The following is a 144,179-nucleotide window of genomic DNA, read 5'->3' as shown; positions in this document are numbered from 1 at the left end:
TCGAAGGCCGTCACTACGTCTCGACCACAGATGATCCAGATGGAGTTCATCAGCTGCATAAACTTCACCCTCTCCTCCTCAGACCTACACACACACGGACACAGAGACACACACACGTGCAAGCACCCACGCAAACACACACACACGTGTATGTGCATGCACACACATTTTTAAGACACACATGCTGAAGGCAGAGTTTCAATCAGCTGTCTCCCCCTATTTCCAGAGTCAATCCTACCCAAAAACAAACAAACACACACACACACACACACACACACACACACACACACACAGGCACGTTCACACACACATACCTCTCCCCACATACAGTACCATACAGCTGTGCCCAGCAGACAAACTGTTCTCTGAATGATTTCACAGCTGTGATTCCTTCTCCTGCTCCCTCCACTTCCTCCTCTCCCTCCTTTATGTCCTCCCTCCTTCTCCGCCTATCACACAGCCAACGACTGACAGACACCAGGCAGAGAGAGAGCATGAGAGAGAGAGAGAGAGAGTAAGGAAGATAAAGTGTTTTGTTTTGAAATAAATCCTTTAACTTGTGATCCTAGACTAGAAAACCACTGAACCATAAAAAGTGAATTATTATCATTAGATCGACTGTGAAGCTCAAGGCCATTCCACAGCTTCTCACTTTCCTAATCTTTTCTCACTTCACTGACACTTTTTCTCCAGGCAGGAAAGCGGAGAGGGAGGGAGAGAAAGGGAGAGAGTGTGGAGGAGAAGGAGAAGATGGAGAGAGAGGGAAGGGGTAGAGATGAAGAGCTGTGTGTGTGTGCGTCTCACCTGTACATGGCTTCAAACAAATCATCAGACTTGACACCGAATGCCTTCTCATACTGGTTACTGCCTTCTGGGGAGAAACAATCACACACACTGAGTTATAATCTGAATAAACAATCACATCTCTGCTTTTAATCGTACAGGACAAGTTCAGGTTCCTCTTTCAATACATACCTAAACATGTTCTCCTTGGTGAACACAACCCAGGTGTAGTGGATGGACTGGGTCGGGGAGACTGGACTGTTCTGTGTTACTGGGGGGGGGGGTAGCTCCACTCCGGTGCAGGTTGCCAGTAGCCACTAGGTACCGCCCAGGCTGGCCCTGATTCCCTGCGCTACCTCCTCTAGAGACAGGGGGTGCTGTGACGAGGCCAGCAGGTCAAACACACCCATCTCACACAGGGTCTGGGGGAGAGAGGGGACAGGGTCCAACACACACACATCAAACAGTAGCCAATAATGGGACTTGAATCCTATGTGGGTGTATGTGTGTGTGTGTTGTTACCTTGGAGACCAGGAAGCCTTCCATATAGTCCAGAATCATCTGGGTGTAGGCAACAGCTGCAGCAGCATTGGTAGTACTAGCCGCCGGCGCCATTGAAAAACTCTTCCCCGCACCCTCAGCCGTAGCCTCTCACTAGACACCACTGGTTGACTAACATATGTTTGTGTCTGTCGCTGTATGAGACTGAGTGTTAATGCGTGGCCTCCTGTTGTCAAAAGAGATCCTGTATGAGTCATCTAGGAGTGTGTCCTGTATGAGTTGATCCCAAGTCAATCCTGGTACTGCTACTACTGCTAGTGAAACAGCTGAGAGCTCTCGTGAGCGTGTGGTAGTACAGCCGACTGAGGGAGTAATGTTAATGACCACTGCTGTCTCAGTGAGAGCAGCAGGGTTTCATCGGATAGCCCATAGGTCTTGTGTTTGTGTGTGTATGTGTTAGAGTGCAGACCCAGTCAAAGCAGAGTGGTATAATCAGATTACAGTTTACAGCCATGGGCTCATACCTTTACATTTACATTTTAGTCATTTAGCAGACGCTCTTATCCAGAGCGACTTACAGTTAGTGAGTGCATACATTATTATTATTTTTTTTCATACTGGCCCCCGTGAGAATCGAACCCACAACCCTGGCGTTGCAAACACCATGCTCTACCAACTGAGCTACATCCCTCAATACACCGGGGACTTGTTTACCACAACACATACACACAGACTCTAATAACTACACACGTCACTAACACACACTCACCTCATTCTGTTTCAGACTAGCAATATACTGAGGCCAACTTGAACACTAACAATACACTCACCACACTACTATAAATACACGCAAAACCTCATCTGTCTGTAATGAAACCCCAGATTACTTAGAATAATTCAATGTACAGTACCAGTCAAAAGTTTGGACACACCTACTCATTCAAGGGTTTTTCTTTATTTTTACTATTTTCTACATTGTAGAATAAAAGTGAAGACATCAAAACTATGAAATAACACATATGGAATAATAATAATATGCCATTTAGCAGACGCTTTTATCCAAAGCGACTTACAGTCATGTGTGCATACATTTTTACGTATGGGTGGTCCCGGGGATCAAACCCACTATCCTGGCGTTACAAGCGCCATGCTCTATCAATTGAGCTACAGAGGTTACCATGTAGTAACCAAAAAAAGTGTTAAACAAATCAAAATTTAGTTTTCAATGTAGCCACCCCTTTTTGCCCTCAGAACAGGCTCAATACATTGGGGCATGGATTCTACAAGGTGTCGTAAGCATTCCACAAGGATGCTGGCCCATGTTGACTCCAATGTTTCTCACAGTTGTGTCAAGTTGGCTGGATGTCTTTTGGGTGGTGGACCATTCTTGATACACACGGGAAACTGTTGAGTGTAGAAAACCCAGCAGAGTTGCAGTTCTTGACACACTCAAACCAGTGCACCTGGCACCTACTACCATACCCCGTTCAAAGGCACTTAAATATTTTGTCTTGCCTATTCACCCTCTGAATGGCACACATACACAATCTATGTCTCAAGGCTTAAAAATAATTATTTAACCTGTCTACACTGATTGAAGGTGACACTCACCTATAACTAAAGGGATCATAGCTTTCACCTGGTCAGTCTGTCATGGAACGAGCAGGTGTTTTACATTTTAGCAGACGCTCTTATCCAGAGCGACTAACAGGAGCAATTAGGGTTAAGTGCCTTGCTCAAGGGCACATCGACAGATTTGTCACCTAGTCGGCTCAGGGATTAGAACCAGCGACCTTTCGGTTACTGGCACAACGCTCTTAACCACTAAGCTACCTGCCGCCCATGATTATATATCATGGAACATGGAACATAATCTTCAGAAAGGTATTAACCTCAGTAGTGGCGCTTTCTTAAAGAAGCCTATGGCTGTGCAATGGCATACATAGCCTTGCTTTGTTTATTTAGCAGACAAGACACTCTTATTTCCCAAACCATTACGGTCAAGACACCTATTTTATAGTAAACAAACGATGTAATATAACACAATAAAATATAACAGAATAGTGATGCGCATCTCCAGTCTGGAACAGTTAATCTCAAAGAGTGATCATTTGAAACGGGGCTCAATTTGGCGGGTTGACAATTTTTTTCAGGGTTACAAAACAAAATCTGTCTTCTCGAAATACAGACGTTCTATTTAGTTTATTCTGCCTGTTTTGGGGGAATTATCCAAATGTATGAACAATTCCACATCGAACACTGCATGGTGATGAATTACAGCCAGGACATACATCTGTTTGGTGAGTAGGCCTATGCTTAATGATTCTGATAATTACGCTCTGTCTTTATCAAACTAATGTTTTTGCGTATTTTCAGTGTGGAACCTGTCTATGTTTAGGGGGGTTATAGCCTAGGTATTCAACTCTTACCCTACAAGGTCCGGAACCTTCTGTTTTTCTGTTCTACCTGACAACTAATTACTCCCACCTGGTGTCCCGGGTCTAAATCAGTGCCTGATTAGAGGGGAACAATTAAAAAAAGCAGTGGCACTGGCTTCAAGGTCCAGAGTTGAGTTTGAGGAGCCTAGGCCAGGAATGGGCAACTCCAGTCCTCGGGGGCCAGACTGGTGTCACACTTTTTCCCCATCCCTAGCAAACACAGCTGATAAAAGTAATTGCATTCTAAACTGAAGATCATGATTAGTTGATTATTGGAGTCAGGCGTGTTAGCTGGGGCAAAATTGTGACACCAAACACAGTGTGTAGGGAGCAGTCGGAACGCAATTGAGTGAATGAGACATAGGGGAAAGGGAATTTAGGAAGAACTGTGTGATGCTTGGCTTGATTTCTTTTTTGTTGTGCCCCGCAAATGCACATGTACAAATACAACACTAGAGTCAAAACAAATGAACATTGTCTCCAAGACAAAATGTCACTTGCCTGTTCGGGCAGCCACAAAGCACATTCCACCAAATAGTTTAACAATGTTAAAAAAAAAAAAAATCTCAGGTCAAAGATCGAGCTTTGATGTCCGTTCGAGTACTCGATTACTCATGCCCATCCCTAGTAGGTATTAGGTTAGTAGGCTATCCATTCATTCAGTCAAAATATACATCTGAAATAAATCACTTTTTTGTAGTTTCTTTATTACAACAAATAAATTGACAAGTGTGTTGAGGACATGCTGCTGCCCATCAGAGCAGAGAAACATGAGAATATAGAGTACAGACTGATGAGCCTCCTGACACGCTGACCTTTATACAACCTATATACAATGTTACCCACTCACACCACTCTGCTCTGTTCACTCATCAATAAGGCAACTTAAAATGTTCTTATCCACAGAACTTTAGCAGGGACACCATTAAAATAATTAACATGGTGAAACTAGGCTTCCATCTGGGGTGGGTGCTGTTAAACACTGAGTCAACTATATCTCTCTCTCACCAGAACACTGCTGACACTGATCTTTAAATCATACAGAACCCCTTTATGTTATAGTGACATTATCATTTAACCAAGTTAGAACTAAAACTACGGTCTCATCTGGTGGTCAGACGTGGAACTCAGAAACATGACATCAGGTCAATTTCATGGTCATCTTTGGCTTCGATTTCTCTCGTGAATGATTACATTTCTCTCTAGAAAAACTAAATGGAATTCAAGTAATTGAACGAATGCCGGTCAGTTAGTTGTTCAATAACCCCCCCACTCCCCCACTTTATCCTGGGGTAAAAAACTTGACTTAAACTACAGCTGTCTACCTACTGCACTAGGCTGTGTGGCATTTACCCATAGGACTACAGATCCCTGCATCCTGCTGAAGCACTCTAATACTGAACTACAATTCCCAGAAACCAACTAACACTGTTCTTCTGAAACACAAACCAGGCCATTCACTGTGACCCTTAAAAGACCAAGTATTTTTTCTGTGTCCTTCCTCTGTACGTCTTTCTACACAGGAGACGCATACTAACAGCGTGATCAATCTACAGTACATATGGAATCTACACTACATGTGTCAAACAGAACATAATAGCAGTATAGCATTCTTTAACCTTAAAGTCAGTAAATAAACAGACTAGAGATGAACAAAGAGCATTGGGGGAGGGAGAGAGAGAAAGAGGTGTGTGTGTATAAGAAGCTGATATGGCCCAGAGACAGTAGACAGCAGCATACTAGAACCCCTGACCATGCATCACTTAAACTAGGACCAGGCATAGGGTCCTCTTCTGTCTCCTCTGGCTGTGTTCACAGTTTAGTGTCGTCTGGAATGAGAACGACTCCTACTACACTTCCTGGAGTCCCTGTCTCTATCCCTACTCCTGTCTCTACTCCTGTCTTTCTCTGTACTCCTGTCCTTCTCCCTGCTCCTCCCTCTACTCCTAGATCTGCTCCTGCTGTCTTTATCTCCACTATGTCTATGGCTCCTCCTCCCTCTGCTGTGGCTCCTCCCACTAGAGCTTCTGCTCCAATCATGGCTGGAGCTCCTGCTGCTGCGGCCCCGTCCATGGTGACTGTCTCTCCTGTGGCTACGACTACCACTCCTCCTCCTGCTATCGCTTCTCCTCCTCTTAGAACTACAACTTCTTCTCCGTCTGCTATCGCTTCTCCTCTTAGAACTACGACTTCTCCCCTGTCTGCTATCGCTTCTCCTCCTCCTTTGACTATCACTCCTCTTTCTGGTAGAGCTTCTTCGTCTCCGGCTGTGGCTGTACCTCCTCCTACCCTGGCTATGGGACCGACTCCTCTCCCTAGGTTTCTCCCTCGCCTCCCTTCTTCTCCATTCATAACCTCTCCTCTCCTCCCATCCTCCTCGCCTCTCCTCCCTCTCTCCTATCTGTTTCTCAGTGACGTGTGAGCGTACCGTAGCTCTGGGTCTCTCCTCTCCCCTCGGTCTCACCCCGTTCACCCCCAGGGCCCTGCCTGTCTTACCCAGGTCGGAGCTGTCTCCCCTGGGCATGGTCAGGGCTGACGGCTGGATGGTGGAGGTCTGGTTTTCTCCCTCTCCTCCAGCCTTCTTCAGCAGGTTACCAACCAGTCTCTCCCTCAGCTCTTTCTCCCTGCGCTGCAGATCCAAGGCACGCCCTTTCTCTAACTCCACACGTCTCAGCTCCACCTCCTGCTCCCGCCTGGAGGCCTCCAGCTGCTCCAGCCGGGCTAACTCCTCCTTCTGCCTGGCTAACTCCTCTTTCTCTAGCTCCTCTCTCTCCACTCTCTCTTTCTCCTGCTGTTGCTGTTTCAGAGCCTAGGGAGGGGAGAGGGAGAAGACAGATTGTAATGTAGGTCCTATCGGCGTGTCTGTATTAAATGTGCATTGGTATAGGTGTAAGTATTGGTGAATTAAATGACACCATGCATCAAGTATGTGTGTGTGTGTGTGTGTGTGTGTGTGTGTGTGTGTGTGTGTGTGACCTTGGCCCTGCCCAGTAGTTCAGCGATAAGGCGTATAGACTCCAGGTTCCTCTGAGCCAACAACAGCCTTCTCTCCTCCGTCGCGATCTTCATCTGCAACTTCTTCTGCTCCTCCTCCTGCCTCCTCTTCACCTTCTTTAGGTTCCTCCTCTCCTCCCTCTCTCTCAGCTTCTGCTCTCGTTTCCGTATCCTCTCCTCCCTCCTCCGCTCCTTTTCCTCCTCCTCCGCCTCCTTCTGTTTCCTACAACCACAGCAGAAGCATGGTTCATTCACTAGTCTAATACATAGCTCTGCTACTGTCTACCAATACAGGCCCTAGTAGCTCATCTCCTACCCCCTTCGGTTTGCAGATCTGAAGGACTGGATGGGTGATAGCAATACGGTGGAAGCTTACACTCATTAGAAGACGAGGTGGAGCAATCACCATGTTCCTTACACCTATCCAGTCCCCTCAGATCTACAGACCAGACACTAAAGAGGCAAAGACAGCGGACAATGTTTTCAGACCAGGCATATGACCTCTCCTCCTCCTTGCATCTCTCCTCTTCCTCCTTCTCCTTGCGTTTCAGCTCCTCCCTCTGTCTCTCCAACTCCAGTATTCTCAGTCGTTCCTGCTGCCGTCTCTTTAGAGTCACGTCACTCAGGTGCTTACTGGTGTCAAAGGTCACCTGACAGACAGGCAGACAGTTAGCTGAGTGGGTCACCTGATAGAGTTGGAGTAGGACTGCAGGATGCACTAGTGACACTCGGGTGTTTATTCGTGTCAAAGGTTACCTGACAGACTGGACGTGCTACTCTCCTGACACTCTCCTCCTTCCACCCCCCCTCCATCTCCTCCTTCCACACGCTCCCCCCCTCCATCTCCTCCTTCCACCCTCTCCTTCTACCCCCCTCCATCTCCTCCTTCCACCCTCTCCTTCTACCCCACCCCCCTCCATCTCCTACTTCTACCCCCTCTCCTTCTACCCCACCCCCCTCCATCTCCTCCTTCCACCCCCCCCATCTCCTCCATCCACCCTCTCCTTCTACCCCTCTCCATCTCCTCCTTCCACCCTCTCTTTCTACCCGCCTCCATCTTCTCCTTCTACCCCCTCCCTCCATCTCCTCCTTCCACCCTCTCCTCCTCCTTCCCTCCATCCCTCCTCTCCTTCTACCCCCCCCTCCATCTCAGAATAGCAGTGTATTATGTTAAAAGTCTTTGCTTAGTAGCCTGAGCAATGCTGCCGTGCGAGTGGTCATGTGCTGAACACATGGACTGCGCAGATATTCTTGGAAAAAATGATATTTGGAAATAGAGCTGCACCACTTGAATTTTGAGAGTTATTTGACAAAGGTAAGTGTCATAGAAACTAATACTATATAGAAACCTAAAATGCCCATCTCTTCATGTACAATTTGACAACTTATAATATTGTCACTCATCAAACTATTGTCAATTTAGTCTTGTCTTCAGGCTAACTCTTATTATGTGTGAAATTAGTTTGGGTATAGTTTCGATGGGCCGGCTGCGCAGGCTGACTGCCATCGTTTGTTTCCCCTCGTTCATCAACTTGGATTGAGTCAAGGATATGTTTAGCATTATTCTAAAGGCCTACTGCAACACATAGCATGTTTTCATTTCCCTTACAATACATTTGATTATAATAGAGTTACAGTAAATAAAACAGTCCTGTAACAGGTCCTTTTTACAAAGTAAAGTGTAAAAGAGAATGGTATCAACCTGCAAGGCCATGTGGTCAAATTATTTTCTATAATAATGAGCGTCAACGCTGATAAATAGGCATAACACTCATCATTACACTATTATTGTTTTATATTAAATCAGCAACCTTCTTCACCCTCCTTATAATTCAGTTAGGCCTAATTTAAATGAAATTGGGACATAATGTGCACAATTATCGGCCATTCATCCATTTGTCATTCAGTGAGGAGCGAGAGACACATTAGCGCCTGGCTGGGTACCAACATCCTACAGCGCATTGTCTTGGACGGATAAATTGGGAATAGGTGTGAAGAAAGAGGGTAAAAAGGCTCTAAACACTTTTCTGTTTGATTTCAAAATTCTGACAAATGAGCAATGTAAAATACAAACTTTCAAAAAGTCAGGGAAGGTCGTTCTGGTGTTAACACAGCAGGACAATCCCCTCAACCCTCACCCAAATCTAACAGTGTGGATACCTTCCTTTCCCTTCTATACGTGTTTCATCCCTCTTAGTGTGTGTATATGTTTGTGTGTGTGGTGTCTGTAGTGTGGATAGTGTGTGTAGTTCACTACCTTGATGTTGCAGGCCACAGCCTTGCCATCCTCTCCTTTGTACATGAGCTTCATGCCTCTCAGTGTGTCCATGGCTTTGGCGAAGCCATCGTACTCTTGGTATTGGACGTACGCCTCAAAGTTAAGATGGCCGCCGAAGGTGAAGGTGTTGAAGTTCTTATCAAGAGTCTCCTCTCTGTACGGGTCCAGCATGGGGATGTCTACATGACGCACCTGACCAAAGCCCTGGGAGGAGGGATACGGTTAGGGGTAGGGCTGGGACGATAACAGTATCGCGATACTCGTTAGTATCGTGGCAAGGAAACAAAACAGGAAGCGGATTTAACTTTAGGAAAACAGCCCTAATGCTGGAAACAAACATCATTATGTTGTCATCCAGTCACATGTATTTATTTTCCAAGCAATAGAACACTATTTTACATACAGCATGTTTTTAAAGGACCATAAGTTAGGTCTGCTTCGTGTTTTCATTTTTGCCATGGAAAGAATATTGCGATACTGGTATCGTCCCAGCCCTATTTAGGGTGTGTGTGTTAGGGTTAGTGTGTGTGTGTGTGTTAGGGTGATTGATTGATCGATTGAGTGATTGTTAGGTATATGATGCGTCCTTTCCTACCTGGAAGACGGTCTGCAGGGCAGTCTCGGAGGGCCGGTCAGGGGGACCGTCAGGCAGGGTAAACCAGCGGCAGGGCAGGCCCTCCAAGTGGATGGTGTCTGGCCTCTCCCCTGGAACCGTATCGTTCATGTCCTTGGCATCACGGAAGAACGAGTCCCAGTCATAACGTGTCGGGAAGTCCATCTTATTCTCCACCGCACGCACCTGGACACCCCACAGACCAGGGAGAAATTGTTATCAGTTATAGCTACATGATGTATTATTCCCCTTTAATTTACCAGTTCAGTTGATTTGGAGAAACAGAGTTCTGTTTTGCAAGAACTTGCAGATGGTACTCTGTCACCAAAATTACAGATTTTTTGTTAACACTTTACCTGACACATTTTCACTGTACATTTTGAGGCCTACGTAACAGCTCTGCTACCTTGAGTATGTCAGTGAAGCCGCTGAGTTTGATGCTCTTGCCATCCAGTTTGGCCAGCAGGATCTTCACCACCCCTCTGTTCTCCACCTCGCCCTCGAAGCGGATAAAGTCCATGGTGCTCTTAGAGATCCTGGGGAGAGACAGCGGTGAGACATATTGCTCGACGATTACAGCTTCATACAATACATATATCCATACCAGAAAATATTGATACCAGGCAACCCATTGGCCATATTATCAGTATTGTCATGGTTTTACTGTTATTGTAGAGTTATTAGCTTGCTTGTAGCTTAGCTATAACAACACACGTGACCTATGGCTATGACTATAACAGTATGAATATGTTCCAATGGCCAGGGCCCATGCCAACCTGAGGGCAGAGAACTGTTCAGGAGCCACCATGGCCTTCACCCTCTCCATCACCTCCCAGTTAGAGATGCTCTTCCCAGGCAGCTTCAGCTGGGGCAGTGCCACACTCAACTGGAAGACAAATCATAGAATACATTTTACTGTAATACATGCTTACCTGGAAGTCAAATACATTGTGTTGGAGATGCTCATTACTTGAGGTACAGGTGTATTTGCCTGGAAACCCAAAGTTGATTTACATTGAATTGTACATCAGGGCAGAAATGAGCGTCTGAATCAGGAAAGTTTCCTCTCAACCTCTACAAGCCAGAATGTTGAATAAAATTATATTTTAACGTACTTTACCGGTTGTCTGTGCGGTTGTGAGACAATATATCCACAGGAAAGTATAATTACATCAACTTTTCAAAGCGCTGGTTGTGGGTTCAGATTTCCATCACCCGAAGCATGCGCAGAAACATGTAAACACGTGCATGAGCTCGGCAAGTATGCATGCATTTTTATCTTGTCCGCATGCGAACAGTAACTGAATGCCTCGATGTCTGCCTGCTTTATATAACAAGCCACAGCCATGTGACTAACTGTCTGTATGAGCGATCCATTTTCGTGAACGGGGTGGTGTACCTAATGAACTGGCCAGTGTGTGTGTAATATACAGTACCAGTCAAAAGTTTTAGAACACCTACTCATTCCAGGGTTTTTCTTTATTTTTACTATTTTCTACATTGTAGAATAATAGTGAAGACGTGGTCCTCTGTAGCTCAATTGGTAGAGCATGGCGCTTGTAACGCCAGGGTAGTGGGTTTGATCCCCGGGACCACCCATACATAAAAATGTATGCACACATGACTAAGTCGCTTTGGATAAAATCGTCTGCTAAATGGCATATTATTATTATTATTATTATTATTATTATTATGCTTCAGGTGATAGAAATCTGAATGCACTACATTTTATTCAACATCCTGGCTTGTAGAGGTCGTGAGAGGAAACGTTCCTGATTCAAACGCTCATTTCTGTTTCCAGGCAAATGGTGTATGTGACACTGTATGTGTGTCACTCACCGTCATCTTGGCGATGGGCTTCAGGAAAAGGTTGTACTCCAGACACAGACACACCGCCTCAGTGGTGTCATGGACGAGGGTGGTCATCATGACACCTGACTACGGGGGGGGAAGAGAGTCAATGGGATCAGTGTGGAAAAATGTGTAATGTACTGTCTTTCATACAGTACTATCACTGGATATCTGGTTGGCCGGCCAGCTAGCTATAATTAATGCAGCATAAATTGCCAATGAATGGATTGATCTTGTTAGCTACAAGCTAGCTAATATTTTTTCTAATGAAGCAGTACACGTTAGCCATCTTGCTTCTTTTATTGAGTCGCTAGAAAGGACATCACTGTGAATTTTTGCTAGCAAACTAACGTCATCTAAATATCCGATATCTAGCTAAGCAATGAAACTAAATGCATAATATATATAGCTAACCGACTAGCTGCTACGTCTGAATGTTTTCATATAGGTAACGTTAGCTGGCTAACATAGCAGCTAACTGTTAGCTGGCTAACGGTAACCAATGCGGCCGCAGCACTTTTATACTGGAAAAAAAACACTGAAATCATTGACAGTTAGTGATGTAAATACACCAACCTGCTTCACCAGCTGCTAAATATATGTACTTTATGTTGTTTGCATGTGTTAAAACTAGAATATGTTCATAAAGCGTCAGTTAACTGTAGTTTTCTGCACAACAAATGTAGCTCCTGGCGGAAACTTCCGAGTTGAGAGAACTTTGAACTTACCGTAGACATCCAAATGGTTTTTACTGTGGAAAAAAAACTTTTGCGCCACCTTGCGATGGATCCTGAAGCGCATTTGGACAGACAATGTTTTACTAACAAATTTAAGAACATTGTAACATAATTACATCTTTGTCTTTCAAGTCGTGCACTGATAAATTGCAAATAGTCTCAATTGTCTTGTATCAGAGAGCAGCAAACTTCAACATTTCCCACCATCATCATTAGATTTGGAAAAAATATAATATCAAATACACTTTTCCTGTTGCCTTTCTAAGATTTCTGCAAATGGATACCTACAACTGGTGTAGGGATGAGAGGTGCGTGTGGGCAGCCCAGGGGAAAAGTGTATTTGGCAATATTATATAGTTAGCTAGCTGCTTATCCCAGGTAGATAACTGGTTAATTTGACAAAAACAATCTACAGTGAGGGAAAAAAGTATTTGATCCCCTGCTGATTTTGTACGTTTGCCCACTGACAAAGAAATGATCAGTCTATAATTTTAATGGTAGGTTTATTTGAACAGTGAGAGACAGAATAACAACAACAAAATCCAGAAAAATGCATGTCAAAAATGTTATAAATTGATTTGCATTTTAATGAGGGAAATAAGTATTTGACCCCCTCTCAATCAGAAAGATTTCTGGCTCCCAGGTGTGTTCTATACAGGTAACGAGCTGAGATTAGGAGCACACTCTTAAAGAGAGTGCTCCTAATCTCAGCTTGTTACCTGTATAAAAGACACCTGTCCACAGAAGCAATGAATCAATCAGATTCCAAACTCTCCACCATGGCCAAGCCCAAAGAGCTCTCCAAGGATGTCAGGGACAACATTGTAGACCTACACAAGGCTGGAATGGGCTACAAGACCATCGCCAAGCAGCTTGGTGAGAAGGTGACAACAGTTGGTGTGATTATTCGCAAATGGAAGAAACACAAAAGAACTGTCAATCTCCCTCGGCCTGGGGCTCCATGCAAGATCTCACCTCGTGGAGTTGCAATGATCATGAGAATGGTGAGGAATCAGACCAGAATTACACGGGAGGATCTTGTCAATAATCTCAAGGCAGCTGGGACCATAGTCACCAAGAAAACAATTGGTAACACACTACGCCGTGAAGGACTGAAATCCTGCAGCGCCTGCAAGGTCCCCCTGCTCAAGAAAGCACATATACAGGCCCATCTGAAGTTTGCCAATGAACATCTGAATGATTCAGAGGAGAACTGGGTGAAAGTGTTGTGGTCAGATGAGACCAAAATCGAGCTCTTTGGCATCAACTCAACTCGCCGTGTTTGGAGGAGGAGGAATGCTGCCTATGACCCCAAGAACACCATCCCCACCGTCAAACATGGAGGTGGAAACATTATGCTTTGGGGGTGTTTTTCTGCTAAGGGGACAGCACAACTTTACCGCATCAAAGGGACGATGGACGGGGCCATGTACCGTCAAATCTTGGGTGAGAACCTCCTTCCCTCAGCCAGGGCATTGAAAATGGGTCGTGGATGGGTATTCCAGCATGACAATACCCAAAACACACGGCCAAGGCAACAAAGGAGTGTCTCAAGAAGAAGCACATTAAGGTCCTGGAGTGGCCTAGCCAGTCTCCAGACCTTAATCCCATAGAAAATCTGTAGAGGGATCTGAAGGTTCGAGTTGCCAAACGTCAGCCTCGATACCTTAATGACTTGGAGAAGATCTGCAAAGAGGATTGGGACAAAATCCCTCCTGAGATGTGTGCAAACCTGGTGGCCAACAACAAGAAACGTCTGACCTCTGTGATTGCCAACAAGGGTTTTGCCACCAAGGACTAAGTCATGTTTTGCAGAGGGGTCAAATACTTATTTCCCTCATTAAAAAGCAAATCAATTTATAACATTTTTGACATGCATTTTTCTGGATTTTGTTGTTGTTATTCTGTCCTTCACTGTTCAAATAAACCTATCATTAAAATTATAGACTGATCATGTCTTTGTCAGTGGGCAAACATACAAAATCAGCAGGGGATCAAATACTTTTTTCCCTCACTGTATTTCTCAATGCTTCTCAAAATTAGGGTAGCTGGCTAATTAATTTGATCATGCTTTGTTATACACACGTTTTATGCCGTTAGTCCACACAACATGTCGCCCTGTCACCTACAGTAGAACCTGATGAACAACATGGGGGAAACGATACAGTTGGACATTGGCTTTTTTGTCCTACCAGATTCACGTTGAGAAGGTTCTAGCTAGTGTCTCCCTCTGTCCTACAACTCTTGTTGGATCTAGTAGTATGAAAAATGTATGCTCTGGATAAGAGCGTCTGCTAAATGACTAAAATGTAAAAAAAAATGTAGTTGTCCGGTCCCAGGCTCCCATGACTGTTATGATTATTTATTTACAAGTTAATTACAATTTGCATTTTACTTTGACGCCATCTGTACCTCAGAGCAGATCTAGTAATAACATGCTGACCAAACCGGCTACATTGCGTGCGCGAGAGCGTTGGAAAATAAATGTACACATAGCTGTTATTCAATCATTTCATCCAAACTGCTCGCGCTTCAACAGCAGTCTGTGTGGCCAGGCACTCTTGACATGCTGCAAGTCCCCTCTGCTCCCATCTATTCATTGGTTTTAATTAGCATATACCCATGTGGGTGATTGAATGATGAACGAGGTCCACACTCCAGTCCAGTAGTGATGGGAAGTTCCACTCTTTTTAAAGTTGCTGCATGGTCAATCCAACGTCTGCATTGGCGTGCAGCATTTATGGTGATATGGCCTCTGCAAAAGTCAGGACATTCATACATCTGGTGCTTCGCCAAGCAGAGCGGTTGTGAAGGAAGTTGTCAAGGAAGTGAGTTTGTGTTTATACAGGACCTCCCTTCCTCACCGACCATCAACCAATCATGTCAATGTGGAGCTATACAGAGACCTCCACATTGGTACATTTGAGAGGTGCACACACTGCACAGTGATGTGGTTTGGAGCACAATATGGCCTCTGCGTGCCTCTGGAGGCCCCACACATGCATCACACCATCCATATGGCGCCTCCGACCACATTTTCGGATTAAGCATAAATTGGCTCTTACTGAAGCTGATCTTTTTGAGTCTTTAAGTCAAAATAACTAATAATTTTGTTAATTTGAGTCAGTAGGCTTAAAAGCCAATTTATGCTTGACCTAAAAATATGGTCGTAGGTGCAGTATGGAGGAGGGTGACGAAATTGCGGAGCCTCTGGAGGCATGCAGTGGCCAAATTGTGCTCTTTACCGCATCACTGTGTGCCTCCCAAATTTTGTAAGAATGTGGAGGGCTCCGTATAGCTCTACATTGACATGATTGGTGGATGGTAGGTGGGGGCGGGAGGTCCCGTGTAAAAACAAACTCACTTCCTTAACAACTTCCTTCACAACAGCTCTGCTCAACAGCTCTGCGCTGCTCCACGAAGCGCCCTATCACCGTTAATGCTGCACGGCCAATGCAGACTTCGGATTGACCATGTAGCGCCTTTATTACCCAGAGCACGCAGGACCCCCTACCGGCGAACGATGAACTGAAAACTCGAAAGAGTCATAATTCTACAAGCTTCTCGTTCACATGTCCTTCACCATATGAGGCTTATTGGAGCTGTCAGTGACAGACTTGTAAAAATGTGTTTTAAAACAATGTACATTTGTTGCTTGCTAGCCATACAAATACGATTATTTCTTAATACAGTTTAAACAAGGTCTATTTGTGATGGCTGCAACCTGACTAGATTGGCATAATGCATAATGATATGCACAGTAGCCTATCGTTTGCTTACTGCAGCCCCCCAAATGATTTGTTCTCGAGTTCGAGTTCATTGAGCAGAGGCTGTGTATGCTTAGATTCTACAAAGCTGTCTCCATCATAACATTCAATAATCAATTAATTGCATTCATTCTTGCTATGCGATCAATTATCAGTTCTAAACATGTATTTCTCTTCTATATGCTGCCTGCAGCATGATCTAGTTTCCCTCTCGCACATGCTATGGCCTCTGCAGAAGTCACGGCATTCATACTTCTTGCGCTTCGCAGAGCAGTGCAGAGCTGTTGAGCAGAGCTGTTGTGATGGAAGTTGTCAAGGAAGTGAGCTTGTGTTTATACAGGACCTCCTGCCCCCACCTACTGTCAACCAATCATGTCAATGCGGAGCTATATGGAGCCCTCCACATTGTTACAACATTTTGGGAGGCGCACAGCGATGCGGTAACATTTACATGTACATTTACGTCATTTAGCAGACGCTCTTATCCAGAGCGACTTACAAATTGGTGCATTCACCTTATAGTGGGATAACCACTTTACAATTATTATTATTATTATTATTTTTATTTTTTGGGGGGGGGGTAGAAGGATTACTTTATCCTATCCCAGGTGTTCCTTAAAGAGGTGGGGTTTCAAATGTCTCCGGAAGGTGGTGAGTGACTCCACTGTCCTGGCGTCGTGAGGGAGCTTGTTCCACCATTGGGGTGCCAGAGCAGCGAACAGTTTTGACTGGGCTGAGCGGGAACTGTGCTTCAGCAGAGGTAGGGGAGCCAGCAGGCCAGAGGTGGATGAACGCAATGCCCTCGTTTGGGTGTAGGGACTGATCAGAGCCTGAAGGTACGGAGGTGCCGTTCCCCTCACAGCTCCGTAGGCAAGCACCATGGTCTTGTAGCAGATGCGAGCTTCAACTGGAAGCCAGTGTAGTGTGCGGAGGAGCAGGGTGACGTGAGAGAACTTGGGAAGGTTGAGCACCAGACGGGCTGCGGCATTCTGGATGAGTTGTAGGGGTTTAATGGCACAGGCAGGGAGCCCAGCCAACAGCGAGTTGCAGTAATCCAGACGGGAGATGACAAGTGCCTGGATTAGGACCTGTGCCGCTTCCTGTGTAAGGCAGGGTCGTACTCTCCGAATGTTGTAGAGCATGAACTTACAGGATCGGGTCACTGCCTTGATGTTAGCGGAGAACGACAGGGTGTTGTCCAGGGTCACGCCAAGGCTCTTCGCGCTCTGGGAGGAGGACACAACGGAGTTGTCAACCGTGATGGCGAGGTCATGGAACGGGCAGTCCTTCCCCGGGAGGAAGAGCAGCTCCGTCTTGCCATGGTTCAGCTTGAGGTGGTGATCCGTCATCCATACTGATATGTCTGCCAGGCATGCAGAGATGCGATTCGCCACCTGGTTATCAGAAGGGGGAAAGGAGAAGATTAGTTATGTGTCGTCTGCGTAGCAATGATAGGAGAGGCCATGTGAGGATATGACAGAGCCAAGTGACTTGGTGTATAGCGAGAATAGGAGAGGGCCCAGAACTGAGCCCTGGGGGACACCAGTGGTGAGAGCACGTGGTGTGGAGACAGCTTCTCGCCACGCCACTTGGTAGGAGCGACCGGTCAGGTAGGACGCAATCCAAGAGTGAGCCGCACCGGAGATGCCCAGCTCGGAGAGGGTGGAGAGGAGGATCTGATGGTTCACAGTATCAAAGGCAGCAGACAGGTCTAGAAGGACAAGAGCAGAGGAGAGAGAGTTAGCTTTAGCAGTGTGGAGAGCCTCCGTGACACAGAGAAGAGCAGTCTCAGTTGAATGACCAGACTTGAAACCTGACTGGTTTGGATCAAGAAGGTCATTCTGAGAGAGATAGCAAGAGATTTAGCTAAAGACGGCACGCTCAATAGTTTTGGAGAGAAAAGACAGAAGGGATACTGGTCTGTAGTTGTTGACATCAGAGGGATCGAGTGTTGGTTTTTTGAGAAGGGGTGCAACTCTCGTTCTCTTGAAGACGGAAGGGACATAGCCAGCGGTCAAGGATGAGTTGATCAGCGAGGTGAGGTAAGGGAGAAGGTCACCGGAGATGGTCTGGAGAAGAGAGGAGGGGATAGGGTCAAGCGGGCAGGTTGTTGGGCGGCCGGCCGTCACAAGTCGCAAGATTTTATCTGGAGAGAGAGGGGAGAAAGAAGTCAAAGCATAGGGTAGGGCAGTGTGAGCAGGACCAGCAGTGTCATTTGACTTAACAACGAGGATCGGATGTCGTCAACCTTCTTTTCAAAATGGTTGACGAAGTCATCCACAGAGAGGGAGGAGGGGGGAGGGGGAGGAGGATTCAGCAGGGAGGAGAAGGTGGCAAAGAGCTTCCTAGGGTTAGAGGCAGATGCTTGGAATTTAGAGTGGTAGAAAGTGGCCTTAGCAGCAGAAACAGATGAAGAAAATGTAGAGAGGAGGGAGTGAAAAGATGCCAGGTCCGCAGGGAGTCTAGTTTTCCTCCATTTCCGCTCGGCTGCCCGGAGCCCTGTTCTGTGAGCTCACAATGAGTCATCAAGCCACGGAGCTGGAGGGGAGGACCGAGCCGGCCGGGAGGATAGGGGACATAGAGAGTCAAAGGATGCAGAAAGGGAGGAGAGGAGGGTTGAGGAGGCAGAATCTGGAGATTGGAGGGAGAAGGATTGAGCAGAGGGAAGAGATGATAGGATGGAAGAGGAGAGAGTAGCGGGAGAGAGAGAGCGAAGGTTGCGACGGCGCATTACCATCTGAGTAGGGGCAGAGTGAGTAGTGTTGGAGGAGAGCGAGAGAGAAAAGGATACAAAGTAGTGGTCGGAGACATGGAGGGGAGTTGCAGTGAGATTAGTAGAAGAACAGCATCTAGTAAAGATGAGGTCAAGCGTATTGCCTGACTTGTGAGTAGGGGGGATGGTGAGAGGGTGAGGTCAAAAGAGAGGAGTGGAAAGAAGGAGGCAGAGAGAAATGAGTCAAAGGTAGACGTAGGGAGGTTGAAGTCCCCCAGAACTGTGAGGGGTGAGCCATCCTCAGGAAAGGAACTTATCAAGGCGTCAAGCTCATTGATGAACTCTCCAAGGGAACCTGGAGGGCGATAGATGACAAGGATATTAAGCTTAAATGGGCTAGTGACTGTGACAGCATGGAATTCAAATGAGGAGATAGACAGATGGGTCAGGGGAAAAATAGAGAATGTCCATTTGGGAGAGATGAGGATTCCTGTGCCACCACCCCGCTGACCAGATGCTCTCGGGGTATGCGAGAACATCTGGTCAGACGAGGAGAGAGCAGTAGGAGTAGCAGTGTTTTCAGTGGTAATCCATGTTTCCGTCAGCGCCAAGAAGTCGAGGGACTGGAGGGTAGCGTAGGCTGAGATGAACTCTGCCTTGTTGGCAGCAGAACGGCAGTTCCAGAGGCTGCCTGAGACCTGGAACTCCACGTGGGTGGTGCGTGCAGGGACCACCAGGTTAGAGAGGCAGTAGCCACGCGGTGTGAGGCGTTTGTATAGCCTGTGCGGAGAGGAGAGAACAGGGATAGACAGAGGCATAGTTGACAGGCTGCAGAAAATGGCTACAATAATGCAAAGGAGATCGGAATGAAATGAACTAAACATCTGGGAAAGGAGAGAGCGGGGCCTCCCTCACCACAACACCCAAATATAACTCCCCCAACTTCCACCTCAGAAACTATAATTGTTGTAAACTACAGCGGTTCAATGTTTTCTAGGAATAGACTAACTTAGTTTATTCAGCTAGCTAACTAGGTACAGTATTCTTCCGTGAAAATCGTCCAGGGCACCTAGTCATAAGACGCCACAGCCAGCTAGCATGCCGGACTCCAACAACACGGTTTAGCACCAATACTCGGCCACAACAAACCACCAGTGTGTCAACACGCCAAGCAGATCGTTCGTGGTCCGTGTCTAACGTTGTGGGTTAGTCCCGACAGCTTGAGCGAGTCCGCCGTCAACTTATTCAGCCAGTTAGTTAGCTAGAATAGTTAGCATACTAGCTAGCCATTGCTTTCAGACATAGAAGAAACCCCTCTTTTCACGGCACGAACACACAGAGAGAGCCAAACTAACGTTAACAGTAGTAAGGAGGAGCTCAATTTGGCCTCTGCATGCCTCCAGAGGCTGCTACATTACGTCAAACCTTCCATACGGAGGCTCTGACCTCATTTTCGGCTCAAGCATAAATTAACGTGTCACTTGGAAAAAACAAATCATGGCTCTCGAGTCAGTAAAAAGAGTAGTTCAAAAATAACAAATTGTTCGAACTGCACATCACTACAGTCCTGTTGTCGGTGGTAATGCACATTAAAGTTGGTTGCTAACCGCCATATAAAATTCACAGACGAAGAAGAAACATGAACGAGGAGAGCTTAATCAAAGAAAACTAACTAGGTTTCCCCTTTTTATCTGTGGATTAATAGTCGGAGTAGAGAACACACGATTTCGTATGACACAAAATGGGTTACAATTATACAAAGAGCCAGCAAAAAAAAAGGAACATATGCATTTCAGGTAAAATAACAACCCAAGGTTTATCTCCCAGGACAAATTAGCTAGCAACAGCAAGCTAACTAAATGTCCATGAATGTTTCATGTGTGTTTCGACCTGTCCCCAAATTAATATAGTTGGTTTTGGTATTTTAACCTGGGTGTCATGAACATGTCTGGTGGGGATAGACAAAATCAACATGCGCACGGAGCCGGTTTGGTCATAAGTCCTCTGGCACAAGAGACTCATTCAATATGGTGTAATTGCAGACCGCATTTCGGGGCATTTCTTGATATGAGTGTTCCTTGATATAGTCAGTTCATTAATATCAGGAAACGCCCATTGATATCAGGAAATGCCCATTGGTGCCTGTTATTGGTGCGGCAGCAGGTAGCCTAGCGGTTAAGAGCGTTGGGCCAGTAACTGAAAAGTCACTGGTTTGAATCACCGAGCCGACTAGGTGAAAGATCTGTTGGTGTCCTTGAGCAAGGCACTTAACCTTAATTGCTCCTGTAAGTTGCTCTGGATAAGAGGGTCTGCTAAATGACTAAAATGTAAATGATATACTTCTGCCAGGTTAGCCTACTTTGTGGATAACATTTACTTGAGAAGGTTTTGGGGAAAGTACAGTATTTATGTCAACCCACAAGACGGTTATCACAAACTGGCTACACACGGAGACAAACGCACGCACCACACAGACAGGGGCAGTATTGCTGGAAATTAATTGGCAGATATTGTGTTAGGTTGCTTTTAAGTAGTGGCTAACCAGGGGTGAGATAATGTCAATGTTGCGTTGATTAGATAGCAGCTGGGAGCTTGCAGTGTTTGTGAGATTTCGTAATGACAGTTTGCGGTGGAACATGTGAAAATTGCATGTACTTTCAGAATTGTTTGGCGAGCTACTCATAGGTGGGCTGCGAGCTACTGGTAGCTCGCGATCAACCTGTTGGAGACCCCTGCGATATACAGTACATATTGTGAATAAATACCAGTGACATCCAGTGGAGGCTGCTGAGGGGAGGACGGCTCATAATAATGGCTGGAACAGAGCGAATGGAATGGCATCAAACTATGTATTGTAACGACCCTGTATTGTGTTCTGTGTTCATGGATGTGTTATCGTTCTCATGGGTACTAGCAGGGGTTAAATATGCCGGGACAGATGGAAAGGTTGGGGGGTATGATGGGTAATCCCGCGGGATTTTGGGAATGATTAAATAGGGGTTACGGTCTCATATCTCTCTCTTCGGTTCGGGACCCTTGATTTGACATGTTCTATTTGTGTATGTTCGAGGTTTAGCGGCGTGGGTTGTGGCCTGAACAATAGCCCATTTAGGAATAAACCTGTGTTCTGCCTGTACACCTGGTGCCCGTCTCTCTTTTACTTTATGACCCAGCTGGGTCATTACATTGGTGTCAGAAGTGCTTTCGAACAACGGGATAGATCGAGATTAGGCGAGTTAGCTGTTTCAGTATAGGCCGTGGTTAGCTTTAGCGTGACTCGCATCTACGGTCAGGATGATCGGGGCGAGGCGGAAAGTTAAGGAAGAGTCGGACAAAGTGGCCGTTGGGGGCTCGGGTGTACCCGGTTGGGAGGGTCAGGCGAGGACGGCTGTAGAAGAGCTGGAGAGCCACATGGCGGGAGTTAAATTGTCAGTCAGCAAGATGGCAGAACGGGCGGGTTTTCCTTCAAACCGCTCGACCAGAACAGACGTCACGGCGACGGAGATATCGACGTCACCGCGTGCGGAGATGGCTGGACCTCCTTATGTAAACAGAGATGGCAGCGCCCTATTGCCATTAGCCACGGTGGCGGCTAAACTTCCAAAGTTCAATGGACAAGGTAAATGGGAAGTTTTTTTCACTCAATTCGAGTTGTTGGCTAGAGCCGGGAGGTGGTCTGACGAGACGAAAGGGTTACAGCTTGCCCTGAGCCTGTCAGAGGAGGCGTCGGAATGCCTGCTAACGCTAGCCCCGGACGAGAGGGGCGACTACGGTGCGCTAGTGGAGGCATTGGGGGGCCGTTTCGGCAGCGATGCACAGCCCAACATGCTGCGGATTGAACTGAATAACAAAAAGAGACTTCAGGGGGAATCATTAAAGGCGTTGGCAAGTGATATTCTGAGCCTGACCAGGCGGGCTTATGCAAATATGTCGATTGGGGTGCAAGACGAGCTGGCACGGGACAGTTTCATTAGAGCGCTCTCCTCCACCGAACTGGGTAAGCATGTGCAGATGTCGGACCCAGCATCTCTGCGGGCTGCAGTGGAGATAGCCAGGAAGAGGGAGCTGATCTGGGGTGAGGGAGTGAGAGTGGAAGTTGCCAGTCAACCAGAGGTGAGAGCAGCGGCGGCCGGGTGCTGGGGGTCACCAAACCAGAGTGGGTCGACGAGTTGGGAGGGTTAGTCAAGACCGCTTCGCTTGTCATTGAGAAGGGCTCCAGACAACATCGCAGTGTCAGCTCAACTTCCATTGTCTGCTGGGGTTGTGGCCAGACTGGCCACATTCAGCGGGAGTGTGGCAGATTCTCCAGTCAACAGGGAAACGACAGCGGGTTCTCGCGCAGGGGGGCAGCGCGGGCCCATTCCTCCGCCCCCGAACCCACAGTAAGCAGAAGATGTACCCAGCAGTGCAGGCAAGAGGGTGGGGACCTGCTTCCCCAGGGTGTAGCGGCCACCGTGTTTCCTAGTCCGGTAGTTGTGGTGGGACGTACCACCATTGGGGACTTCTGCAATGTCATCGTCAAGGTAGAGGGGGTGGAATGTTTGGCCCTGGTCGACACGGGCTCTACAGTAACCCTGGTGAGACCAGACATACTACCTGTTGGGGTGCGGGTGGAGCCGACCTTTGTCCAGCTACGGACTGTCACGGGGGAGCTAGCCCCCCATGTTAGGAAGTGTCGGGTGTCTGTGACTGTGGGGGGGAGAACTGTGGGGTGTCCGGTGTGGGTAGCAGCGGTACAGGACCCCTGTATACTAGGAATGGACTTTTTGAAAAGCTGTGGGGCTCAGTTGGACTTAGCTTCGGGCACTTTGAGGCTGTCGGGGGGGCCCACAGTGGGAATGTCGCCTACGGGAGGGCCAGCAGGGGGCAGGGCTGTCCCTCCGTCTTCCTCCAAGCTTGCCGAAACTCCACTGGTCGTCCCGGCTGCTCCCTTGGTCGTTGTTCCATCCCAGCAGCTGTCTCCGGCGGCAACGACCTTCACTCCCCATAATGGTGCAAGCACAGGCATCCCAGTAGCCCAAAACACACTGGCTCCTTCACCCCATCAGCCCGACGGGGGAAGGAGGAAGTTATCGACGCCCGTTGAGGCTGTGTGGCTGAAAAACTGTCAAGGTCTGGACGAGGGACAACAGAGACAATTAAAGCAGCTGCTGTTTGACTTTAAAGATAGCTTCGCTTGGGGGGAAGATGAGGTAGGGCAAACGCACCTGGTTCAGCACGACATCGACACTGGGGACAACCAACCCATTAAAATTCGGCCCCGTCGCATTCCCCTTGCCAAGAGGGAAGCAGCAGCCACAGCTATTGCTGACATGTTGCGGGCCGATTTCATTGAGCCATCAGACAGCCCGTGGTCCGCGCCGGTCGTCATGGTGCCTAAGAAAGGGGGTAAACTTAGGTTTTGTGCGGACTACAGGGGCCTAAATTCTGTCACCATTAAAGACTCTTACCCCATACCGAGGATCGATGAGTCGCTAGACCACGTCAGAGGGTCCTCGTGGTTCTCTTCCCTTGATCTGCGCAGTGGCTACTGGCAGGTGCCCCTCTCGCCTGGGGCACGTGAAAAACGGCCTTCTCCACGGATAGGGGCCATTGGCAGTTCAAGGTGCTGTGCTTCGGGCTTTGTAATGCTCCTGCCACCTTTGAGAGGCTCATGGACAGAGTGCTGGCGGGGTTCCGAGAGACGAGTGTGTCGTGTACCTAGACGACATATTGGTACACGGCACGTCGTTTGAGGGGGCACTGGGGGCACTTAGGCGAGTGCTGGAGAGGATCTCGGGGCGGGGCTAAAATTACACCCGGAAAAGTGCCATTTCATGCAAAGGGAGTTGGCGTTCCTGGGTCATCAGCTGGGTGGTGAGGGTATCAGCACGTTGCCAGACAAAGTGGAGGCTGTGAGGGGGTGGCCAATTCCAAAGGAAAAAAAAGAGGTTAAGAGCTTCCTGGGTCTGGCATCCTACTATCGTAGGTTTGTGAAAGGGTTTGCGGGGATAGCAGCTCCTTTGAACCACCTTCTCAAGAAGGACACTGTCTTTCAGTGGACCGAAGAGCACCAGCGGGCGTTTGAGGCCCTCAAACGTGCCCTGGTGGAGGCCCCTGTCCTGTCCTCACCAGACCCAAACCGTCCGTTTATTCTGGACACCGATGCAAGCAATGAGGGCTTGGGGGCCGTGCTGGCTCAGCGTGGTTCTGACGGGGAGCACGTAGTAGCTTATTACAGCAGAACTTTTGATAAGGCTGAAAAACGCTACTGCGTGACAAGGAGGGAGCTTTTGGCTGTCGTGGCAGCAGTACGCCATTTCAAGTACTACCTGGGGGCCTGCCGTTTGTGGTGCGGACGGATCACTCCGCCCCTGCAATGGCTTCTCTCCTTCAAGGAGCCAGAGGGTCAGATCGCCCGCTGGTTGGAGGAGCTGCAACCCTACGACTTCCAGGTGGAGCACAGGGCCGGCCTTCGCCACAGCAATGCAGACGCCTTGTCCCGCCGCCCGTGTGCTGAGGACGGCTGTGGGTACTGCGCCAAACGGGTGGAGCGAGAGAGGGAACTGTGCATGGAGGAGGGAGTCACCGCCACGGTGAGTCAGCTGAGGGTGACAGAGTGCCGGGAGCTTGAGGCTGTGGACGTCGGGGAGTGGAGGCGTCGCCAGGAGGAGGACGCAGAGCTGCGTCCTGTGCTGGGGTGGGTGGAAGAGAGAAGACGACCGCCATGGGGGGAAGTAGCCCCTCTATCACCAGTCACCAAAGGACTCTGGGCTAAATTCTCAGTCCTTAGAGTGGCTGAGGGAGTGCTCAGAGGGGGTGGAAAAAGCCAGCTACTGGAGAAATGACGTGGCAGGTAGTGGTTCCCAAAAGGCTGCAAGGGAGCGTGTTACAGCAGCTTCACGGGGGAGTAGGCGCAGGGCATTTTGGGGTCTCCAAAACGTTAAAGCGCGTACGTAAAGGCTTCTATTGGGCCAGGCACAGGAGGGATGTGGAGGACTTTTGCAGGCAGTGCGATGAGTGTGCTGCTAAGAAAGGACCTCCAGGTCAGTCACACGCCCTCCTACAACAATTCCCAGTAGGGGAGCCCATGGAGAGACTGGGGGTAGACATAGTTGGACCGTTTCCAATCACAGACAGCGGTAACAGGTGGATTCTAACTGCTATGGACTACTTCACCAAGTGGCCAGAGGCTTACGCTCTCCCAGACCAGGAGGCAGAAACAGTAGCTGATGCATTGGTAGGGGGAATAATCAGTCGGTTCGGGGTGCCACAGTCTATACACAGCGACCAGGGGAGAAACTTTGAGTCACGGGTGTTCTCAGAGTTGTGTAGACGGTTAGGCGCGGAGAAGACGCGCACTACTCCGCTTCATCCCCAGAGTGATGGGCTGGTGGAAAGATTTAACAGAACATTAGCACAACAGCTGGCTATCGTTACCTCAAAACACCAGAGAGATTGGGACACCCACTTACCGTTTATTCTCATGGCATGTAGGTCGGCTGTTCAGGAATCGACTGCGTGCTCCCCAGCGCTACTAATGTTAGGTCGTGAGTTGCGCACCCCAGCCGAACTGACGTTTGGCCACCCTCCTGATAACGACGACGGGGTTTTTGCCTGGCCCGAACTATGTTCGTCGACTGCAGAACCGGTTAGAAGCGGCTCACACCTTCGCAAGAGAGCAACTCGAGAACGCAGGAATGCGCCAAAAGCGCCACTATGACTCACGCGCTAGGGGGAGGCACTTTGGAGCGGGAGAACGAGTGTGGCTTCACAACCCCACGCGCAAGAAGGGGCGGTGCCCAAAGTTGGACAGTGCCTGGGTGGGGCCGTGCCTGGTGATAGAGAGAGTGGGGGAGGTGACGTACCGGGTGGAGGTTCCCCCACGGGGCAGGAAGGTGGTGGTCCACCGGGACCGATTGGCGCCCTACAGAGGGAGGAAAACGGTAGGGAATGGAAGTGAGGACTCTGATGTGAGCACACGGGGACAGTCTAGCGAGGAGACTCTAATGCAAGCTGAGCCTGGGACGGGGCTGCCTCTTCGGGGGTGCTGGAAATGACATTGGGGCAGATGAGTGTTCTGGGGGTCCACCAGTGGGAGTCAAGGGGAGGCACAAGAGACTGATGCGACCTCCGGGTCGTTTTAAGGATTTTGTTTTGTAACCCTAGGGGCTAGGGTTTAGAAAGGAGGGGGCTATGTAACGACCCTGTATTGTGTTCTGTGTTCATGGATGTGTTATCGTTCTCATGGGTACTAGCAGGGGTTAAATATGCCGGGACAGATGGAAAGGTTGGGGGGTATGATGGGTAATCCCGGGATTTTGGGAATGATTAAATAGGGGTTACGGTCTCATATCTCTCTCTTCGGTTCGGGACCCTTGATTTGACATGTTCTATTTGTGTATGTTCGAGGTTTAGCGGCGTGGGTTGTGGCCTGAACAATAGCCCATTTAGGAATAAACCTGTGTTCTGCCTGTACACCTGGTGCCCGTCTCTCTTTTACTTTATGACCCAGCTGGGTCATTACAGTATTTTATGTATTTGATACTATTCCACTCATTCCGCTCCAGCCATTACCACGAGCCCGTCCTCCCCAATTAAGTTGCCACCAACCTCCTGTGGTGACATCGCAGGGTCAGAGGTGATGAAATGGTTTGGAATGCTGCTACAGACTCTGACCAACAGGGTAATGACCTCATCTCCAATTGTGCGTTTAGAGAACTAATGAGAGAAGGAAGAGGAGAGGAAGAGTAGACTGTCACCCAGGGGTCGGAGTCACAGAGGGTCGGAGGGGATGTGTAGCTTATGGACTATAGTGTGGTCCAGGTGTGTGTGTGTGTGTGTGTGTGTGTCTAGCTGACAGACTTTAGTTTGACCCAGAGGTGGTCCCCCGGACCTCCATGGGCGGTTTGTTGGCGAAGATGTGGTTGCACAGTTCGTCCAATGGTGGCTCAGGGTCAGATATCGGGCCACATCTTTGATCACCTTCCTGATCTCTACATCTATCTCCTGTAGGGAGGGAGGGAGGAAGGATGGAAGGAAGAAAACATTTATTGGAGTTATGGATGCAAGGACTGACCATCCATGATATCAAAATTATAGTTTTAACCATATACAGCAAGGGTCTCCAACAGGTCGATCGTGAAATACCAGTAGCTCGCAGCCCCACCTATGAGTAGCTTCCCAAACAATTCTGAAAGTACATGCAATTTTCACGTGTTCCACCGCAAACTTTCCAAAATAAATCTCACAAGTATCAGACACCACAAGCTCCCAACTACTATCTAATCAATGAAACATTACCCCACCTCTGGTTGGCCACTATTGGTTTAAATCTGCCAATTCATTTCCAGTAATATTGCTCGTCTGTCGTGTCGTGCGCGCGCTTGTCTATCACTCCGTGTGTAGCCAGCCAATTGATGTAATAACCGTCTTGTGGGTTGACAGAAATACTTTCCCCATAACCTAACTGCAAAGTAGGCTTACCTGGCAGAAGTATATCATGAGTAAGTATACATTTTTGTTATTCGCATACTTTGCATGAAATGAACAGTAGCGATACACAACCATCGCTAGACCGGCACATCTAGATGCGCAATCAAAGGGGAATTACACACAAAAATCCAAATTTGTTCGTTTTCTTGGTCTTCTGGTGTGATTTAAGCGTTGACATGTACTCAGAACATCCAATATTGTTGTTTCTCTATGAACAATTGTAAAAAAAAATGTTTTTATGGAGAACATCATTTGGGAAAATATTAAAAACATAATTTGGGAAAGAAAACATCTCACATTTTATAGGGCCCCCCTTAGTAACCATTATTTTACCAGGTACAGTACCAGTCAAAAGTTTGGACACACCTACTCATTCAAGGGTTTTTCTTTATTTTTACTATTTTCTACATTGTAGAATAATAGTGAATACATCAGAACTATGAAATAACACATATGGAATCATGTAGTAACCCAAGAAAGTGTTAAACAAATCAAAATATATTTTATATTTGAGATTCTTCAAATAGCCACCCTTTGCCTTGATGACAGATTTGCACACTCTTGGCATTCTCTCAACAAGCTTCATGAGGTAGTCACCTGGAATGCATTTCAATTAACAGGTGTGCCTCCTTAAAAGTTAATTTGTGGAATTTATTTCCTTCTTAATGCTTTTGAGCCAATCAGTTCTATTGTGACGAGGTAGGTGGGGTATAAGATAGCCCTATTTGGTAAAAGACCAAGTCCATATTATGGCAAGAACAGCTCAAATAAGCTAAGAGAAACGACAGTCCATCATTACTTTAAGGTCAGTAAATTCTGAACATTTCAAGAACTTAGAACGTTTCTTCAAGTGCAGTCGCAAAAACCATCAAGCGCTATGATGAAACTGGCTCTCATGAGGACCACCACAGGAATGGAAGACCCAGAGTTACCTCTGCTGCAGAGGATAAATTCATTAGAGTTACCAGCCTCAGAAATTGCAGCCCAAATAAATGCTTCACAGAGTTCAAGAAACAGACACATCTCAACAAATCAAATCAAATTGTATTTGCCACATGCGCCAAATACAACAGGTGTAGACCTTACAGTGAAATGCTTACTTACAAGCCCTTAACCAACTATGCAGTTTTAAGAAAATAAAAAAAAGTGTTAAGTAAAAAATAGATAAGTAAAAAATTAAAATAGTAAATAATTAAAGAGCAGCAGTAAATTAAAATAACAGTAGGGAGGCTATAAACATGGGCCACCGGTTAGTCGAGGTAATTGAGGTAATATGTACATGTGGGTAGAGTTAAAGTGACTATGCATAGATAATAAACAGAGTAGCAGCAGCTTAAAAGAGAGGGTGGGGTGGGGTGGGGGGGCAATGCAAATAGTCCGGGTAGCCATGATTAGCTGTTCAGGAGTCTTATGGGTTGGGGGTAGAAGCTGTTAAGAAGCCTTTTGAACCTAGACTTGGCGCTCCGGTACCGCTTGCCGTGCAGTAGCAGAGAGAACAGTCTATAACTTGGGTGGCTGGAGTCTTTGACAATTTTTAGGGCCTTCCTCAGACACCGCCTGGTATAGAGGTCCTGGATGGCAGGAAGCTTGGCCCCAATGATGTACTGGGCCGAACGCACTACCCTCTGTAGTGCCTTGCGATTGGAGGCCGAGCCGTTGCCATACCAGGCGGTGATGCAACCAGTCAGGATGCTCTTGATGGTGCAGCTGTATAACTTTTTGAGGATCTGAGGACCCATGCCAAATCTTTTCAGTCTCCTGGGGGGGAATAGGCTTTGTCGTGCCCTCTTCACGACTGTCTTCGTGTGTTTGGACCGTGATAGTTTGTTGGTGATGTGGACACCAAGGAACTTGAAGCACTCAACCTATTCCACTACAGCCCCGTCGATGAGAATGGGGGCATGATCAGTCCTCTTTTTTTTCCTGTAGTCCACAATCATCTCCTTTGTCTTGATCACGTTGAGGGAGAGGTTGTTATCCTGGCACCACACGGCCAGTTCACTGACCTCCTCCCTATAGGCTGTCTCATCTTTGTCAGTGAATAGGCCAACCACTGTTGTGTCATCAGCAAACTTAATGATGGTGTTGGAGTCGTGCCTGACCATGCAGTCATGGGTGAACAGGGAGTACAGGAGGGTACTGAGCACACACCCCTGAGGGGCCCCCGTGTTGAGGATCAGCGTGGCAGATGTGTTATTACCTACCCTTACCACCTGGGGGCGGTCCGTCAGGAAGTCCAGGATCCAGTTGCAGAGGGAGGTGTTTAGTCCCAGTGTCCTTAGCTTAGTGATGAGCTTTGAGGGCACTATGGTGTTGAACGCTGAGCTGTAGTCAATGAATAGCATGCTAACGTAGGTGTTCCTCTTGTCCAGGTGGGAAAGAGCAGTGTGGAGTGCAATAGAGATTGCGTCATCTGTGGATCTGTTGGGGCGGTATGCAAATTGTAGTGGGTCTAGGGTTTCTGGGATAATGGTGTTGATGTGAGCCATGACCAGCCTTTCAAAGCACTTCATGGCTACAGACGTGAGTGCTATGGGTCAGTAGTCATTTAGGCAGGTTATCTTAGTGTTCTTGGGTACAGGGACTATGGTGGTCTGCTTGAAAGATGTTGGTATTACAGACTCAGTCAGGGACATGTTGAAAATGTCAGTGAAGACACTTACCAGTTTGTAATCCGTCTGGCCCTGTTCAGAGGGGACTGTGTGAATCAGGCCTTCATGGTCGGATTGCTGCAAAGAAACCACTACTAAAGGACACCAATAAGAAGAAGAGACCTGCTTGGGCCAAGAAACACGAGCAATGGACATTAGACCGATGGAAATGTGTCCTTTGGTCTGGAGTCCAAATTGGAGATTTTTGGTTCCAACTGCCGTGTCTTTGTGAGACACGGTGTGGGTGAACGGATGATCTCCGCATGTGTATTTCCCACCGTAGAACATGGAGGAGGAGGTGTTATGGTGTGGGGGTGCTTTGCTGGTGACACTGTCTGTGATTTATTTAGAATTCAAGGCACACTTAACCAGCATGGCTACCACAGCATTCTACAGCGATACGCATTCCCATCTGGTTTGGGCTTAGTGGGACTATCATTTGTTTTTCAACAGGACAATGACCCAACACACCTCCAGGCTGTGTAAGGGCTATTTTACCAAGAAGGAGAGTAATGGAGTGCTGCATCAGATGACCTGGCCTCCACAATCCCCTGACCTCAACTCAATTGAGATGGTTTGGGATGAGTCGGACCGCAGAGTGAAGGAAAAGCAGCCAACAAGTGCTCAGCATATGTGGGAACTCCTTCAAGACTGTTGGAAAAGCATTCCAGGTGAAGCTGGTTGAGAGAATGCCAAGAGTGTGCAAAGCTGTCATCAAGGCAAAGGGTGGCTATTTGAAGAATCTCAAATATAAAATATATTTTGATTTGTTGAACACTTTTTTTGGTTACTACATGATTCCATATGTGTTATTTCATAGTTTTGATGTCTTCACTATTATTCTACAATGTAAAAAATAGTAACAATAAAGAAAAACCCTTGAATGAGTAGGTGTGTCTAAACTTTTGACTGGTAGTGTATATTGACAGAACACATAGTGTACTGCTTTCTCTTTTACACTAAAGACCCGGGGAAGAGTAGCTCACGACATGTTTCATTTTTGTAAAAAGTAGCTCTCATGCTAGAAAAGGTTGGAGACCCCTGCAATACAGTGTTTGTTTACAATTACATTGTTTACAAACAATGGAGTTGGCCGGACTGGGAACACGCACCACTGGCTTGGTGCGAGGAGCAGGAACGGGCCGGGCCAGACTGGGAACACGCACCACCGGCTTGGTGCGAGGAGCAGGAACGGGCCGGCCGGACTGGGAACACGCACCACCGGCTTGGTGCGGGGAGCAGGAACGGGCCGGGCCAGACTGTAAACACGCACCTCCGGTCTGGTGCGAGGAGCAGGAACGGACCGGGCTGGACTGGCGACATGCACCACCGGCTTGGTGCGAGGAGCAGGAACGGGCCGGGCCGGACTGGGAACACGCACCACCGGCTTGGTGCGGGGAGCAGGAACGGGCCAGGCCGGACTTTAAACATGCACCACCGGTCTGGTGCGAGGAGCAGGAACAGACCGGGCCGGACTGGGAACACGCACCACTGGCTTGGTGCGAGGAGCAGGAACGGGCCGGGCCGGACTGGGCACACGCACCACTGGCTTGGTGCGAGGAGCAGGAACGGGCCGGACCAGACTGGGAACACGCACCACTGGCCTGGTGCGAGGAGCAGGAACGGACCGGGCCGGACTGGGAACACGCACCACAGGCCTGGTGCGAGGAGTAGGAACGGGCCGGGCCGGACTGGGAACACGCACCACTGGTCTGGTGCGAGGAGCAGGAACGGACCGGGCCGGACTGGGAACACGCACCACTGGCTTGGTGCGAGGAGCAGGAACGGGCCGGGCCGGACTGGGAACACGCACCACTGGCCTGGTGCGAGGAGCAGGAACGGGCCGGGCCGGACTGGGAACACGCACCACTGGCTTGGTGCGAGGAGCAGGAACGGGCCGGACCAGACTGGGAACACGCACCACTGGCCTGGTGCGAGGAGCAGGAACGGACCGGGCCGGACTGGGAACACGCACCACAGGCCTGGTGCGAGGAGTAGGAACGGGCCGGGCCGGACTGGGAACACGCACCACTGGCCTGGTGCGAGGAGCAGGAACGGGCCGGGCCGGACTGGGAACACGCACCACTGGCTTGGTGCGAGGAACAGGAACGGGCCGGGCCGGACTGTGGAGGAGGACTGGAGGTCTGGAGCGGAGAGCTGGCACAACCCGTCCTGGCTGGCTGCCCACTTTCGCACGACACGTGCGGGGCGCTGGCACAGAACGCACTGGGCTGTGCATGCGCACTGGCGATACAGTGCGTATCTCCTCATACCTGGGTTCCTTTATTAATCCTCCTTTTCCCTACGAGCCTCCTGCAGTGCCTCCTCTTAACTGGATCTCTCCCACTTTATTCTATGTATCAGCCCCCGTAATATGGTGGCCTCCTCTCTTACCCTGCAGATCCGATCCTTCTCTCTCTCTCGGCACTCCTCCTCCAGTGAGGACTCCTCCGGGAGCCCCCACGAGTTAGGGAACAGAAACTCATCGTCGTCGTCATCCTCCGACTCCTCAGTATAATACTGTTCCCACTCTTCTTCCCATGGTCGTAGGGAATCAATCTGGAAACCCACCGGGTGCAGTGGTCGGGGCTCCTCTCTCTCGCTCCCCGACCACCCCTTTAGCCCCCCCAAAATGTTTTATTGGGGCTGCTTCTCGGGCTTCCTCCTCGGCCACCTTCTGTGTTGCCGTTGCTCCTCTCCTGCCTGGGCTCGCCCAGGGTCCTTTTCCCGCAAATATCTCCTCCCAAGACCAAATCTTCCCCACCTGTGTCCAGTGTGTTCGGTCCTCCTGGGCACGCTGCTTGGTCCGTGTTTGGTGGGATCTTCTGTCACGTTCGTTTAAGGACGGGTCAGACCAAGGCGCAGCGTGAAATGCGTACATGTTTATTTAAATGATAAACACACGACAAAACAACAAACCAACGAAACGTGAAGTCCTAAGGCTACACAACAAACCTATACACGGAACAAGATCCTACAACTAACGAGTGCCAATAGGCTGCCTAAGTATGATCCCCAATCAGAGACAACGAGCGACAGCTGCCTCTGATTGGGAACCACACCGGCCAACATAGATCTGCACATACTAGAACATACACATAGATATACACAACATAGAAAACCACACCCTCTCAACATATAAGAGTCCCCTGAGTCAGGGCGTGACAGTACCCCCCTCCCCCAAAGGTGCGGACTCCAACCGCACAACTTTTACATAACAGGGTAGGGGCCGGGTGGGCATTCCGCCTCGGAGGCGGATCCGGCTCCGGGCGTGACGACCACATACTCTCCGCCTCCCTGTTGCGCCCCTGGTCTGGTCTGGACCTTGGCGCGCTGCTTCCCCTCTCCTTCGGGCGTGACAATAACTGATTTGAAAAATTTAACGAAGTGCATTCGGAAAGTATTCAGACCCCTTGACTTTTTCCACATTTTGTTACATTACAGACATATTCTAAAATGGATTAAATTGTTTTTTTCCCTCATCAATCTACACACAATACCCCATAATGGCAAAGCAAAAACAGTTTTTCTACATTTTTGCAAATTAATAAAAAAAAAAACTGATATCACATTTACATAAGTATTCAGACCCTACTTTGTTGATTAACCTTTGGTCTGATGTCCTGATCACTCTTGAGCATGTTTTCATCAAGGATCTCTCTTTCCCTCGATCCTGAGTCTTCCAGTCCCTGCCGCTGAAAACATCCCCACAACATGATGCTGCCACCAGCATGCTTCACCGTAGGGATGGTGCCAGGTTTCCTCCAGACGTAACACTTGGCATTCAGGCCAAAGAGTTAAATCTTGGTTTCATTGGACCAGAGAATCTTGTTTCTCATGGTCTGAGAGTCCTTTAGGTGCCTTTTGGCAAACTCCAAACGGGCTGTCATGTGCCATGAAGGCCTGATTGGTGGAGTGCTGCAGAGATGGTTGTCCTTCTGGAAGGTTCTCCCATCTCCACAGAAGACCTCTAGAGCTCTGTCAGAGTGACCATTGGGTTCTTGGTTACATCCCTGACCAAGGCCCTTCTCCCCCGATTGCTCAGTTTGGCCAGGCGGCCAGCTCAAGGAAGAGTCTTGGTGGTTCCAAACTTCTTCCATTTAAGAATGATGGAGGCCATGTGTTCTTGAGGACCTTCAATGCTGCAGAAATGTTTTGGTACCCTTCCCCAGATCTGTGCCTCGACACAACCATCTCTGCAGCACTCCACCAATCAGCCCTTTATGGTGGAGTGGCCAGATGGAAGCCACTCCTCAATAAAAGGCACATGACAGCCCGCTTGGAGTTTGCCAAAAGGCACCTAAAGACTCTGACCATGAGAAACAAGATTCTCTGGTCTGATGAAACCAAGGTTGAAGCGTCACATCTGGAGGAAACCTGGCACCATCCCTATGGTGAAGCATGGTGGTGGCAGCATCATGCTGTGGGGATGTTTTTCAGCGGCACGGACTGGGAGACTAGTCAGGATCGAGGGAAAGATGAACAGAGCAAAGTACAGAGAGATCCTTGATGAAAACCTTCTCCAGAGCGATCAGGACCTCAGACTGGGGCAAAGGTTCACCTTCCAACAGGACAACGACCCTAAACACACAGCCAAGACAATGCAGGAGTGCTTCGGGATAAGTCTCTGAATGTCCTTGAGTGGCCCAGCCAGAGCACGGACTTGAACCCAATCGAACATCTCTGGAGAGACCTGAAAATAGCTGTGACATGCACTGTCAACTGTGGGACCTTATATAGACAGGTGTGTGCCTTTCCAAATCATGTCCAATCAATTACATTTACCACAGGTAGACTCCAATCAAGTTGTAGAAACATCTCAAGGATGATCAATGGAAACAGGATGCACCTGAGCTCAATTTCGAGTCTCATAGCAAAGGGTCTGAATACTTATTTAAATAAGGTTTTTCTGTATTTTTTTGCTATGTATACATTTGCTAAAATTTCTAAAAACCTGTTTTCACTTTGTCATTATGGGGTATTGTGTGTAGATTGATGAGGATATATATTTTTTAAATCAATTTTAGAATAAGGCTGTAACGTAACAAACTGTGGAAAAAGTCAAGGGGTCTGAATACTTTCCGAAGGCACTGTATATATATATATATGTGTATGTATGTGTGTATGTATGTATGTATGTATAAAACAATTTTTTTACAGGGGGCAGTTTGGAAAAAACGTATCCCGTGCGAATAGGGCTATAGTCTTAATAATAACTCCTGCAGAATTAAACAGTTCTTGCAGTAAAATTATAGGCACAATTTGGACTTGGGAACAGGAGTGGAGAAAAATGATTTATTTATTTCTGCATCTTTAGAGAATGCAATGCTCAGTTCGATACGATCAGTAGAGGTGCTGTCTTCATCATAAAAGCATCATAAAAGTATTTAAACCACATAAAATATGCATCGAAGCCGAACTGAAATATTTTCAGAAACACGTTGGGTCGTTTTCACAGCTTTCTTTTTTTGTCATTTGGACATTTAGCACAGAAAATCTTTCCAGTTTTTTTTGCTTTGTATTTTCTTCCAAGTCAATAAACGTCTTTGCTCCGCGAAAGATGACAGAGAACTTTACCGATGTCAACTAGATTGAAGAATTCATTCTATCGATTTATTACATCATTCTGTTGAGCAAGGGTTTATTTAGTCTTCTAGGGCAACATATAATGACAAGAGAAGCTGCATGTATCTAATAGCCTACCAAAATGTCAGAAATTATAAGCAGAAACGTATCAAAATCAGGGAAAACAAAATCCTGCACCCCCTATCAAAAAATCGTCTTTGACTGTAGCCTATAGCGCATTTTCTATAATTGCAGGTTAGGGTCGGGTGCGGGCCTCAGATTTTCACTTTATCACATATAGTCGGGCGGTTGCGGATGGGTTATTAGCAATTGCGGGCGGTGCGGGTGAACAAACAGCTGACCCGCACACCACTTGTGTTTGTGTGTGTGTGTGTGGAGGCAGTGGATGAAGCATGGGAGTGGGTAGTGGGCTGGGTTGTCCATGTGGAGTTGGAGGAAGGGGAATCTGGGATGGGCTGACTTTCACTGTATCCTGAGGAGAAACACACCAACACAGAATCTGGCATGCTGAAGTGCTGTTGGCATCAGAGTAGTGTTGACTAAAATGGTGATCAGTGTCCTTACAGCACAGTGTCTTCCTCACACACACACAAACACACACACAGGCAGACGTGAGTCTCTCTACCCTGTGATGACACACAGTGTCACACACACCTCTCCACCTACATAAAGTGTCTGTTGGCATGCCAGGCCTCAGCTTTACTCTAAATGCAAATGTAAGGTGATTATTCATGACAGCCTCGCTGTCACCCACCTCCACTGGGACTAAGAGAGGAAAGAAGAGGAGAGAGAGGGAAGTGATGGAGTGGAGGGGGGAGGCAGTATGGACATATAAAGGGGTTGTCATCAGGCAGAGGTGACACAGGTTGGTTTAAAATAAAGGCATTTATTGGGAAAATGCACTTGACATGAAAAACCAACCAAACCACAAGGTCATCAATACGAGACAATGTTTAATGATCACATGGTAGAACGCTGGTAACGAGTGCAGGGTGACTGGCACCCACGGAATATAAATAATCTGCACAATATATATATATATATATATTTATATATATCTCTTATTTTCTGTTACAGTAATGTAAAGCTTCTCTCATAGTTAGACAGCATGAGATTCCATGCTTAACAAACCCCTTGTAAAGTAATGTCAGTGGTACAGCACTCACACCAGACGGTCCAGACAAACCAGAAACACAGTCCACCTGAACACACTGATTCATGGGAACTGGGGAGCATGAATAGCAAGATGGCTGCTGTGTGGTGTCTGGATCATGTGGAAGTGCTCTATCTCCAACATGGAGGGCTTGTGCTTTAGCTCCATAGACAGACAGTAGAAACAGACAAACAGGCTGGCCTTATGGGTTCAGGGATGCAGCTGGCTCATCTGGGGCTAAGGGTTGTTTCTGGACCGGGCCAAAGAGTTTATCCACAGCAACAACATCAACACGTTTCACTGATACACTCGCTCTCTCTGAGGAGGAGGGGAGAGACTGGGACCCATCCAGTCCTTTCACATCAATGAGTGTGTGTGTGTGATTGTGTGTGTCGGGCCTGATGGAAAGGTTCTAATCTCATCTGAATCTCTGGGTGTTCTCATCTGTCTGTCACCCAACTCTGGGATTACCCAGACTCCCCTGCTGCTGCTACTCCAATCAGAACCAGATGGTCTCTCACATACACACACACACACACTTTAGGCTGTATGGATCTAGCCTGATCCCATCTGTATATGTGTTGTAACCGACTTGTTCTGGCCTTCCCAACTCTGTGTGCTTCACTATATCTTCCTGACCTGTAGACTTCTTTACTCTTCTAAACCAGTTGATCCTACTTCTGTTGGGGTACAGTTGTTGTGTGCTTAGTAAATGAGAGAGGAGCTGTGTACTTAGCCAATGAAAGAGGACCACCGTTGTGTGCTTAACCAATGAAAGAGGAGGTTTGAAGTAGATTGCCAGACGTAGGGTATATTTAAATGAAGAACATTTGGGATCCTTGGTGTGCTTTCTTTCCCAATGTAGAGCTGCCACATGGCTGGTATTACCAACTACTGTTCTCTCTCACTCGCATGCATGCACGCACACACACGCATACACACACACCGACCAGAAAGAACAGGTATCAGGTTAGCCAGGGTACTTCTGTAACCAGTACGGCCTGTTTCTAGCCATACCACACATTCATACGGACACTGATGTTTAAAACAAATACACACTGAAGCAGTAGAAAAATACTGTGTGCTGCTCGTTGTGCCTTCAGTAGTTGCTGGCGCCTCCTGATGATGTCAACATCAATAGTCATTGATGAGGTTGATGAAAGACCCCTCCCATAGTTGTCATGTGTGGAAAAAGGCCCCAGCTCCTATGAGGCTGGTTGGAGCTGGGGTGGCCGTGTGTGCAGAGATGGGCAGTATTTCTGTTACATGTATTTGAAATATGTATTTAAATGACTTCTGAGTATTTTGTCATTTGTATTACACTGGGCTGACCTACACGCCAATGTACAGTATTTTGTAATAAGATACTTTCGAGAGCGGTAATTTGTATTTTCAAAATACTTTTCTATACCATTTTTCTTATAGCAGTTCACCATTTTGTGGCCCCCTTTCACCATGCATTGGAATCATAAGTCTGGCCCCGTGTAGCTCAGTTGGTAGAGTATGGCGCTTGCAATGCCAGGGTTGTGGGTTCGTTTCCCACGGGGGGCCAGTATGAAAATGTATGCACTCACTAACTGTAAGTCGCTCTGGATAAGAGCGTCTGCTAAATGACTAAAAAATTATAATAATAATAATAAAAAAAATAAAGAAAATGATGGCACTATGGTGTGATAAGATTGTCTGCTAAATGATCTAAATATAAATGTGTATGTAATAATGGACAAGTATTATTCTAATGAGCTCCGCCCTGAAACAAGGTTTCGTCTAGAAGGGATACAGCTTTTGTCAAAATTGACTTTTCGTAGCAGGTTTAGTAGAATTAACGTAGCAGGTTAGGAGAATTAGGTTAAGATGTATCCCATCTAGACATGACCCCGAAACAAGGCCAACAATAATACCTAGTGTGCTTTGCAGTTCGTTTTGGTGTGTTCATTTTCACATATATACAGTATTTTGGTCATTTAGCAGACGCTTATCCAGAGTGACTTACAGTCAGTGCATTCAACTAAGGTAGATAAACAACAACATCACAGTCATAGCAAGTAAAACGTTTCTGTAACCGTCACTGAGAATGTTGTTGCTGTTCGGGCCGGCTACTTGCAAATGTATTTTTGTATTTTAAAATACATTTGGGGCGGCAGGTAAACTTGAGGTTAGAGCATTGGGCCAGTAATCAAAAGGTTTCTGGTTTGAATACCGGAGGCGACAAGGTGAAAAAATCTGTTGCTGTGCCCTTGAGCAAGTCACTTAACCCTAATTGCTCCAGGGGCGCTGTACAATGGCAACCCTGGCCGTGACCCCACTCCCTGAGGGTGTCTCAGGGGGAGTTGGGATATGGAAAAAACAAAAAATGTCCATTACACACTTTGTAATTGTATTTAGTAATTTCTGCCCATCCCTGTGTGTGTGTGTGTGTGTGTGTGTGTGTGTGTGTGTGTGTGTGTGTGTGTGTGTGTGTGTGTGTTAGCGGTCCTGTTCAGAAGATCTCTACGAAGCTGCCGGGGAAGAGGCCAGTGCGTCCAGTCCTCTGCAGAGTTCCTTTATACCAGCCATCTTCTCTCTTCTTATGAACAAACACCACGTCTCCCTGTCTCAGCTCGATCTCCGCCTCGCTCTGAGGGGGGTAGGGCACCACCACGCGATACCTAGGGAGGGAGGGAGAGGGAGTTATGAATAATGACCCACTGGGCACGACTCTATTTTTGATTTATGTACATTTGGTTGAGTTATCAACTAACTTGAATTAAATGTGAAATCAACAAAACATTTCACCATGACATTGGATTTAGGTTAAAGGTTGGCAGAGATGGGCAGTATTTCTGTTACATGTTTTGAAATATGTATTTAAATTACTTCTGAGTATTTTGTCATTTGTATTACACTGGGCTGAACTACACTACAATGTATTTTGTAACAAGATAGTTTCGAAAGCTGTAATTTGTAGTTACAAAATACTTTTCAAAATACTTTCACCCTACATTGGTATCAGAAGTCTGATGGCACTATGGTGTGATAAGAGAGTCTGCTAAATGAACTAAATGTATATGTAAAAATGAACAATTGCAAAGCATTCTCAGTATTACTCTTATGAGCTCCGCCCCGAAAGAAGGCCAATGACAAGACCTAGTGTGCTTTGCAGTTGTTCATTTTCACATATACTGTACATTTTACATTTTGGTCATTTAGCAGGACGCTCTTATCCAGAGTGACAGCGCACATTCAACTAAGGTAGATAAACAACGACATATCACAGTCATAGCAAGTAAAACGTTTCTGTAACCATTACTGAGAATGTTGTTGCTGTTCGGCCGGCTACTTGCACATTTATTTTCAAATACAAAATACATGTATTTAATTAAATACACAATACTTTGCAAAAGTATCTTATATTTTATTTGGATACAATGATCTTTAAGGTATTTTGTAGTTTACATTTTAGTCATTTAGCAGACGCTCTTATCCAGAGCGACAGATTTTTCACCTAGTCGGCTCGGGGATTAGAACCTGCGACGTTTCGGTTACTGACACAACGCTCTTAACCACTAAGCTACCTGCCAATCCAATCAGTTTTCCACATTGATTCAACGTCATCACATAAAACATTTATTGTTGAAATTACGTGGCAACAACGTTGATTCAACCAGTTTTTGCCCAATGGGGATGCATTATAACTCATATTCGAACACATGCACACCATCAACACACACACACACACACACACTAGGAGGTGATATATGCTGCTACTCAGGTCACCATCATTCACCATCATGTGCTTGAAACATGAGGTCGGAGCAGTGTGTGTTTTTATGTTTGTGTGTGAGGTGGCGGTGTGAGAGTGTTTGTGTGTGTGTGTGTGTGTGTGTGTGTGTGTGTGGGGTGTGCGTGCATCTGCATCTGTGTGACGCGGTTGCTCTCAGAGAAAAAAGAGGTCACTATTAGCTCTGACACACATTGTGCACAAACACACACACACACACACACACACACACACCGATGGGGATAGGAGAATAATGATGATCAGGGGCTCAGGTATTTCTTGTGCTGCAGTGGCGTAGAGTCGTAGAATGCAGCATATCTCGGTGATGTTTGAGGGTGTATGAGGGTGTGTAGCCATAGCCGCGGGAAATCGTTTGGGGGTGCTGCGTAGTTTTCGCTGACGGGGGTGACAGGGGGGCAGAATAAAACATTTCTGCCTGCGCTACAGACGGCTATATTGGTCCTCTAATACTGGACTAGTAAAGGCCCAGTGCACTACTTTGGTGAAAAGTATTTTAATGTATATATTATTTTTATTCTGATTTTGTCAGGGAGTGCTGCAGCACCCTCAGCACCCCTACTTCTCGCGGCTATGTGAGTAGCTACAGTATGTGTATACCTCTCTCTGGACAGGGTGTGTGTATGAGAATGTGAGTAGCTACAGTATGTGTATACCTCTCTCTGGACAGTGGTTTGGGTTCAGGCCGGAGGGCTAGCAGTGCGTTCCCGGGGCGGGTCGTCGGGGGCGACCGGGGGAAGTTGAGATCGAGGGATCCTGACTTCCTGTTCAGCGTCTCTAACCCCATTGCCCCGGCCATCTCACTCTCGATTGGACAAGACCCAGCACGCCCCTGGGCCTCCATTGGACAGGAGCCAGAGCGGGTGTGATGTGGGAGGACGGCACCCGACAACGGGAGGGTTGGGGGGGAGGACGGGGGAGAATGAGATGCCTTTTTCTTGGCCGCGGCTCCAGAGAGAAGCTTTAGCAGACCTCCTTTCTTCTCCTTCTGTGGACACAGATAACAAGACACAGGAGAGAAGGGGATGAAAACATTTGCAGTCTCTTCTACAGACTATCTGTTTTATTTTTCTGGCAGTATCCCTCCTGGTCTCAGAGACGGTTAACCAGCAGTATCTACCTGATGTAATAATGACACCTCCAGTTGGCCAATACAGTATCTTTTTGAGATCTGAGTGTAGTTCTCTGACCAGCCACCAGAGAGCAGCACATATACAGCAGATAGTTTAGTCTCGATGTGTCAGGGGGAACTTTAGTCTCAGTGTGTGTGTGTGTGTGTGTGTGTGTATGTGTGTGTGAGTGCGTGTGCATCTTTGGGGTTGAGATGTGAGTCAGAGCCAATTATCAGCTCATAATCAGCATGGAAGCATCTGTCTGACAGCACAGCAGGCCTCGATACACACACACACACACACAGGCGCGCACACACACACACACCACAAACCTCTAACTCAATCAGACAGCAAACTCCAACACATAATAAGCCAATGCATGTGGGGAATTAAAATGGTTAGGAAAGCTAGGAGGTTAAATGCTATGAAACTGAATATTATAGTTGATCCATCACAGCTCGTAGTCAATGACTGTTTATCATGGTCGTTCCCTAGTCTATTTGTCCTATTGTCACCAACTGTCTCATCTAGTGTCTGTGAAGCCAGTCAACACCAGAGCAGATAGGCTTCTCTCTCACAGACAACTCTACCATCCATCACTGTCACCATGGACTCAGCTTTAATACACACATCAAGATGAAGAGACGGCCCTGTCACACTGATAGTCTGTCTGTCTGTCGTTGGAGGATTCTGCACCATGTCCAGGTGCAAGCCACTTCCCCTCAACACCACTTCCCCTAGCTATGCTTTTAATATTCCCTAACGATATCCTCCTGACTATGGCATCATGTTGAGGGATTTTAAGGCAGTGTGATGTGGGAGACAGACTCTGCTGTGAGTTTAGATAAAGGGAGGTAGTGTTGGGCGAGAGAGGGAGATGGTAAGAGAGAGAGCAAGGAGAGAGAGAAGAGATGAGAGGGCAGATGAAGAGAGACTCACCTTCTCTGGTTTTGGGGCGTTGCTGTGGGAGGTGCCAGGCGAGGACGGTTGGAAGGGATTGGTTGATTCTCCGTTGAGCAGGGCGGCACTGGCGTTGGGAGGGGTGAGGCAGGAGAGAGGGGAGGAAAGGGGGATGAGAGGTGAGGAGAGGCAGGAGAGGGGGGAAGGGCCGGGGGACAACATGGACATCGGGCGAGCCAATTGGCCAGCGGAGCGCGACGGGGAGGAGTTCTGAGGTCGGAGAGGAGAGACAGCCGCTGTGGGACGCTCTGGGCTGCTGGAGGGTGGGCTGTGGGCTGAACACACACATTACATACTGTTACATACTATTACACAGCACACAGTAGCCATCTTACTGTTACAAGACACCATCTGCTTCCTGTTTGTGCTGTCATCATATTATATATATATTTTTAATTGTCACACTAGATAGGTGCAGTGAAATGTGTTGTTTTGCAGGGTTAGCCATAGTAGTTTGGCTCCCCTGAGAAAGTTAGGGTTAAGTGCCTTCTGATTTTTCACCTTGTCGGCTCGGGTATTCGAACCAGCAACCTTTCAGTTACTGCCCCAACGCCCTAACAGCTAGGCTGACAGTCAATAGGAGAGGCACACACGAGACATGTGACCAAACTACCATAGCCTACCTATGGCCATATTTTCTTTTGTAATGGATAACAGGTGTGTGTGTGTGTGTGTGTGTGTGTGTGTGTGTGTGTGTGAGAGACAAAGAGAAAGAGAGAGGCTCCGCAGGAGAAAGTTTAATTACCATCACATGTTCTCCCTGACAGAGAAAGGGAAGGAAGGAGAGAGGCAAGGAGGGAGAGAGAGGCCAGATATAAGAGAGCTGGATCAAATGTAGAAAATTACAGATCTAGAACCTCTGTGTGTGTCCTCACCCAGTTGCATGGCAGAGCGGGTCTGGTTAACTGTTTGTTGTCCGGAGCGAAGGCAGTTCTTCAGCTGAGCAGCGGCAGATTGGGGGGAAGAGGGAGGAGGAGTGGGACGAGAAGAGGAGGGGCCAGCGGAGGAGGGGGAGGCTGCCTTACTCCCCTGTCCCACCCCTCCCACCTCCTGCCCCGAGAGACAGGAGCCCCGAGAACCACCCACCGCAAACGGAGCTCTGCAGAGAGAGAGAGAGTGAGAGAGAGAGAGAGAGATAGAGAGAGAGAGAGTGCGAGGAGGGGTTGGGAGAGGTGGAGAGCAAGTTCCAGTCCTGTTAGAATAGTGACCAAGATACTATTGATATCCCCTATTATACTACCATCTACATGCTGCTTATCGACCGCCTGTCACGCAAACAGAGTTATGTGTTTGAAAGGGTGTGTGTGAGAAAGTTTGTGTGAGAGGGAGAAAGAAATAGTATTTGTGTGAGAAAATGTGTGTGTGTGTGCGTGCAGCCGTGCCTGTGTGTGTCTCACCTGGACACGGGTGTTACATAGTTTCCAGGGAAGACTCCTGAAGCAGCGGTGCGTAGTGAGGTTCCTTTAAACCACCCGTCCTGACACTTCTCTGTGACGCGGTACATCTCTCCTTTCCTCAGCTCCAACTCATCTGCCTTCTGGGGCTTATACGCATACAGGGCCAGGTAGCTGGGATACACAGAGACATCATTTAGGATCACATGACTGAACAAATGAGTGGTATTTTTTTAATATGGACAAACAACTATGTAATAAAATACAACCACAGAAAAGGTGAGATTCTGTGCATGCCTCATGTACATTATTTGATCTCATATCCAATTTGCTGGAGTAAAGAACTAAATTCACTGTCTAAATACTGTTGGAAGGTACTACTGAATATATGTTTGATATATGAATGTACATGTCTGAATATACACTATATGACCAAAAGTATGTGAACACCTGCTCGTCGAACATCTCATTCCAAAACCATGGGCATTAATATGGAGTTGGTCCCCCCTTTGTTGCTATAACAGCCTCCACTCTTCGGGGAAGGCTTTCCACTAGATGTTGGAACATTGCTGCGGGGACTTGCTTCCATTCAGCCACAAGAGCATTAGTGAGGGTGGGCACTGATGTTGGACAATTAGGCCTGGCTCACAGTGGGCGTTCCAATTCATCCCAAAGGTGTTCGATGGGGTTGAGGTCAGGGCTCTGTGCAGGCCAGTCAAGTTCTTCCACACCGATCTCGATAAACCACTTCTATATGCTTTGTGCACGGGGTCATTGTCATGCTGAAACAGGAAAGGGCCTTGCCCAAACTGTTGCCACAAAGTTGGAAGCACAGAATTGTCTAGAATGTCATTGTATGCTGTAGCGTTAAGATTTCCCTTCACTGGAACTAAGGAGCCTGAACCATGAAAAACAGCCCCAGACCATTATTTTTCCTCCACCACACTTTACAGTTGGCACTATGCATTGGGGCAGGTAGCGTTCTCCTGGGATCCGCCAAACCTAGATTCATCCGTCGGACTGCCAGATGGTGAAGCGTGATTCATCACTCCAGAGAATGCGTTTCCACAGCTCCAGAGTCCGATGGCGACGAGCTTTACACCACTCCAGCTGACGCTTGGCATTGCACATGGTGATCTTAGGCTTGTGTGCAGCTGCTTGGCCATGGAAACCCATTTCATGTGTGTGCTACTGTCTCCCGACGAACATTTATTGTGCTGACGTTGCTTCCAGAGGAAGTTTGGAACTTGGTAGTGAGTGTTGCAACTGAGGACAGACAACTTTTACGCGCTACGTGCTTCAGCACTTGGCGGTCCAATTCTGTGAGCTTGTGTGGCCTACCACTTTGCGGCTGAGCCGTTGTTGCTCCTAGACGTTTCCACTTCACAATAACAGCACTTACAGTTGACCGGGGCAGCTCTATCAGGGCAGAAACTTGACAAACTGACTTGTTGGAAAGGTGGCATCCTATGACGGTGCCACGTTGAAAGTCACTGAGCTCTTCAGTAAGGCCATTCTACTGCCAATGTTTGTCTATGGAGATTGCATGGCGGTGTGCTCGATTTTATAAACCTGTCAGCAATGGGTGTGGCTGAAATAGCCGAATCCACAAATTTGAAGGGGTGTCCACATACTTTTGTATATATATAGTGCATGTCTGAATATATGTCTGAAGAATAATAGGAGGGGAGAGTAAACAAGGTCTCCATGCTCTGCCTCTGGGTTACTATGGTAACTGCGGGACATTTTCCCCATAGCAACAGGGCAGGTTGCCGGGTCGGAGATGGAAGTGTCCGACCTCATTAGCGGGACAACCCGCTCTGGATAGTGTGTGTTTTTGTGTGTGCACGCACGTCCAGGGAGATATGGGAGTAGATGCAACAGAATCCCTATATTCCATTCAGCTTCTGTCTCACCATATAGGCAGGACAACAGCTCAGAGAAAACAGACAGCATTGTTAGTCAACTCATTTACCTATAGATTTATCAGTTAGTGAACCATGCCTGTGTGATGAGTAAACTTACATGTTGAGTGGTAGTTGGACCTTGGCTTGAGCCAGCAGTTCTGAGGTGACTGAAGCCACTCTGGGAGGAACTAGAACTGCTACTGAGGAGGGAGAGGGACCGGGGGGAGAGTCCTGTATGCGTGCAGCAGCCCTGGGGTCAGAGGAGCTGATGAGTACAGGGTGGGAGATCTCCATGCTGTGTCTGTTGTTGAGCTGGGCTGTCCGCTGCGTCACACTCAGAGCTGTGAACGAGTGGCGCTTCTTAGCGTTTTTCTTCCCCTCTCCTCCTCTCCTCTCCTCCTCTTGCCTCTGGAGGGCACCATTGGCGCTTTCTGCAGAGGATGGGTTAGGGGAGGGGCCAGGGGAGCAGGGACCCAATGGGAGGCCAGGAGACGGGTCAAAGCTGAGGCCAGGGACGGGATTGGATGTCGGCTTGTCAATCTCCATCAACTGTTTGGCTGTTTCATTTAGCTAAAGTGAGGAGGAGACGAGAGGAAAGGAGACGAGAGGATAGGAGAGGAGAGGAAAGGAGACGAGACGAGAGGAGAGGAAAGGATGAGATCCAAATCCTTGAATTGAATTGCTTTAGACTGCTTTATTACACACTGCTGGCGCTCAGAGCATGCCTTCTCTTGTTGGCAGAACTTCAAACCAGACAAAAAAGATCACACACACCACACACCCTGGGGAGTATCTATGTACTTAGAGAAAGAGGAGGAGGAGAGAACAACGTTTGTAATGCAGCTCATATCTGACAGGATGATAGTACATCTTGTTCCTGCTAGTCAGATAACCACCACACACTGAATCTACCCAGCAACAACACTACTCACGCTCTCTCACAGACGGATGCTCAGTCTCACAGTCACAGTCACAACACAGAGAGAGCAGGTCCTCTCAGTCCACACACACACACACACACACACACACACACACATTATCACCATGTTGAACTCAGGGGATGCTACTGCTACATTAATGTACATCAATATCACCTCCGCTGAAAACACACTCCTTTGTTGGAGAGGATTCCCTGGAGAGAACAGTGCGTGTGTGTGTGTTCATACATGCATGTGTGTGTATAGACTGTAGAGGGCAGGACAGAGTGGATCTGTCTCAGTGTGTGAGATGCCGCCATCTCCATATTAATAGATATGCTAATCAGACCATATACTAATGAGCCTGATAGATTGATTCTGCACCGACGGCATCACTCTCAGGGGACGAATGGAGACGCACACACACTCTTTCTCTATGAAGGTCAAATACACACTCAGACACAGACAGACAGTGAATAACTTCATCCAAATATAGTTTTTTCCTCTCTCCATCTCATGCATACTTTCCCACAGTATACACAATACACCTGAATGTGTGACTGTCTCTTTACACTATTCACAAGGGCCTTCACCTTTTCCTCGGCAGAAAAGGTGTGAGAGTTTGTGTGTGTGTGTGTGTGTGTGTCTGTGTGCGCTGTTCCCTGAGGCAGAACCATCCTTCACATTGTATGTTTTTGCTCTCTGTGATCATCTTTCATCTGAGCAGCGCTGTGCTCACTGTACCATACAGTGTGTGTATTTGTGTGTGTTTGGACGTCAACATTCTAACAGTCTAATAAATACATTTCATATATGCTATTTCATGGCAATTATTGGGGTGATTATCAACTGGGCAGGGCACCTTCAACTGTCGGGAGTAGGAAGGGCAGCAGGGGGAAACCGACATGTCCTCCTTCAATTTGTGATATTAAGATTCTAACAACGACAGTGTGTTATATAGACTTATTTAGGAAAAGTCAAGGACAGGGGGGACATGCCTTTAAAAATGGAGGAGTAATTAAACAAGTGAATTTGTTTTATCGTCCACATGACGCTCTCGGCTCTCCTAGTGTTAAAGGTATGAAGGGGTAACTGTGCACAGCCACACCACCATAGGAGACAAGGAGAGAGGAGAGAGCTCCTTCCTCTCTCCCCCAACGCTCCACTCGCCTCCAGCTGGGACACCCTCATTATGTCCTCCCCCCTACTAACCCTAACCTCCCCCCAACACAACACACACGCGCGCATACACACCCTCCCCTGCCGAGTCAAAGTGATGGAAGACTCTTAATTATTGATGTATCCCTATCTAATAAGACCCCCTGTGTGTGTGTTTGTTGTTACCTCTACATAGAGGATGGGGAAGATCCCAATCTTATCTCCCAGCATGCCCTCTGCCCAGTTGTCATCCACTCGTCTGATCACCGTCAGAACCTCATCCTATTGGACAGAGAGACAGACAGTGGTTTACAGGAATGAAGCTTCTATTCATATCTATCTCTCTCTATGGTCAGATTTGCCAAAGGGAGGGCGAGGGTGATCTAGAGTTTTGTTGCCTCTAGTTGGTGGTGACATGCTGGTAAAAATGAGGTAAAACTGATTTCAGTTTCCCTGCATTAAAATCACCATATGTGTGCGTCTCTCTTTCTCTCACTCTTTCTCCCTCTCTCCCCCACTATCTCCCCTCTCCCTCTCTAACTCTCCCTGTCCCCCTCGTTCTTTCTGCCTCTCCCCCTGACCTAATGATACCACTGTCTCTACTCATTCCTCATCATCACAGAGGGAAAGAAGGAGAGGGAGAGAGAGAAAGAGAGAGGGAGAAAGAGAAACAGTAAGAGAGGGACCCACTGGCCCTGTTACATGCAGGCTTACATGCTGCTCTCCTTCACTCATTCACTCCCTCTCCGTCTCCTCTCCGTCCCCCCTCCGAATTTCAGCCCATCCTTCCATTTAGTCATTTAGCTAGGGAACTGCAGCTGTGATTCTGTGTGTGTCTGTGTGTGTCTGTGTGTGCGAAAAGAAAGTGTGTGTCTGTGTCTCTCTGTCCTGACTTGGCCCTCTTTCCTTTAGCCCCATCCTGAGAGAGTGTATGAGGCCAGGTGCTGCTAAGGAACACACACACACACACACAGAATGAGAGAGAGAAGGAGATATGTTCCATTTGCCAGTGTCCTCACCTAGAGTGTGTGTAACAGCATGAACAAATTATGAGCTTTGAAGAGGAGAGAAGCAGAGGGAATACAAATCACTGTTTATCACAAACACTGTGCTGGAGAAGGGGGGTGGGGGGAGAGAAAGAGAGAGTATCTCTCTCGCTCTCCCACACAGGAGGAGAAAAACTATATTCAGATAGAGAGGTAGAAAGATAGACGGAGGAGAAGGTAGAGTGCTTAGATAAACACAAAACATCCAGTGGGGTATCATAGAGTACAGTTACATGCAGACAATAATACGATTACTGTGAATAGTCAGATTAATATAATAATTCGATTTAAACGTTTACAAGCTTTGCAAGAAGAACGATTTCCCGAATAATTCTGTTTACATGGACACATCTGAAATCAGGCTACCTGATGACCCTTTGATAAATGCAGAAAATCGAATGAAAATAAACGTTCTACCATGTTATTTTTGCGAAGCCTATATGATTCTGAGTTCGGACATACCCTACCAGTCAAAAGTTTGGACACACCTACTCATTCAAGGGTTTTTCTTTATTTTTACAATTTTTTACATTGTAGAATAATAGTGAACACATCAAAACTATGAAAAACCCATATGGAATCATGTAGTAACCAAAAAATTGTTAAACTAATCAAAATATATTTGAGATTTGAGATTCTTCAAATAGCCACCCTTTGCCTTGATGACAGCTTTGCACACTCTTGGCATTCTCTCAACCAGCTTCATGAGGTTGTTACCTGGAATGCATTTCAGGTGTACCTTCTTAAAAGTTAATTTGTGGAATTTATTTCCTTCTTAATGCGTTTGAGCCAATCAGTTGTGTTGTGACAAGGTGGGGGGGGTATACAGAAGATAGCCCTATTTGGTAAATGACCAAGTCCATATTATGGCAAGAACAGCTCAAATAAGCAAAGAGAAACAACAGTACATCATTACCTTAAGACATGAAGGTCAGTCAATACGGAAAATGTCAAGAACTTTGAACGTTTCTTCAAGTGCAGTCGCAAAAACCATCAAGCGCTATGATGAAACTGGCTCTCATGAGGACTGCCACAGGAATGGAAGACCCAGAGTTACCTCTCATTAGAGTTACCAGCCTCAGAAATTGCAGCCCAAATAACCACTACTAAAGGACACCAATAAGAAGAAGAGACTTGCTTGGGCCAAGAAACACGAGCAATGGACATTAGACCGGTGGAAATGTGTCCTTTGGTCTGGAGTCCAAATTGGAGATTTTTGGTTCCAACCGCCGTGTCTTTCCCACCGTAAAGCATGGAGGAGGAGGTATTATGATGTGGGGGTGCTTTGCTGGTGACACTGTGTGTGATTTATTTAGAATTCAAGGCACACTTAACCAGCATGGCTACCACAGCATTCTGCAGTGATACGCCATCCCATCTGGTTTGTGCTTAGTGGGACTATCATTTGTTTTTCAACAGGACAATGACCCAACACACCTCCAGGCTGTGTAAGGGCTATTTTACCAAGAAGGAGAGTGATGGAGTGCTGAATCAAGATGACCTGGCCTCCACAATCCCCTGACCTCAACCCAATTGAGATGGTTTGGGATGAGTTGGACCACTGAGTGAAGGAAAAGCAGCCAACACGTGCTCAGCATATGTGGGAACTCCTTCAAGACTGTTGGAAAAGCATTCCAGGTGAAGCTGGTTGAGAGAATGCCAAGAGTGTGCAAAGCTGTCATCAAGGCAAAAGGTAGCTATTTTAAGAATCTCAAATCTCAAATATATTTTGATTTGTTTAACACTTGTTTGGTTAATACATGATTCCATATGTATTATTTCATAGTTTTGATGTCTTCACTATTATTCTACAATGTAGAAAATAGTAAAAATAAAGAAAAACCCTTGAATGAGTAGGTGTGTTCAAACTTTTGACTGGTACTGTATAACGTTTGTATGTGAAAACTATTTCTAAGACACATACTTTCAGTTTTTCCGAACTCACTTCACTCGTGCACAAGAGGGAGGCTTTTGCTGCTGGTGCTGGCACATACGCAGATCAACTCCGTTTAAGCTGTTTCCATGTCCTAATAATAAAATAAAAAACTGGTGTTTAAATCAGTGTATTGATACACTACACGACCAAAGGTATGTGGACACCTGCTCATCAAACATCTAATTCCAAAATCATGGGCATTAATATGGAGTTGGTCCCCTGTTTGCTGCTATAACAGTCTCCACTCTTCTGGGAAGGCTTTCCACTAGATGATGGAACATTGCTGCGGGGACTTGCTTCCATTCAGCCACAAGAGCATTAGTGAGGTCGGGCACTGATGTTGGGTGATTAGGCCTGGCTCGCAGTCTGCGTTCCAATTCATCCCAAAGGTGTTCGATGAGGCTCCGTGCAGGCCAGTCAAGTTCTTCCACACCGATCTCGACAATCCATTTCTGTTAGGACCTCGCTTTGTGAAAGGGGCATTGTCATGCTGAAACAGGAAAGGGGCCTTCCCCAAACTGTTGCCACAAAGTTCGAAGCACAGAATTGTCTAGAATGTCATTGGTTGCTGTAGCGTTAACATTTCCCTTCACTGGAACGAAGGGGCCTAGCCCGAACAATAAAAAACTGCCCCAGACCATTATTCCTCCTCCACCAAACTTTACAGTTGGCACTATGCATTGGGGAAGGTAGCGTTCTCTCCTGGCATCCGCCAAACCCAGATTCATCCATTGGACTGCCAGATGGTGAAGCGTAATTCATCACTCCAGAGAACGTGTTTCCACTGCTCCAGAGTCCAATGGTGTCGAGCTTTACACCACTCCAGCCGACGCTTGGCATTGCGCATGGTGATCTTAGGCTTGTGTGCGGCTGCTCGGCCATGAAAACCCATTTCATGAAGCTACTGACGAACATTTCTTGTGCTGATGTTACTTCCAGAGGCAGTTTGGAACTCGGTAGTGAGAGTTGCAACCGAGGACAGACGATTTTTACGTACTACGCGCTTCAGCACTCGGCGGTCCCTTCTGTGAGCCTACCACTTCTCGGCTGAGCCGTTGTTGGTCCTAGATGTTTCCACTTCACAATAACAGCACTTACAGTTGACCGGGGCAGCTCTAGCAGGGCAGAAACTTGACAAACTGACTTGTTGGAAAGGTGGCATCCTATGACGGTGCCACGTTGAAAGTCAATGAGTTCTTCAGTAAGGCCATACTACTGCCAATGTTTGTTTATGGAGATTGCATGGTGGTGTGCTCGATTTTATACACCTGTCAGCAACGGGTGTGGCTGAAATAGCCGAATCCACTAATTTGAAGGGGTGTCCACATACTTTTTTATATATAGTGTATATTTATATTCCGGACTCGGACAATACTCGTTCTTATATGTCTTAAATTCTTTCTTTTTCTTTTTAGGATTATGTGTGTTTTGTTTTGTTAGGTATTACTGTACTGTTGGAGCTAGAAACATAAGCATTTCGCTGCACCTGCAATAACATCTGCAAAATATGTGTACGCGACCAATAAAATAAAATTGTATTTGATCAGTCTCCATGTAAACATACTCATAGATGCACACACAGTGGATTACAGCGAGTCAGCGTGTATTTGTGTGTGTAGGTTTGTGTGTGCGTGCGTGCGTGAATGTGTGTGTGTGTACCTTCGAGAAGGCCAGACAGTCTTTGTCCTGGTCTTTGTCTTTGACCTCAAAGTCGTACAGGGCCTTTCCTGTGGGCGGAGTTTGGCTCAGCGGCCGTAACAACGCAATGTAACTAGCTGGCAGGAAACCATGACAACTGTTCAGCTCCCCGTGGTACCAGTTGTCGTCAACTTTACGTCGCAGGATGATGATGTCCCCTTTAACGAACTGCAGGTCTCCAGGTTCCTTCCCCTCGTAGGAATAGAGAGCCTTCCCACAGGGCAGGGTTTGGGTTAGATTAGATACAGTCTGGAGGAGAGAGAGGAGAGATACGTTAGACCTTCTCACAGGGCAGGGCTGGGACATTCTAGAAGACCGAGAGGAGAGATACGTTAGACTTTCCCACAGGGCAGGGCTGGGACATTCTAGAGGACCGAGAGGAGAGATACGTTAGACTTTCTCACAGGGCAGGGCTGGGACATTCTGGAGGACCGAGAGGAGAGATACGTTAGACTTTCCCACAGGGCAGGGCTGGGACATTCTAGAGGACCGAGAGGAGAGATACGTTAGACTTTCCCACAGGGCAGGGCTGGGACATTCTAGAGGACCGAGAGGAGAGATACGTTAGACTTTCCCACAGGGCAGGGCTGGGACATTCTGGAGGACCGAGAGGAGAGATACGTTAGACTTTCCCACAGGGCAGGGCTGGGACATTCTGGAGGAGCGAGAGGACAGATACGTTAGACTTTCCCACAGGGCAGGGCTGGGACATTCTGGAGGAGCGAGAGGACAGATACGTTAGACCTTCCCACAGGGCAGGGCGGGTACACTCTGGAGGAGAGGGAAGACAGACCCTATAGAAGGGATAAGCAACTATACTGAACAAAAATATAAACTCAACATGCAACAATTTCAAAGATTTTACTGAGTTACAGTTCATATAAGGAAATCAGTCAATTGAAATAAATTCATTAGTACCTAATCTATGGATTTCACATGACTGGGAATACAGATATGCATCTGTTGGTCACAGATACCTTCAAAAAAAGGTAGGTTCGTGGATCAGAAAAACAGTCAGGATCCGGTGTTACCACCATTTGCCTCATGCAGTGTGACACATCTCCTTCGCATAGAGTTGATCAGGCAGTTGATTGTGGCCTGTGGAATGTTGTCCCACTCCTCCTCAATGGCTGTGCGAAGTTGCTGGATATTGGCGGGGACTGGAACACACTGTCGTACACATCGATCCAGAGCATCCCAAACATGCGCAATGGGTGACATGTCTGGTGAGTATGCAGGCCATGGAAGAACTGGGATATTTTCAGCTTCCAGGAATTATGTACAGATCTTTGGGGCCGTGCATTATCTTGCTGAAACATGAGGTGATGGCGTCGGATGAATGGCACGACAATGGGCCTCAGGATCTCGTCACAGTTTCTCTGTGCATTCAAATTGCAATCGATAAAATGCAATTGTGTTTGTTGTCCGTAGCTTATGCCTGCCCATACCATAACCCCACCACAACTATGATGCACTCTGTTCACAACGTTGACATCAGCAAACCACTCGCCCACACGACGCCATACATGTGGTCTGCGGTTGTGAGGCCGGTTGGACATACTGCCAAATGCCAATTGCACACTCCCTTACAACTTCAGACATCTGTGGCATTGTGTTGTGTGACAAAATGGCACATTTTAGAGTGGCCTTTTATTGTCCCCAGCACAAGGTGCACTTGTGTAATGATCATACTGTTTATCCAGTTTTTTGATATGCCACACCTGTCAGGTGGATGGAGTATCTTGGTAAAGGAAAAATGCTCACTAATAGGGATGTAAACAAATTTGTGCACCAAATTTGAGAGAAATAAGCTTTTTGTGCGTATGGACATTTTCTGGGATCTTTTATTTCTGCTCATGAAACATGGGACCAACACTTTACATGTTGCATTTATGGGAGGGAGAGAGAGAGAGAGAGAGAGAGAGAGAGAGAGAGAGAGAGAGAGAGAGAGGGAGAGAGAAAGGGAGGGAGAGAGAGAGAGAGCGAGAGAGAGAGAGAGAGAGAGAGGGGAGAGAGAAAGAGAGCGAATGACAGATGAGAAGAGAGGGAGGGTAGTACTCTTGCATTCCGCGGCTCATTACACACATATCATTACATTAGCTCTGGGGCCACACTTTATTTGGATAGTACGGATAGTCCGGATATCTGTTGATAAGCAACTGCTTGCTAAGGTTACAGTTAGGTTTAGAATAAGGGTTAGGGCTACGGTTAGGGTAAGGGTAAGGGTTAAGTTTAGGGTTAGGATAAGGGTTAGGGTTAGTAGATAATTAGTTGAAATAGTCTGTAGATAGTACCTACAATTTTACTAAAAAGTCCTTAAAACTAGCTTAGGTTGTAGAATGTTGACAACAAAATGTGTAACACTAACATGCACACACTTCTTTCCTGCTCCCAGTGTGTGTGTGTGTGTGTGTGTGTGTGCGTGTGTGTATAATGGTATAGTACAACCACAGTGCAGTCTATTCATCTTCATGAACTCCTTATTGAGTACCTGCAATCAGCTACACAGCTAAAGTACTGCCACTGAACCAGTCAGTCAGCTGCACAGCTAAAGTACTGCTACTGAACCAGTCAGTCAGCTACACAGCTAAAGTCCTGCCACTGAACCAGTCAGTCAGCTACACAGCTAAAGTACTGCCACTGAACCAGTCAGTCAGCTGCACAGCTAAAGTACTGCTACTGAACCAGTCAGTCAGCTACACAGCTAAAGTACTGCTACTGAACCAGTCAGTCAGCTACACAGCTAAAGTACTGCTACTGAACCAGTCAGTCAGCTACACAGTTAAAGTACTGCCACTGAACCAGTCAGTCAGCTACACAGCTAAAGTCCTGCCACTGAACCAGTCAGTCAGCTACACAGCTAAAGTACTGCTACTGAACCAGTCAGTCAGCTACACAGCTAAAGTACTGCTACTGAACCAGTCAGTCAGCTACACAGCTAAAGTACTGCTACTGAACCAGTCAGTCAGCTACACAGTTAAAGTACTGCCACTGAACCAGTCAGTCAGCTACACAGCTAAAGTCCTGCCACTGAACCAGTCAGTCAGCTACACAGCTAAAGTACTGCTACTGAACCAGTCAGTCAGCTACACAGCTAAAGTACTGCTACTGAACCAGTCAGTCAGCTACACAGTTAAAGTACTGCCACTGAACCAGTCAGTCAGCTACACAGCTAAAGTACTGCTACTGAACCAGTCAGTCAGCTACACAGCTAAAGTACTGCTACTGAACCAGTCAGTCAGCTACACAGCTAAAGTACTGCTACTGAACCAGTCAGTCAGCTACACAGCTAAAGTACTGCTACTGAACCAGTCAATCAGCTACACAGCTAAAGTACTGCTACTGAAGCAGTCAGTCAGTCACACAGCTCAATTACTGCCACTAAAACCAAACAATTATAAGATGTTTCTAATAAATGGACTAGCTCTAGACTGACCCCAGACCCCATCCCCGAACACACACACACACACACACACACACACACACACACACACACACACAAACACACACGCGTCCTCTCCTGTCCTCCTGGGCTTTCAGGAGAAATCCATTATTGATCCCCACTGGGCACACACACCTCTAATTACTGCACCACAGGCGCGAGAGAGCTGCCTGGTGTGTGTGTGTATGTTTGTGTGTGTCAGGGTAGCCTAGTCCCCCTGTGCAGCAGTGAGATCCCATCTGCTCCTGTCTCTTTAAAGCCTGATCTGCTAGCAGTTTTTTCTCCTCTCCTTCTCTTCGTTTCTCCCTCCCTTTCTCTTCTCTCACCTTTCCTCTGTTCAGTAATAAACTTGTTCTGTCCTTGGAAGGGCACTGGGCCGTTACCCGTTACCTATCTGCTATAGCTACTGGACAATCAGTGTCTGTCTGTCTCTCTCTCTGTGTGTGTGTGTGTGTGTGTGTGTGTGTGTGTGTGTGTGTGTGTGTGTGTGTGTGTGTGTGTGTGTGTGTGTGTGTGTGTGTGTACCTCCAGTAATAGCATAGTAAATCTGTAATGTTCCTGTTCCAAGACCAGCATTACATCAAACCTGCTGTTTCTGAAGGAGATCACGTAGAGCTGCCCTAATACTGAACCCGTACCTAACACACACACACACACACACACACACACACACACACACACACACACACACACACACACACACACACACACACACACACACACACACACACACACACACACACACACACACTTCATTCAGACATAGTGGGTAATTCCTCACAAAACTAGAACAAAAGAAGACCATGATTTTGGGGATTTTCACAAAATTGAATCCATAGAAGGGTAGGAAAGATTGTTGACATATATTTGACATGTGTATCTTAAAGCATCATTGAGAAATATTGAATTGAAGTTGGAACATTTGTGACATTTTGGCCTTTCCCAGGCCTCCTTTAAAAGTCCTATGCAGCCAGGGTTTTTTCACAATATCAAATCATTTCTGGGTAAAAATTAAGTACTTTACCGTTATTGTTTTCAATTAAAATGGTAAAAAAATAAGCCAAAATAGCTTTTTCGTAAAGAGCAATTTCTCAAGCAAGAATTTTGCTAGGACTGTCTGGGAGTTTAGCGAAAGGAAAGGGGGATACCTAGTCAGTTGTACAACTGAATGCATTCAACTGAAATGTGTCTTCCGCATTTAACCCAACCCCTCTGAATCTGAGAAGTGCGGGGGGCTGCCTTGGTCTGAGTGGGGAGGGGAAAACTGAGAACTAGCTGTTATTGGCAGAGAGGTTTGAAACGCTCTTTCTTATTGGTCTAATTTACCACCTGGTGATGTCACCAGGCAGGCCAAAACTCAATTCCACAAAAACAGGCTGAAATTTCAGGTGGTCTTTTCAAACAGCTCTTACACTAAAATTGAATTATCATCATTTTGTCTCTCGCCTCCCTCCATCCATCTCTCTCTCTCCCTGCTCTCTCTACTCCTAACATATGTTAACACATCTACCAGATCTGATCAGAATAGGAGGAACAGGAAACATGTAGAGTCTCATTCTAAATCAGAGCCAATGTGCTATTTGTCTATTTATCAATAACAGCTGGTGCGCAGTGTCTAATATTAAGGAAGTCTTGCGGTATTGCTCGCCTGAGGTAGAGTACCTCATGATAAGCTGTAGACCACACTATCTACCAAGAGAGTTTTCATCTATCATTTTCCATAGCCGTCTATTTACCACCACAAACCGATGCTGGCACTAAGACTGCACTCAACGAGCTGTATAAGGCCATAAGCAAACAAGAAAATGCTCATCCAGAAGCGGCGCTCCTAGTGGCCGGGGACTTTAATGCAGGCAAACTTAAATCCGTTTTACCTCATTTCTACCAGCATGTCACATGTGCAACCAGAGGGGAAAAAAACTCTAGACCACCTTTACTCCACATACAGAGACGTTTTGCTAGCACAGACTGGAATATGTTCCGGGATTCATCCAATGGCATTGAGGAGTATACCACCTCAGTCACCGGCTTCATCAATAAGTGCATCAACAACGTCGTCCTCACAGTGACCGTACGTACATATCCCAACCAGAAGCCATGGATTACAGGCAACATCCGCACCGAGCTAAAGGCTAGAGCTGCCGCTTTCAAGGAGCGGGACACTAATCCGGACGCTTATAAGAAATCCCGCTATGCCCTCAGACAAACCATCAAACAGGCAAAGCGTCAATACAGGAGAACACCAGCTGTTCCGGACGACTATGTGATCACGCTCTCCGTAGCCGCTGTGAGCAAGACCATTAAACAGGTCAACATTCACAAGGCCGCAGGGCCAGACGGATTACAGGACGTGTACTCAGAGCATGCACGGACCAACTGGCAAGTGTCTTCACTGACATTTTCAACCTCTCCCTGACCGAGTCTGTAATACCACATGTTTCAAACAGACCACCATTGTCCCTGTTCCCAAGAACACTAAGGTAACCTGCCTAAATTAATACCGACCAGTAGCACTCACGTCTGTAGCCATGAAGTGCTTTGAAAGGCTGGTCATGGCTCACATCAACACCATTATCCCAGAAACCCTAGACCCACTCCAATTTGCATACCGCCCCAACAGATCCACAGATGATGCAATCTCTATTGCACTCCACACTGCCCTTTCCCACCTGGACAAAAGGAACACCTACGTGAGAATGCTATTCATTGACTACAGCTCAGTGTTCAACACCATAGTGCCCTCAAAGCTCATCACTAAGCTAAGGACCCTGGGACTAAACACCTCCCTCTGCAACTGGATCCTGGACTTCCTGACGGGCCGCCCCCAGGTGGTAAGGGTAGGTTACAACACATCTGCCACGCTGATCCTCAACACGGGGGCCCCTCAGGGGTGCGTGCTTAGTTCCCTTCTGTACTCCCTGTTCACCCATGACTGCATGGCCAGGCACGACTCCAACACCATCATTAAGTTTGCCAACGGCACAACAGTGGTAGGCCTGATCAGCGACAACGATGAGACAGCCTATAGGGAGGAGGTCAGAGACCTGGCCGTGTGGTGCCAGGATAACAACCTCTCCCTCAACGTGATCAAGACAAAGGTGATGATTGTGGACTACAGGAAAAAGAGGACAGAGCACGCCCCCATTCTCATCGACGGGGCTGTAGTGGAACAGGTTGAGAGCTTCAAGTTCCTTGGTGTCCACATCACCAAAAAACTATCATGGACCAAACACACCAAGACAGTCGTGAAGAGGGTATGACAAAGCCTATTCCCCCTCAGGAGACTGAAAAGATTTGGCATGGGTCCTCAGATCCTCAAAAGGTTCTACAGCTGCACCATCGAGAGCATCTTGACTGGTTGCATGATTGCCTGGTATGGCAACTGCTCGGCCTCCGACCGCAAGACACTACAGAGGGTAGTGCGTACGGCCCAGTACATCACTGGGGCCAAGCTTCCTGCCATCCAGGACCTCTATATCAGGCGGTGTCAGAGGGAGGCCCTAAACATTGTCAAAGACTCCAGTCACCCAAGTCATAGACTGTTCTCTCTGCTACCGCATGGCAAGTGGTACCAGAGCGCCAAGTCTAGGTCCAAAAGGCTCCTTAACAGCTTCTACCCCCAAGTCATAAGACTGCTGAACAATTAATCAAATGGCCACCCGGACTATTTAACAAGTCATAAGACTGCTGAACAATTAATCAAATGGCCACCCGGACTATTTAAATGACCCCCCCCTTTGTTTTTACACTGCTGCTACTCGCTGTTTATTATCTATGCATAGTCACTTTACCCCCACCTACATGTACAAATTACCTCGACTAACCTGTACCCCCGCACATTGACTTGTGTTACTTTTTATTTTATTTTTTACTTTCTTTTATTTAGTAAATATTTTCTTAACTCTATTTCTTGAACTGCATTGTTAGTTAAGGACTTGTAAGTAAGCATTTCACGGTAAGGTCTACACCTGTTGTATTCGGCGCATGTGACAAATAAAATGTGATTTGATTTGATTTGGATCCATCAGGAGAATGTTTTGTCAAGTGATGTTATTGTAGCAGTAGTGTCACCCTTGACCAATCACTGCCATGTTACATTAACATTATTTTAGTGATGTTAAAGTGTTATGATGAATCCCCCTCCCCTCTCCTCTGGTTGTTAGGACAGTGTGATTCTGACTGTCACCCAGAGCTGGTTGTCATGGTTTCACCTGGCTGGGTTGTCTTGGTGGTGACTATGTCTCTGCATATATTTACATGTACATTAACACATACACTGTACCCTGTCTATGCCTGCATTTGCACGTCATTAGTATTCCCTGAGCTGAGGATGTGTGTGTGAGTGTGTGTTCACTTTGTCAGAGGTGACCTCATGGCACTCTGCACTTTTATGAAGTGCAGAGTGGTGTGTGTGTGTGTGTGTGTGTTTCAGTTAGTGATAGCTATTGTAAAGTGGTGTTTTGCTTCCCCTCTCTTTCCCAGCTGGCAGAATGTCTGTCCATGTTGCCAAGGCAGCCAGTGTCTATAGTGGGAGACCAGGGGTGCAGTTGTGTGTGTCTGCAGGAGGGGGGTAATGAATAATAGATGGAAAGTGGATCAATAACGCAGTGAATCACTAAGACTGAATAACAATTTAAGCTTGTCCAATTTGGCCATTTCAATTGATAGGATTCATATAATATTCAATAAATATCCTACCCAACATCCAATTTGGACGAAACTTTTTTTTAACAATGGGTTAGAAATTAGGAATCCAAAGAAATTGTCAAAAGCCACCCACGGATCCCCCACATCCCACCCCAACAACGAGTATATAGTATCAGTTCTCCATGTTTGACAAGTAGTATGGAGCTGCGGCTCAGAGTATTGTTTCTTCATCCCATGTAATATATTCTCAGTGAATTTGGTGATGTTTCTTTTCCTGTGTTCAGAGAAATGTGTCATTGAAGTTGTTGGGTTTATGTCCCATCCTACATCCTTATGTTACCAGGTTCTGACCACTGATGGTGCTGTTCCTGCTATTAGGTGATTCTTTTTTTAAGTACTCCCCCTCCCCCATTGTTAAAGGGATAGTTCACCCAAATTACACAATTACATATTGGGTTTCTTACCCTGTAATCAGTCTATAGAGTTAGTGAGGTAACTTTGGTAAACTCTAAGCTCATCTCGGGATAACCGGTCATACGAAAGTGGCTCACCTTTTAAATTTATATGGCAAAGAATCCTTTAGAACTAACCTGCTCCGGGGCAGGCTAACTCACGGCTACCTCTACTTACCCTGAATGAAATGACTCAACCACGAGTTGAGGACCAATGAAATCAGATTCCCTCCCTCTTGCAAAGAATGCGTCATCATCCCCTTCATTTTGAGGAAGACAACTTGATTAACTATTTTATTAATCAAATGTTTTTTGTGTGTTAAAAATGTGTAATGTTAAAATAAAATCATATTACATATTTAGTAATGACAGAATGCATTTTAAACTTCACGCACAGTAACACTTTTGTATGACTTAATAAAATGATTTTAACAATAGGAATAGGAAAAAAGGTGCTTGTGGTTGTGCATTGATAAGCACACCAAAGCACACCAAAGTTGCCATTAATGATAAGCAATAAAATAAAGACGGCATTTCTACCATAGCCTGCTGAATTTGCAAAATAACTTTTCTTTCATTTTCGGCACAAATGAAAATGTGGCACTGACTCACCCATGGATTGATGTTTCAGCATTGTCTCAATGAAGAGTTACAAGCCTGCTAGAGTGCAAGTGCAGAATGCAGATACAAGCCTGCTAGAGTTAGCGGCAGGCGGATTAACACTATCCACTGTCGTAGTATGGATGAAGCCTGAGCTGGAATGCGAAGCTAACTGAAGCTGGTTACAGTAACTTTAGAAAACCCTGAGTAGATCTAGCTTGCTTTGTAGGATGCCCCTTTGCTATGACAGCGACCCATGATATGGTTTTGTTTACCTGGCCACTGTTTCAAATGCATTTTCATGCTTCATGTATAAATCATCCTAAAGTATCTAAATATTTATTGTGTAACTCAATGATATTACTTATAGATGATTTGGATATGAATCGCGAAAATGCTAATATAGGTACCATTGACTTGCTTGAATTGGATTTGTGGCACAAATGCTAAAAAGTTAGCATTTGAAACAGTGGCCAGGTAAACAAAACCAAAGCATGGGTTGTTGTCATACATGGTCCACAGACTGATTACAGGGTAAGAAAACCAATATGTAATTGCGTAATTTGGGTGAACTATCCCTTTAACAATGGGGGAGCGGGAGTACTTAAAAAAAGAATCACCTAATAGCAGGAACAGCACCATCAGTGGTCAGAACCTGGTAATATCAGCCTGTAGGATGGGATATAAACCCATCAACTTCAATGACACATTTCTCTGAACAGAAAAAAATAATACATCACCAAATTCACTGAGAATAATTTATATAGGATGAAAATACTATATAATACCCCGAGCCGCAGCTCCATACTACTTGTCAAACATAGAGAACTGATACTATATACTCGTTGTTGGGCTGGGATTGGCGTGGGGTGTGGGAGGTCCACGGATGGCTTTTGACCAGTTCTTTGGATTCCTCATGTTTTACTAATTGTTAGAAAAAAGTTTTGTCCAAATCGGATGTTAGGTACTATAATTATTGAATATTATATGAATCCTATAAATTATATAAAATATAAATTAGCTTTATTTCATAGTGATCAAATCATATTTCAACAAAATAATGCTTATCTTTCTGAACAATCTGAGATGTGGGTGTCATGGCTTGCTCAAATGACATGGAACGACCCTGCGTATGCATAGAGAGTCAACATAACAACGTACAGTATCACACCACAGTCCACGGCTCATTAGGGTGTGCGTGTGTGTGGGTGAAGCTTGTGATTCTTATTACAGTGCCTTGCAAAAGTATTCATCCCCCTTGGCATTTTTCCTATTTTGTTGCAATACAACCTGTCATTTAAATTGATTTTTATTTGGATATCATGTAATGGACATACACCAAATTGTCCAAATTGGTGAAGTCAAATGAAAAAAATAACTAATGGAAAAGTGGTGCGTGCATATGTATTTACCCCCTTTGCTATGAAGTCCCTAAATAAGATCTGGTGCAACCAATTACCTTCAGAAGTCACATAATTAGTTAAATAAAGTCCACCTGTGTGCAATCTAAGTGTCACATGATCTCAGTATATATACACCTGTTCTGAATGGCCCCAGAGTCTGCAACACCACTAAGCAAGGGGCACCACCAAGCAAGTGGCACCATGAAAATGTATGCACTCACTAACTGTAAGTCACTCTGGATAAGAGCGTCTGCTAAATGACTCCAATGTAAATGTAAAATGAAGACCAAGGAGCTCTCCAAACAGGTCAGGGACAAAGTTGTGGAGAAGTACAGATCAGGGTTGGGTTATAAAAAAAATATCAGAAACATTGAACATCCCACGGAGCACCATTAAATCCATTATTTAAAAAATGGAAAGAATATGGCACCACAACAAACCTGCCAAGAGAGAGCCACCCACCAAAACTCACAGACCAGGCAAGGAGGGCATTAATCAGAGAGGCAACAAAGAGACCAAAGATAACCCTGAAGGAGCTGCAAAGCTCCACAGCGGAGATTGGAGTATCTGTCCATAGGACCACTTTAAGCCATACACTCCACAGAGCTGGGCTTTACGGAAGAGTGGCCAGAAAAAAGCCACTGCTTAAAGAAAAAAATAAGCAAACACGTTTGGTGTTCGCCAAAAGCCATGTGGGAGACTCCCCAAACACATGGAAGAAGGTACTCTGGTCAGATGAGACTGAAATTGAGCTTTTAGCCATCAAGGAAAATGTCTGCCGCAAACCCAACACCTCTCATCACCCCGAGAACACCATCCCCACAGTGAAGCATGGTGGTGGCAGCATCCTGCTGTTGGGATGTTGTTCATCGGCAGGGACTGGGAAACTGGTCAGAATTGAAGGAATGATGGATGGCGCTAAATACAGGGAAATTCTTGAGGGAAACCTGTTTCAGTCTTCCAGAGATTTGAGACTGGGACGGAGGTTCACCTTCCAACAGGACAATGACCCTAAGCATACTGCTAAAGCAACACTCGAGTGGTTTAAGGGGAAACATTTAAATGTCTTGGAATGGCCTAGTCAAAGCCCAGACCTCAATCCAATTGAGAATCTGTGGTATGACTTAAAGATTGCTGTACACCAGCGGAACCCATCCAACTTGAAGGAGCAGGAGCAGTTTTGCCTTGAAGAATGGGCAAAAATCCCAGTGGCTAGATGTGCCAAGTTTATAGAGACATACCCCAAGAGACTTGCAGATGTAATTGCTGCAAAAGGTGGCTCTACAAAGTATTGACTTTCGGGGGGTGAATAGTTATGCTCAAGTTTTCAGTTTTTTAGTCTTATTTCTTGTTTGTTTCACAATAAAAAATATTTTGCATCTTCAAAGTGGTAGGCATGTTGTGTAAATCAAATGGTACAAACCCCCCAAAATCCATTTTATTTACAGGTTGTAAGACAACAAAATAGGAACAATGCCAAGGGGGGTGAATACTTTCGCAAGCCACTGTAAACTGTGGGATAGAGAGATAGATCGGGGGAAGGAAGAGGAGGGAGATGAGTGAAAGGGAAAGCTTGATTAAAGTTTCTCTCTATCCTCTCTCCCCCTCCCCAGTAGGGAACTCTGGCAGAGCCGTATGCAGCCCAGTGGCTCTCCTGCTCAGGGAAAAACATGCCACTGAGACACAGGCTGAGATAGCTACAGAGCCATTATTCACTCGTATAGAGAACAACGTTCTAACATGCACACACATGCACACACACACATACACACCGTCACAGAGTGTGTGAGGGAGAGACTAATCGCCTCTCTAATAGAAACTTCATTAGCACAGTTCTGTCCCTCCGAGCCATCTCTGACACGCCGTGCTGCCCCAGAGTCAGCAGTCAGCCACGGAGACAGACAGACAGACAGACAGACAGACAGTGTGTTAGAGTGGATGGGCAGGGAGGACGTAACAGACCGCAGGGATCTGGGTTCATATCAACTCTATTAAACCTGCACTTCTCTGATAATCACTCAGTTAATGACTGTCTGAAGGAGAGAGAAAATGGACTCATTTCTGAAAGCCTTGTATTCCCACTCCCAGACTGCAAACCAACCGCTATATATCCTGTTTCTTGCCATAGGAAATATATGAATATATATTTTCTGGTTTTATGCACATCTTTCAAAATGCACAAATGCATAATTTTTTGTTTCTATGTACCTCTTTACTTTGAAATGCTAATTGTGTTGTGCTGAATGGTGTTGTCGAATGAATGTGGTGTGTATGTGTGCACAGACTGCACAGATGAAGAGAGAGAGGAGAGAGAAAGAAAGAGAGAGATAGAATATCACCATGTAATGGGTTAGTGACAGTGTCTTGGAGTGAGTTGGAGACTTGGAGCCAGATTATATGACACATGACAGACTGTGGGTGGCCACAAGACTGCTTAGAGTGCACACACACACACACACACACACACACACACACACACACACACACACACACACACACACACACACACACACAGATCCTCCTGCTGACAGTGAGGTGTGATGATGAGGTCATGGAGTCAGAGTGAGGTCACTGAGGCAGCCGTGCTCCTGTATGTCCTGCTCAGCAGTGTGTGTGTGTTCTCCCTTACCCTGACCTCAGCTGCTCAGCTCAATCAGCTGGGATACAGTCCAGAGTGTAATAGAGAGCCGCTTCAGAGCGACACACACACCTGTTACTATGCTGTAATTGAGACCAGCCCTAAACTGAGGAACAGATAAATAAGAGAAGAGCTGTTTGTGCTGTGTTGTGTAAGTGTGTGTTTGAAAGTGGAGAAAGTGTGTGTTTCAGCAGGGTAGCCACAAGCGTGTCCTCACAGAGCACAGAAAAGCGAGCAAGGCAATGATATCAACCACAGAGAAAATATCTTAATAATGTATTATTCATCATATATTATGTAGATAATGTATTAACATTCAATATTAACAGTATTTGTGTATTTGAACTAGACTTGTACATGTAGCCTACTTCTGCTAGCGCTTGGATGAATAATATTTCAAATATATATGACCACCTCAAATGAAAAGCCTTCAAAGTAAATGGCTTGGGTGTGTTGAGCTACAGTACAGCTGAGCTGTTTTACAGTGAGAAGAAGAGCTATCAGATCCAACTATATCACTCTCGCACTCTCTCTCCTTCTCTCTCTACATATGACTGAACTCACTAAACACACACACACAATCAGCAGGCATGTAGCGTCTTGTCAGTGGACTGTAGCCCATGTCAGAGCTGGGGAAGACAAGCTGTGCTTTGGGTTTTCTACTGCTATTTACATTGTCCTTAGTTTGGTTAGCGAGAGAGGACACAGAACTGTGTAAACAATCATTCAAAACACTCAGCTGTGAATTCCCTAAGAGTTGTGTTTGGGAGTCACGCTTGTGTGGGTGTGTCCTCTCTCGTGTGTGTGTATGTACGTACTTGCTGGAACAAGTACATCTGATTACAGAGAGAGAGAGAGAGAGAGAGTGAGGAAGCGAGAGAGAGAGAGAGGGAGAGGAAGAGGGAGAGAGAGGGAGAGGGAGGGAGAGAGAGAGCGGAAGAGAGAGGGAGAGAGAGAGGGAGAGAGAGGAAGAGAGAGCGATAGGGAGGGGGGAGGGAGGGAGGGAGGGAGGGAGGGCAAGAGAGAGAGAGAGGGAGGGAGGGAGGGAGAGGGGGAGAGAGAGAGAGGAAGAGGGAGAGAGAGGGAGAGAGGAAGCGAGAGAGAGAGAGAGAGAGAGAGGAAGAGAGAGAGAGAGGGAGAGAGAGGAAGAGAGAGGGAGAGGGAGAGGGAGAGGAGAGGGAGAGGGAGAGGGAGCAAGTGAGAGAGAGAGAGTGGGAGAGGGAGAGAGAGAGAGAGAGAGAGAGAGAGAGAGAGAGAGAGAGAGAGAGAGAGAGAGAGAGAGAGAGAGAGAGAGAGAGAGAGAGAGAGAGAGAGAGAGAGAAAGGGTGGGAGAGAGAGAGAGAGCGAGAGAGAGAGAGAGAGAGAGAGAGAGAGAGAGAGAGAGAGAGAGAGAGAAAGGGAGGGAGAGAGAGAGAGAGCGAGAGAGAGAGAGAGAGAGAGAGAGAGAGAGAAAGAGAGCGAATGACAGATGAGAAGAGAGGGAGGGTAGTACTCTTATAATCAGTGCACATTAAAGCCACCAGCCTCCAGTTCTTCACCTCCTTAGGGTCATCCTTTTTTGGCAACAGGGTGAGGACAGCCTTTCTACAGCTTATCGGTAGTAACCCTCCGGTCAAACTATCACTAACTACTGCTAGCCAATCCTCTCCCAACATAGCCCAAAATGACTTTAAAAAGTCAACGGGAAACCCATCAATGCCTGGTGCTCTTCCATTTTCCATGTCTTTAAATGCAGTGGATAGCTCCTGCAAAGACAATGGTTTCTGTAGCTCAACCTGAGCTTCTGCAGCCACCTGTGGGAGCCCATCAAGGAACTGCTGTATCACTGTTTTATCCTCTTTGTACTCACACTTGTAGAGCTCAGCATATAACTCTACTGCCCTTTTCCTAATTTCACTAGGGCTAGTGAGCTCTTGTCCAACGGCTGATTTGAGGCAATAAATAATTCTTCTTTGCACATTCTTTTTCTCTAAACCAAAGAAAAATGTTGATGAGGCATCCATTTCAGAGATTCCCTGGAACTTACTTCTCAACAATGCCCCCTGTGCTCTAATACCCAGCAGGTCTGCCAATGCAGCTTTTTTTCTCCTGAGGGCCTGAGTATGGCCTCGATCTCCTGTGGTTTCAACTAACTTCAGGAGTTCTACTATTTCAGATTCTAGGGCTTCCATTGATCTGGTGATGTCTCTAGTAACATTCATCGTGTATTGATTACAGAATTGTTGAATCTGTATTTTCACTATATCCCACGACTGTTGAAGGGATACAAAACTGGCCTGTTGAGACTTCCACTTCTCCCAGAAAAAACTAAAACATTCTCTGAAGTGAACATCACTCAATAAAGTTATATTAAAATGCCAGTATGCGCTTTTGGGTTTTACAGCATTGATGAACTCCACCTCTGTTATTAAACAATGATCAGAAAATCCCACTGGGGTTATCACACTTGATTTACAGACCTGATTGATGCTCAAAACAATAAAACCCATCTAACCTGGCCATAGAGATGATGTTCTCTCTCACTTGGGCCCATGTATGTTGTCTCGTGCCTCCATGTTGGCTCCGCCAAATATCACACAGTTCATGTGTTACAATAAAACGTTTTAGAAAATTCCTTGAGGCTATATGAGGTTCTTTGTGGTTTCTATCTAAATCACTGGCTGTACAGTTAAAATCTCCAGCAAGAAATCAATAATCTTCCATCTTACATTTCTCAATGGTGTTTGATAATGTCTCTAAGAAACCTACCCTCTCAACTGCCACAACTGGGGCATATACATTTATCAAACACATAGTGATGTTTTCATACCTCGCTCTAACTTTTAATAACCTCCCCTCATCCACCTCTTCAACCTCATATGACAAAGGCAAAAGCCCTTTTGAGAACAGGATAGCTACACCCCCACTTTTTGGGGTTTTGTTACTACACACCACTCCCCCGAGCGATTTCAGGGCTTGTCAAACCTCCCCCTGTTACTTTTGACATCAGAAACTTTGCTGACTCAATAAACAATCCACTTTCAGGAAAAAAATCTGTGACATTATAATACTGCATATACTTCTTCCCTTTTGTCATTTTCAGAAATTGATGTACCTTCTCAAGCCCATACCTCACTTCCACTCCATTTTTCTCGCTATTTTGTTGTGATGCATCAGATGACTCACTCTCGCTATCCTCCCCAGAGGAAAACTCCACCATCTCTACAACCTGTTTATCCTCAACTCATTTATCAATCTCTACCTTCCTCTTAGAATTAGAACCTTCACCACTCCTTACATTTTTCCTCTTACTCCTTGGTACTTTGAAAACAGCTGCTTCATTTTCTATTGTTTCAGTCTCTTCTTGAACTTCAATTTCCTTTTCTAGTACCGACTCAGCGACCCCAATTGCAGTCTCACCAACTGTTTCCCCTCCCTCTTTGTTCTGATCTACCCTAATTGCCTCCATATCCACACTTCTTTCCGTTCTTTTCCAACCACATCTGCCCACCTTCTCCCTTCCCCTGAACCCTTAGTATGTTCATCCCTTCATGGTGGTGCATTAGCTGCACCAGCGCTACAACTACTACCAGGCTCTGCACTCTCATTCTCAGGACAAAACCGTACCAAATGTCCCTCTCTTCCACAGCCAAAACATTTAATTGATTCAGTAGAAGCATAGAACACATAATCAAATCCGTCAATCTTAAAACTGAATGCTAAATTCAGTTCGTCAGTATAATTCTTTAAAATCATATGCACTTGTCTCCTATGAGACACGACATGTTTCAGCAAAGGAGATTTGCATCCAAAAGGATTATTTTTTTATTGTGGATCAATTTTACCATGATGAGCTAACTCTCACTCACTCCAACACTTATTTTCTAACAAATGGTGGCACGTTACAAAGTATAACTTTCTTTGCCAGATTCATTTGATTTATTTTTATTTTTATTTAACCAGGTAAGCCAGTTGAGAACAAGTTCTCATTTACAACTGCGACCTGGCCAAGATAAAGCAAAGTAGTGCGATAAAAGCAACAACACAGAGTTACATATGGGGTAAACAAAACATAAAGTCAAAAATACAACAGAAAATATATATACAGTGTGTGCGAATGTAGTAAATTATGGAGGTAAGGCAATAAATAGGCCATAGTGCAAAATAGTTACAATTTCGAATTAACACTGGAATGATAGATGTGCAAAAGATGATGTGCAAATAGAGATACTGGGGTGCTAAATAAATAACAATATGGGATGAGGTAGTTGGATGGGCTAATTACAGATGGGCTGTATACAGGTGCAGTGATCGGTAAGCTGCTCTGACAACTGACGCCTAAAGTTAGTGAGGGAGATAAGAGTCTCCAGCTTCAGAGATTTTTGCAGTTCGTTCCAGTCATTGGCAGCAGAGAACTGGAAGGATTGGCGGCCAAAGGAGGTGTTGGCTTTGGGGATGACCAGTGAGATATACCTGCTGAAGCGCAGACTACGGGTGGGTGTTGCTATGGTGACCAGTGAGCTAAGATAAGACGGGGATTTGCCTAGCAGTGATTTATAGATGACCTGGAGCCAGTGGGTTTGGCGACGAATATGTAGTGAGGGCCAGCCAACAAGAGCGTACAGGTCACAATGGTGGGTAGTAAATGGGGCTTTGGTGACAAAACGGATGGCACTGTGATAGACTACATCCAATTTGCTGAGTAGAGTGTTGGAGGCTATTTTGTAAATGACATCGCCGAAGTCAAGGATCGGTAGGATTGTCAGTTTTACGAGGGCATGTTTGGCAGCATGTGTGAAGGAGTCTTTGTTGCGAAATAGGAAGCCGATTCTAGATCTAACTTTTGATTGGAGATGCTTAATGTGAGTCTGGAAGGAGAGCTTACGGTCTAACCAGACACCTAGGTATTTGTAGTTGTCCACATACTCTAGGTCAGACCCACCGAGAGTAGTGATTCTAGTCGGGTGGGCGGGTGCAAGCAGCATTTGGTTGAAGAGCATGCATTTAGTTATACTAGTGTTTAAGAGCAGTTGGAGGATACGGAAGGAGTGTTGTATGGCATTGAAGCTCGTTTGGAGGTTTGTTAACACAGTGTCCAATGAAGGGCCAGATGTATACAAAATGGTGTCGTCCGCATAGAGGTGGATCCGAGCGTCACCAGCAGCAAGAGCAACATCATTGATATACACAGAGAATAGAGTCGCCCGATAATTGAACCCTGTGGCACCCCATAGAGACTGCCAGAGGTCCAGACAACAGGCCCTCCGATTTGACACATTGAACTCTATCTGAGAAGTAGTTGGTGAACCAGGCGAGGCAGTCATTTGAGAAACCAAGGGTATTTAGTCTGCCAATAAGAATGCGGTGGTTGACAGAGTCGAAAGCCTTGGCCAGGTCGATGAAGACGGCTGCGCAGTACTGTCTTTTATCGATCGCGGTTATAATATCGTGTAGGACATTGAGCGTGGCTGAGGTGCACTCATGACCAGCTCGGAAACCGGATTGCACCGCGGAGAAGGTACGGTGGGATTCGAAATGGTCGGTGATCTGTTTGTTAACTTGGCTTTCAAAAACTTTCGAAAGGCAGGGCAGGATGGATATAGGTCTGTAACAGTTTGGATCTAGAGTGTCACCCCCTTTGAAGAGGGGGATGACCGCGGCAGCTTTCCAATCTGTGGGGATATCAGACGTTACGAAAGAGAGGTTGAACAGGCTAGTAATAGGGGTTGTGACAATTTCGGCGGCTAATTTTAGAAAGGGTCCAGATTGTCTAGCCCAGCTGATTTTAGATTTATCGGTGGTGACAGTGTTTCCTAGCCTCAGTGCAGTGGTCAGTTGGGAGGAGGTGCTTTTATTCTCCATGGACTTTACAGTGTCCCAAAACTTTTTGGAGTTAGTGCTACAGGATGCACATTTCTGTTTGAAAAAGCTAGCCTTTGCTTTCCTAACTGATTGCGTATATTGGTTCCTGACTTCCCTGAAAAGTTGCATATAGCGGGGGCTGTTCAATGCTAATGCAGTACGCCACAGGATGTTTTTGTGCTGGTCAAGGGCAGTCAAGTCTGAGGAGAACCAGAGGCTATATCTGTTCTTAGTTCTGATTTTTTTGAATGGGGCATGCTTATTTAAGATTGAGAGGAAAGCAATTTTAAAGAACAACAAGGCATCCTCTACTGACGGAATGAGGTCAATTTCCATCCAGGATACCCGGGCCAGGTCAATTAGAAAGGCCTGCTCGCTAAAGTGTTTTAAGGAGCATTTGACAGTGATGAGGGGTGGTCGTTTGACCGCGGACCCATTACGGACGCAGGCAATAAGGCAGTGATCGCTGAGATCCTGGTTGAAGACAGCGGAGGTGTATTTAGAGGGTAAATTTGTCAGGATGATATCTATGAGGGTGCCCATGTTTACAGATTTTGGGTTGTACCTGGTAGGTTCATTGATAATTTGTGTGAGATTGAGGGCATCTAGCTTAGATTGTAGGTTGGCCGGGGTGTTAAGCATATCCCAGTTTAGGTCACCAAGCAGTACGAACTCTGAGGATAGATGGGGGGCAATCAGTTCACATATTTTTAGTGTCCAGGGCACAGCTTGGGGCTGAGGGGGGTCTGTAGCAAGCGGCAACAGTGAGAGACTTATTTCTGGAAAGGTGGATTTTTAGAAGTAGAAGCTCAAACTGTTTGGGCACAGACCTGGATAGTATGATAGCCTGCAGAGCTCTTTCTCTACAGTAGATTGCAACCCCACCCCCTTTGGCGGTTCTATCGAGACGGAAAATGTTGTAGTTGGGGATGGACATTTCTGAATTTTTGGTGGCCTTCCTAAGCCAGGATTCAGACACTACTAGATCATCAGGGTTGGCGGAGTGTGCTAACGCAGTGAATAACTCAAACTTAGGGAGGAGGCTTCGGATGTTAACGTGCAAGAAACCAAGGCTTTTACGGTTACAGATGTCAACAAATGATAACGCCTGGGGAGTAGGAGTGATACTGGGGGCTACAGGGCCTGGGTTAACCTCTACATGACCAGAGGAACAGAGGAGGAGTAGAATAAGGATACGGCTAAAGGCTTTAAGAACTGGTCTTCTAGTGCGTTTGGTACAGAGAAAAAAAGGGGCAGATTTCCGGGCGTTGTAGAATAGATTCAGGGCATTATGGACAGACAAGGATATGGAAGGATATGAGTACAGTGGAGGTAATAAATAATACATAAATTGGTCATTTAGCAGACGCTCTTATCCAGAGCGACTTACAGGAGCAATTAGGGTTAAGTGCCTTGCTCAAGGGCACATCGACAGATTTTTCACCTAGTCGGCTCGGGGATTAGAACCAGCGACCTTTCGGTTACTGGTACAACGCTCTTAACCACTAAGCTACCTGCCGCCACGGAGGTAAACCTAAGCATTGGGTAACGATGAAAGAGATAGCATCACTGGAGGCACCGATTGAGTCGGTCTCCGCGTGTATGGGGGGTGGGACAAAGGAGCTGTCTAAGGCAGGTTGAGCTGGGCTGGGGGCTCTACAGTGAAATAGTACAATAAGAAATAACTGAAACAGCAATAAGCAAGGCATATTGACATGGGAGAGAGGCATAACGCAATCACAGGTGTTATTCGAGAGAGCTAAGACAACAGCTGGTAATGGCGACAAAGTTTGGGCTGAGGCTAAACATAAACAGGATGCTGTACCGTATAAAGGAACAGTTCAGCAGGCATCAGCTGTATAGCTGAGTTATCATAAGGTCCGGTGAACAGCAATAGGAGAGTTCGGAGGTAGTTCGGGGGCGGCTACAGCACTGGCGAGCAAGAGGCCTGGCTTGCGTGTGCTAACGGGCCGGGGCTAGCAGATGGATCTTCGTGGTCGACGTTGTAATGGGAAGCCTGTTGAAACCACATCAGACGATTTCGTCGGCAAACCGGTCGTGTTGGATCAGCGGGGCTCCGTGTCAACACTAGGAGGTCCCGTCCAGTTGACAGAGAGGTAGATAGCCGGGAGATGGGCCTGGCTCGAGGCTAGCTCAAGGTTAACTGGTGCTTGCTAAGGGGCAATGGTAATTAGCCAACGACAACAGCCATTTGGTTGCAGCTAGCTGGTTGCGATGATCCGTCGCTAGGGTCGAGTGATTCCGGCAGAAAATCCAATATGCGCTGGGTCGATAGCACGCTGTGCAGACTGGCCGACAAATTGTCCAGGCTAGAGCTGGCTTTTGGGTAGTGCAGGCCACGGACAATGGTGAAGACGCTAACGGTGGCTAATCGCAAATAGCCATTCGGTTGCAGCTTGACTAGTTTCAGTAGTTTTGATAAAAGTTATAAAGAAATAATAGAATCCTTTCCACGTTGGGTGAGGCGGGTTGCAGGAAAGTATATTTAGTTAAAGAATGAAAAGTAAAATTGAGAAATATATACAAAATAGAAAGAAAAAAATTAAAAAAGGAAATACCGACACCTGTGTCTCTTTCAATACAACACCACTCTCAACTATTGTATTCACCTTTTCAATAGAATCTAAGAATATCACTACAGCGCTATTCATCCTTGAAACTGATTTTATGCTATCATACCCAATGATAGCGCCAAATGCTAAACTACATTCTTCCACCGAACACTCTGCCTCAGCAGGAATCTTTACTCCATCTTTACTCTAAGTTTTTCCAATCCTACACCCTCTCGAGTGGCCATTGCAACCAGCCTCTCCCGCTGGTTGCGACCTTGAGAAAAACAACCTCAAAAGATCACACCAACCCTTTACGTGTTTAGTGACAGTGAAACAAAATAACCTTAAAACAACTTAACTAATCAATATATATACCATAAGGATTGGACCGTAGAGGACTGGTGTAAGGTCATCTTCTTTAATGAGTTCTTTAATGAGCAATAAAATGCAAATTAATTACTCAAAAATCATACAATGTGATTTTCTGGATTTTTGTTTTAGATTCCGTCTCTCACAGTTGAAGTGTACCTCTGATAAAAATTACAGACCTCTACACGCTTTGTAAGTAGGAAAACCTGCAAAATCGGCAGTGTATCAAATACTTGTTCTCCCCACTGTATATATACATATACAGTTGGGAAAAAATTAAGAGACCACTGCAAAATTATCTGTTTTTCTGGTTTTACTATTTATAGGTATGTGTTTGGGTAAAAATAACATTTTTGTTTTATTCTATAAACTACTGACAGCATTTCTCCCAAATTCCAAATAAAAATATTGTCATTTAGAGCATTTATTTGCAGAAAATGACAACTGGTCAAAATAACAAAAAAGATGCAGTGTTGTCAGACCTCGAATAATGCAAAGAAAATAAGTTCATGTTCATTTTTAAACAACACAATAGTAATGTTTTAACTTAGGAAGAGTTCAGAAATCAATATTTGGTGGAATAACCCTGATTTTTAATCACAGCTTTCATGCGTCTTGGCATGCTCTCCACCAGTCTTTCACATTGATGTTGGGTGACTTTATGCCCCTCCTGGCCCAAAAATTCAAGCAGCTCGGCTTTGTTTGATGGCTTGTGACCATCCATCTTCCTCTTGATCACATTCCAGAAGTTTTCAATGGGGTTCAGGTCTGGATATTGGGCTGTCCATGACAGGGTCTTGATCTGGTGGTCCTCCATCCACACCTTCATTGACCTGGCTGTGTGGCATGGCGCATTGTTGTGCTGGAAAAAACTATCCTCAGAGTTGGGGAACAATGTCAGAGCAAAAGGAAGCAAGTTTTCTTCCAGGACAACCTTGTACGTGGCTTGATTCATGCGTCCTTCACAAAGACAAATCTGCCCGATTCCAACCTTGCTGAAGCACCACCAGATCATCACCGATCCTCCACCAAATTTCACAGTGGGCGCGAGACACTGTGGCTTGTAGGCCTCTCCAGGTCTCCGTCTATCCATTAGACGACCAGGTGTTGGGCAAAGCTGAAAATTGGACTCATTAGAGAAGATGACCTTACACCAGTCCTCTACGGTCCAATCCTTATGGTCTTTTGCAAACCTCAGCCTGGCTCTTCTTTGCTTCTCATTGATGAAGGGCTTTTTTCTAGCTTTCCACGACTTCAGCCCTGCCCCTAGGAGCCTGTTTCGAACTGTCCTCACCGTGCACTTCACCCCAGGTGCCGTTTGCCATTCTTTTTGTAGGTCACTTGATGTCATCCTACGGTTGTTGAGTGACATTCGAATGAGTTGGCGGTCATCCCGGTCCCGGAGAGTCATTTTCGCCCTCTGCCGGTCTGTAGCTTTGTTGTCCCCAATGTCTGCTGCTTGACCTTGTTCTTATGAACCGCCGTCTTTGAAATTTTAAGGATGGAAGCAACCTGACGCTCACTGTATCCCTCTGCCAGTAAAGCCAGAATTGAACCTTTCTTTTCCTCACTCAAAACGTTCCTTTTCAACTCTTTTGGCACGGCCAATAGTTATTTTTTGATTCATACTACTTTTGAGGTACTATTAGCACTGTTTTTGCCATCCAACTGGTCCTATTTCAAGAGGATAGTGATGAGCACAGCAGTGGTTTTTATACTTTTCCCCGTTAAATAAGATATGGTTCAGGTGATCACCTAATCAGTACCTAATTCAGTAGAATGAGGTGTGCCTGTGTTGGAATTCAACAGACACTGGAATGGAATGGCTGTCATACATGTAGAGATGCTGATTTAAGAAAAATGTGCAGTGGTCTCTTAATTTTTTTCAGAGCTGTATATACAGTTGTGGTCAAAAGTTTTGAGAATGACACAAATATTAATATTAATTAATTAAGTCTGCTGCCTCAGTTTTTATGATGCAATTTGCATATACTCCAGAATGTTTTGAAGAGTGATCAGATGAATTGCAATTAATTGCAAAGTCCCTATTTGCCATGAAAATGAACTTAATCCCCCAAAAACATTTCCACTGCATTTCAGCCCTGCCACAAAAGGACCAGCTGACATCATGTCAGTGATTCTCTCGTTAACACAGGTGAGAGTGTTGACGAGGATAAGGCTGGAGATCACTCTGTCATGCTGATTGAGTTAGAATAACAGACTGGAAGCTTTAAAAGGAGTGTGGTGCTTGAAATCATTGTTCTTCCTCTGTTAACCATGGTTACCTGCAAGGAAACACGTGCCGTCATCATTGCTTTGCACAAAAAGGGCTTCACAGGCAAGGATATTGCTGCTAGTAAGATTGCACCTAAATCAACAATTTATCGGATCATCAAGAACTTCAAGCAGAGAGGTTCAATTGTTGTGAAGAAGGCTTCAGGGCTCCTAAAGTTGATTCAGCTGCGGGATCGGGGCACCACCAGTGCAGAGCTTGCTCAGGAATGGCAGCAGGCAGGTGTGAGTGCATCTGCACGCACAGTGAGGCGAAGACTTTTGGAGGATGGCCTGGTGTCAAGAAGGCCTCCTGTAGCTCAGTTGGTAGAGCATGGCACTTGCAACGCCAGGGTTGTGGGTTTGATTCCCACGGGGGGCCAGTATGAAAAATGTATGCACTCACTAAAACTGTAAGTCGCTCTGGATAAGAGCGTCTGCTAAATGACTAAAATGTAAGAAGGGCAGCGAGGAAGCCACTTCTCTCCAGGAAAAACATCAGGGACAGACTGATATTCTGCAAAAGGTACAGGGATTGGACTGCTGAGGACTGAGGTAAAGTCATTTTCTCTGATGAATCCCCTTTCCGATTGTTTGGGGCATCCCGAAAAAAGCTTGTCCGGAGAAGACAAGGTGAGCGCTACCATCAGTCCTGTGTCATGCCAACGGTAAAGCATCCTGAGACCATTCATGTGTGGGGTTGCTTCTCAGCCAAGGGAGTGGGCTCACTAACCATTTTGCCTAAGAACACAGCCATGAATAAAGAATGGTACCAACACATCTTCAGACAGCAACTTCTCCCAATCATCCAAGAACAGTTTGGTGATGAACAATGCCTTTTCCAGCATGATGGAGCACCTTGCCATAAGGCAAAAGTGATAACTAAGTGGCTCGGGGAACAAAACATCGACATTTTGGGTCCATGGCCAGGAAACTCCCCAGACTTTAATCCCATTGAGAACTTGTGGTCAAGCCTCAAGAGGTGGGTGGACAAACAAAAACCTACAAATTCTGACAAACTCCAAGCATTGATTATGCAAGAATGGGCTGCCATCAGTCAGGGTGTGGCCCATAAGTTAATTGACAGCATGCCAGGGCATGCAGAGGTCTTGAAAAAGAAGGGTCAACACTGCAAATATTGACTCTTTGCATAAACTTAATGTAATTGTCAATAAAAGCCTTTGACACTTATGGAATGCTTGTAATTATACCATAGTAAGATCTGACAAAAATATCTAAAAACACTGAAGCAGCAAACTTTGTGAAGACCAATACTTGTGTCATTCTCAAAACCTTTGACCACGACTCTATATATATATATATATATATATATATATATATATATACACACACACACTTAAAACACTGAAACCCAATAGAGTGAAAACAATTCCAGTTGCTCTCACAATCGCTCCTGCTTCCCGATTCACTCCCAGCATGAACTCTGACGAGAGAGAGAGAGCGAGAGAGAGAGAGGGAGGGAGAGAGGGGGAGGGAGGGAGGGAGAGAGGGGGAGGGAGGGAGAGAGAGACTGAGACTGGAAATAGAAATAGCTTTCAATGTATCTATTATACAAAGCAAACTTGTCCTTGTGCTGACTTAGTACCCAACCCCCTACACATAACTAATACAGCTAATACAGGATGAGAGAGAGAGAAAGAGAGAGAGAGAGAGAGAGAGAGAGAGAGAGAGAGAGAGAGAGAGAGAGAGAGAGAGAGAGAGAGAGAGAGAGACAGAGAGAGAGAAGAGAGAGAAGAGAGAGAGGGATGAAGTGAGGGGGAGAGGGAGAGAGAAAGAGATGAGACAGCGAGAGAGAGAGAGAGAGAGAGAGAGAGTGAGAGAGAGAGAGATGAAGAGGGAGAGAGATGAAGAGGGGGAGAGATGGCGAGACAGCGAGAGAGAGAGAGAGAGAGAGAGAGAGAGAGAGAGAGAGAGATGTAAGGCCTAGCACATAAAGGGGGGATCATTCCAGCTGAGGATGTCAGACAGAAAATGTTTAATCTCCTCAAAGCAAATTATAATCTACACACACACTGATTGATTACACAACTCCTTTAGATCATTGCTCAGCACATTGCGGTTCTGGTCGTGGAATTTTATCATAAAAAGCGTGCGTGCACATGAGTGACTATGTGAATAGAATGGATTTTCTATAAGGAGACTGGAAATAGAACTAGCTTTCAATTTATCTATTATACCATGCAAACTTGTCCTTGTGCTGACACAGTAACCAACCCCCTACACTACAATAACTAATGGGATGACACAGCTAATACAGGACAAGGGAGAGAGCGAGAAGAGAGAGAGAAGAGATAGAGAGGGAGAGAGAAAGAGATGAAGAGAGAGGGAGAGGGAGAGAGATGATACAGCTAATACAGGATGAGAGAGAGAGAGAGAGAGAGAGAGAGAAGAGATAGGGAGGGAGAGAGAAAGAGATGAAGAGGGAGAGAGATGACGAGAGAGAGAGAGAGAGGGATGAAGTGAGCGGGAGAGGGAGAGAGAAAGAGATGAGGAGGGAGATGGAGAGGGAGAGAGATGAAGAGAGAGGAAGAGGGAGAGAGATGAAGAGAGAGAGTGAGAGGGAGTGAATGAGTGAAAGAGAGACGCATGTAAGCCCCCATGGGGCGGCGCACAATTGGCCCAGCGTCGTCCAGGGTAGGGGAGGGAATGGCTGGCAGGGATGTAGCTCAGTTGGTAGAGCATGGCGTTTGCAACGCCAGGGTTGTCAGTTCGTTTCCCACGGGGGGTATGAAAAAAATAAATAATAATAATAATAACTGTAAGTCGCTCTGGATAAGAGCGTCTGCTAAATGACGTAAATGTAATGTAAATGTAAGCCTGCATGTAACAGGGCCAGTGGGTCAGATAATATATCTCTAGGGGAGATTGAGGAATGAGTAGAGACATACAGTGAATTGGAAAGTATTCAGACCCCTTCCCTTTTTCCACATTTTGTTATGTTACAGCCTTATTCTAAAATGGGTTAAATAAATCTCAGCTGTCTACACACAATACCCCATAATGACAAAGCAAAAACAGGTTTTTAGATTGTTTTGCCAAAAAAAAATATATATATATTTACATAAGTATTCAGACCCTTTGCTATTATAGATGATTTTCAAGTACATATGTTGTAGAATTAAACACCTATATGCCTTAAAATGTTTATGGATTGAGAACCAGTTGAAGGGTTAATACAGAGCAGAGACATTTATGTGTTTTTCATAACTCCCTGCAGCTGGTCTGGGTATGTCAATGACATGTGATGGAAATACAACTCCTCGTGGTGGCTGTGTGGAGATTGGAGTAACAATGGAACTAGTGTTATCATTTGTTTGTGCTTATGACCTGACACATAGCCACATGCACATAATCTCAAGGGCCAGGGAGGATGATAAATGATAAATGCTTAAATGTATGTGGTTGAGAATGGGTTATGGATGACATGTTTAAACCATGTTTAAGTATTCATTGATATGTTTTATAATGTGTTATGAAATGATAAAGGTAAAACAGAATGAACATGATTGATACTTTGTACTTCAGATATATGTCTGGATAGTGAATATAGTCAATACAGAGTGTGATTGTTCTTTAATGTACGTATGTACATCATTTTTTGAGTCACGCCACTAATAAGATACAGAGGCCCCATTTAGAGAAGCGCAAGTAGCCCTCGTGAGTAGCCAACATGTGATACTGAAATATGTTATTCATTCACATAGAGAGGAGTGACTATGTATGTTGTATCAGTGTGACTATGCATTTGTGTCTGTATAAAAGGACAGCTCCGGTTCAGGGCAAGCAGTTGCTCCATGGAGCAAGCTCGGCTTTGTTATGCAAATAATAAAAGTCTAATTTTTGAATTCACAAGTTCCAGTCTCTTGAGAAATATTTTTAAGTTGACTACTTTTTGAGTCAAATATTTCTACGACACTATGAGACTCGAAATTGAGCTCAGGTGCATCCTGTTTCCATTGATCATCCTTGAGATGTTTTTACAACTTGATTGGAGTCCACCTGTGGTAAATTCAATTGATTGGACATGATTTGGAAAGGCACACACCTGTCTATATAAGGTCCCACAGTTGACAGTACATGTCAGAGCAAATATTATGCCATGAGGTCGAAGGAATTGTACGTAGAGCTCCGAGAAAGGATTGTGTCGAGGCACAGATCTGGGGAAGGGTACCAAAACATTTCTGCAGCATTGAAGGTCCCCAAGAACACAGTGGCCTCCATCATTCTTAAATGGAAGAAGTTTGGAACCACCAAGACTCTTCCTAGAGCTGGCCGCCCGACCAAACTGAGCAATCGGGGGAGAAGGGCCTTGGTCAGGGAGGTGACCAAGAACCAGGGAGGTGACCAAGAACCCAATGATCACGCTGGCAGAACTCTAGAGTTCCTCTGTGGAGATGGGAGAACCTTCCAGAAGGACAACAATCTCTGCAGCACTCCACCAATCAGGCCTTTATGGTAGAGTGGCCAGACGGAAGCCACTCCTCAGTAAAAGGCACATGACAGCCAGCTTGGAGTTTGCCAAAAGGCACCTAAAGACTCTCAGACCATGAGAAACAAGATTCTCTGTTCTGATGAAACCAAGACTGAACTCTTTGGCCTGAATGCAAAGCGTCACATCTGGAGGAAACCTGGCACCATCCCTACAGTGAAGCATGGTGGTGGCAGCATCATGCTGTGGGGATGTTTTTCAGTGGCACGGACTGGGAGACTAGTCAGGATCGAGGCAAAGATGAACAGAGAAAAGTACAGAAAGATCCTTGATGAAAACCTGCTCCAGAGCGCTCAGGACCTCAGACTGGGGCAAAGGTTCACCTTCCAACAGGACAACAGGAGTGGCTTCGGGACAAGTCTCTGAATGTCCATGAGTGGCCCAGCCAGAGCCCGGACTTGAACCCGATTGAACATCGCTGTGCAGCAACGCTCCCCATCCAATTTGACAGAGCTTGAGAGGATCTGCAGAGAAGAATGAGAGAAACTCCCCAAATACAGGCGTGCCAAGCTTGTAGCGTCATCCCCAAGAAGACTCAAGGCTGTAATCGCTGCCAAAGGTGATTCAACAAAGTACTGAGTAAAGGGTCTGAATACTTATGTAAATGTGATATTTCATTGTTATAATGTTTTTAAAAAATGCACAAAATTATAAAAACCTGTTTTGGATTTGACATTATGGGGTATTGTGTGTAGATTGATGAGAAAAAAAACAATTTAATCAATTTTAGAATAAGGCTGTAACCTAACAAAATGTGGAAAAGTCAAGGGGTCTGAATACTTTCCGAAGGCACTGTATTACCTCAATTACCTTGTACCCCTGTACATTGACTTGGTACCATCACTCCTTGTATATAGCCTTGTTATGGTTATTTTATTGTGTTACTTGTGTTATTTCCTTTTTTTATTTGCACATTTTTCATACATTTTAACTCTGCATTGTTGGGAAAGGGCTCATAAGTAAGCCTTTCACAGTAAAGTCTACAGCTGTCGTATTCAGCGCATGTGACAAATATGTTTTATTTGATTTGACAGTGGTATCATTAGGTCAGGGGGAGAGACAGAAAGAACGAGAGGGGGAGATAGTGGGGGAGAAAGAGTGAGAGAAAGAGAGAGAGACACACACACAGTGATTTTAATGCAGGGAAACTGAAATCCGCTTTACCTAATTTTTACCAGAATGTCACCTGTGCAACTAGAGCAAACACAATTCTAGATCACCTTTACTCCACACACAGAAATGCATACAAGGCCCTCCCTTTAGCAATTCTGACCATAACTATATCCTCCTGATTCCTGCTTACAAGCAAAAACTCAAACAGAAAGTACCAGTGACGCTCAATACAGAAGTGGTCCGATGAAGCGGATGCTAAGCTACAGGACTGTTTCGCTAGCACAGACTGGAATATGTTCCGGGATTCATCCGATAACATCCGATAACACATCAGTCACTGGCTTCATTAATAAGTGCATCGAAGACGTCGTCCCCACATATATCCAACCCAAAAAGCCATAGATTACAGGCAACATCCACACTAAGCTAAATGCTAGAGCTGCAGCTTTCAAGGAGCAGGACACTAATCCGGATGCTTATAAGAAATCCTGCTACAAGCCATCAAACAGGCAAAGCGTCAATACAGGACTAAGATCGAATCCTACTACACCGGTTGTGACGCTCATCTGATGTGGCAGGGCTTGCAAACTATCACGGATGACAAAGTGATGCGAGCCTACCAGACGAGCTAAATGCCTTCTATGATCGCTTCGACACAAGCAACACTGAACCATGGTGGGCTGTTTGGCGGTTTCAGCCGGCTGGATTTAGGACCGTGCGGACACCACAGAGCGTGAGGACAGGCTGTGTGAAGGCAAAGCTTCTGAAAGGCACGGTGCTGCTGTCTGCAGCTGCTGTCTCTGTGTGTGTTGCGCTTTTTCTCCAAGTTGTAAAAGCAAGCAGAGCAGAAACTGGCTACTCTTTATTTGACTGATGTAGCTGGCAAGGTAACTGCTGTTTGACCTAACAGGAAAAAAGTATTTATTCCCAGTGCTGAGCTAGTAGTGTAACTGACATGTAACATTAGCTACAGTAATGTTTTATCCCCTCTCGACTGAAGTTCTGTCTGGAGAGAATGAACTAGCTGGCTAGTAGCTACCACAGCCAGTTCAGATCTAACATTAGTCTCTAGCTATCTGTCAGGTAGATGTTTCTAACAGCTGTTTGTAGAAATGTTTTGTAGCCTTTTTGTTCCGTTTCAATAGAAGTAAATTAACTTGGCTAGTTTCCGTCAGTTGATGTACCATTAGAGCTAGCCAAAGTTGGCTAACGTTAGCTAGCTAGCTAGCTATTATTTTTGCCTCAATCACACTAGACCTGAATAAAACGATGAAACCAGCAGCCAACTGATTGAAGACCAATATTCTGACGTTTTTTGACAGCGCAATGTGAGTTTTTATTAGAGTCAGTATAGCAATGTAACGTTATGATCTGTCAGTTTCCCTAGCTAATTCCCTACTTTTCACACTGTACTTATCACACTGACATGGTATAAACAGCTCTACAGGCTATACTGTCATGGTGCAGTCAGTACACAATACTATGCTCATCATGTCTTAGCAGAATCAGATGGTGACAGGTGTCCCAGCAGGGTCAGACAGCCAGGGACGACCAGTCTACAGAGCTCAGGTGAATTTTGCAGTATATTATAACAAACAGTGAATGGATACAAAGTTCCATCTTAAATTAATGGGTCGGCTACAGTCTGGGATCTGGGAATAATGGGCATTTCAATTATTGAACCATTGATTCTACTCTTGAATAATATAATATATACATGTACACCAAGGTAATTCTTTGTCATGCCTCATCTGAGCAGGATCAGATGGTGACAGGGGTCTCAGCAGGGTCAGGCAACCTGGGAAGTCCAGTCTGTGACGCCCTGAGGTGAACATTTGCAGATACAACACTTTATTCTCTCTGTGCAGCAAATACTGGACAAGCCAGGAGCTTCAAAGATTGAAACTATTTTAACCTTTTCACACCTACCAACAAACGGTCCCTGCAGCGTACGCTCAAACCTGTGTGATTAGAACGCTTATTTCGAACGTCCAGTTTCGATTGACGCAACAGTCAGCATTTGAGCTAGCCACACTGTTTATTCACAGAAACATTTTGCACAAACACAGTCCTTAAAGACTTGCTGGCACAAAAATAGGCATGAATGATCAGTTCCCGAGGGAGATTGCAGAACGGCGCAAAGTTCTGTACCCAATCTTCAAGGAAAATAGATTAAAAGGGAAGCATGTTGTTCTTGTTGTCGATAAACTGTATATTGACAACCAAATGTTCCGCGACACAAAGACTACTCCATGGCTATTCTGAAAGTTTGAATAGAGGAGTCGAATAATAGAACACCCAATACTATCCCTGGTAGGGATTGTAATAATAAAGCACATTTATAGTAGGTATAGTATTTTATAAAGGGATAAGACGGTATTACAAGAAAAGATAACAAGCAAAATAATACATCTTCAAATCAAACTAAATTAGAACACAAGTACTCAATTAACAGAGTGGAGATAAAAACATAGCAAACAGAAGACATAGAAGGCACAGTATGTGGGTATGTGTGGATGAATTGTGATGGAAGGTGTGGTGTGCGTTTTTGTGTTTGAATAAGTGTGGCGTTAAGTGAGTGAGAAAGGAAATGGTTGCATATCCCAGAACCAACGTGTGTCTGTGAGCAGGGGTTGTGAGAGAGAGCTTTCAATTTTGTGCAGATGAGGGATATACATTTTAAAATATAGTATACATCGAATATAATTTTTTATTGTCCTATCATGATGGAACGATCCCCAACCCTATACCTTGACGACCTTGTACCTAGCCGGTGGGGATTCCGGTGGGGTACTCCCACCCAGGTAGTGGCAGTGCTGGCAACACTGGATGCAGTAACCATTGGGGAGGGGGTCACACTCGGACAATCAAAGAGGGGGCTTATCATTGTGGCCCAGGTGGCACAAAATAATCAAAGGTCTGACTGCACGGAGATGCTTGGGAAAAATGGTTACAACGGGGGACCAGAGTGTTTGTGTCTCAGGTGAAGAGGGTGGATCTGACCTCCATTACATCGATTAAATAGATTAATCAAATCTCACATTGTTGTCAATTTTTGCTCAATCTTGCATGCTTTCTCAAACAGCTGTAACTGTATATGCATTTGTGTATGCATTCGTAAATCAGGTCCTTTCTTGAGTTGGGCTCTGGGATGTAACAACCACTGAGCATCTGATTTTATGGTTGTTGTGGAGGAAAGGGGTTGCGTGTCAAAAGTGTAATGTAATACAATGGCAACCCGGGTTATAGGTTAAAATCCTACGCATGAACTGCCAACATTATTACGCATATTAATTGATAATGATGGAAAATAAGATATGCAAGATATTTGAATAGATATATATTTTTAAATAGCTATATACAGTGGAGAGAACAAGTATTTGATACACTGCCGATTTTGCAGGTTTTCCTACTTACAAAGCATGTAGAGGTCTGTAATTTTTATCATAGGTACACTTCAACTGTGAGAGACGGAATCTAAAACAAAAATCCAGAAAATCACATTGTATGATTTTTAAGTAATTAATTTGCATTTTATTGCATGACATAAGTATTTGATACATCAGAAAAGCAGAACTTAATATTTGGTACAGAAACCTTTGTTTGCAATTACAGAGATCATCACGTTTCCTGTAGGTCTTGACCAGGTTTGCACACACTGCAGCAGGGATTTTGGCCCACTCCTCCATACAGACCTTCTCCAGATCCTTCAGGTTTCGGGGCTGTCGCTGGGCAATACGGACTTTCAGCTCCCTCCAAAGATTTTCTATTGGGTTCAGGTCTGGAGACTGGCTAGGCCACTCCAGGATCTTGAGATGCTTCTTACGGAGCCACTCCTTAGTTGCCCTGGCTGTGTGTTTCGGGTCGTTGTCATGCTGGAAGACCCAGCCACGTCCCATCTTCAATGCTCTAACTGAGGGAAGGAGGTTGTTGGCCAAGATCTCGCGATACATGGCCCCATCCATCCTCCCCTCAATACGGTGCAGTCGTCCTGTCCCCTTTGCAGAAAAGCATCCCCAAAGAATTATGTTTCCAGGTGCAGTTAATACAGGTAATGAGTGGAGAACAGGAGGGCTTCTTAAAGAAAAACTAACAGGTCTGTGAGAGCCGGAATTCTTACTGGTTGGTAAGTGATCAAATACTTATGTCATGCAATAAAATGCAAATGAATTACTTACAAATTATACAATGTGATTTTCTGGATTTTGTCTGGATCGTCTCTCACAGTTGAAGTGTACCTATGATAAAAATTACAGACCTCTACATGCTTTGTAAGTAGGAAAACCTGCAAAATCAAATACTTGTTCTCCCCACTGTATATATATTGAGGTGAGAGCATTGGAAATGCTTTTGGCGGTTGACCTGCTTCTGTTTTGTGGGTGGCACTGTGTGCTGTTTTCGATGGATGGGTCCTGGCCTCTCTGGGCCCTTGAGATCCGGAGGGACAGGGGTGGTATGCCGATCACTGGGATGACGGTCCAACTTGGGATGGGGAAGGGCTTTAGCGGGGGAATTAGTGGAGAACAATTGGAGGGTTACTTAGTAGCAATGCAAATATCATGGTACAGCTATATGGACACTCAATTACTATGGTATTTTCTATTTGTAAATTTACAAACATACAGTGAGGGAAAAAAGTATTTGATCCCCTGCTGATTTTGTACGTTTGCCCACTGACAAAGACATGATCAATCTATAATTGTAATTGTAGGTTTATTTGAACAGTGAGAGACTGTCCCACTCCTCTTTGCAGATCTTCTCCAAGTCATTAAGGTTTCGAGGCTGACGTTTGGCAACTCGAACCTTCAGCTCCCTCCACAGTTTCTATGGGATTAAGGTCTGGAGACTGGCTAGGCCACTCCAGGACCTTAATGTGCTTCTTCTTGAGCCACTCCTTTGTTGCCTTGGCCGTGTGTTTTGGGTCATTGTCATGCTGGAATACCCATCCACGACCCATTTTCAATGCCCTGGCTGAGGGAAGGTTCTCACCCAAGATTTGACGGTACATGGCCCCGTCCATCGTCCCTTTGATGCGGTGAAGTTGTCCTGTCCCCTTAGCAGAAAAACACCACCAAAGCATAATGTTTCCACCTCCATGTTTGATGGTGGGGGTGGTATTCTTAGGGTCATAGGCAGCATTCCTCCTCCTCCAAACACGGCGAGTTGAGTTGATGCCAAAGAGCTCCATTTTGGTCTCATCTGACCACAGCACTTTCACCCAGTTCTCCTCTGAATCATTCAGATGTTCATTGGCAAACTTCAGACGGGCCTGTATATGTGCTTTCTTGAGCAGGGGGACCTTGCGGGCGCTGCAGGATTTCAGTCCTTCACGGCGTAGAGTGTTACCAATTGTTTTCTTGGTGACTATGGTCCCAGCTGCCTTGAGATCATTGACAAGATCCTCCCGTGTAGTTCTGGGCTGATGCCTCACCGTTCTCATGATCATTGCAACTCCACGAAGTGAGATCTTGCATGGAGCCCCAGGCCGAGGGAGATTGACAGTTATTTTGTGTTTCTTCCATTTGCGAATAATCGCGCCAACTGTTGTCACCTTCTCACCAAGCTGCTTGGCGATGGTGTAGCCCATTCCAACCTTGTGTAGGTCTACAATCTTGTCCCTGACATCCTTGGAGAGCTCTTTGGTCTTGGCCATGGTGGAGAGTTTGGAATCTGATTGATTGATTGCTTCTGTGGACAGGTGTCTTTTATACAGGTAACAAACTGAGATTAGGAGCACTCCCTTTAAGAGTGTGCTCCTAATCTCAGCACGTTACCTGTATAAAAGACACCTGGGAGCCAGAAATCTTTCTGATTGAGAGGGGATCAAATACTTATTTCCCTCATTAAAATGCAAATCAATTTATAACATTTTTTACATGCGTTTTTCTGGATTTTTTTGTTGTTATTCTGTCTCTCACTGTTCAAATAAACCTACCATTAAAATTATAGACTGATAATTTCTTTGTCAGTGGGCAAACGTACAAAATCAGCAGGGGATCAAATATTTTTTTCCCTCACTGTATATAATGATAAATAGATTTGAAACTTGTATCTCAGTATGGTATATGTTGAAATAAGTATAGCCAGTTATAATTGTAATGGCTTAGCAGATAATAACAAAAGAAGAACAATATTTACATGGATCAAAGAGAAGGAATATAATATCTATTGTTTACAGGAAACTCATTCAACAATTCTAGATTAAGTTGTGTGGAAAAAAGAATGGGGGGGCGAAATATACTTCTCCCAGGGGCAAAGAAACTCAATGATGATATTAATTAACAGTAATTTCGATCCGAATGCGCAAATTGTCCAAACAGATACGCAAGGTAGATGGATTATTTTAAATATGTTTTTGGACCATAAACAGGTATGGCTCATTAACCTTTACGGACCAAATAATGATGATCCACACTTCTTTGACAATATATATAATAAATTATCAACCCTGAAAGCAATTCAAGACTCTATTATTATGGTGGGAGGTTATAATACAGTTTTAAACAGCTCAATGGACTGTAAATCCAAGATGGATACAAAAATCCAAGATGGCGTAGCAGTGTGGTCGTGTATTCAGTTGTGTCCTCGTGTAAATAGACAGTTTTTTTTGTTTTTTGTCTTATTTTCATATACACTGCTCAAAAAAATAAAGGGAACACTTAAACAACACAATGTACAGTGGGGAAAAAAAGTATTTAGTCAGCCACCAATTGTGCAAGTTCTCCCACTTAAAAAGATGAGAGAGGCCTGTAATTTTCATCATAGGTACACGTCAACTATGACAGACAAAATTAGGAAAAAAAATCCAGAAAATCACATTGCAGGATTTTTAATGAATTTATTTGCAAATTATGGTGGAAAATAAGTATTTGGTCAATAACACAAGTTTCTCAATACTTTGTTATATACCCTTTGTTGGCAATGACACAGGTCAAACGTTTTCTGTAAGTCTTCACAAGGTTTTCACACACTGTTGCTGGTATTTTGGCCCATTCCTCCATGCAGATCTCCTCTAGAGCAGTGATGTTTTGGGGCTGTCGCTGGGCAATACAGACTTTCAACTCCCTCCAAAGATTTTCTATGGGGTTGAGATCTGGAGACTGGCTAGGCCATTCCAGGACCTTGAAATGCTTCTTACGAAGCCACTCCTTCGTTGCCCGGGCGGTGTGTTTGGGATCATTGTCATGCTGAAAGACCCAGCCACGTTTCATCTTCAATGGCCTTGCTGATGGAAGGAGGTTTTCACTCAAAATCTCACAATACATGGCCCCATTCATTCTTTCCTTTACACGGATCAGTCGTCCTGGTCCCTTTGCAGAAAAACAGCCCCAAAGCATGATGTTTCCACCCCCATGCTTCACAGTAGGTATGGTGTTCTTTGGATGCAACTCAGCATTCTTTGTCCTCCAAACACGACGAGTTGAGTTTTTACCAAAAAGTTATATTTTGGTTTCATCTGACCATATGACATTCTCCCAATCCTCTTCTGGATCATCCAAATGCACTCTAGCAAACTTCAGACGGGCCTGGACATGTACTGGCTTAAGCAGGGGGACACGTCTGCACTAAAGGATTTGAGTCCCTGGCGACGTAGTGTGTTACTGATGGTAGGCTTTGTTGCTTTGGTCCCAGCTCTCTACAGATCATTCACTAGGTCCCCCCGTGTGGTTCTGGGATTTTTGCTCACCGTTCTTGTGATCATTTTGACCCCACGAGGTGAGATCTTGCGTGGAGCCCCAGATCGAGGGAGATTATCAGTGGTCTTGTATGTCTTCCATTTCCTAATAATTGCAAGTTCAAACAGGTGCCATTAATACAGGTAACGAGTGGAGGACAGAGGAGCCTCTTAAAGAAGAAGTTACAGGTCTGTGAGAGCCAGAAATCTTGCTTGTTTGTAGGTGACCAAATACTTATTTTCCACCATAATTTGCAAATAAATTCATAAAAAATCCTACAATGTGATTTTCTGGATTTTTTTTTTCAATTTGTCTGTCATAATTGATGTGTACCTATGATGAAAATTACAGGCCTCTCTCATCTTTTTAAGTGGGAGAACTTGCACAATTGGTGGCTGACTAAATACTTTTTTTCCCCACTGTAACTCCAAGTCAATCACACTTCTGTGAAATGAAACTGTCCACTTAGGAAGCAACACTGATTGACAATAAATTTCACATGCTGTTGTGCAAATGGAATAGACAACAGGTGGAAATTATAGGCAATTAGCAAGACACCGACTGGTTTTGCAGGTGGTGACCACAGACCACTTCTCAGTTCCTATGCTTCCTGGCTGATGTTTTGGTCACTTTTGAATGCTGGCGGTGCTTTCACTCTAGTGGTAGCATGAGACGGAGTCTACAACCCACACAAGTGGCTCAGGTAGTGCAGCTCAGCCAGGATGGCACATCAATGCGAGCTGTGGCAAGAAGGTTTGCTGTGTCTGTCAGCGTAGTGTCCAGAGCATGGAGGTGCTACCAGGAGACAGGCCAGTACATCAGGAGACGTGGAGGAGGCCGTAGGAGGGCAACAACCCAGCAGCAGGACTGCTACCTCCACCTTTGTGCAAGGAGGAGCAGGAGGAGCACTGCCAGAGCCCTGCAAAATGACCTCCAGCAGGCCACAAATGTGCATGTGTCTGCTCAAACGGTCAGAAACAGACTCCATGAGGGTGGTATGAGGGCCCGACGTCCACAGGTGGGGGTTGTGCTTACAGCCCAACACCGTGCAGGACGTTTGGCATTTGCCAGAGAACACCAAGATTGGCAAATTCGCCATTGGCGCCCTGTGCTTTTCACAGATGAAAGCAGGTTCACACTGAGCACATGTGACAGACGTGACAGAGTCTGGAGACGCCGTGGAGAACGTTCTGCTGCCTGCAACATCCTCTAGCATGACCGGTTTGGCGGTGGGTCAGTCATGGTGTGGGGTGGCATTTCTTTGGGGGGCCGCACAGCCCTCCATGTGCTCGCCAGAGGTAGCCTGACTGCCATTAGGTACCGTGATGAGATCCTCAGACCCCCTGTGAGACCATATGCTGGTGCGGTTGGCCCTGGGTTTCTCCTAATGTAAGACAATGCTAGACCTCATGTGGCTGGAGTGTGTCAGCAGTTCCTGCAAGAGGAAGGCATTGACGCTATGGACTGGCCCGCCCGTTCCCCAGACCTGAATCCAATTGAGCACATCTGGGACATCATGTCTCGCTCCATCCACCAACGCCACGTTGCACCACAGACTGTCCAGGAGTTGGCAGATGCTTTAGTCCAGGTCTGGGAGGAGATCCCTCAGGAGACCATCCAACACCTCATCAGGAGCATTCCCAGGCGTTGTAGGGAGGTCATACAGGCACGTGGAGGCCACACACACTACTGAGCCTCATTTTTACTTGTTTTAAGGACATTACATCAAAGTTGGATCAGCCTGTAGTGTGGTTTTCCACTTTCATTTTGAGGGTGACTCCAAATCCAGACCTCCATGGGTTGATACATTTGATTTCCATTGATAATTTTTGTGTGATTTTGTTGTCAGCACATTCAACTATGTAAAGAAAAAAGTATTTAATAAGATTATTTCATTCATTCAGATCTAGGATGTGTTATTTTAGTGTTCCCTTTATTTTTTTGAGCAGTGTATATTTGTCTATCTCACTTCCCATCCTATAACCAAATATACTTTCCTGCAACCCGCCTCACCCAATGTGGAACGGATTCTATTATTTCATTATTTTTATCAAGAACCTATGGCTGAAACTAGCCAGCTAGCCAGCTAACGAGCTACTTGCTATTAGCCACCGTTAGCGGTCTTCACCACTGTCCGTGGCCTGCACTACCTACCAGCCAGCTCTAGCCTGGACAATTATTGGTCTGCACAGCGTGCTATCGACCCAGAGCATATCGGATTTTCTGCCGTTATCACTGAATCACTGGACCCTAACACCAGATCATCGCAACTAGCTAGCTGCAACTGAATGGCTGTTGTTGGCTAATTCACCGATGCACCAGTTAGCCTTGAGCTAGCCTCGAGCCAGGCCCATCTCCCGGCTATCTACCTCTCTGTCAACCGGACGGGACCTCCTAGTGTCGACATGGAGCCCTGCCGATCCATCACGACTGGTCTGCCGACGTAATCGTCTGTTGTGGTTTCAACAGGCTTCTCGTTGCGACGACCACGAAGATCCATCTACTAGCCCCGGCCAGCTAGCACGCGCAATCAACAGCCGTGCCTCCTGCTCACCTGTCCTGTAGCAGCCTACAAACTGCTCCCGGACATAGCTATTGCTGTTCACTGGACCTTATGATCACTCAGCTACACAGCTGATGCCTGCTGGACTGTTCCTTTACACAGTACCCTATCCTGTTTATCTGTTTAGCCTCAGCCCAAACTTTCGTCGCCATTACCAGTTGTTGTCTTAGCCCTTTCGAATAACACCTGTGATTGCGTTATGCCTCTCTCCCATGTCAATATGCCTAGCCTATTGCTGTTTGGGCTAGTTCTTATTGTACTATTTCACTGTAGAACCTCCAGTCCCGCTCAACCAGCCTCAGAGAGCTCCTTTGTCCCACCCCCCATACACGCGGAGACCGACTCAATTGGTACCTCCAGTGATGCTACCTCTTTCATCGTTACCCAATGCTTAGGTGTATCTCCACTGTACTCATATCCTTCTATATCCTTGTCTGTACATAATGCCCTGAATCTATTCTACAACGCCCGGAAATCTGCCCCTTATATTCTCTGTATCCAACGCACTAGAAGACTGTTCTTAAAGCCTTTAGCCGTATCCTTATTCTATTCCTCCTCTGTTCCTCTGGTGATGTACAGGTTAACCCAGGCCCTGTAGCCCCCAGTATCACTCCTACTCCCCAGGCGCTATCATTTGTTGACTTCTGTAACCGTAAAAGCCTTGGATTCTTGCATGTCAACATCAGAAGCCTCCTCCCCAAGTTTGAGTTATTCACTGCGTTAGCACACTCTGCCAACCCTGATGTTCTAGCAGTGTCTGAATCCTGGCTTAGGAAGGCCACCAAAAATTCAGAAATGTCCATCCCGAATTACAACATTTTCCGTCTAGATAGAACTGTCAAACGGGGCGGAGTTGCAATCTACTGTAGAGATAGCCTGCAAAGCTCTATCATACTATCCAGGTCTGTGCCCAAACAGTTTGAGCTTCTACTTCTAAAAATATACCATTCCAGAAATAAGTCTCTCACTGTTGCCGCTTGCTACAGACCCCCCTCAGCCCCCAGTTGTGCCCTGGACACCATATGTGAATTGCTTGCCTCCCATCTATCCTCAGAGTTCGTACTGCTTGGTGACCTAAACTGGGATATGCTTAACACCCCGGCCGTCCTACAATCTAAACTAGATGCCCTCAATCTCACACAAATTATCAAGGAACCTACCAGGTACAACCCTAAATCTGTAAACATGGGCACCCTCATAGATATCATCCTGACTAATTTACCCTCTAAATACACCTCCGCTGTCTTCAACCAGGATCTCAGCGTTCACTGCCTCATTGCCTGCGTCCGTAATGGGTCCGCGGTCAAACGACCACCCCTCATCACTGTCAAACGCTCCCCAAAACCTTCAGTGAGCAGGCCTTTCTAATTGACCTGGCCCGGGTATCCTGGATGGATATTGACCTCATTCCGTCAGTAGAGGATGCCTGGATGTTCTTCAAAAGTGCTTTCCTCTCCATCTTAAATAAGCATGCCCCATTCAAAACTAAGAACAGATATAGCCCCTGGTTCACCCCAGACATGACTGCCCTTAACCAGCACAAAAATATCCTGTGGCGTACTGCATTAGCATCGAACAGCCCCCGCGATATGCAACTTTTCAGGGAAGTCAGGAACCAATATACACAATCAGTTAGGAAAGCAAAGGCTAGCTTTTTCAAACAGAAATGTGCATCCTGTAGCACTAACTCCAAAAAGTTTTGGGACACTGTAAAGTCCATGGAGAATAAGAGCACCTCATCCCAGCTACCCACTGCACTGAGGCTAGGAAACACTGTCACCACCGATAAATCTACGATAATCGAGAATTTCAATAAGCATTTTGCTACGGCTGGCCATGCTCTCCACCTGGCTACCCCTACCCCGGCCACCAGCTCTGCACCCTCCGCTGCAACTTGCCCATGCAAGTTATCCCCCTTTTCAAAGGGGGTGACACTCTAGATCCAAACTGTTACAGACCTATATCCATCCTGCCCTGCCTTTCGAAAGTATTTGAAGTCCAAGTTAACAAACAGATCACCGACCATTTCGAATCCCACCGTACCTTCTCCGCTATGCAATCTGGTTTCCGAGCTGGTCATGGGTGCACCTCAGTCACGCTCAAGGTCCTAAACGATATAATAACCGCAATCGATAGAAGACAGTACTGTGCAGCCGTCTTTATCGACCTGGCCAAGGCTGTTGACACTGTCAATCACCGCATTCTTATTGGCAGACTAAATAGCCTTGGTTTCTCAAATGACTGCCTCGCCTGGTTCACCAACTACTTCTCAGATAGAGTTCAATGTGTGGATCTCTGGCAGTCTCTATGGGGGTGCCACAGGGTTCAATTCTCGGGCCGACTCTATTTTCTCTGTATATCAATGATGTCGCACTTGCTGCTGGTGACTCTCAGATCCACCTCTACGCAGACGACACCATTTTGTATACATCTGGCCCTTCATTGGACACTGTGTTAACAAACCTCCAAATGAGCTTCAATGTCATACAACACTCCTTCCGTGGCCTCCAACTGCTCTTAAACGCTAGTAAAACTAAATGCATGCTCTTCAATCGAACGCTGCTTGCACCCGCCCGCCCGACTAGAATCACTACTCTCGGCGGGTCTGACTTAGAATATGTGGACAACTACAAATACCTAGGTGTCTGGTTAGACCGTAAAGTCTCCTTCCAGACTCACATTAAGCATCTCCAATCCAAAGTTAAATCTAGAATCAGCTTCCTATTTCGCAACAAAGCCTCCTTCACTCGCTGCTAAACATGCCCTCGTAAAACTGACTATCCTACCAATCCTTGACTTCGGCGATGTCATTTACAAAATAGCTTCCAACACTCTACTCAGCAAATTGGATGTAGTCTATCACAGTGCCATCCGTTTTGTCACCAAAGCCCCATATACTACCCACCATAGTGACCTGTACGCTATCATTGGCTGGCCCTCACTACATATTCATCACCAAACCCACTGGCTCCAGGTCATCTATAAATCTATTCTAGGCAAATCTCCGCCTTATCTTAGCTCATTGGTCACCATAGCAACACCCACCCGTAGTATGCGTTCCAGCAGGTATATCTCACTGGTCATCCCCAAAGCCAACACCTCCTTTGGCCGCCATTCCTTCCAATTCTCTGCTGCAAATGACTGGAATGAACTACAAAAATCTCTGAAGCTGGAGACACTTATCTCCCTCACTGTCTTTAAGCATCAGTTGTCAGAGCAGCTTACCGATCACTGCACCTGTACACAGCCCATCTGTAATTAGCCCACCCAACAACCTCATCCCAATATTGTTATTTACATTGTTATTTATTTTGCTCATTTGCACCCCAGTATCTCTATTTGTACATCATCTTCTGCACATCTATCACTCCAGTGTTAATACTAAATTGTAATTATTTTGCACTATGGCCTATTTATTGCCTTAACTCCATAACTTGCTACATTTGCACACACTGTATATAGATTTTCTATTGTGTTATTGACTGTATGTTTTGTTTATTCCATATGTAACTCTGTGTTTGTTGTTTTTATCGCACTGTTTTGCTTTATCTTGGCCAGGTCGCAGTTGTAAATGAGAACTTGTTCTCAACTGGCTTACCTGGTTAAATAAAGGTGAAATAAAATAAAAAATTAAAAAGGAAAGGAAATCACACTACAAACAATCACCCTCATGCTCTTAAGGAAATTGTGAATGTCATGGATACATTACAACTAGTAGATATATGGAGGCTTAAATATTTTGATCTAGTGAGATATACAGTTGAAGTCGGAAGTTTTCATACACCTTAGCCAAATACATTTAAACTCAGTTTTTCACAATTCCTGACATTTAATCCTAGTAAAAATTCCCTGTTTTAGGTCAGTTAGGATCACCACTTTATTTTAAGAATGTGAAATGTCAGAATAATAGTAGCGAGAATTATTTATTTCAGCTTTTATTTCTTTCATCACATTCCCAGTGGATCAGAAGTTTGCATACACTCAATTAGTATTTGGTAGCATTGCCTTTAAATTGTTTAACTTGGGTCAAACGTTTCGGGTAGCCTTCCACAAGCTTCCCACAATAAGATGGGTGAATTCTGGCCCATTCCTCCTGATAGAGCTGGTGAAACTGAGTCAGGTTTGTAGGCCTCCTTGCTCGCACACGCTTTTTCAGTTCTGCCCACAAATGTTCTATAGGATTGAGGTCAGGGCTTAGTGATGTTCACTCCAATACCTTGACTTTGTTGTCCTTAAGCCATTTTGCCACAACTTTGGAAGTATGCTTGGGGTTATTGTGCATTTGGAAGACCCATTTACGACCAAGCTTTAACTTCCTGACTGATGTCTTGAGATGTTGCTTCAATATATCCACATCATTTTCCTTCCTCATGATGCCATCTATTTTGTGAAGTGCACCAGTCCCTCCTACAGCAAAGCATCCCCACAGCATGATGCTGCCACCCCTGTGCTTCACAGTTGGGATGGTGTTCTTCGGCTTGCAAGGCACCCCCTTTTTCCTCCAAACATAACGATGGTCATTATGGCCAAACAGTTCTATTTTCGTTTCATCAGACCAGAGGACATTTCTCCAAAAAGTACGATCTTTGTCCCCATGTGCAGTTGCAAACCGTAGTCTGGCTTTTTTATGACGGTTTTGGAGCAGTGGCTTCTTCCTTGCTGAGCGGCCTTTCAGGTTATGTTCGATATAGGACTCGTTTTACTGTGGATATAGATACTTCTGTACCTGTTTCCTCCAGCATCTTCACAAGGTGCTTTGCTGTTGTTCTGGGATTGATTTGCACTTTTCGCACCAACGTACATTAATCTCTAGGAGACAGAATGTGTCTCCTTCCTGAGCGGTATGACGGCTGCGTGGTCCCATGGTGTTTATACTTGCGTACTATTGTTTGTACAGATTAACGTGGTACCTTCAGGCGTTTGGAAATTGCTCCCAAGGATGAACCAGACTTGTGGAGGTCTACAATTTTTTTTCTGAGGTCTTGGCTGATTTCTTTTGATTTTCCCATGATGTCAAGCAAAGAGTCACTGAGTTTGAAGGTAGGCCTTGAAATACTTCCACAGGTACACCTCCAATTGACTCAAATGATGTCAATTAGCCTATCTAAAGCTTCTAAAGCCATGACATCATTTTCTGGAATTTTCCAAGCTGTTTAAAGGCACAGTTAACTTAGTGTATGTAAACTTCTGACCCACTGGAATTGTGAAACAGTGAATTATAAGTGAAATAATCTGTCTGTAAACAATTGTTGGAAAAATTACTTGTGTCATGCACAAAGTAGATGTCCTAACCGACTTGCCAAAACTATAGTTTGTTTCAAGACATTTGTGGAGTGGTTGAAAAACAAGTTTGAATGACTCCAACCTAAGTGTATGTAAACTTCCGACTTCAACTGTACATGGCGGAGACTCAATCAAGCTAGTCGTCTTGACTTCTTTCTTATGTCATTCTCGTTGGCACCAAAAGTTTAAAAAGTGTTGATAGGGGACAGAATGCGGTCGGACCATCATATAATTGGCATATACATTACTCTTACTGAATTTCCAAATACTTGATATTGGAAATATAATCAAAGCCTTAATTTGTTTTTAACTAGGACAGAGGAATTTATAACTGATTTTTTCCGACATAACATAGGTACAGCAAATCCCCTTGTATGGGACACCTTTAAATGTGCCTTTAGAGGCCATGCAATTCAGTACTCATCTCAAAAACAAAAGCAATTTAGGTCAAAAGAGTCCATACTAACAAAGGAAATAGAAGGTCTAACAGAACAGATAGATAGCAATAAAAACTGTAACATAGAGGCTCAGAATAAATTAGAGGAAAAACAAAAAGAAATTGAGAAACTTATTCAAGAAAGATCAAGTGTAATATATTATAAAAATAAAGCAAACTGGATGGAATTTGGGGAAAAATGCACCAAATTATTTTTTTATGTTCAACATAGGAATGCTACCAAAAATAATTTACTGAAACTGGTTACAAATGACGGAGTCACCCATGATTCACCAAATGATATTTTGAAGGAGGAAACAAAGTACTTTAAGTATATGTTTTCGTTTCAGTCGCCTCCATCTCCTCTAACTAAAGCTAATTGTAGAGTTTTTTTTCTATTGATAATGTAAAATTAACAGCCATACAGAACGACTCATGTGAAGGTGAAATTACAGAGGAGGAACTTCTGGATGCAATTAAAGACTTTAAGTCCGTGAAAACTCCAGTGTTGGACGGCATACCAGTCGAGGTATACCAAACCTTTTTTGATATACTCAGAGGACCGTTATTAGCATGTTTTAACCACTCCTATGTAAATGGTAGATTATCAGACATTCAAGAAGAGGATCTGATTTAATTATTACTGAAACAGGATACAAGGTATTGTCGGACATTATTCATTTTAATCAGACAGGTTTTCTACATGGAAGATACATTGGAGATAATATAAGGCAAGTACTGGAAACAATAGAACACTATGAAAAATCTGGGAAACCAGGCCTGCTATTCATAGCAGACTTCGAAAAGGCATTTGATCAAGTACGACTGTGGTTTATATATAAATGCCTGGAGCATTTCAATTTTGGAGAATCTCTTATAAAATGAGTTAAAATCATGTATAGTAACCCTAGGTGTAAAGTAGTAAATAATGGCTATTTCTCAGAAAGTTTTAAACTGTCAAGAGGAGTGAAACAAAGTTGTCCACTATCGGCATATCTATTTATTATGGCCATCAAGATGTTATTAAAATCAGATCCAACAATAATGTCAAGGGATTAGAAATCCAGGACTTAAAAACAAAGGTGTCATTGTATGCTGATGATTCATGTTTTCTTTTAAATCCACAACTTGAATCACTCCACAGCCTCATAGAGGATCTAGATAAATTTTCTCACCTCTCTGGATTGCAACCAAATTATGATAAATGTACTATATTACGTATTGGATCACAAAAAAATAAAGAATTTACATTACCATGTAGTTTACCAATAAAATGGTCTGATGGTGATGTGCATATACTCGGAATACATATCCCAAATGAAATAAATGATCTCAGTCCAATACATTTTAATAGAAAGTTAGCAAAAATAAACAAGATCTTGTGATAGAGGAATTATGATTATGACTAAAATTGTTAACCCCAATACTGATGATGACTGTGTGAACTGTGTTAGGGTTATCATTATATAAACCCACTAACAGAGGGGGTGAGTTAGAAACTGCTGAGACAAACATTCCAGGATGAAGGGGACTGAGAAACTGGTTAAAGGTCGCCTAAAGGTGGGCGGAGCAAAGTTCCTTTGTGTGAAGCATATATAAAGGCTGGTTATGTGTTTTGGCGGGAGAGCTCTCCATGATTAAACATACAGATCATTCTTGCTGGTTGTGGACCTTGAATTATTCATGATTAAAACCAGAGCCTTACAACCGCTGGTAATGATTCAAGCTTAGGTTTAATTAGAGATAGAAATTATCGTGACATCTTGCTACCATGGAAATGTCAATTTGTGGAAAAATCACCCTGATTAACTCTTTAGTATTATCCCAGTTTACCTATTTGCTTATGGTCTTGCCTACACCTAGCGAACAGTTTTTTAAATTATATGAGAAAAATATATTCATTTTTATTTGGAACGGCAAGCCAGACAAAATTAAATGAGCCTATTTAAATAATGAATATGAATTCGGAGGACAGAAATGATTAAATATTAAAGCATTAGACCTATCACTAAAAGCTTCAGTTATACTTAAATCTGAACTGGTTCTCTAGCAAATTAGTAAGATTGTCTCACCCAATGTTCAAGAATGGACTTTTTCCCTTTATTCAGATTTCAACCTCTCACTTTCAGTTATTTGAAAAGGAAATAATCTCCCAAATATCACTATTTCTAAAACAAGCCATAGAAAGTTGGTTGCAATTTCAATTGAATCCTCCAGAAACTACAGAACAAATAATGCAACAAATATTGTGGTTAAACTCAAATATGCTAGTTGTTAAAAAAGGTATAATCTTCGTAAATTATATAATCGGTAGGACTGGTGGAGTTATGTCGCACATGCAGCTAACAAAAACATGTGGAAATGTCTGCTCTACTCAAAATTACAACCAAATAATTGCAGCATTACCGCAAAAATGGAAGAGGAAAGTGGAAGGGGGCAAAAGTAAGGAACTTGTCTGTCGGCCTTGCATTAAAGAACATAATTGGTTAAAGAAAACTGTGATAAATAAAAAAGTTTATCAGTTTCATTTAAGGACCAAAGGATTGACAGCCGTCCCATATAGATTGCAAGATAGTTGGGAAGAGATTTTTGACGTACCGATCACATGGCATTGTATTTATGAACTGATACGCAAAACGACGCCGGATTCAAAACGTATAATTTTTCAATTTAAATTATTATATAAAATTCTTGCTACCAATAGAATGTTATTTATATGGGGGATACAGTCTTCCCAGCTCTGCAAATTTTGCTGTGAAGAGACAGAATCATTAGATCATTTGTTTTGGTACTGTCCATTTGTAGCTTGTTTTGGACACAGGTCCAGGAATGGCTAAAGGATTGCAATATTTACCTGGAGCTAACCCTGCAGATAGCATTACTGGGTGATCTGAAAAGTCATAGTCAATCGATCAATAATATAATAATACTTTTAGCAAAAATGTTTATTTTCAATTTACAATCTGTAGAAACAATGAGAATAGAAAGGTTCAGAACTTTTGAAAAATATATGGCAAATAAAACTCCAATATGGATGGTGTTAAGAGACAGATGGGTGGTGTTGAATGGAGTTGAAGGATGGTACTAATAACAACTAACAACAACTAATAACAACAAGATAACTAATAATATAAGCATACTGTGTCCATAATAAGTATATAGGTTATAGGTTGAGAGCTTTTCTGAAAGAGCACAGTTAGAAAGATATGGCATATACATTTAAATTTAAATTTTAGTCATATAGCAGACGCTCTTATCCAGAGCGACTTACAGTTAGTGAGTGCATAAATGTTTCATACTGGCCCCCCGTGGGAATCGAACCCACAACCCTGACGTTATAAGCGCCATGCTCTACCAACTGAGCTACAGGAGGCCTGTAACACATTCAGAGATCGATTTATAGCCATTAATCTAAAATAATTAACAGATTTTAAACAAGATATATATATTAATTAATTTATACAAGATATAAATATTAATGAGTTGGAAGGCGAGTTCCTAACGAGTTCATGAAGCCAATCTTGAGCTCTGTGAGACGTTCACAGCAATGGGGGCAGACGTTTTGATAAAGAGAAACCTCTAAAAAATATGCACATTTTCTCTAAACTAAATAAACTAGTATGTAATTTACAGTTATAAAGAAGGTGAAATCTTATCGTTAGCCATTTTATAATTTCATTATGCTATATTTAGAAAGTATATGTCATTTCAAGCCTCATTCATACAATTTTGTTGAATAGGAAATACATTACATCTCATAATTGTATCATATTTGTACTGTGTACTTGAGCTTGTGTCCTCAAAAGTGACAACAACTCAGCAATTTAGAACTATTTTTACCAGAAAGGTGAGATTTTAACCTTTCTTTGAATACGCAGCATTACTAGTTATTGTTTATGGCCCTCATGATAATTACTTTTGGGGATTATGTAGATTACATTTAACTGGTTAGAAAGCAAACAACCACAAAACAAAATAACAATAAAAGTAACAACTTAATGTACAGTGAGCAAACCGGATGGACATCATGAAAATGATTGGAGAGGTTGAGGGTAGAGGAAGTTCAGGAGTAAAAACAAACTAAATAGAATTATTGGTAAGATTGACTGTGTCCATAAAATGTATATAGTATGTATAAGCTGGAAGTAGAGGCCTAAGCATTGTTGTTCACTAGCTTACTCCAATTAGGGAAGGGGTGGTGGGGTTGGAAAGTAATAAAGGGAAATATATTTTTTAAAGGATATGTATGTGTATATATGTATGTATGCATATATATATATATATATATATATATATATATGTATGTGTGTATATATATTGTGGCAGATCAGGGGGTTGGGTCAAGACGTTTACACAGATCAGACACGGACAGAGTATGATTAGCTCGGTTTCAAGGGTGTTTATTAATAAAATAATCAAAAGAAAAGGTTAGGTCTCCCCCATGAGATCCTCTCCAGGATACCATCTCCAACTACACGGAAGTTACCTTACTTACCCCAGTCCTCCCTCATGTGCTGCCCTTCTGGCAGCTTTATGGGCCTTGCACAGCTGGTGAGCAATCCGCCCTTATTTACTCACCAGCTCCCAATCAGCCCCAATTAGTCCTGTCCGGGGAGCCCGTCGAGACCTGGCACGTCCAGCAGATGGAGCCACCGCCTCGTGATGTATCTGTTACCAGGCCTCGACGAGTCTCCCCCTGGTGGCTGACCTGCTGTACGCCACACACACCCCCCCTTAGCTCTGTCGGGGAGGGGACGGTCATCAGTGCAACGTCTGTCTCCCTTCTCGATAGGACATCCGCGTTTCCATGCTTCGCCCCTGACCTGTGCACAACAGAAAAAGAGAAGCGTTGAAGGGACAAGAACCACCTGGTGACCCGATCGTTTGTGTCTTTTCCCCTGGCCATCCAGACCAGGGGAGCATGGTCCGTGACCAGGGTGAAGTGGGTACCTAACAGGTAATACTTGAGAGTGTCTAGCGCCCACTTCACCGCCAGACACTCTTTCTCAACAATTTAGTATTTTATTTCTCTCGGTATCAGCTTTCGGCTGATGTAAATGATGGGGTGCTCCTCCCCATCGTGTATCTGGGACAGAACGGCCCCTAGTCCCGTATCACATGCATCCGTCTGGACCACCATCGGCACCTGGAAATCGGGCGTTACGAGAAACGGATGGGAGCACAGCGCTTCCTTTCAGACGGCTGAACGCTGCTTCTGTCTCGTCCGTCCATTTCACTGTTTTCGGGAGGCGGGCCCTGGTTAGATCGGTGAGGGGGGAAGCTATAGCCGCAAAGTTGGGGATAAACCGGCTATAGTATCCCGCCAGTCCCAGGAAGGACTTGACCTGGGTTTTGGTGCGTGGAACGGGCCAGTCATGTACCGCGTGAACCTTCCTCTCCTGGGGCTTGACGTTCCCCTGTCCGATCAAATACCCCAGGTACTCCACCTCCTCGAACACTAGCTTGCATTTCTTGGGGTTTGCGGTCAACCCGGCTTGTCTGAGCGCGTCCAGCACCGCCTGGAGGCGCGTCAGGTGCTCCTCCCAACCTTGGCTGTGGATGATGATATCATCCATATAGGCCGCTGCGTACTGCTGGTGGGGTCGAAACACTCTGTTCATCAGTCGCTGGAATGTGGGCGGGACTCCGTGGAGACCGAACGGGAGCTCCCGGTACTGGTACAGACCGTCTGGTGTCAAGAACGCCGTCTTCTCCCGGGAGGAGGCTGCCAATGGTACCTGCCAATACCCTTTGGTCAGGTCAAGGGTGCTGACGTACTGGGCATTTCCCAATCGGTCGATTAGCTCGTGCACCCTCGGCATGGGGTAGGCGTTGAATACGCTTATGTCGTTCATACCCTGGAAATCTTCCGATCGACAAGCTCACGGAGCTCTTGCTTCTGGGCCGGGTTGAGGTCCTCACTGCTCGGGACCATCACTGGTACCGTTGGCGTCCTGGGTCCCGACCATAACACGGCCAAGGCTGTCCTCTCGTGCCACTTCTTCAACAGGTTCACGTGGTAAATCTGTTGAGGTTTCCGTCTCCCCGATTGCCGTATGCGGTAGTTGACAGGTCACAGTTTCTTGACCACATCGTATGGTCCGTGCCATGTTGCCAGGAACTTACTCTCGGCCGTGGGGATCAACACCAACACCCTATCTCCCACCTGGAATTCTCGGGGCTGGGCTCCCCGACTGTAGACCTGGGCTTGGGCGCATTGGGCCTTCTCCATGTTCCCTCACGACTGGCCATATGGCTGTCATCCGCTCCCGCATCGTCTCCACGTGCTCTACCACGCTGCGTAAGGGGGTCGGTTGGGCTTCCCACACCTCCTTGGCGAGGTCCAGTAGGCCACGTGGCCTCCTCCCGTAGAGGAGTTCAAACGGGGTAAACCCAGTGGAGGATCGGGGTACTTCTCGGATTGAGAACATTAGAGATGGGGTAGCAGCTGGTCCCAGTTCTTCCCGTCCTGCTCGATGACCTTCCGCAGCATCTGTTTGAGCGTTTTGTTAAAGTGTTGACGAGCCCATCCGTCTGCGGGTGAAAAACAGAGGTCCGGATCTGCTTGATCTGCATGAGGGCACACAACTCTTTCATGAGGCAGGACATAAACTCTGTACCTTGTTCTGTCAAGATCTCGTTCGGGATGCCCACCCGGCTAAAGAGGTGGAACAGCACCCGGGCGATTCCCTTGGATACCGCCGCCCGTAGGGGAATGACCTCGGGATACCGGGTGGCATAGTCTACTATGTACCTGTGTCCTCGTGCAGTCTTTACCAGGGGTCCCACTATGTCCATGGCAATGCGTTCAAAGGGCACCCCGATGATCAGCAGGGGTTTCGGAAGTGTGCTTTCGGGGCAGTGAGTTGACACTCTGGGCAGCTGCGACAGTAGTCTTCCACGGCCTTCCTCATCCCGGGCCAGTGGAACCGGGCGGCGACCCGTTCCCGGGTCTTCTCCATTCCCAGGTGCGCCCCCAACAGTTGGGTGTGGGCCAGCTCAAGAACGGTTCCTACGTACTGTCGGGGCAGCAACAATACCTCTCGAAGTTCCCCCTGTTGGTGCGACACCTGATACAAAAGGTTATTCTTAATTTGGAAATGGGGGTATCGCCAGTCACTCACCCCCGGAAGTAGCTGTCCATCCACCGCTATCACTTGGGCTGCGGCAACTTTCAAATTCGGATCCTCCCACTGGGCCGTCCCAAATTGTCCCCTCAGTTGGCCCCCAACGGGGGTCTCAACTGGCCCCTCGAAATCGAGAAGGGGGAGGCTGGGCTCCTCCTCCAGTGGTTCCCCAGGGGGTTCGGGTTCCGCCTCCCCCTCTGACTCCGACTCCGGACATGTAGAGTCAGGTTGGTTAACCGGTGGCGTCCTGGCCGCACAGGCGAGGGGTCGTCCCTGCTCTCTTCTTCGGCCAGCTCGTATCTTTTTTTTCAACTCGTGCCCCCATAGGGCCGCGAACAGTGGACAATCCTGTCCCACCAGGATAGGTACCGGCAGCTCTGGTACTGCACCCACCATCATCTGGCAGCTCCCTTGTGGTGTCACGATGTTGGTCCATACGGCGGGATACCGCTTGGTGTCACCGTGAACACAGGAAATGGACATCTCCCTACCCCGTTCGGTCTCCTGGTTCAGCAGGCTCGTGGTTACGAGCGTAACCATGCTTCCGGAGTCTAATAGTGCTTCCGTGTCGTGTCAGTCAACCTTCACCGGGACCATGGGTGCAGTTGATTCATGGTGCACCCAACAGAAGGTGACATAGTTCACGGCGTGACCCACCTGGCCTCTGGTGCTAGCTGATGGCATCGACTCCTCTCGAGCAGGGCAATTCCAGGCAATGTGCCCCCGGCCGCCACACTCAAAACCCCTCCGTTGGTCTCCATCTACAGTGGGGAGAACAAGTATTTGATACACTGCCGATTTTGCAGGTTTTCCTACTTACAAAGCATGTAGAGGTCTGTAATTGTATCATAGGTACACTTCAACTGTGAGAGATGGAATCTAAAACAAAAATCCAGAAAATCATATTGTATGATTTTTAAATAATAATTTGCATTTTATTGCATGACATAAGTATTTGATACATCAGAAAAGCAGAACTTAATATTTGGTACAGAAACCTTTGTTTGCAATTACAGAGAACATACGTTTCCTGTAGGTCTTGACCAGGTTTGCACACACTGCAGCAGGGATTTTGGCCCACTCCTCCATACAGACCTTCTCCAGATCCTTCAGGTTTTGGGGCTGTCACTGGGCAATACGGACTTTCAGCTCCCTCCAAAGATTTTCTATTGGGTTCAGGTATGGAGACTGGCTAGGCCACTCCAGGACCTTGAGATGCTTCTTACGGAGCCACTCCTTAGTTGCCCTGGCTGTGTGTTTCGGGTCGTTGTCATGCTGGAATTCCCAGCCACGACCCATCTTCAATGCTCTTACTGAGGGAAGGAGGTTGTTGGCCAAGATCTCGCGATACATGGCCCCATCCATCCTCCCCTCAATACGGTGCAGTCGTCCTGTCCCCTTTGCAGAAAAGCATCCCCAAAGAATGATGTTTCCACCTCCATGCTTCACGGTTGGGATGGTGTTCTTGGGGTTGTACTCATCCTTCTTCTTCCTCCAAAAACGGCGAGTGGAGTTTAGACCAAAAAGCTCTATTTTTGTCTCATCAGACCACATGACCTTCTCCCATTCCTCCTTTGGATCATCCAGATGGTCATTGGCAAACTTCAGACGGGCCTGGACATGCGCTGGCTTGAGCAGGGGGACCTTGCGTGCACTGCAGGATTTTAATCCATGACGGCGTAGTGTGTTACTAATGGTTATCTTTGAGACTGTGGTCCCAGCTCTCTTCAGGTCATTGACCAGGTCCTGCCGTGTAGTTCTGGGCTGATCCCTCACCTTCCTCATGATCATTGATGCCCCACGAGGTGAGATCTTGCATGGAGCCCCAGACCGAGGGTGATTGACCGTCATCTTGAACTTCTTCCATTTTCTAATAATTGCGCCAACAGTTGTTGCCTTCTCACCAAGCTGCTTGCCTATTGTCCTGTAGCCCATCCCAGCCTTGTGCAGGTCTACAATTTTATCCCTGATGTCCTTACGAAGCTCTCTGGTCTTGGCCATTGTGGAGAGGTTGGAGTCTGTTTGATTGAGTGTGTGGACAGGTGTCTTTTATACAGGTAACGAGTTCAAACAGGTGCAGTTAATACAGGTAATGAGTGGAGAACAGGAGGGCTTCTTAAAGAAAAACTAACAGGTCTGTGAGAGCCGGAATTCTTACTGGTTGGTAGGTGATCAAATACTTATGTCATGCAATAAAATGCTAATTAATTACTTAAAAATCATACAATGTGATTTTCTGGATTTTTTTTCCCGCCCTTATTTACTCACCAGCTCCCAATCAGCCCCAATTAGTCCTGTCCAGGGAGCCCGTCGAGACCTGGCACGTCCAGCAGATGGAGCCACCGCCTCGTGATGTATACTCCATCTGTTACCAGGCCTCGACGAGTCTCCAACCGGTGGCTGACCTGCTGTACGCCACTATATATATATATATATATTTGTGAGAGAAAAAAAAAACATATGGGGGATTGGAAGTGATGCATACAATTACATTGATGAAAGTTACAATCTATCTGCAATATTAAAGCTGATCTACCCCCAAAAAAAAACAGAAAAAATAAATAAAAATTAAAACACAGTCCTTACAAAGTTATGTCCTGAATGTGACCAGTTTATTTTTGGATGCAATGTTCAGACATTCACAGAAGTAGCAACAGCATACACAATCATCCAAACTAGAAAATGTTGGCTACATTAGTCCTAGCGCTAACTGAGGAAAGATTGGCATAACACAAGCGGTCATATTTAGATAACTCTCGGCTGACAGAAACCACAATATGAATTAGCTAATAGTAATTACTATTTAAAATTCATCACATCACGGGTGAGCTCAACATTGATCGAAATAATTGAGTAAAACACTTTCTAGAAATCGAAAGTAATCCGACGATGGGTAGCTTGTGCGTGCCGCTATGTTAGTTTTTCACGTCAACCAAAGATAATAAGAGGAGACAAGATGAGTTTGGTCTGTTTGCAGTATGCATGTTGAAGGGGGTGTGTCGTCTACGATCATTCACTTCCCTTCATTCACTTCCGTAGGTTTACCCGAAAGATGAGTGAACTATTCCTTCACCTCATTATAACATCTTTGGTCTGACAGACGTTTACGTGACTCCCAGAATGCATTGTATAATGTCAACAAATATGGCGCCACACATAGCTGGTAAATAGCTTAGCATTAGCTCATTATAATCAGTACAACCTTCAAAAAAGTATTTTACACACATCATACAGTGGGGAGAACAAGTATTTGATACACTGCCGATTTTGCAGGTTTTCCTACTTACAAAGCATGTAGAGGTCTGTAATTTTTATCATAGGTACACTTCAACTGTGAGAGACGGAATCTAAAACAAAAATCCAGAAAATCACATTGTATGATTTTTAAGTAATTAATTTGCATTTTTTTATTTATTTGCATTTTACTTCATGCTACAGTAGAAACGATATACAGAAAATAAGGCACTTACTTTGATAGGAACGCACACATGTCCAAAGTTATTATTTGTAAGGAAAACAACAATGCGAGCACCAGCCAGAAAATGTGCCAGTTCGTGTAAGACTGTGCAAAGGTCTGCATACTTGATGTGCGGAAGAAATGGGGAAGGGCTCTCCTCGAAGAGGGAAGTTTGTCCGGCTCAGTAAAGCCTCAAACATAAATTTTACGCAACACTGAATGGGCTACTTCTATGTGAATTAATGAGGAGGCGGAACACACCTCAATTCAAACTGTTGTTAGAAAATACAACTTCTTAGAAAATAATTTGAAAGACAACAAGTTGAAACATAGCCTATAGATAATTAGCAGGCAGCGCGTGTTAACTGTCCTGTTGCGTAACAATCACATTCTGGAACAGTGAATGCATTCTGACATCACGTGCATTAAACAACTCATGCTGGGGAGACTGTTAGAGATATTTGGAACTCACATGTGAAAAGGTTAAGACAGTTCTACAAACCTCAAGTTGATTTCCAAACTGTACGAAAGGTTGATAGAGGCTTTTCCTGATGACACAAAACATGTCAAACAAAAATGTGAGGAAGACCTGGGAGACACCATTGATGATGATGAATAGATACAGATACAGTGGGGAGAACAAGTATTTGATACATTGCCAATTTTGCAGGTTTTCTTACTTACAAAGCATGTAGAGGTCTGTAACAAAAATCCAGAAAATCACATTGTATGATTTTTAAGTAATTAATTTGCATTTTATTGCAGGACATAAGTATTTGATCACCTACCAACCAGTAAGAATTCCGGCTCTCACAGACCTGTTAGTTTTTCTTTAAGAAGCCCTCCTGTTCTCCACTCATTACCTGTATTAACTGCACCTGTTTGAACTCGTTACCTGTATAAAAGACACCTGTCCACACACTCAATCAAACAGACTCCAACCTCTCCACAATGGCCAAGATCAGAGAGCTGTGTAAGGACATCAGGGATAAAATTGTAGACCTGCACAAGGCTGGGATGGGCTACAGGACAATAGGCAAGCAGCTTGGTGAGAAGGCAACAACTGTTGGCGCAATTATTAGAAAATGGAAGAAGTTTAAGATGACGGTCAATCACCCTCGGTCTGGGGCTCCATGCAAGATCTCACCTCGTGGGGCATCAATGATCATGAGGAAGGTGAGGGATCAGCCCAGAACTACACGGCAGGACCTGGTCAATGACCTGAAGAGAGCTGGGACCACAGTCTCAAAGAAAACCCTTAGTAACACACTACGCCGTCATGGATTAAAATCCTGCAGCGTATGCAAGGTCCCCCTGCTCAAGCCAGCGCATGTCCAGGCCCGTCTGAAGTTTGCCAATGACCATCTGGATGATCCAGAGGAGGAATGGGAGAAGGTCATGTGGTCTGATGAGACAAAAATAGAGCTTTTTGGTCTAAACTCCACTCGCCGTGTTTGGAGGAATAAGGATGAGTACAACCCCAAGAACACCATCCCAACCGTGAAGCATGGAGGTGGAAACATCATTCTTTGGGGATGCTTTTCTGCAAAGGGGACAGGACGACTGCACCGTATTGAGGTGAGGATAGATGGGGCCATGTATCGCGAGATCTTGGCCAACAACCTCCTTCCCTCAGTAAGAGCATTGAAGATGGGTCGTGGCTGGGTCTTCCAGCATGACAACGACCCGAAAAACACAGCCAGGGCAACTAAGGAGTGGCTCCGTAAGAAGCATCTCAAGGTCCTGGAGTGGCCTAGCCAGTCTCCAGACCTGAACCCAATAGAAAATCTTTGGAGGGAGCTGAAAGTCCGTATTGCCCAGCGACAGCCCCGAAACCTGAAGGATCTGGAGAAGGTCTGTATGGAGGAGTGGGCCAAAATCCCTGCTGCAGTGTGTGCAAACCTGGTCAAGACCTACAGGAAACGTATGATCTCTGTAATTGCAAACAAAGGTTTCTGTACCAAATATTAAGTTCTGCTTTTCTGATGTATCAAATACTTATGTCATGCAATAAAATGCTAATTAATTACTTAAAAATCATACAATGTGATTTTCTGGATTTTTGTTTTAGATTCCATCTCTCACAGTTGAAGTGTACCTATGATAAAAATTACAGACCTCTACATGCTTTGTAAGTAGGAAAACCTGCAAAATCGGCAGTGTATCAAATACTTGTTCTCCCCACTGTATGTTTGAATGCCCAGTAATGTTCATATAATCACAGACATAAATTACTGCAGTTTAAGACTATCCATAGAACATACTATGTGCCAGTGAAACTGAATATCATGCACTCAGAATTGTAATTCCTCTGCTGAAGGTGTAAAGCACAAAAGGGGACATATTTGCATGTTATGATCTTGTGAAGCCTGGTTAAATTCTGTCAAATAGTATGTATGTTCTTTTATCTCAGCATGTCTACAGATTCTTCCTTCTCCCTGTTTTTGTTTACTTGGAAATGTTGATACTGGAGAATGTTATCAGAAGAAACTGTGTAACTTAGCATTTAAAAGCGGCTAAGAAATGCATTGCCATTAATTGGAAGGTTGGTTATCCTTCCACAATGTCACAATGGATTGCAGAATTGTCAAGTTATGTATCAATAGATTTGATTTATTACAAGATTAAGGGTATACTGTGCAACTTTTATAAGGTCTGGTTGCCTTATATGGAATACTGTATGACAAAAGTGGTCTGTATTGAAAACATTTGATTTTTTCTGTAGAGCAGTCGCAAAAATGTTTTCCATGGCACATGAGACTCCTGTCTGATTTGCGCCTGTCTCAGTGGACTAATCCATTGAGGAGGCCATGGGGATGACACAGTCCAAGAATATGGGTATTGTGGCTTGTCTCTCTCCAGAATAGGTTCTCTCCCGCCATTTTGTGGGTATTAATTGTTTGATAACTTTATGAGCTGTGAAGCATCTCAAGGTAATGTTTCTTCACCTCAAACAGCAAGTCTGTTTTTAGAATAAATTTGAGAATGACAATAGTTCCTCAAAGTATTTGAACAATATTTCCAGCTCTCTCCCTTTCGATAACTACTCGGCATGAAAGGGAAAAATATAATGCTCTGATCTAGTGGAAACATAATAAAATACCTGATTACTTCTTTACAGTACCTTGCACAAATAGCCTACAGCTACCGAGCTCACTGACACAGGAAACGCTTGAAGGCCCAGAATATTTTATACGTTTCAAGTTTTCTAGCGCAAGATTCGGCGACCCAGTTGATAGTTGATACAATGTTTCAAGTTCGTTGCAGACAGGCCATGAGTAGCCAATGTGAATTATAGGATATTTATTTTTATCAGGATATTTTCTACCTGCAGGCTGCAGTGTTTTTATGTGTTGGCTTTATGTAAGCTATTTATACATAGTTGGCAATGGCAATAAAAGTTACTTTTAGATTTGTATAATTTTCATTTAGATAAATGTAGATTAACCACAGACAGTGATTTTGAGATACAAAGAATATTATAAATTAAATGAAACTGTTCCACGAAAATGTGCATATGAAAATCATAACTGGCACACAAATTGGTAGAAATGGTAAGATGAATTGGCACTCCAAATGGAAAAGGTTGCCGACTGCTGGTGTAGCCTATTACTGGCAACTTCAGGAGGGTAAAGGCAGAATCTGCGAAGGCCAGTAGCAGCGGGAGGAGGGTCGGGAACAGGTTCCTTTCTTGTGGTTATCTTGATTTCTGGCTCCCTCTTGAATCATTTGTGTGTCTTAATTATTTAATCAAACAGCGTGCTTAAAGCATCCGACAAGTTCAGTACATATAGCCTAGTTGATTTAATTAAAACACATAGGGTGTGTCTATACAGTGCATTCGGAAAGTAATCAGACTCCTTGACTTGTTTCACATTTTGTTACCTTACAGCCTTACTCTAAAATGGATTAAATAGTTTTTTCCCCTCATCAATCTACACACAATACCCCATAATGACAAAGCAAAAACAGGTTTTTCAATGTTTTTTGCAAATGTATATAAAAAAAAGAGGAAATATCACATTTACATAACTATTCAGACCCTTTGCTCAGTACTTTGATGAAGTACCTTTGGCAGCGATTACATCCTCAAGTTTTCTTGGGTATGACACTACAAGCTTGGCACACCTGTATTTGGGGAGTTTCTCCCATTCTTCTCTGCAGATCCTCTCAAGCTCTGTCAGGTTGGATGGGGAGCATCGCTGCACAGTTATTTCCAGGTCTTTCCAGAGATGTTCGATCGGGTTAAAGTCTGGGCTCTGGCTGGCCCACTCAAGGACATTCAGAGACTTGTCCCGAAGCATTTACATTTACATTTTAGTCATTTAGCAGGCGCTCTTATCCAGAGCGACTTACAGTTAGCACATACATTATTTTATCGAACCCACAACCCTGGCGTTGCAAACGCCATGCTCTACCAACTGAGCTACATCCCCTGCCGGCCATTCCCTCCCCTACCCTGGACGACGCTGGGCCAATTGTGCGCCGCCCCATGGGTCTCCCGGTCGCGGCCGGCTACGACAGAGCCTGCATTCGAACCAGGATCTCTAGTGGCACAGCTAGCACTGCGATGCAGTGCCTTAGACCACTGCGCCACTCGGGAGACCAGAAGCCACTCCTGCGTTGTCTTGTCTGTGTGCTAATGGTCGTTGTCCTGTTGGACGGTGAACCTTCACCCCAGTCTGAGGTCCTGAATGCTTTGGAGCAAGGTTTTCATCAAGGATCTCTCTGTACTTTGCTCCGTTCATCTTTGCCTCAATCCTGACTAGTCTCCCAGTCCCTGTCGCTGAAAAACATCCCCACAGCATGATGCTGACACCACCATACTTCACCGAAGGGAAGGTGCCAGATTTCCTCCAGACGTGACGTTTGGCATTCAGGCCAAAGAGTTCAATCTTGGTTTCGTCAGACCAGAGAATCTTGTTTCTCATGGTCTGAGAGTCCTTTAGGTGCCTTTTGGCAAACTCCAAGCAGGCTGTCATGTGCCTTATACTGAGGAGTGGCTTCCGTCTGGCCACTCTACCAAAAGGCCTGAATGGTGGAGTGCTGCAGAGATGGTTGTCCTTCTGGAAGGTTCTCCCATCTCCACAGAGGAACTCTAGAGCTCTGTCAGAGTGACCATCGGGTTCCCTGACTAAGGCCCTTCTCCCCCGATTTCTCAGTTTGGCTGGGTGGCCAGCTACAGGAAGCGTCTGGGTGGTTCCAAACTTCTTCCATTTAAGAATGATGGAGGCCACTGTGTTCTTGGGGACCTTCAATGCTTAAGATATGTTTTGGTACCCTTCCCCAGATCTGTGCCTTGACACAATCCTGTCTCGGAGCTCTACGGACAATTCCTTCAACCTCATTGCTTGGTTTTTGCTTTGACATGCACTGTCAACTGTGGGACCATATATAGACAGGTGTGTGCCTTTCCAAATCATGTCCAATCAATTGAATTTACCACAGGTGGACTCCAATCAAGTTGTAGAAACAACTCAAGGTTGATCAATGGAAACAGGATGCACCTGAGCTCAATTTCGATTCTCATAGCAAAGGGTCTGAATACTTATGTAAATAAGGTATTTTTGTTTTTTATTTTTTATACATTTGCAAAAAATCCTAAAAACCTGTTTTCACTTTGTCATTATGAGGTACTGTGTGTAGATTGATGAGGAAAACATTATATTTAATCAATTTTAGAATAAGGCTGTAACGTAAAGAAATGTGGAAAAAGGGATGGGGTCTGAATACTTTCCGAATGCACTGTATTTGGAAAAATACACATTTAAAAATGTCAAACAATTGATTGTAAAAATGCAGGAAATTAGCTTTAGATGCCCAAAACAATTCTGAGGGAGGACACCCAGACCCACTGCCAGGTTATGTCCCCCTCACTTCTAAAACCAAAGTTGTGCCCCTGTAAATTACTATTGCCCATAGCACTCACATCTGTAGCCATGAAATGCTTTGAAAGGCTGGTCATGGCTCACATCAACACCATCATCCCAGACAACCTGGACCCACTCCAATTGCATACCGCCCCACAGATGACACAATCTCTAATGCACTCCACACTGCCCTCTTCCACCTGAACAAGAGGGACACCTATGCATTCAACACCATAGTGCCATCCAAGCTCATCAATAAGCTCAGGACCCTGGGACTGAACGCCTCCCTCTGCAACTGGATCCTGGGCTTCCTGACGACGCCCCCAACACGGGGGCCACTCAGGGGTGCGTGCTTAGTCCCCTCTTGTACTCCCTGTTCACCCCCGACCCCAAAGCCCCCAAGCCGACCCCCAATCCATAAGAATACTAAATAGTTAACCAATAGCAAACCGGACTATCTGCATTGACTCTTTTTGCACTAACTCTTTTGACTCATTACATACGCTGCTGCTACTGTTTATTATCTATCCTGTTGCGTAGTCACTTTATACCCTACCTACAGTGAGGGAAAAAGTATTTGATCCCCTGCTGATTTTGTACGTTTGCCCACTAACAAAGACATGATCAGTCTATAATTTTAATGGTAGGTTTATTTGAACAGTGAGAGACAGAATAACAAACAAAAAATCCAGAAAAACACATGTCAAAAATGTTATAAATTGATTTGCATTTTAATGAGGGAAATAAGTATTTGACCCCTCTGCAAAACATGAGTTAGTACTTGGTGGCAAAACCCTTGTTGGCAATCACAGAGGTCAGACGTTTCTTGTAGTTGGCCACCAGGTTTGCACACATCTCAGGAGGGATTTTGTCCCACTCCTCTTTGCAGATCTTCTCCAAGTCATTAAGGTTTCGAGGCTGACGTTTGGCAACTTGAACCTTCAGCTCCCTCCACAGATTTTCTATGGGATTAAGGTCTGGAGACTGGCTAGGCCACTCCAGGACCTTAATGTGCTTCTTCTTGAGCCACTCCTTTGTTGCCTTGACCGTGTGTTTTGGGTCATTGTCATGCTGGAATACCCATTCACGACCCATTTTCAATGCCATGGCTGAGGGAAGGAGGTTCTCACCCAAGATTTGACGGTACATGGCCCCATCCATTGTCCCTTTGATGCGGTGAAGTTGTCCTGTCCCCTTAGCAGAAAAACACCCCCAAAGCATAATGTTTCCACCTCCATGTTTGACGTGGGGATGGTGTTCTTGGGGTCATAGGCAGCATTTCTCGTCCTCCAAACACGGCAAGTGGCTACTGTGCTTGAAATATTAGCTAGCTTGTTGCTACCTGGATAGCTACTAGTAAACAATAGCTGGAACGACCGTGTGAACAGACGCGAACTGGCTGAGTCAATTCAGTGGCTAGCTTTGCACTTGGCTAGCTAACAGTAGCTGCTAGGGGTAAGTCATAACCTACATTTGTTTTGTTTTTTACATATTGATAGCCCGAGTCGTTCAAGGAATTTGGGACATGGGTGACTAGTTAACGTTAGTTTGGCTCTCTCTGTGTGTTCGTGCCTTGAAAGGAGGGGTTCTTCTTTGTCTGAAAGCAATGGCTAGCTAGTTTGCTAACTATTCTAGCTAACTAACTGGCTGAATAAGTTGACGACGGACTCGCTCAAGCTGTTGGGACTAACCCACAACGTTAGACACGGACACGAACGATCTGCTTGCGTGTTGATACACTGGTGGTTTGTTGTGGCAGAGTATTGGCGCTAAACCGTGTTGCTGGAGTCCGGCATGCTAGCTGGCTGTGGCGTCATATGACTTGATGCCCGGACGATTTTCACGGAATAATACTGCACCTAGTTAGCTAGCTGAATAAACTGAGTTAGTCTATTCCTAGAAACATTGAACCGCTGTAGTTTACAACAATTATAGTTTCTGAGGTGGAAGTTGGGAGAGTTATATTTGGGAGTTGTGCTGAGGGAGGCCCCGCTCTCTCCTTTCCCAGATGTTTAGTTCATTTCATTCCGATCTCCTCTGCATTATTGTAGCCATTTGCTGCAGCCTGTCAACTATGCCTCTGCCTATCCCTGTTCTCTCCTCTCCGCACAGGCTACACAAACGCCTCACACCGCGTGGCTGCTGCCTCTCTAACCTGGTGGTCCCTGCACGCACGATCCACCTGGAGTTCCAGGTCTCAGGCAGCCTCTGGAACTGCCGTTCTGCTGCCAACAAGGCAGACTTCATCCCAGCCTATGCTACCCTCCAGTCCCTCGCCTTCTTGGCGCTGACGGAAACATGGATTACCACTGAAAACACTGCTACTCCTACTGCTCTCTCCTCGTCTGACCATGTGTTCTCGCATACCCCGAGAGCATCTGGTCAGCGGGGTGGTGGCACAGGAATCCTCATCTCTCCCAAGTGGACATTCTCAATTTTTCCCCTAACCCATCTGTCTATCTCCTCATTTGAATTCCATGCTGTCACAGTCACTAGCCCATTTAAGCTTAATATCCTTGTCATCTATCGCCCTCCAGGTTCCCTTGGAGAGTTCATCAATGAGCTTGACGCCTTGATAAGTTCCTTTCCTGAGGATGGCTCACCCCTCACAGTTCTGGGGGATTTCAACCTCCCTATGTCTACATTTGACTCATTTCTCTCTGCCTCCTTCTTTCCACTCCTCTCTTCTTTTGACCTCACCCTCTCACCGTCCCCCCCTACTCACAAGGCAGGCAATACGCTTGACCTCATCTTTACTAGATGCTGTTCTTCTACTAATCTCACTGCAACTCCCCTCCATGTCTCCGACCACTACTTTGTATCCTTTTCTCTCTCGCTCACCTCCAACACTATTCACTCTGCCCCTACACAGATGTTAATGCGCCGTCGCAACCTTCGCTCTCTCTCTCCCGCTACTCTCTCCTCTTCCATCCTATCATCTCTTCCCTCTGCTCAATCCTTCTCCCTCCAATCTCCTGATTCTGCCTCCTCAACCCTCCTCTCCTCCCTTTCTGCATCCTTTGACTCTCTATGTCCCCTATCCTCCCGGCCGGCTCGGTCCTCCCCTCCAGCTCCGTGGCTTGATGACTCATTGCGAGCTCACAAAACAGAGCTCCGGGCAGCTGAGCGGAAATGGAAGAAAACTAGACTCCCTGCGGACCTGGCATCTTTTCACTCCCTCCTCTCTACATTTTCTTCATCTGTTTCTGCTGCTAAGGCCACTTTCTACCACGCTAAATTCCAAGCATCTGCCTCTAACCCTAGGAAGCTCTTTGCCACATTCTCCTCCCTGCTGAATCCTCCCCCCCCTCCTCCCTCTCTGTGGATGACTTCGTCAACCACTTTGAAAAGAAGGTTGACGACATCCGATCCTTGTTTGTTAAGTCAAATGACACTGCTGGTCCTGCTCACACTGCCCTACCCTTGCTTTGACTTCTTTCTCCCCTCTCTCTCCAGATAAAATCTTGCGACTTGTGACTGCAGGCCGCCCAACAACCTGCCCGCTTGACCCTATCCCCTCCTCTCTTCTCTAGACCATCTCCGGTGATCTTCTCCCCTACCTCACCTCGCTGATCAACTCATCCTTGACCGCTGGCTATGTCCCTTCCGTCTTCAAGAGAGCGAGAGTTGCACCCCTTCTCAAAAAACCAACACTCGATCCCTCTGATGTCAACAACTACAGACCAGTATCCCTTCTTTCTTTTCTCTCCAAAACTATTGAGCGTGCCGTCTTTAGCCAACTCTCTTGCTATCTCTCTCAGAATGACCTTCTTGATCCAAACCAGTCAGGTTTCAAGACTGGTCATTCAACTGAGACTGCTCTTCTCTGTGTCACGGAGGCTCTCCGCACTGCTAAAGCTAACTCTCTCTCCTCTGCTCTGGTCCTTCTAGACCTGTCTGCTGCCTTTGATACTGTAAACCATCAGATCCTCCTCTCCACCCTCTCCGAGCTGGGCATCTCCGGCGCGGCTCACTCTTGGATTGCGTCCTACCTGACCGGTCGCTCCTACCAAGTGGCGTGGCGAGAAGCTGTCTCCGCACCATGTGCTCTCACCACTGGTGTCCCCAGGGCTCAGTTCTAGGCCCTCTCCTATTCTCGCTATACACCAAGTCACTTGGCTCTGTCATATCCTCACATGGCCTCTCCTATCATTGCTACGCTGACGACACACAACTAATCTTCTCCTTTCCCCCTTCTGATAACCAGGTGGCGAATCGCATCTCTGCATGTCTGGCAGACATATCAGTATGGATGACGGATAACCACCTCAAGCTGAACCTTGGCAAGACGGAGCTGCTCTTCCTCCCGGGGAAGGACTACCTGTTCCATGATCTCGCCATCACGGTTGACAACTCCGTTGTGTCCTCCTCCCAGAGTGCGAAGAGCCTTGGCGTGACCCTGGACAACACCCTGTCGTTCTCCGCTAACATCAAGGCGGTGACCCGATCCTGTAGGTTCATGCTCTACAACATTCGGAGAGTACGACCCTGCCTTACACAGGAAGCGGCACAGGTCCTAATCCAGGCACTTGTCATCTCCCGTCTGGATTACTGCAACTCGCTGTTGGCTGGGCTCCCTGCCTGTGCCATTAAACCCCCTACAACTCATCCAGAATGCCGCAGCCCGTCTGGTGTTCAACCTTCCCAAGTTATCTCACGTCACCCCCCTCCTCCGCACACTCCACTGGCTTCCAGTTGAAGCTCGCATCTGTTACAAGACCATGGTGCTTGCCTATTGAGCTGTGAGGGGAACGGCACCTCCGTACCTTCAGGCTCTGATCAGTCCCTACACCCAAACGAGGGCATTGCGTTCATCCACCTCTGGCCTGCTGGCTCCCCTTCCTCTGCGGAAGCATAGTTCCCGCTCAGCCCAGTCAAAACTGTTCGCTGCTCTGGCACCCCAATGGTGGAACAAGCTCCCTCACGACGCCAGGACAGCGGAGTCACTCACCACCTTCCGGAGACATTTGAAACCCCACCTCTTTAAGGAATACCTGGGATAGGATAAAGTAATCCTTCTACCCCTCCCTTACCCCAACCCCCCCCCCCCCCAAAAATAATAATAATAATAATAATAATAATAATAATAATAATAAGCACATTGTAATGTGGTTATCCCACTGGCTATAAGGTGAATGCACCAATTTGTAAGTCGCTCTGGATAAGAGCGTCTGCTAAATGACGTAAATGTAATGTAAATGTAATGCCAAAGAGCTCGATTTTGGTCTCATCTGACCACAACACTTTCACCCAGTTCTCCTCTGAATCATTCAGATGTTCATTGGCAAACTTCAGACGGGCCTGTATATGTGCTTTCTTGAGCAGGGGGACCTTGCGGGCACTGCAGGATTTCAGTCCTTCACGGTGTAGTGTGTTACCAATTGTTTTCTTGGTGACTATGGTCCCAGCTGCCTTGAGATCATTGACAAGATCCTCCCGTGTAGTTCTGGGCTGATGCCTCACCGTTCTCATTATCATTGCAACTCCACGAGGTGAGATCTTGCATGGAGCCCCAGGCCGAGGGAGATTGACAGTTATTTTGTGTTTCTTCCATTTGCGAATAATCGCACCAACTGTTGTCACCTTCTCACCAAGCTGCTTGGCGATGGTCTTGTAGCCCATTCCAGCCTTGTGTAGGTCTACAATCTTGTCCCTGACATCCTTGGAGAGCTCTTTGGTCTTGGCCATGGTGGAGAGTTTGGAATCTGATTGATTGATTGCTTCTGTGGACAGGTGTCTTTTATACAGGTAACAAACTGAGATTAGGAGCACTCCCCTTTAAGAGTGTGCTCCTAATCTCAGCTCGTTACCTGTATAAAAGACACCTGGGAGCCAGAAATCTTTCTGATTGAGAGGGGTCAAATACTTATTTCCCTCATTAAAATGCAAATCAATTTATAACATTTTTGACATGCGTTTTTCTGGATTTTTGTTGTTGTTATTCTGTCTCTCACTGTTCAAATAAACCTACCATTAAAATTATAGACTGATCATTTCTTTGTCAGTGGGCAAACATATAAAAATCAGCAGGGGATCAAATACTTTTTTCCCTCATTGTATATGTACTGTGATGTCACGAGAGGCTGTGTCCTGGAGGGACGTTACATCCCCCTGAGGTGGCTGCAAACCCAGACAGCTATGGCTCCATCTGCTGGTATGGTCGGGAACTCCACCCCTCTATGGCCAATCTTCCCACGCAGCTGAAACAAATGAGGAGCTGATGAGCTGAAGGTTTGGGAAGGGAAGAGACACAGTCTCCAACCTGGGCTCTCTGGAGGACAAGAGTGCTGCACGTCCACTTCCATGAGGAATATAAGGATTTGGAGATACTTACCTTTGGGAAATACTCACCTTTGGATATATGCACCTGTGGAAATACGTGTGGGACATTTGGAAGGACGTTTTGCTGGGTTGGCCACTAGCTGCAACGTGGAATACAGTAAGACTGGGGAAAAGTTATTTGAGCGAGGGAGAGTTATGATTTTGGATGTGGAAGAGACATCCCTGAACTGTTAACCCTTAAAGAGCCACCAGAGAACAGAATTGTGTCATACGTTCGTTAGTTTCCCAAGACCTTTAATAAAATCCTTGTTTTGGTTGAACCTGGTCTCCTTGCACTACTTGAGCAATCCCGCTGAAAGCTGTGTAGCCTCTCGTGACGTCACAGATGGTGGAGAATACAGGCACGCTCAAGCGTTAATAGTGCATGTCAGAGGAGGATACCGAAGGTTTGATCACCCAGTTTTCCAAGTTGGCCGTAGGCTCCCCGCCGACTGAAATGGAGGACATATTGAAAGCCCTTGTTGCTGGCCAGCAAGCCCAGATGCAAGCAAACGTGGCTCTCTTGGAGGAGCAAAAGAAAGCCAACCTTCTGAAGGCAGAGGAATTGCAGTTGCAGAGACAGAGGGTGGTCCAAAATACCCGCCCAATAAAGGCAAGTGACTTTATATCTAAGATGGGAGCTACCGATGACATTGAGGCATACCTGCATGCATTTGAGGCCACGGCCACTAGGGAAGCCTGGCCCAAGCAACAGTGGGTTGGTCTGTTAGCCCCCCTTTCTAACCGGGGAAGCGCTGAATGCTGTCCGGGACCTGGGCCCTGACCAGGTTACTGACTATGATGCCCTGAAGTCTGAGATCCTCAGCAGATATGGACTCACAAAGTTTGGTATGGCCCAGCGCTTTCACGGCTGGACCTTCCAACCAGACCAACCTCCTCGGGCGCAGATGCATGAACTTGTCCGAATCGCAAGGAAATGGCTGGATCCGCAGAGGAATACAGCAGCGGCGGTGGTGGAGGCCGTTGTGGTGGATTGTTACCTACGCGCCCTGCCTTATGAGGCAAAACGGTTCATCAGTCAACAGGCCTTGACCACGGCTGATCTGACCGTGGAAGCTGTGGAAAAGTACCAGGCCACAGCGGAGATGCTGAATGCTTCCCGAAAAGACCCCAGGAGTGCGGCCCCACCACAAATGGGAAGAACCCGTCCAAAGGACCCCAAGGTCTCGAACCCAGCCACGTCAGGACTTATCCCGGCTCCAGGGGGAGCCAGAAACCAGGCGGGTCCAAGAAGAGTACACCAGGAGGGGGAAACTCGACAGTGTTACCGGTGTGGGGAGATGGGACATATCTCCTGGCAGTGTGGGAAACCAGCCGATGAACCTATGCCCACTGCGGAGTCCTCCAGCTCAGCACCCACACACCGTTTTGCCTCGCTCTTGGGAGTCGTAGATGGCGGCCCAGATCGACCCCCCACCTGCCCGGTAACTGTGAATCACCATGATGTGGAGGCCTTACTGGATTCTGGTAGCCGGGCCACCCTGGTGCGTAAGGATTTGGTGGGCCCAACGTGTCTGACCCCGGGGAAAGTCCTCCCAGTTTCCTGTGTCCATGGGGACACCAGAGAATACCCCATTACTGAACTTACAATGACCAGCACACGGGGAACCATACACACGACGGCGGGGGTGGTTGATTCCCCCCCCGTCCCTGTCCTAATTGGACGAGACTGCCCAGCCTTTACCCACTCTGGAGAGAGTCTCAGGAGAGGATAACCCGAGTACCTCGGAAACGGAGAGGCAAGACTCATCCTGGGAAGGCTCCGGTGCAATCCTCCGAGTTACTCACTCCCGCCCGGGCTCTGATAGGGATGGCAGGTGCCCAGACCGACACAGAGACGGAGCTACAGAATCTGGACAAAGAACTGTCTGGTCTGAAGGGGACCGCTGAGAGGTATCGTTTGTTAAAGCAACAGTTAGACATGAAGACAGAAGAGTTAGATATCCTCCAGGCTAAACTCCAACAGAGCTCCTTCCCTAAGCAACAGGAGGAGCTGGAGAGGCTGCGCAGGACCATCGAGGAGTGTGAGGAGACCCTGCGCAGTAGTAAGGAGGTCCAGAAGAAGGCAGAGGAGAAGTACAAGGTGTTGGAGAACAAGATGAAGAATGCGGAGGCAGAGAGAGAGAAGGAACTGAAAGCTGCTCAACAGAAGCTAAACTCTGCTAAAACCAAGGCTGATGCGTTCAGTAAGAAACTCAAGGAGAGACAACAGGAGGCTGAGTCCCTGGTCCTAGAGTTGGAGGAGTTGAAGAGAGAGCAGTCTGGGGAAGCACCACGGCAATGCGGACGCCCTCTCCCGGCGTGATGCCTTCTTCGCTGCCTTTACCCCGACGAGGACGTCGGTCCCGAGGGAGGGGGATGTGTGATGTCACGAGAGGCTGTGTCCTGGAGGGACGTTACATCCCCCTGAGGTGGCTGCAAACCCAGACAGCTATGGCTCCATCTGCTGGTATGGTCGGGAACTCCACCCCTCTATGGCCAATCTTCCCACGCAGCTGAAACAAATGAGGAGCTGATGAGCTGAAGGTTTGGGAAGGGAAGAGACACAGTCTCCAACCTGGGCTCTCTGGAGGACAAGAGTGCTGCACGTCCACTTCCATGAGGAATATAAGGATTTGGAGATACTTACCTTTGGGAAATACTCACCTTTGGATATATGCACCTGTGGAAATACGTGTGGGACATTTGGAAGGACGTTTTGCTGGGTTGGCCACTAGCTGCAACGTGGAATACAGTAAGACTGGGGAAAAGTTATTTGAGCGAGGGAGAGTTATGATTTTGGATGTGGAAGAGACATCCCTGAACTGTTAACCCTTAAAGAGCCACCAGAGAACAGAATTGTGTCATACGTTCGTTAGTTTCCCAAGACCTTTAATAAAATCCTTGTTTTGGTTGAACCTGGTCTCCTTGCACTACTTGAGCAATCCCGCTGAAAGCTGTGTAGCCTCTCGTGACGTCACAGAACATATCTACCTCAATTACCTCGTACCACTGCACAGCGACTCAGTACTGGTATCCCGTGTATATAGCCAAGTTATCGTTACTTATTGTGTATTTATTCCTCGTGATATTTTTCAATATTTTTCTCTATGCATTGTTGGGGAGGGCCCTTAAGTAAGCATTTCACTGTCTAAAATTTGATTTTTTACACACACACTGCTCTCGGGAGCCAGTGAGTCTTGCAGTAGAGCATGCATCTCTCTTTATCTCCCTCCCTCCCTGCCTCTCTTCCCCTCTCCCTCTCTCATTACTGTAACACTACTACTGTAATACAAACCTGGAGTGCATTTTATTACTATAGTACATTACTGGAAGTGGAACACAAGCCTACAGCAAACTAGTGCCACCTTACTGCCATAAAACAAAGTCCTAAATCTAACCTGACCACAACACACAACTCCTCAGCTCCTTCTGACTCAAACTAATTTGTGAGTAACTGGAGGAGAGGGGTGAGAGATGTTGAAGAAAGAGTTGAGATGAGAGGGTAAGAGATGGGAGACAGAGAGAGAGAGAGAGAGAGAGAGAGAGAGAGAGAGAGAGAGAGAGAGAGAGAAAAGAGGAGAGGGTGTTCCAATTCGTCTATCAGTGTCGTCCCAGATGGAGGGAGCAAATGGACCCAAGACACAAAGCATGCTGGGTACCACCAGTCACCACAGTGGTAGGGTGAGTCCTCCAAAGAGACACACACAAACACAAATCCATGCAGATTCCTAGATATCCACATAGGCTATAAAGTTCCCTCCAGATGCTCCAACCCAGGACTCCCAAGCTCTATCCCCTGACACAGCCCCCTGTCCTGGGCTTCATAGGATCCTCACCCCCTCTCCTCTGATTTCCATCTCAGTCACCATGGAGATGGCTGTCACAGCTGACTGGCTTGGCTGCTAAGAGCTGATGTTGTGATGTCATCACTGTGCTGCAGCTATCCGGTGACATCCCTAGCAGGGGACAGCTGAGAGCAGCTGAGAACTAAGAGAGGAGATCAAATCAAATTAATTGGTTGTGTACACATATCTTGCAGATGTTACCTCAGGTGCAGCAAAATGCTTATGTTTCTAGGTTAAACTGTGCTTTAATACCTAACAATATAAAACAATACACACAAATCCCCCCCACCCCAACAAAAAAAGAATTAAGAAACATCAGAAACAGCAATGTCAGAGTCCGGCATATATATATATCTGTATATGATGGTGTGTACAGACATTATGGACAGTACACTCTTAGAAAAAAGGGTTCTTCAGCTGTCCCCACAGGAGAACCCTTTTTTGTTTCCAGGTAGAACCCTTTTGTTTCCAGGTAGAACCCTTTTGGGTTCCATGTAGAACCTTCTGTGGAAAGTGTTTTACATGGAACCCAAAAGGGTTCTACCTGGAACCAAAAAGGGTTCTTCGAAGTGTTCTCCTATGGGGACAGCAGAAGAACCTTTTTAGGTTCTAGATAGCACCTTTATTTCTGAGAGTGTACAGTGACTTGCGAAAGTATTCACCCCCCTTGGCATTTTTCCTATTTTGTTGCCTTACAACCTGGAATTAAAATAGATTTTTTGTGGGTTTGTATCATTTGATTTACACAACATGCCTACCACTTTGAAGATGCAAAATATATTTGTTTGTGAAACAAACAAGAAATAAGACAAAAAATCAGAAAAATTGAGCGTGCATAACTATTCACCCTCCAAAAGTCAATACTTTATACAGCCACCTTTTGCAGCAATTACAGCTGCAAGTCTCTTGGGGTATGTCTCTATAAGCTTGGCATATCTAGCCACTGGGATTTATGCCCATTCTTCAAGGCAAAACTGCTCCAGCTCCTTCAAGTTGGATGGGATCCGCTGGTGTACAGCAATCTTTAAGTCATACCACAGATTCTCAATTGAATTGAGGTCTGGGCTTTGACTAGGCCATTCCAAGACATTTAAATGTTTCTCCTTAAACCACTCATGTGTTGCTTTAGCAGTATGCTTAGGGTCATTGTCCTGCTGGAAGGTGAACCTCCGTCTCAGTCTCAAATCTCTGGAAGACTGAAACAGGTTTCCCTCAAGAATTTCCCTGTATTTAGCGCCATCCATCATTCCTTCAATTCTGACCAGTTTCCCAGTCCCTACCGATGAAAAACATCCCAACAGCATGATGCTGCCACCACCATGCTTCACTGTGGGGATGGTGTTCTCGGGGTGATGAGAGGTGCTGGGTTTGCGCCAGACATAGCGTTTTCCTTTATGGCCAAAAAGCTCAATTTTAGTCTCATCTGACCAGAGTACCTTCTTCCATATGTTTGGGGAGTCTCCCACATGTCTTTTGGCAAGCACCAAATGTGTTTGCTTATTTTTTTCTTTAAGCAATGGCTTTTTTTCTGGCCACTCTTCCGTAAAGCCCAGCTCTGTGGAGTGTACGGCTTAAAGTGGTCCTATGGACAGATACTCCAATCTCCGCTGTGGAGCTTTGCAGCTCCTTCAGGGTTATCTTTGGTCTCTTTGTTGCCTCTCTGATTAATGTCCTCCTTGCTTGGTCTGTGAGTTTTGGAGGGCGGCCCTCTCTTGGCATGTTTGTTGTGGTGCCATATTCTTTCAATTTTTTAATAATGGATTTAATGCTCTGTGAGATGTTAAAAGTTTTGGATATTTTTTTATACCCGAACCCTGATTTGTCCCTGACCTGTTTGGATAGCTCCTTGGTCTTCATGGTGCCGCTTGCTTGGTGGTGCCCCTTGCTTAGTGGTGTTGCAGACTCTGGGGCCTTTCAGAACATGTGTATATATACTGAGATCAGGTATTTTTTTCATTTCACTTCACCAATTTGGACTATTTTGTGTTTGTCCATTACATGAAATCCAAATAAAAATCCATTTAAATTACAGGTTGTAATGCAACAAAATAGGACAAACGCCAAGGGGGATGAATACTTCTGCAAAGCACTGTATATGAATAGAAGAGTTGTGTACAGCAGTAGTTATATAGCATGAGCCTTGACTAGAATTCAGTATATACAGTGGGGAGAACAAGTATTTGATACACTGCCGATTTTGCAGGTTTTCCTACTTACAAAGCATGTAGAGGTCTGTAATTTTTTATCATAGGTACACTTCAACTGTGAGAGACGGAATCTAAAACAAAAATCCAGAAAATCACATTGTATGATTTTTAAGTAATTCATTTGCATTTTATTCCAGGTTGTGAGGGTCTTAGTGGCAAAGCCACATTTCTTCAGCCTCCTGAGGTTGAAGAGGCGCTGTTGCGCCTTCACCACACGGTCTGTGTGGATGGACCATTTCAGGTTGTCAGTGATGTGCACGCCGAGGAACTTGAAGCATTTCACCCTCTCCACTGCGGCGCCGTCGATGTGGATGGGGGCATTCTCTCTCTGCTGTCTCCTGAACTCCACGATCAGCTAGATCGTGGATCAGATTAGTTATTTTATTTATTAAATTTTTTACCCCTTTTTCTCCCCAGTTTTGTGATATCCAATTGGTAGTTACAGTCTTGTCCCATCGCTGGAACTCCCGTACAGACTCGGGAGAGGCGAAGGTCGAGAGCCGTCCTTTCTGGTTACTACATGATTCCATATGTGTTATTTCATCGTTTTGATGTCTTCACTATTATTCTACAATGCAGAAAATAGTAAAAATAAAGAAAAACCCTTTAATGAGTAGGTGTTCTAAAACCTTTTTTGTCAGGGGGTGCTGCAGAACCCTCAGCACCCCTACTTCCTGCGGCTATGCCTGAGAGTGAGACTGACTCAGGAAAACCACTTCCTTAAAGAGATTCTCTGGTACTTTTGTAAAGTTTTTAGCCAGTAGTTCTGAAAGTAGCAATCACGAGCCAAAAGTGGTCCCCGGAAATTGCATACTATGTCACATATGTGCAGGTATGTGCTCTCTCTCTCTCCACTGAGCCATTGGGCAAGCCCTGAAACTTCATTGGATAATGCTGGGCAGACCTCTTGCTAGCTGTCCCTGAAATGTGAGGGGCTGAAGCTTATTGGCTAGAACTCAAATTGTTAGGTGGCTGGCCGACGTGGGGGGAAATGGGGTGGCACAGTTTTCAGAAAACAGTCGCTTTCAAACTAGGGATTTCGTGGCTAATTGAGGTAAAACAATAATTCTGCTCATAGGTTATGTATGTATAAACCACACAAAGCGGGAGGTTTACAAAATACTTTCTTAATTGCCAGAGTACCGGAGCATGACTTTAAGTCCTCTGCAGACACACAAACACCATGCAAACACACACACACTGATCTAGCTCTGGTGCTAAATATAATATTTTCAGTAGTAGGATAAAGCAGATACAGTGTGTGTGTGTATATATCCAGTCTGGGCAGGAGTCCATTTAAGTGATAATGCCCTCGAAGCCGGTGTTTGTTGGATATATTGGCACGGGTGTTGTTAGGCCCGAGATGAAGCTGAGGGCCGACAAACCGTGCCAATAAATCCAACAAACACCGGCTTCGAGGGCATTATCACTTTTATACAACGGGTTACCAACATATTCAAATAATGATTGACATATTTTCATTAAAAACATTATTTTGATTAATTTATTCGTACTATTTCATCCTTCCACAAGATATAGTCCCGACACAAATCTAGGGTTGCTAGAGACGCAACCCAGTCGTTCGTTCTAAATGTTCCATTGCCATACTGGCTGGCAACGTTCTTATCCCTTGCTTGTTAGCTAGCCAACTACGGCTAATTTACAGTTACATCAAAAAGTTCAGCCAGAATAACAGCCAGCAAAGTAGCCCCATTTGCATTTGTTTAAGCTGTTTTCTAGTGACATTTATTTGGACACATCCATAACAATGAGCTAATGAGGCGTGATTTCGCCTGGCATAGAGAATGTGCTCACTCGTCAGGACACTGTTGTTCAGAGGAGCTAGCCAACAACACAGCTACAGTAACACAATCACTTCAAACTGAAACTGGAAAGATTGCACATTATTGGAGATTTTTCAGTTAATCACAGTTAACCACTCTATCTCATGCAAGGATAGAAAACATAACAAGCCAAGTATGTTGGAAAAGAAAAACGCCTATAAGCCCTATACGCCTATGGATTAAAAACCAATTAATGGGTTCTGTTATTTTTACATAATAGGGTTTGGTCCCGCCACTATTGTTTCTGAAAACTGAATAAATAGAAGGAGGAGAAGTCAGATTGCGCCACTATTAAAGAATAAACAAGAGGACTCAGAAGGAGGAGCAAAGAAATAAAGTGGGTGGGACGGTCAAGATGTTAAGATTGGAAAGTGAACTAACCAGGGAGGGATTAAACTAAAAAGGCATGTACTATCAGCAAGAATGAAACTGTATAAAAACTGAGAACTGAGGCTTGGAGAGGAGTTGCTCTGCAGACCAGCTCGGCTCTATTGCTTGTGTAATAAAGTGTATCTTGATTCTACAAAACTCTGAAAGTGCTTTATTTTTAATGAGGATAAGGATGATTTTCCACAATAACATTAGCTGCGTTTCGTTTGACCTTTTTTCAATGGACATTGAAATACTATGGGACAGCAGGAGATCGAATTTGAATATTGAAACAATGTTGCAAATGTCGGAGAGACAGACTGCAAGGTTTATACAAATCTCCACTGTTGAAAACTAAATGTTAATCTAAAAGAAATGTGAGATAATGTCTAGATGCTTTTTATAGTGGAAATCAAGTTTATAAAGTGCCTGACTGGGTTGATGAGACAGTGGATTGCGCAGTCAGATGGAACTGTGTAAATAGGCATTTTAACGTCATAGATTTAGCTGGTGGTAACTTGTGGAATAGACACCGTCTGGAATGCGGTTTTAACCAATCAGCATTCAGGATTAGACCCACCCGTTGTATAAACCACTAGTCTGGGGAAACCACACTGACATCTGAAACACAACCACAACTCAGACAGACACTCCCTCCTTTTGTCTGTTTGTCATGTGGGTTAACCCTAACCTGCCCCGTGGGAGGGAAAGGGAGGCAGAGAGGGAGAGAGAGGTCTTAAAATGTGTTCCAATTGTGCGCGCGTGTGTGTGTAAACTGACTCTTGATTAAGGCAGTCATAACCGACGTCCGTCCAGGTAGAGACAATTGCCACAATGTACTTGACCTATTATCCTTATATGAAAAGGGGAATATTAGAAGACCAACCTAGAAAAACAAAATTTCAACCAGGAAGCAAAGGGAGTCAACAGCCAGACCCCTGACTCCCAAATCGACCCCTACCTTCTAGGCGGTTCTATAGGTCTGATAGGTTTGAATCTTTTTAGGTATAGCCTAAATTATAGTCGTAGCTCACCAGCCAGATTGCTCAAGATCCACTTTGAAGTCTGACGTCCGTCCAGGTACCCAAACATCGGAAGATGCCTTCAAATCCGGCCACTAGGGGCAACGGTGAGCGCTATTACCATCAAGTAGGCTTGGGTTTTTCTAGGGTGTTGTTGGCGGGGGTGGCTGATGGACGTAAGCCGCGAGCTCTGGCTCTGATGGTCACGTGTTCAATCCCAGTTATAGGCACTTGTTTTTATATTTTTTGTTTTAACCCTATCCAAAACCTTAACCCTTAACCATTCGGAATTCATGCCTAAACTTAACCAGCCACAAGGCACCAGCGACAACAGCAGTGAAACCCAGGGTGCAGCCACAGCAGGAGGAGCAACCCAGGATGTTCAAAACACCTACACATTTGACGTTAAGACAAACGTAGGAATCTGAAGTCAAATTGGTGAAACGGTGAGATCTTGTTGAGCTCACACACTTTTATTGCCCTCAGGTTGTGAGGATCAGGTCTTCAGTTCCTCTGCACCTTTCTCTCTAACCTGGCTCTCAGAATAGACTTACAGTAGAGAATAGACAGAACAGTAGACTGAGCTACACTCTTAGAAAAAATGGTTCCAAAAGGGTTCTGCGGTTGTCCCATAGGAGAACACTTTTTGGTTCCAGGTATAACCCTTTTTGGTTCCAGGCAGAACTCTGGGGAAAGGGTTCTACATGGAACCCAACAGGGTTCTACCTGGAATCAAAAAGGGTTATTCAAAGGATTATCCTATGGGGACAGCTGAAGAACCCTTTTAGGTTCTAGATAGCACCTTTTTTTCTAAGAGTGTACAGTAGAGAATGAGACCATGATGTTGAAAAACACTCTGCTTTATCATGGTAATGAGATACAGAAAACAATAGAGGACATCAAAGACATTATGTGACAAGAGAGAGAGATATCAGCAGGAGAGATAGAGGGAGAGGGAAAGAAGCAGAGAGAGAAAAGTAGTACAATGCCTGAAGCTGTTGTCACACACTAACACACACAGTGTGGGTGACTGTACCTCTGTCTCAGTGAATATGACTGACTTATTTGGAACGAAACATCAAATGAACATTTCTATTTCACTATTTCCCTAGAAGACAGGTACAGTTCTATTATAAATATTTGACATACTGGGAGTGAAGGATCTTTAGATCTAAAGATGAGAGAATACTTTCTTGCTCATGCTGTGTTTAATTTTGAGAGAGAAAGAGAGAGAGAGAGCTGGCAGCTGTATTCAGTAGATAGGCATTATAATGCCACTCATTCCAGCTTGAGGCTGAAAAATAGACAAAGAGAAGCAAAGAGAGATAGAGGAAGAGGAAGATAGAGAGAAGGAGGGAGAGGGAGAGGAAGAGGAAGATAGAGAGAAGGAGGGAGAGGAAGAGGAAAATAGAGAGAAGGAGGGAGAGGGAGAGGAAGAGGAAGATAGAGAGAAGGAGGGAGAGGAAGAGGAAAATAGAGAGTAGGAGGGAGAGGGAGAGGAAGAGGAAGATGGAGAGAAGGAGGGAGAGGGAGAGGAAGAGGAAGATAGAGGGAGAGGAAGAGGAAGATAGAGAGAAGGAGGGAGAGGAAGAGGAAGATAGAGAGAAGGAGGGAGAGGGAGAGGAAGAGGAAGATAGAGAGAAAGAGGAAGAGGAAGATGGAGAGAAGGAGGGAGAGGAAGAGGAAGAGGAAGATAGAGAGAAGGTGGGAGAGGAAGAGGAAGATAGAGAGAAGGAGGGAGAGGGAGAGGAAGAGGAAGAGAAGGAGGGAGAGGGAGAGGGAGAGGAAGATGGAGAGAAGGAGTGAGAGGAAGATAGAGAGAAGGAGGGAGAGGGAGAGGAAGATAGAGAGAAGGAGGGAGAGGGAGAGGAAGAGGAAGGTAGAGAGAAGGAGGGAGAGGGAGAGGAAGATAGAGAAGGAGGGAGAGGGAGAGGAAGAGGAAGGTAGAGAGAAGGAGGGAGAGGGAGAGGAAGATAGAGAAGGAGGGAGAGGAAGAGGAAGAGGAAGATAGAGAGAAGGAGGGAGAGGGAGAGGAAGATAGGGAGAGGGAGGGAGAGGGAGAGGAAGAAGAAGATAGGGAGAGGGAGAGGAAGAGGAAGATAGAGAGAAGGAGGGAGAGGGAGAGGAAGATAGAGAGAAGGAGGGAGAGGGAGAGGAAGAGGAAGATAGAGAGAAGGAGGGAGAGGGAGAGGAAGATAGAGAGAAGGAGGGAGAGGGAGAGGAAGATAGGGAGAGGGAGGGAGAGGGAGAGGAAGAGGAAGATAGAGAGAAGGAGGGAGAGGAAGAGGAAGAGGAAGATAGGGAGAGGGAGGGAGAGGAGGATAGAGAGAAGGAGGGAGAGGAAGAGGAAGAGGAAGATAGAGAGAAGGAGGGAGAGGGAGAGGAAGAGGAAGATAGAGAGAAGGAGGGAGAGGGAGAGGAAGAGGAAGATGGAGAGAAGGAGGGAGAGGGAGAGGAAGATAGAGAGAAGGAGGGAGAGGGAGAGGAAGAGGAAGATAGAGAGAAGGAGGGAGAGGGAGAGGAAGAGGAAGATGGAGAGGAAGAGGAAGATAGAGAGAAGGAGGGAGAGGGAGAGGAGAGATGGGGTTGAGAGAAAAAAGGCAGTCAGCGCTGAATGAGAGAATTGGTGTAAATATGGGGTAGAAGAGAAAAGTGTCTGCAGGGGTTCGCTGGTCTCAGTTTAACTCTGCCTTCTCCAGTAGCTCTCTATTATAGCAGCTCTGTGTGTGTAGTGGAGATGGTTCTATGAACCACGCTCATGTAATGGGTAAGGGCAATTTCACGGTAACGGAATTGCGCTGAGACTCTGATTTTTCATTTAAAAGTATGCCAAACAAAAACCATTGATTTCAAAGTTCAACAAACCATACAACTCTATGGACTACTTTTAACATTTTACATTTTACAAAAACACTAAAAGAACTGTGCAGTTGCAATGTTTGGTAACAGAATTTCTGTAAAATCTATTTTTATGTGACCACATAGTGGTAGTGGGGTTGCCCCCCCTAATCTGATAGTGGTAGTGGGGTTGCCCCCCCGTAATCTGATAGTGGTAGTGGGGTTGCCCCCCCCTAATCTGATAGTGGTAGTGGGGTTGCCCCCCCGTAATCTGATAGTGGTAGTGGGGTTGCCCCCCCTAATCTGATAGTGGTAGTGGGGTTGCCCCCCCTGTAATCTGATAGTGGTAGTGGGGTTGCCTCCCCCTGTAATCTGATAGTGGTAGTGGGGTTGCCCCCCCCTGTAATCTGATAGTGGTAGTGGGGTTGCCCCCCCTGTAATCTGATAGTGGTAGTGGGGTTGCCCCCCCTGTAATCTGATAGTGGTAGTGGGGTTGCCCCCCCTGTAATCTGGATGTCTGCAGAAAGAATGGGTGTCAGCTATGACATGACACCTTGACTTTGTAAAAATCTCTTTTGGTTATTGAACAGTAAGTGAAGTGGATTTACACCCCGTGACAGAATTGTAGTAACAGAATTTAATCATGGGTCCCTGATCTGTACTACACAGCATCATTATGGATATGATATGCATCATTATGGATATGAATGCCATTCTCTTCATGGTGATGTATCCTAAATAGGTACACAAAGGTAAATAATATGCAATATCCCCCATTGCATATTTGGGTATTATTCTACACACAGGCTATTATTTTTTATGAGCTCTTTAATGAGTATAGTACAGTACATTATAGTGTACTCAACTCTAGTGTGCTCTACTGTGTTCTATACTGAACTCTAGTCCACTCTATTCTACTCTACTGTACAGTACAGGACTGTACTGAACTATACTGTATTTTACTGTACTGTACTTTTATTTTATGTACTGTACTCTACTGTGTTCTACTGTACTGTAATGTAGTGTACTGTACTTTACTCAATAGGGATGTGCATCTTTTCCTTTCAAAACGATTGGATACGTACATGAACGATTACAGGGGGGGCAACCCCACTACCACTATCAGATTACAGGGGGGGGCAACCCCACTACCACTATCAGATTACAGGGGGGGCAACCCCACTACCACTATCAGATTACAGGGGGGGCAACCCCACTACCACTATCAGATTAGGGGGGGCAACCCCACTACCACTATCAGATTACAGGGGGGGAAACTCCACTACCACTATCAGATTACAGGGGGGGCAGCTCCACTATCACGTTCAGATTACAGGGGGGGCAACCCCACTACCACTATCAGATTACAGGGGGGGCAACCCCACTATCACTTTCACAGGCAATGTAGCCTATGTTTTTTGTCCCCCCCACTTTGGTTCTGAAATCACCATCACCCACTAATTAACTTGTCATTTTTGCAGATTAAGTGTTTGAGCTGGTAATGTATCAATATTTACTGTTTACAAATTAGCTATGACATAGCCAATGAATATATAGCACAACTTTGGATTTCACCCCCATCTCAAAATCAAATGGTTTTGACGATTTTACGGAGTGATCTTCTCTTCTCCTCTCTCAGCAATGCAGTGCGCCTCGCAAAAGTGATTGCTGTCCTCGTTATTAAATTATTAACTTTACCCTGTATATCTAAAATTTACCATATACATGTGCACTGATTGTTTAAAGCAAAACTACCAAAACTATTCCTGATGGTGAACCTGAATAATCAAAATAAAATATATTCTAAACCCCGTTCAGCAGGTATAGCCAGATGAGTTGTCTCCATTAGCTTACTTTTATTGGTCAGTGAGTGAAGCTAGGCACAGTGTGCAGTTTGACTAGGCTACTGATATTGCCTGGGGTTGCTTGGCATGCAAAATTACTTGTAGATCAATGACTGTCAACACAGTTACATGCAGTTCGACACTGAAGGAGAGGACGCATCAGTTGAGATGTATTTTCAGAATGTAGAAAGAATGTAATATGAGCAACCACAACAAAAAAGTGAACCGGCAATTCGTAACGTTTGAATTGATTTTCTGACCGATGCATGCTACATTTGGATCCGTTTGGGGTCTGTGTACCGATGCACTTGTATCTTAACTGATTGGTATCGGTGAATCGTTACATCCTGTAGTACTCTACTGTGCTCTACTGTACTGTAATGTACTGTACTGTAATGTCTAAACTTGTGAAACATAGACGTCTATGATTGGTTCAGATTTGGTCCGGTCCGGTCTATGTTTGGGCCAAATGAAGGCCGGTCCAGATGTCTGTGGACGTTGAAATCAAGGCTGGTCCGGACCGGACCAAAAAACGACATCTTTGGACTGAAATCAAGGCCAGGGCGAACTGACCAAATTTCAACTACTTTCCATGTCCATGGATGTCCGGTGTCGGTCGGTGCTCAGTGGGTGAGGATGCTGGTTTCAGTAAATGGAAAGAGAGGGGGCTCATGGGTAGGTGTCAGTTAGAGCCGGGAGAAGTTACATTAATTGGTGAGAGCGAGAACAGAGAGAGAGCGAGAGAGAGAGAGCGAGCGAGAGGGAGGGAGAGAAGGTGTCACGCCCTGACTCAGGGGACGCTTAAATGTTGAGTCAGGGTGTGAATATTATTTGTTGTATATATTCTAGGTTGTATTTCTGTTTGGCCGGGTGTGGTACCCAATCAGAGGCAGCTGTCGCTCGTTGTCTCTGATTGGGGATCATACTTAGGCAGCCAGTTTTCCTGCCTGTGTTGTGGGATCTTGTTTTGTGTTCCGTGTGAGGTTTGTTGTGTGTACCTTAGGACGTCACATATCGTTGGTTTATTGTTTTGTCGTTGTGTTTATTCGTTAAACATGTTTGCATATCACGCTGCGGCTTGGTCCGTCCAGTCTATGAACTAACGTGACAGAAGATCCCACCAGACCTGGACCAAGCAGTGTGCCGAGGAGGAGCAGAGAGGATGGACTTGGCAGGAGATGAGAGAGGATCTGGCAAGGAAGATGGAGGCCCTGAAAGGGATCAGGGTGGAGAGGCAACCCCAATAAAAACATTTGGGGGGGCACACGTTGTGGACGACGAGGCAGCAGGAGGCCGCGATAGGGCGGATCTGCTTGTTAGGAAAGGAGGCCACCAGATTACGGGGGCAATTGGTTCAGAGGGAGCAGAAGGAAAGTGTAGAGGCACGGCGAGAGGAACTGGTTAGGCAGCAGAGGGAGCGGGGGTTAATAAAGGAACCCAGTCCTGCTCCTCGCACCAAGAAAGTGGTGCGTGTCGCCAGTCCGGTCCGGCCCGTTCCTGCTCCCCGCACCAAGCCAGTGGTGCGCGTCGCCAGCCCGGCCCGGCCTGTTCCTGCTCCTCGCACCAAGCCAGTGGTGCGCGTTGCCAGCCCGGCCCGGCCTGTTCCTGCTTCTCGTACCAAGCCAGTGGTGCGCGTCGCCAGCCCGGCCCGGCCTGTTCCTGCTCCTCGCACCAAGCCAGTGGTGCGCGTCGCCAGCCCGGCCCGGCCTGTTCCCGCTCCTCGCACCAAGCCAGTGGTGCGCGGCGCCAGTCCGGCCCGGCCTGTTCCTGCCCCTCGCACCAAGCCTGTGGTGTGTTTGTCCAGTCCGGCACGGCCCGTGCCCGTTCCACCGGTGCCTGTCACGCCCCGAGCCGGATCCGCCCCGGTCCCTACCCTGTTATGTTTATGTTGTGCGGTCGGAGTCCGCACCTTTGGGGGGGGTACTGTCACGCCCTGACTCAGGGGATGCTTAAATGTTGAGTCAGGGTGTGAATATTATTTGTTGTATATATTCTAGGTTGTATTTCTATGTTTGGCCGGGTGTGGTTCCCAATCAGAGGCAGCTGTCGCTCGTTGTCTCTGATTGGGGATCATACTTAGGCAGCCAGTTTTCCTGCCTGTGTTGTGGGATCTTGTTTTGTGTTCCGTGTGAGGTTTGTTGTATGTACCTTAGGACGTCACGTATCGTTGGTTTATTGTTTTGTCGTTGTGTTTATTCGTTAAATAAACATGTTTGCATATCACGCTGCGCCTTGGTCCGTCCCGTCCGTCAACGAGCGTGACAGAAGGAGAGAGAGAGAGAGGGGTTGTCACACTTGCTTAGACCACAAGATGACAGAAAGAGAAAGGAAACAGTTATCATCTGAACATAACAGTATGCCAGTGGAAGGGAGGACAATATAGCAAGTGAACCAACTGTGGTTTGTGCCTACTATGATTTCCCATTATAGCCAATTCAATTGCAGAAATGTTCGTTACTGATATTTCTGAAATTCTGTTACCATAAAAACATTATAACTAATTGATAGGTCTACCTTTACTTGTTACTTCTGGGAACTTTCATTATCCTCCCTCCTCATGAGGGACAGAAATTAGAAAATATCTTAAAGATACAGCATGTGGGTTTTTGGTAACGGAATTTCAAGGCACAAGGCAATGTTTCTTAAACTTACAAAAGGCAGAAAAAATTATCCTAAACTAAATATGTGTTGATAGTAGTTGGAAGGGGTCTTTACTTCAACATTATTTTGTTTTGATGTATTTCTAATAACTTTTAAGACTTTTTCTGGTAGATGTTTTCTAAGACCTCTTTTCCATCTGTTTGACAATAAATCAAAGCCTTTGCTTATTCCTAATTTTTATGATGGAAAATGATAGAAAAATGTATATATGCTGTAATTTCTCAAAAATATAGACATGCTCCAATGTACTTCACATCTTTGTGAACATGGGTCCTTTTACATGGAAATGACCGTAACCTTGTCTGAGACCTGAAAATGTGTGTTAGCTCCCAGATTAAATGCCCAGGCTTTAGCTCAGACATAGGCCTATTTTTTTCTCCCTGTTCAATAAGAGATTGCCAAACCATGTGAACTTAAGGTTGGGTGACGATAGGTTTAGGAGAGGCTGGTTTTGGTAAGTGGCCACTAGTCTCTCTGTCAAGCTGCTCAGAATGAATGAGTCTCTCTGGATAAACATCACTTCACCTCGTAATGAGATGGAGAGAGCGAGAGAGAGCGAGAGAGAGAGAGAGATCCCCAGGCCTCCTGAAGAAACTGAGGTTTAATTTCCAGCAGAATAATCATCAGCATCACTCAACCAGGCAGAGAGAGGGATGTAGGGAGAGGCTCTAAAGATGATGGACTCTCCATTTCCCTTTACACGCACAGAGATATAGCCAATTACACACACACTGCATCTCATAGCACAGAGAGAAGATAGCCAATTCCAGGCACTGGCAGGCAACGTACAGAGAATGGGTTTTAAATTCTCTGTCAGGACTGTGGAACTCTGCTCAGCTGAGATCGGAGATCGGAGATTGGGGGGGTGGGGGGTTATAGCAGCTAAATTAGGCTAATCAGCCTGATCAACGACATCATGTCCACATTTCCTTCGGCAATGTCTCTCTGTTTGAAAGGACCTATATCTCATAGCTCTGACACCTTCCTCTCTCTCCTTCTCTCCTGTTTTTTTCTGTCTCTCCCTCTCTCCTCCTGTAGACTAAACAGAGAGAAAGCAGACCCTGGTCGCAACAGGATGTGACCCACTGCTCTCACACACGCGCAGAGAGAGAGAGAGAGAGAGAGAGAGAGAGAGAGAGAGAGAGAGAGAGAGAGAGGAGAGAGAGAGAGAGAGAGGGGGGGGGGGGGGGGGAGGAGAGAGAGAGAGAGAGAGAGAGAGAGAGAGAGAGAGAGAGAGAGAGAGGAGAGAGAGAGAGAGAGAGAGAGAGAGAGAGAGAGAGAGAGAGAGGGGAGAGAGAGAGGGGGGGGGAGGGGGGGAGAGAGAGAGAGAGAGAGAGAGAGAGAGAGAGAGAGAGAGAGAGAGAGAGAGAGAGAGAGAGAGAGAGAGAGAGAGAGAGAGAGAGAGAGAGAGAGAGAGAGAGAGAGAGAGAAGTGTTCCACAGGAGACCATTAACACTTGACGTTCATAACAGTTTAGACCTGGAGGATGAGTAACCATGTCTGGGATTTGAAGTCTCGTGTTAGATCCTGTGATAATACATCAGGCTTTGGCTCAGTGGGCTGACACATTCTTGAGTTGCACAGAGAGGTGATCTGGTCAGTCACATTGGTAACGGATCATTTCTTATTATCATCTCCGTTTATGAATTCCTTTTCCAGTACTAGGCCAGCCGCCAGACCTGACTGACTTCTTCCCCTCATCTCCATACTAACAATGGTGGGGGTGTGTGTTAACTGTGTGTGTGTGTGTGCGTCTGTTGTGGGGGGATGGGAGTTAACCCTTAACCTCATGGGAATAGCAGCCAAGCTCAAAGCTTGTTTAGCCCACAACACCCCCATCTAGGCCTATACACCCCTCTACACCTCCACCCCCCAGCTACACACAACCCCTCTCTTCCTCAATCCCTCACTCTCCATGCCTCTCTCTCTCTTTTTATCTGCATCTCCATTTCCCCCTTTCTCTCTCCCACTACAAGTCTCTCTCTCTCTTCATACAAGTACAACAATACCATATTGTTGTGCGTGTGTATTACATCAGGCCAGACAGTAATGTATACTAAGTCTCTGCCAGCCGTAAATCCTGTAAATCAGTTTATTACCATGCAGATTAGCCAGAATCAACAACCAGACACTCATTACATTACACATTCCCTTTACCAATACTTCATTAATACCACATGAATACTGCATTAATAATTCATGTGTCTGACTCCCCTCAATGGGCTCTCCATATCAGAGGCTTTCCCTGTGCGCTGGGCTGTGTGTGTGTGTGTCAGCAAAGACAAAAGTTCCCCTCTGAATCCTCTATGCTCTTCATCCTTCAAACTGGAGCAGCCACACACACTCACACAGTCACACACACATACACACAGTCACACACACACACACACACACTAAATGAGATTCCTGCTCCTTAATAAATGTTGATGGTGTCTTTGCCAGAGTGTGAGTGTTCAGAGGAATAAAGCACAGCTACGGCTGGCTGTCTAGTCTGTAGGAGACATCTTAAACTAACAGAGAGAGAGAGAGAGAGAGAGAGAGAGAGAGAGAGAGAGAGAGAGAGAGAGAGAGAGAGAGAGAGAGAGAGAGAGAGAGAGAGAGAGAGAGAGAGAGAGAGAGAGAGAGAGATGGTAAGCGTCTGCTAAAATGGCATATTATATTATTATGGTTGCCTCGGAGCATTCCATTCATCCATGATCAGTGTTTAGATTCTACTGCTTCTGCTGGTGGCTCTGACAGGCCTGCTGGCTGCACCCCACCACACACCCTGTTTCTCAGTCCTGGACTGTCCTTATGTTCAATAGTCACCCTGCTCCCCTTCAGAGAACTGGGACATATGAGACGAAGTAACACTGGTATGTCAAAGAGGATTGAGAGTTACATTTTGTATACCATGTACACTACATGGGCAAAGACATTACCTTTTCAAACAAACATACATAATGGACCCTAACATCCGATATCATATAGGATACTGTTAATCAAACTAGGCTGTGTATAAGGTGGAACCCCAACACCCAACCATGTCATTGTTCTGGCTGCTATGTTCAGTCTATGTTATGAAACATGCTATACTGCTGCAGCTCTAGACTACACAGCCAGCCACTGAGGTAACTAAACCATCTATGGCTACACCTGGCTTGTCTGTCTAGCAACAACACGATGAAGGACTCAGCTGAAGGACTCTCTCTCTCTCCTCTCCATTAGTTTTATTTTATGTATTTTTATTTTATTTACACATTGGGGTGCTTGCTTTTCTTCCTGGTGTCAAATTACATTTCCCAAAAAGATTCCCAGGTATAATGCACTATCACCCCCCACACATGTTTACAGCAACTCTGTTCTGGAGAACTCCAGCCAAGGAACATTCTGTACAGCAAGTTGGCAGCCAACCAGCCCAAATACGACGTCCGATTAGATCCTACGTACCTTGACCGGGGGGCTCCGTGTGGCCACCGGCAGGTCCCTGATCCCACTGCCCGGGGGAGAGGCGCTGATCCCGGCTGCACAGCCCAGCGAACGCCCGCCTCCCACCAGCGACAGCCTGGTACTGCCTCCATTCCGTGGCCGCTGTTTGATCCCGTCCAGCAGGCGGACCAGCAAGATATTCGCGGGGAGGTCATCCACCTCACAGCCGACTAGGATTCGACATTCTGGGCATCTCAGTTCGTTCCTGGAGCTGACTATGTTCTCCAAGCAGCGGCGACAGAAGGTGTGTTGGCAAGGCAGGACTTTAGCTGTAGTGTCCAGCCTCTCCAAACACACTGAACACTCCAATAGATCCAACAGAGACGACTCGTCCATCTCACACTGCTTTATTATTGACATTAACCGAGTGGGTGTTGGTTTCTTGTAGCGCGTGTAATGCACCAGAAACTGAAGAATACATATCGGCGTAAGGCTGTTTAAAAGCACAATCTGCTATGCAATTTCCCACAACCGAGCCCGTGCAGGGAACCAGGCAGCCCCTCTCGCTCTCTCTTCTATCTCTCCTAGCTCTCTTGCTCCCTCGCGCAGCTGTGCAGAATGCAGTGAGGTCATGCTCTGCTGTGCAATTTCCCACAACTGAGCCCATGCATGCAACCAGGCAGCCCCTCTCGCTCTCTCTTCTTTCTTTCTTTCTTTCTTTCTTTCTTTCTTTCTTTCTTTCTTTCTTTCTTTCTTTCTTTCTTTCTTTCTTTCTTTCTTTCTTTCTTTCTTTCTTTCTTTCTTTCTTTCTTTCTTTCTTTCTTTCTTTCTTTCTTTCTTTCTTTCGCTCTCTCTCTCTCTCTCTCTCTCTCTCTCTCTCTCTCTCTCTCTCTCTCTCTCTCTCTCTCTCTCTCTCTCTCCTGTGTTTGTGTGTGTGTGTGTGAGTGTGATAATGTTACTGTTATTCTATTGGGATGAACAAAGTGGCATAATGCAACACAGATTATCCCCAAAACCTGTCACCATCTGTGATGTGCTAGTAGTGTGGACACAGGCTTATCTTTATAAATAATGTGTCAAGTCAATAAGCAAACTGAACCAGATATTTGGTGGACTCCATTAGGAGAGTAGGTAATTCTACCACAGAATAACCAACACCAGTGGCGGTCGGTGACGTTTAAGATGAGGGAGGACGATTTTATTTTTTAATGAGCATGGCTTTATTTCTATTACAGCCTATTGGATGACTGTCATTCATATTCCATTCACCCAGTTCAATGTAACAGCGATAGGTTTAGGCTACTACATGATTCTCAGGTGTACCCTATACTCATCATGTCAGTTCATGCTGCAATAGTTCTGATTGGTTGGAGGACGTCCTCCGGAAGTTGTCATAATTACTGCGTAAGTCTATGGAAGTGGGTGAGAACCATGAGCCTCATAGGTTTTGTATTGAAGTCAATGTACCCAGAGGAGGACGGAAGCTAGCTGTCCTCCGGTTACACTATGGTGCTACCCTACAGAGTGCTGTTGAGGCTACTGTAGCCCTTCATTGCAAAACAGTGTGTTTTAATCAATTATTGGTGATGTGAATACATTTAGTATAGTTTCATTTAAAACTGATAACTTTTTAAATGTTACAAAAATATATTTTTATGAAATTCACTGAGGAGGATGGTCCTCAGATTTTTTTTTTCTTGCTACAGTCGGCTATATCGGTCTGCTAATACAGGACTTGTAAAGGCCCAGTGCACTACTTTTGTGATTAATATTAATATCTGTTTTAATTCTGATATTTCAGGGGGTGCTGCAGCCCCCTCAGCACCCCACTTCTTGCGGCTATGCATCAGTCAGACAGATGTGTGATGATACTGCCACCCTGCTGACTTGTCTTGTGGACAGTAGATAGCATTGTATTGATGGTAACAGAGGGGTTCTAGCGCCGTCTGCTGGTGAAATGTTGAACTGACCGATAACCCAGATGTTTGTTGAACTGACCGATAACCCAGATGTTTTGATGAAAAGTATTAACTGCTTGAGCCTGTCCTGTAAGATCTAAGAGGTTGCTCTTGGACTGAACACACACACACACACACACACA

General features: G+C 45.7%; 2 protein-coding genes, 1 non-coding gene and 1 pseudogene across 4 annotated transcripts; all 4 read right to left on the bottom strand.

The window, feature by feature from the left end:
- The window catches only part of LOC121572530, a 2,781-nt pseudogene extending 1,452 nt beyond the window's left edge, over positions 1-1,329 (bottom strand).
- A 3,079-nt stretch (positions 1,330-4,408) lies between these two features.
- On the bottom strand, positions 4,409-12,162 carry akap17a (A kinase (PRKA) anchor protein 17A). Its single transcript, XM_041883378.2, has 9 exons — positions 12,035-12,162; positions 11,447-11,545; positions 10,384-10,493; positions 10,014-10,143; positions 9,590-9,793; positions 8,974-9,198; positions 7,218-7,366; positions 6,699-6,939; positions 4,409-6,531 (listed from the first exon to the last, which is right to left on the bottom strand). The coding sequence occupies exons 2-9, from the start codon at positions 11,534-11,536 to the stop codon at positions 5,542-5,544; spliced, it is 2,139 nt and encodes a 712-aa protein (XP_041739312.1). The 5' UTR covers positions 11,537-11,545; positions 12,035-12,162; the 3' UTR covers positions 4,409-5,541.
- Positions 12,163-39,826: 27,664 nt separating this feature from the next.
- LOC121571732 (E3 ubiquitin-protein ligase SH3RF3-like) lies at positions 39,827-142,714 on the bottom strand. 2 transcript variants are annotated; one of them, XM_041883377.2, is made up of 9 exons: positions 142,100-142,714; positions 53,407-53,694; positions 48,952-49,047; positions 46,809-47,260; positions 44,787-44,957; positions 44,265-44,488; positions 43,369-43,664; positions 41,974-42,305; positions 39,827-40,187 (listed from the first exon to the last, which is right to left on the bottom strand). In XM_041883377.2, exons 1-9 carry the CDS (start codon positions 142,496-142,498, stop codon positions 40,019-40,021), a joined length of 2,427 nt encoding a protein of 808 aa, XP_041739311.2. In that variant the 5' UTR covers positions 142,499-142,714; the 3' UTR covers positions 39,827-40,018. The 2 variants fall into 2 exon arrangements, with proteins under 2 accessions (XP_041739311.2, XP_045065107.1); XM_045209172.1 differs by lacking the exon at positions 48,952-49,047.
- On the bottom strand, positions 102,562-102,637 carry trnai-uau. Its single transcript has one exon. It is a non-coding gene; the product is annotated as a tRNA-Ile (tRNA).
- Positions 142,715-144,179: the final 1,465 nt, after the last annotated feature.

The sequence above is a fragment of the Coregonus clupeaformis genome, chromosome 29 (genome assembly GCF_020615455.1).
Source record: "Coregonus clupeaformis isolate EN_2021a chromosome 29, ASM2061545v1, whole genome shotgun sequence".
In the NCBI taxonomy this organism is placed as follows: Eukaryota; Metazoa; Chordata; class Actinopteri; order Salmoniformes; family Salmonidae; genus Coregonus; species Coregonus clupeaformis.
Note: the sequence above shows the minus strand (reverse complement) of the source record. Positions and strands in the feature narration are given on the sequence as shown.

Bases quoted from the DNA above. Each gene is read 5' to 3' on its own strand.
- akap17a (XM_041883378.2), bottom strand. From the start codon at position 11,536: ATGATGACCACCCTCGTCCATGACACCACTGAGGCGGTGTGTCTGTGT. The intron at 10,144-10,383 runs GTTGGCATGGGC...GTCTCTCCCCAG, and splicing joins GAACAGTTCTCTGCCCTCAG to GATCTCTAAGAGCACCATGG. The intron at 9,794-10,013 runs GTAGCAGAGCTG...TGGGGTGTCCAG, and splicing joins GCTTCACTGACATACTCAAG to GTGCGTGCGGTGGAGAATAA.
- LOC121571732 (XM_041883377.2), bottom strand. From the start codon at position 142,498: ATGTCAATAATAAAGCAGTGTGAGATGGACGAGTCGTCTCTGTTGGAT. The intron at 44,489-44,786 runs GTGAGACACACA...CTCTCTCTGCAG, and splicing joins TATGTAACACCCGTGTCCAG to AGCTCCGTTTGCGGTGGGTG. The intron at 42,306-43,368 runs GTGAGTCTCTCT...CTGTGTCCACAG, and splicing joins ACGCCCCAAAACCAGAGAAG to AAGGAGAAGAAAGGAGGTCT.